Source organism: Danio aesculapii, chromosome 4 (assembly GCF_903798145.1).
Source record: "Danio aesculapii chromosome 4, fDanAes4.1, whole genome shotgun sequence".
NCBI classification, from domain to species: domain Eukaryota; kingdom Metazoa; phylum Chordata; class Actinopteri; order Cypriniformes; family Danionidae; genus Danio; species Danio aesculapii.
The window spans coordinates 44954164-45098342 of record NC_079438.1 but is presented as its reverse complement, the minus strand read 5'-3'; the positions used below and the strand labels follow the sequence as shown (position 1 = coordinate 45098342).

At 34.7% G+C, this 144179-nt stretch overlaps 3 protein-coding genes across 3 annotated transcripts in view; 2 read left to right on the top strand and 1 right to left on the bottom strand.

Annotated features, from left to right (window-relative positions):
- Window positions 1-25637: 25637 nt before the first annotated feature.
- Window positions 25638-108260, bottom strand: nell2b (neural EGFL like 2b). The gene is made up of 20 exons (XM_056455786.1): window positions 107970-108260; window positions 105856-105984; window positions 94547-94697; window positions 92794-92967; window positions 90992-91088; window positions 90837-90909; window positions 90642-90724; window positions 89915-90043; window positions 87342-87444; window positions 86725-86816; window positions 84814-84916; window positions 82002-82136; window positions 74487-74612; window positions 62468-62590; window positions 58655-58750; window positions 39725-39865; window positions 38030-38223; window positions 37762-37938; window positions 26805-27032; window positions 25638-26077 (listed from the first exon to the last, which is right to left on the bottom strand). Exons 1-20 carry the CDS (start codon window positions 108019-108021, stop codon window positions 26036-26038), a joined length of 2448 nt encoding a protein of 815 aa, XP_056311761.1. The 5' UTR covers window positions 108022-108260; the 3' UTR covers window positions 25638-26035.
- Window positions 108261-128006: 19746 nt separating this feature from the next.
- prl2 (prolactin 2) lies at window positions 128007-133919 on the top strand. The gene is made up of 5 exons (XM_056455083.1): window positions 128007-128028; window positions 128122-128300; window positions 129251-129358; window positions 131894-132073; window positions 133728-133919. Exons 1-5 carry the CDS (start codon window positions 128007-128009, stop codon window positions 133917-133919), a joined length of 681 nt encoding a protein of 226 aa, XP_056311058.1.
- A 9457-nt stretch (window positions 133920-143376) lies between these two features.
- Window positions 143377-144179, top strand: part of nuak1a (NUAK family, SNF1-like kinase, 1a) — a 14688-nt gene continuing 13885 nt past the window's right edge. The window contains exon 1 of the mRNA XM_056455784.1: window positions 143377-143863. Within this exon, the coding sequence (XP_056311759.1) occupies window positions 143630-143863 (234 nt within the window). The 5' untranslated portion in view covers window positions 143377-143629. The remainder of the gene's footprint in view (window positions 143864-144179) is intronic.

Here is a 144179-nt window from a genome sequence, read left to right as displayed (position 1 = left end):
CTCGTGCCCATCATCCGGGGATAGGAAACCACCGCATCCAGAAACGCACGGTCGGAGTGACGTCTTGAAAAAGACGCGCTGCACGACCGTGTTGCTCTTTTAGGAAAGCTTTTTTCCTATATACAAACCGCTCTTGGAGGACCGGACCCAAAGGACGCCAGGCAAGGGAGAAATACCCAGCTCGACCATCTGCCACTGCGTATACGCGCTCTGGACCGGGAGAAGCTGCTTCTCGATCTCTCTCTGTAGACACAGGTTGGAGATACCCTCAAAGACTCTCTCAGAAGCTTCGTGAAAGGCTCTGAAAGCGAAAGGATGTCGAGCATGGCACTGGCTGCGTCTTTATAGCATGACTGATTGTCATTGACGCCAGCTGTGCACGCTGACGCTGCCAACTCATTGGCATTTCATTGGCCCGTTTTTATACTCTTTCAGATGATTGGATTCTGACGAAATCCCCATAGTGGAAGTTTCCACATAGCATTGGAGTTCCCCATCCGAAGGGGAACCAACTTTATTTCCATTAACAAATATAAATAAATACTGCAATAAATGTATCGTTCATTGTTTGTTCATGTTAGTTAATGGATTAACTAACATTAAATAATACAACCATATTGTAAAACAGAGGTCCTCATCCCTGTTTCTGGAGATCTGCCTTCCTGCAGCTCCAACCCTGATCAAACACACCTGAACCAATTAATCAGGAAAACTGAAGCAGCACTTGATAATTACAGACAGGTGTGTTTGATAATGGCTGCAACTGAAATCTGCTGAAAGGTAGATGTCCAGCAACAGGGTTGGTGACCCCTGTTGTAAAGTACTGTAAACCCAAGCCATTTCTCCGTAATTTCTATATGGCTGTATTCACATACATACTCAAATCTGTTTATTTATATCATAACATTGCAGCCCAGTTCATTTCTCTGGGTATAATTGACATTTTAAACAGTTTGGGGTTTTCTGCTATTGGTAACTGATAATATTCTGACTGATTAAAGTACTGTGTTAAGTATTTGACATTAAGACTATGAAAGCTTGTTTTCACCACTGAAAAAAAAAACTTTTTTTCCTTACAATTATGAGTTTACGTAATGTTTTCCATTTTTTTCCCCCTCAAATTTTATTTATTTATTTATTTTTAAACTTCCCAGGTTCTGCAGGTTGCAATGTCCCGAATTTAGATCTTTTCCAATCTTAAGCCAATTGTAATTGTTTGTTTTTGTTTGATTTGTAAATTCCCCAACCAACTGCAGAGCCCGGGGGATGAGAGTGAGTGCTCCAACTTGCCCATGAATTGTAGTTTCAGTTACTTCCGTATTGGCTTCCGTATTGGCTTGCTGCTTGGTTTCCCCCCAAAAATCTCCAGAATTGTGTGGTTTTAAGGTAATTTTAAATGCGTTGTTTGAACAAGCATCAAAAATATTTATGTACTTTGAACTGTACTTCATAACTCACATTTGTTAGTTGATATTTGCCAGTTCTACCCATTTTGTCTTAATAATTCTGACTTTTTTCTTCAATTCTGCAATCCTTCAATTGCATGAATCACCAAGGACCACAGTCTCTTCTAAAACCTTCTTTAAATATTCTCCTGAAGATGAAAAGTCACCTAATATTGGACAGCCTGAGGCTATCAATAAAATACATTCATTATACATTTCTGGATGAACTATTCTTTCAAAGGTGAGTGACTGCAACAATTACCGGTACACAAAGGAACTGCGGATTACTAAATAAATATTCAAAGCTGAATTCCAACTCCAACGTTTGTAACATCAAACAAAACTCTCCAACTTCACTGAAAAACTTCTGACTTTTGATATTTTCTTAGCTTGAGTCTTTCTGTAGTCTGTTTGAGAAAGTGCGAATCTATAATCTTCCATCTTCTCCAGTGCTGCAGATGACAGCGGGAGTCTCCCCCTCTCTCTCTTTCTCTCCAGGTGTGTGCTGAGAAACAGATGCGCACCACAGGTGTCCTCAATGTGTTTTTTGTATATATTCATGAGCGTGCCGATGACTGCATGAATGTAGGTCCCCTCTGATGCTAAAAGCAAGAGCCCAGCAGGAGCATCCAGTTTGTATTTCACAAAGCTGCCACCCACACAAACTCATAATTAGCAGCAGTCCACTAAAATGGCTAATGAGCCTCGGAGGGAGTTCAAAGATGAACCCACTCTTGCAGGAGAGGACCCGGGTTTTTATGGCCACACCGGCTCTGACAGGTGTCTGACGCTCTGCCCGTTTCAGGTTTAGCATACATGAATAAAGCATGCAGGAGGAACAAATGCTACATGATTGACTGAATGATTTTGCAGTGTTGAAAATCAGTGTGCGAGCAAATGTGAGCGCCGTCTCAGTTTGAGTGGTGCATATTTTTGCCACAAGGTAGAGATATTAGAGATAGTTTCTTTTAAATATATCACTATATAATGTTCAACTAATATGAAAGCATTAGTTTTGCCACAGTCCTTTTAACTTTTTTATTGTTAGTATTTAATTGAATTTAAAATATTTACTAATGTGGTGCAGTCATTGCATATAGCTAAATATTTTAATTTAATTTAATTTAATTTAATTTAATTTAATTTAATTTAATTTAATTTAATTTAATTTAATTTAATTTAATTTAATTTAATTTAATTTAATTTAATTCAATTCAATTTAATTTAATTTAATTTAATTTAATTTAATTTAATTTTAGCTGTCTGGATTTCTGATAGGTCGGTTGCGACATTCCAAGGTATGTTATTCCCAGATAACAACCTCTGAAACTAATAACAGATGCTCATATGGTACTTCGAATCATCTTGACTATGAATAAATACGTTCACAAGCATATTTATTAAGTCTTTCACACTGCTGTCTTCGACTTTTTTCATGTCGACGCTTTATGTCAGGCTACCAATATCCCTTACTTAAAAATAATTACTACCTTTCTTACAGTTGAATGAAAGTCCCAACACTTTAACCACTGAGGGTGAGCTGCAAATAAACTTTGATATTTTTGGTGTAAGGTGAGGAGGAAAAGTCCTGCCCAGCTTTTCTTCATCCACTCACATTTCTGAGTCCCTCCTTTATCTACGGTGGCCGAGAGAGCTTAACGCGCTGCAATTTTAAAAAACACACACAATTACACAAAACACCAGCAAATAAAGAAACGATCTTCATAAATTTGACAGCAAATTGGTCACAACACAAACAACTGAAGAAATGCGCAGAAAATTGGTCACAACACTTGTAAATATACACGTAACACAACGGAAATGTTTCAAGAGGACCTAAAAACATGACGGACCCTGCTGAGATATGGATATATTATGATGTGACTGTGGCTCAGTGAAGTGATTGGTGGTCTTTGAAAGGCGAGTTGTTTTTCATTTATTTTAATATCCTGATTACACGACATAAATAAAAAAAACACTACCATATCTCAGCAGGATCCATCATGTTTTTAGGTCCTCTTGAAACATTTCTGTTGTGTTACGTGCATATTTGCAAGTGTTGTGACTAATTTGCAGCGCATTTCTTCAGTTGTTTGTGTTGTGACCGATTTGCAACACATGTGCTGTCAAATAATGAAGATGGTATCTTTATTTGCTGGTGTTTTTGGTATTGCATGTGCTTTCTTAAATTGCAGCTTGTTAAACTTTCTCGTTCACCGTATTATTCAGCCAGCTCCTCATCTTAAGCCTCACAAAGGGTCCTCCCCAGCCTTGACACCACCGATTCCTCCATTCCATATCCAGGAATTATCCATATCCATATTTAGTCCCAATGTGCTAGTGTAAAGGTAATTTTCGTATGTGTTTTTTAATATTCATACATGAAAAATTTGTCACGTAAACAAACCTTGCACACTGAGTCTAATGCGTATTAATTAATCCATCATGAAAAAATGCAAAACATTTTGGAGTCAGTTTAAGCAGTGATAGTTTGTTCTCGTCTCTTCTCCAAAGTAGAAAAAGGAAAGAGGAATAGGCTGCTTATTGTGTTCTACCTTACATAGAGAGGAAGGAGAGATCTCCACCTTATCAAAGACCTGTGCTACGATTATCCAGAAATGCAAAGTTTATTTCAGGAAATCAGTGGAATTTTGATACATTGCTTGTGATATTTCACACATACACGGATGTAAATAAATCCTGAACAGAGACTGGCAGTACCTATAGACATTGTAATAGATGGTGGCCGCGTTGATGTGTTGAAGCAACGGACTGAAAGCGCATCATACTTTCTATTATGTCTGTGAGCAGTACGTCAAATGTATGGACACACACCAAACAGCAGCAGGGGAGAGGTATGCCAGTCACTGAATCCAGCATATATGGGGTTCTCAACTGTCCGCCACATTCTGTCTTTATGTTATGCACTGTGCTTGTCAAAGTTATCTGTGGCTCACGTGACGGCATTCTGTATTTAGCTTTTCAGTTGTACAGTGGCTCTGAACTTTCAAAACACCTCTCAAAGCGATTTTTCGGATGCGAAGAGTGGAAAAAAACAAAACAAACCCAGTTCGAGGCAGTTTGTCAATCCGATTGACACAACGGGAGGTCGAATTTATTTTTTAACATGTGAAAATTACGGATGAAAATTTCAGATTCAGAGTGCAATAACCTTAACATGCATGTAAATATAAAATACAATTTATGCTGTGCAGGCCTGCGTGATGAAACGAAGGCGATTGTAAGGTCCTGTTTGTGTCAAGCTATAGGCAACAAACAATCTTCACACTTGTTTATGTTAACAAAATGAACACTGGTGCTTTCAGATGGAGCAGCATTTACAACACAAAGTTGTTTTTCATTGACAAGCTATGCAAAATTACATTTATAATTACAGATGATTGAGTCGGGCAATTATACATTTGAAGATAATCTATCTGCAATAATGACGTTTGTTTGCGTCGCTTCTCATTTAACTACAACTACATCTGAAAGCATATGAAAATACTACTTTTTAAAAAAAAAGATTTATTTTTGGCCTTTACTAAGTGGATAGGACAGTATTTCAGAGAGGAAGCAAAGTGGGAGAGAGAGAGGGGGTACAGATATGAACTTATCTCAAGCCGGGATTCGAATTTGGGACGCCCTGAAGTGCTACTGCACCATATGTCAGCATGCTAAGCACTACAATATTGACTGAAATTACTACATTTAATAAGGTTTTTAATCCAAATTCCCTTCTTAACTTGAATCGAGTGTTTGAAATATATACTTCTGTGAGATGACTCCATAGTCGTGTGTTTATTAGTCACGTCTAATCAATGAAAGCAGTTAAACCTTCTGTTTATTCAACAACTGCTGTGGGAATTTCTTCATGGGCGTTTGAAGATTCCACACGCAAGAGCGCCCTCTGGCTTTTGAAGGAAATATACTTTCCTGAAAAGATGTGCATGAGAATCACAGCCTTTGATTAATGACATTTGTGATTTTATTTCGATTGATGGTGCAGCCTTAATGCTAGTAAACTTAGCAATTTTTGTCCAGAATTAGAAACCACATGGCCAAGAATATATTTAAACAATCTGTTGATGTGAGACAAGGTGAGCCCTGATTCTCTAACACAATTAAATTTCCCACAAGACCGCCCATGCTCATTTCAATTGTACGAGTATGACTAAACAAACACAGCCTTTATAGGTTTTATGTCAGGGAAAAATCAATTGGGAGCATCTCTAAAATGTAATTTTAATGGATTTTCGGATATAAACCTCAATATTGAACCACAAAACCCCTGCTCTGGAGCGATAACACAGTAGTGGCCCTCTCTCTTGGCTCTGGAGGAGGACGAGGATCAGGTTCGAGACTCGAGAGCTTCCCCGGGCCGCTGTGGCTTTGACAGACGATGGCGATCTTCAGGTCTAATGAGCTGTGGAGGCAGAGAGAGCAAAGGAGAATATTTCCTGCAGCGAGTCGGGCCAAAAAACCATTTAACAAAAGGAAATATGCAGGAGGTCCAGCAGCGAGGGGCTTTTCATTTTCTTCCCGCTTTCTTCTCTCAATTTCCTGCCTCAATTTGCCAACTCGAGAGAGGGGATATAGAGAATAGGAGAGAAAAATGCTTCTGGTCTGCGAGGAACCGGCGTGTGATGTATGTGTGGGCTGCAGCAGCTCACCGTGTTTTGACATGTTTGATATGGAATAAAATAACTAGGCGTTGAGAATCAGGCAGGAGTAAATTTGTATCCAAAGTCGATCATTTAGCTCTCGTTACGGTTCATATTGAGTGAGCGCTGTTACTGTGGTGTTTGTGTCAATCATTTATACAGTGTTTGTAAATTACCTACACCTACACGAGTAAACCGACAAGATGTAAATGATTTCAGTGAACCGTGAGCTCTGCATAACCCGAGCGGTATTTATATATATATATATATATATATATATATATATATATATATATATATATATATATATATATATATATATATATATATATATATATATATATATATATATATATATATATATGCATATTATGTACAGTAGCAGTATATGGGTAAGAGATAAATCAATATAACAGTGGTTTTAATACTTTGCTATAAAGCATTAAACCCAAGTGTGTGATTTGTGTTTGCTTTTTGAATTTAGATGAACATTAGGAGGTAATGTTTAATGTAAGGTAATGTTTAATGTAAATATTTTCACTGACCCCACCAAAAAAATAAGTAATTAGCTATTCCTTAGCCACTTATTTTAAATAATGTGTCAAAAGCCTAACATAATTGTAATACATACACGTTTTATTCAGCATAACCTTTCTTTAAATACAACTGACTATTTAAAAAATAACAATTGGGATGTAACTAAATTTGATAGTATATATATATATATATATATATATATATATATATATATATATATATATATATATATATATATATATATATATATATATAAAATCGAAAATGTGTACTTTAATTTTGACGCCCACAGACCAGACATAAATCAGAGACTTTCTCATACATAGCATCTCATTCTCATCTCAGTTGTCAAGTTTTGTAAAAATCTATCTATTGACTTATTCAATCTATTAAAAATAGCATTGGCTACATTTGTTTATAGGCTTAAATTATAGAGAGAAATAACAGATGAACCGAGACTGCAGTCATATCATGAAGCAGGTCAATGTTGATCTTTCTTGCGAGGTGTCAGTGCAGTAATGAACAAAACTATAGGCCTGATACAAAGTATTCTAAGATTAGAATATGAAAAAAATATTAGATTGTAATTTCTGTCAATTTTCCTAACAGATAAACAGCACTTGATAATATTTCAGCATGCTTTCACTTTCGTATTCGACATGAAACGACGGTTTGCCGGTAGGAATGATGACATTCCGTCCTACTCGTAATTCTCTCTTGATATGGCTATTACACAACTATAATACACTGTCATATAGCCTGGTTCATCAGTTTGTTGGATCGTATTGCTTTCTCAGTTCGTTTCAATCGAGCCGAGACCACCTCATTCAGCCGATTGATTTAGCACGGATCCCAGCGCGATTGTGGGTTTCACATATGCCAAACAAACTGCACTAACTGGTCAAACAAGGCTGGTTCCAAAACAAACGCATCTTAAGACTATTTGCACGCAACTGACAAAGAGTCGCAGCCAACAACCCACCCATCCTGTCTACCGTCTCGAGCATCTCGCACACTGGGCCATCGGGAGCCCTGTAAATATATATACATACTGTGTATATATATATATATATATATATATATATATATATATATATATATATATATATATATATATATATACTGTGTATATATATATATATATATATATATATATATATATATATATATATATATATATATATATATATATATATATATATATATATATATATATATATATATATATATACAGACCCTCTAGTTCCAACGCAAAATCAACAAACAAATTTTTTGCTATCATTCAAAATTCTTAATTTAAACGCAAAATAATCACAAAAAACTTAAATAATGTCATAAAGCATCCTATTCCAATCCATATAATCAAATTATATTTATCTCAGTTTGCAATTAATTGTTTTACATGACTTATAGACATTGCATATGCAGCACAGGTGATGTATTTGTGATTTACATGTGAAGTCAATGCAAAGTTGGGATTGGACATCCTGTGGCTCAAATCGAGTGAATAACACGGTGGGAATTGGACATTTCCTGCGTTAGATATGCTTCAGACTGCAAAACAAAGTGTGAGGAAACATCTAACAAACGGAGCAATGGAACAGACAGGAAAGCAAGCAGCTTTCAATGATGGAGATTGGTTCAAAGGTGACGGCAGCTGCATGAGACCAAATTGAAGGACATTATTATTGCTTTACATGTATGACTGGTTTAAGCCCATGATGTGCGTCAAATCGATAAATGATTTCGTTTAAGTTATTCCCTGACCAGTTTTACGGCAATCTGTGTATTAGGGTAGGAGAAGCCCTAGCGCATGTCCTGAGTGAGGTACAGGATGTCAGATGTTCCGGGGAGTAAAATCTGAGAAAGAGAAAGTAAGATCGCAAACATTTTTCATCATCAAAATTATCATTTTTAAATCGCAAAATAAAAAATTGTGAAAAACTAGGGGGTCTATATATTATTTAGAAATGCTTAATATAGTAATTGTTAATAGAACAATATTTTTATATTTAATATTATAAATAATATTATATTTTTAGCAATTATATGTATATTTAATTATATATTCATATACATTTTTTATTATTACATACTTATTTTAATCTATTTGTTTAATTTCTCTTAAGAAATGTGTTTATATATAAACAAATGTAATAACAAATGTAACATACTTCATATTAATAATAATATATACACTATGGTCACAGGTTTTCTCTTACTTGTAACTGCAATGTTAAAGCACCTGGTGAGCTTTATAAATCATAACACAAACTTTCAATCACACCGATAAGATTCTACACCCATTTGACATCCTTTTGTGATCCACCCAGTAATGGCCACGGAGAATATTTTCAGGAAATCTGAACAATCCTTAATTTTGTAATGCAGTTTAATATGATACTATATATACATGATATATTCCTTAAATAAGAGCAGAGAGGCAGCAGGTGCAGCTGCTGCTTCTCTCTGACCTTCAGCCTCATCTACACTCAAACTGTACACACACACACACATATGAGCTGCGTTACTGTCTCTGGAGCTTCAGCTCTTCATCCATCTACAAGACGCTCTGGCCCAGATTCACTCAAGGGAAAACAAGTGACCCAGATTCACTGGCCACCATCACCGGGACTTGAGAAACACATACAGTCAACATAAGACCACTTACTAATCAATCATGCATGAATGTAACTGAATATAGATTAGAATAAAGCACTGGATGGGGTGTGGTACACTGCACAGTTTCTGTATTCTGTAGTTTTGTGATTCATGAATGTTTTCCATTTACTTATGGTTATGAATTGCAATTTAAAACATTGATCTCTGCTCTGTCTACTCTGTAAAAAATATGAACAGTTTCTGTATTTTGTGATTCACTAATGTTTTTGGTTTATTTTTGGTTATAAGTTGCATTTTGGAAACTTAATCTATGCTCTGTCTATCTTGATGTAAAAACTGCAGTTTAACAAGCTGATTTTTATTGACATTCTAGTAGTTTGAAACAACAAATTGTATGATAAAATATATAGAATTACTTTAATGAAGTAACAGAAAATGTTCTAATAGTTTATTACTAAGTTTTTGATTTACAACACCAACTTGGACAATATATCACTTCAAACTATTAAAAAATGTCAATGAATGTAACTTTTTCAAACTTTTCAGCATTAAAAGTTGGAGGAGAGATCAAGGTCGCATAATGCAACTCAAAAAAATATATACACTGTAAAAAAATCCTGGCTGCCTTAAATTTTTAAGCTGAATCAAATTAACCTTATAAGTCCAATGAACTTATATTATCTTAAATCGACTAAAAACAGCTTGCGTAACTTTTAAAATTAAGTTAGAGCATGATTAAATTAGTTTAATAAGTTACAATGACATAAAAACATTTGTTGTCAGGATTAATTGATCATATAATTTTTTACAGTGTACGTATGTATACATTTTTATGTATTTGTCTTTTTTAGAATGTTTTTGCAAACATAGGGAAACTAAGAATCTGTACAATATGTAAAATAAAGCATGAGACAAGGGAAAATGGTGACATTAATGACCTACAAAAAGACACTGCAATGGATATAAAGAGAAAAAAGAAAGAAAAAAACTACTTACAAATCTTCAGAAATTAAACAACATTATTAATCTTTATGTTGTGTTGGAAAGAAAAAGGCTGGATCCTACATTATCAAATTTTGCCAAGTTCCCAGAAGTGGCATATCTAATTATTTCCAAATTTAAAGTGGAGGTAAGTCCAGAAACAAAGAATAACTTTCTTAGCTATAATCATGTCATACTGAACAGGTAGCCGTACATTTGTGTTCAGTGTCTCCAGAAAATGTACCCAAACAGGGTCAGGGAGTAAAACATAATCGTAAACCTTAGCAAAGAGCTGAACAATTTCTAACCAAAAACTCTAAATTTGAACAGAGGTCCAAAAAAGATGTGCTAAGATACCATCAGTTGCATTAAAGTCATCGCATGTGGGGGAAATGGGTAGAGTTTACTAAGCTTTGTTTTAGAATAGTGAAGTCTGTAATACTTTGTACTGAATAAGGTTGTGTCTAGAATTTATAGAACATGAATAAACTGATAAAAAGCAGTGATCCCAATCAGTCTCAGGATGAAAATCCCTGGGTCTTTTATGTATGTGTCATTTTGGGATAAATCTAGACTTTTAATTCATAAAATAACTATAAATAATTCATAAATAGATTTAGTTTACAGACCAAAGTTTTATTAAAATGTTACTACACTGTAAAACACAAAAGTTAAGGTAACTCCCTTTGAGGAAACCGATTTCAACAAACCATTTAAGTTCAAAAACTAATCCTAATGAGTACTGTGAACTTAATCCATTTGAGTAAATGAAGCAATTTGAGCACAGTAAAACCCAATAAATGAAGAGAACTCAAACCAACTGAGTACTGTAAAACCCAATAAGTTAAGGCAACTCAAACCGTTTGAGGAAACCGTAAACTGTGAACTTACTCCATTTAAGTTGAAGTAATGAGGTATTTAATTAACTCATTACCTTCAACGCTAAATTCAAAACTCTTTTTAAATGAGTAGAATTAACTTTCAGTCAATTTTGAGTTAACTACACTCATTTCATTTAATAAAGTTTTACAGTTTACTGAAACCAGTAAAGAAGTAATCTATTCTAAATCAATCATTTGAAAAATTATTTGATTTTTGCTAATTTTAACAAAATGTTCACTTTTGTGATTGGACAAACAGTGATTACATAACCCAGATGGCTGGTGTTCAGACAGACTGTGTGAGTGGGACTGAATGCCTCATTCTGTTTCAAACACACACGCACACACACATACATACACTTGGCCATGTTGATTGGCACTCATTCACACGTCCACTGGGTGACACTTTCTCCCACTCTTTTACCCCTCTTTCTTCTCTCAAGATGCTGCTTGTGTTGTCAGTCATGCAAAACCAGAAAAAAAGATCGACCCTTGTGTTCACAAAGCAATTTACCTTAAGTGGGGTTGTTTGGAGCACAGAGAGGAGGCGCTTGGATCAATTCTTGCCATCTGTCTGTCAGCCAAACACACATAGCTGGATTTAATGCGAAGACAAAACCGAGACAGAAGGAAATTCTTATTACACATCCTGTGCAACTGCCGGAAGATGCTTCCTAATGCTTACTACTGAGAGTGAAATGAATGAAAAGAGAATATCAATTCTGTTTTATTGTTTTTTATGCATTTTTGAAGAAAAGTAAAAGGTTAAGCGTTTGGATTTTGAAGTAATTTGGTCTTAATTAGGTTGTGTAGCTTCATAAAAACTAGTTTTGGAGAATTTTAAATGAATGGATGGATAGATGGACGGAATAGGCTATGTTTAATACGATTGTAATGATTTATTTCTTCTTTTACTCGTTTTCTAATAAATCCTTATATCTAAAAATCTTTGAATATATTTCCTTGATTGAACTTCATAAGATAATAGGATTTATTTTCAGAAAGTGCATCTTTAATACATTTTTTTTCTTACTGCACTGGCAGATTTCATACTTTATACTTCTTAAATGATTGCTTTTACCTCTGGAGATTAAAGATATATTCTCTGGAAAGTTAATATCTTATATTTAGTAAAGAGAAAAACATAAAATAAGGCAGAAACGTATGCCTCCCAACACAGTAAATAAATCAAGTTTTTATCTGATGTGTCCATAGACATGCTTATTTACTGTACTATATAATTTTAAATGCCTTTATTAATTATTCATTAATCATATTATTTTTGTTCCCTAAGAGTATTTTATATCTTAAGTTATGTTTTCAGCATATTATAACTGATATACAGTACATAACTGATGCTTTACTTTGTTTTTAATAACAAATGGTTACAATGTTCTCCTTATGTATTTGTATAAACGCATTTAAGCACTTCACTTATTTTTTAAATACATTTATTTTATATATACACTTACCAGCCGCTTTTTTAGGTACACCTATCCAACTGCTCGTTAACACAAATTTCTAATCAGCCAATCACATGGCAGCAACTCAGTGCATTTAGGCATGGTCAAGACGATCTGCTGCAGTTTAAACCGAGCATCAGAATGGGGAAGAAAGGTGATTTAAGTGACTTTGAACGTGCTGATTTACTGAGATTTTCATGCACAACCATCTCTAAAGTTTATAGAGAATGGCAGGAAAAAGAGAAAATATCCAGTGAGCGGCAGTTCTGTGGGTGTAAATGCCTTGTTGATGCCAGAGGTCAAAGAAGAATGGCCAAATTAACTCGAGCTGAAAGAAAGGCAACAGTAACTCAAATAACCCCTTGTTACAATTAACGTATGCAGAAGAGCATCTCTGAATGCACAACACGTCCACACTTGAGGCAGATGGGCTACAGCAGCAGAACCAGGTGCCACTCCTATTAGTTAAGAACAGGAAACTAAGGCTACATTTCGCACAGGCTCACCAAAATTGGACAATGGAAGATTGGAAAAACGCTGCCTACAAGTGCAAATGTCAAACAATATTTGTATTAAACAAACACACCCATAACCCAACAAGAACACTCCCATTTTCATATTTCATAAAAACATTTCTTAGCTTTTATTTCATCAAAAAGTGGCATGTCTAAAACTATTCATACCCTTCTCAATGATCAATAGACAATGCCTTTATTGGCTATTACAGCAATCAAACACTTCCTTTTATTGCTGACCGGCTTTTTACTGCTGATTTATAGTCTCTTCCTGCTGATTGGCTGCAAAGCGTAATCAAACAAAATTTTTAATATCACAAGTACACATTTAATCAATATTAGCTGAAATGAACAACTGTAGGTGAAATCTTTAGTCATATTTACCACCCAAACACTGCATTTTAGTACCTCCCGAAAGAGTTCAACCCAACGACAGCTTCTCAACCTTGTCCTCAATGGATTAGCATTTACCCTTCACAACTACACACCCCAAATGCTTTAAACCCCATTTACACCCTCGGTCTTAATAACAGTTGTACAAGAAAACGCTCCATCATGAGTGGGATTGTTCAGCCACACAATAGAAGTCATTCACAAACAACAGAACACAATGAGTGTGTGCTTTAAGCTCAGAATGAAGAAGATAATATAAAATAAAACAGCAGGTCTAAGATAAAGAAAGGGGATAGTGATGAGGCCAGTCTGAAAATGCCCTGCCAATGTCCTTTAAAACACTCTTTCTGCTTCCTTCAACAGAAAAGGAGAGTCTGTCAGGCCCTTACACTGCAGTCTGGAGTATCTGATCCTGACAGCTCCGTCAAACACCTGCATTAGCATTCACTGAGTCCACCGACACAAGCGTGTAAGGGCAGGACAGAGTGCTGAATCCTGCTGATATTACAAGAAGGCTTTTTAAGCACAAATTATTCAAAAGTAGGGCCTTTGTGAGGAAATTCACTTTCCTCACGCACACACGCGAGCGCACACACACATTCACACATTCAGACAGACTCCATTTTGTCCTTGGGGGGAAAAATAAACATTTGGCGCAGGATGGTTTTCTTTGTTCTCTGGGTTTATTGACATTTCAAACGGATGAAAAATGCAGGGTTGTGTTAATGGCTTGGCGGTTACTTTGCTGTACATGCAGGTTTTCTTTTGCCAAAAGGTTTATTTATTGTTAGGAGATATAGCTGGTTAGTTGTGAATATAGGTTATGCGGAGAATGTAAGAGCTCGGATTGGATGAAAATGTGCGCTAATGCACTGCTTATTTGAATGTGTTGCAAATAAGTGTAGTTTGGATTGTAGAGAGTTGTAAAAATGCTACAGTAAAAAGCTGGTAACTGGTTGAGAAGTTTCGTTTACTGATCATACTGAAGGATATTTTGTATCGTGTTAAGCAAGTAACCTAAAATGATTTTTTACCTAATAATACTAGTGCTCTCAAATGATCAATCGCAACCTAGATAAAACGTTGTATTTACATTATATATATATAATGTAATATAATGTAATAAATTTAATAATCTCTGGACTTCACTCTGCATCACAGACACTAATATTTTAACAACATATAAAAATTAATCACTTTTTGGCAATCGATATTAGGCATATACAGTTGAAGTCAGATTTATTAGCCCCCCTGTTTATTTATTAATAACATATTCCTAAACATAATAGTTTTAATAACTCATTTCTAATAACTGATTTATTTTATCTTTGCCATGATGACAGTAAATAATATTTGACTAGATATTTTTAAGACACTTCTATTCAGCTTAAAGTGACATTGAAGGGCTTAACTAGGTTAATTAGGTTAACTAGGCAGGTTAGGGTAATTAGGCAAGTTATTGTATAATGATGGTTTGTTCTGTAGACTATATTTAAAAATGAAAATAATATAATATTTCTAATATTATTGAGGGCTATTATTGGGGCTAATATTTCTGACTTCAACTGTATTTTGCGATCGTGATTTTTGAAAGTATTACAGTGCTTTGTAAATGTATATTATTACCATTTGTTGAGCCTCCCCATACAGTTGTGTATAGCGTGATGTCACACGTAACAAGGGGATATGTATAAAGACCAACACAATCTCACAGAAATTCGTAACTTTTTGATCTAGTGGCTTATTCAAATGAATTCGTACAATCTAATTTGTACAATTTAGTACGATTTGCTCATCCCCCAATAATGGTTGGGTTTATGGGTGGGGTTAGGTGCTACGCCTTCTTTTTAAAATCATACATTTTCGTATGACTGAACTGAATTAGCTGACAAAACGTAAAATACTTAAATTTTCTCGTGAGATCAGGATGATAAAGACACAAACATACTGTACATAAAATACAAAAATATACAAAATAAACATATTTATATATAAATTATATTATCCATAAATATAAACAAATATTTCATACAATCATGCGCATATTTATATACACATAAATATACATAATACGCACAAATTTATTTTGTAAATGTGATTTTTTGGATGTGATAAATCAAGATTAATCATTTGACAGCACTAAATAAAACCAAAAATAAAATAAGTTTTCTTGTCAAGCAAATATATCTTATAAGATAAGGAAATATATATTAAAATCTAATATATTTGCTGTAAAATACTGTGTACACACAGAAAAAAAAGCTACAGTAGCTCCAGTATTTTACAGGAAAAGTGTAATAAATAAAAGTAAATATTTCATGCTGTTTTACAGTGCAAAATGTAAAAAAATTTCCCCAGGTCACTTTGTCCCTGAATCTCCGCCTAAGCTTGAGTTTTAAGTCTTGAAGTCATAAATCTGCATACAGTATGATCAAATTCAACCCCCATGTGAATGCGATAAGGTTTAATACATTATTTCTCTGAAACCTCTTTTTCTTGATTGGAGTCTCGTCCCGTGAGTCCCGACAGTGCTGACTGACACATTATTCATATGGCAAAGTCTTCTTGGCAGTCATTAATATCTGTTATTTGACAGAGTCTTTCTAGAAACTGTCAGTAATAGTCAATGTCCTACTTTTTAAAGTATGACATATATTGCAAAGTATATATCAAAATGAGTCTTTTAAGCCCATACCAACAAGAAAGCATCACATACAGTTGAAGTCAGAATTATTAGCCCCCTTTGAATTTTTTTTTCTTTTTTAAATATTTTTACAAAGAATGTTTAGCATGGAAATTGTCACAGTATGTCTGATAATATTTTTTCTTCTGTCTTATTTGATTTATTTTGGCTAGAATAAAAGCAGTTTTTATTTTTTTAAAACCCATTTTAAGGACAAAATTATTAGCCCCTTTAAGCTATATTTGTATTCGATAGTTTACAGAGTATACCATCGTTATACAATACCTTGCATAATTACCCTAACCTGCCTAGTTAACCTAATTAACCTAGTTAAGCCTTTAAACGTCACTTTAAGCTGAATAGAAGTGTCTTGAAAAATATCAGTAAAATATTATTTACTGTCATCATGGCAAAGATAAAATAAATCAGTTATTAGAGATGAGTTATTAAAACTATTATGTTTAGAAATGTGTTGAAGAAATGTCCTCTCCTTTAAACAGAAATTGGGGAAAAAATAAACAGTGGGGGGGGGGGGGGGGGGGGGGGTAATAATTCAGGGGGGCTAATAATTCTGACTTCAACTGTATAATCATTGAATTCTGACAGATTTAGTCTCTTTACAACAGTTTAGAACAAACTAATATCAGGTTCTTTGTTAAAAAAAAATTTGGGTCAGTAAGACTTTGTGTTTTTATGTCTCTTCTGGTCACCAAGGCTACACTTACAGTATTTGATGAAAAATACAGTAAATATAGTAAGATTTATAGCAATGTAAAGTAACCATTTTCTGTTTGAATCTTTTTTAAAATGTAATTTATTCCTGTAAAGCCGTGCTTAAACATTCATTCATTTTCTTTTCGGCTCAGTCTCTTTATTAATCCAGGGTCGCCACAGCGGAATGAACCGCCAATTTATCCAGCATATGTTTTACGCAGTGGATGCCCTTCCAGCTGCAACCCATCTCTGGGAAACATCCATACACGCTCATTCACACACATGCACTACGGGCAATTTAGCCTACCCAATTCACCTGTACCACATGTCTTTGGACTGTGGGGGAAACCGGAGCACCCGGAGGAAACTCCACACAGAAACACCAACTGACCCAGCTGAGGCTCGAACCAGTAAACTTCTGTGAGGCGACAGCACTACCTTCTGCGCCACTGCGTCACCTGTGCTTAAACATAATTTAGGAAATATTTTAAAAAGATAAGAAAATTCAAAGGTGGGCTAATAATTCTGAATTTAACTGTATATATTATTATATTACTTAAATTATTAAAAATTTCACTTTTTTTTGAGAAATTTACTTAAATGTTTTTGTTAAACAATACTTAAAGTTTGCTTAATTTACTTAAAGTTTTAATAAAGTCATATAAATAATTCAAACATTAAATAATTTAATGACAATTTAAATGATCTTTTTCAATTTAATGCATCTTGCTAAATAAAAGTATTTAGGTATTAAGGAAACTTCGAAAATAGTTTTGGGTTTGTACCTCTATGATGACACCATTTTATAAACAATATATTGAATCTGTTTTATCTTTCTGCATTGCAGCTTGGTACGGTAATCTGAGTCTGTCAAATAAGAACAGGTTGAGTAGCGTTGTGAAGGTGGCAGGCAAGATCATCGGTTTTAACCAAACTGGTCCAATGGTAATTTACCGAAATTTTGTTTTAAAGAGAACTCAAGGTATCTTACGCACCCCGAATTTACTCTGTGTTTCAACTGCTGCCATCCAGGGGGGAGGGAGATGCATCTAAAAATGATGTATTGTATGTTTTGTGGTAATATTTTGGCAACGTGTACACGGAACTTCGCCTTTGTTATGGCACCTTGCTTCAATTTCAGTTTCCCTAAAGGGGATAATAAAGTTGAGTCTGTCTTCAATAATTTCATGAAAAAAGAATAATGTTTAAATATATCATCTAATTGTGAACTGTTGTACATATAACAATGCTAAATGTTCACAACAAACTCTCTGATTTCACATGCCTATGAGTATTTTTTTTTCATCATCATTGTTCCTCTCATGTAAACTCTTTATCTCTCTTTCTCAGGATAATCCTGAGCATCCACAGCATTACTTTGACATAATCTCCATGTATGTACAGTATAAATACAGTATATCTGTGTCTTTACAATCCCCCCTCCCCAACACACTCCGGGTGAGAGGTGATGATAATGGTTATTAAGCCTTATTAATAACCATAATTGCAAGGGAAAACATCCAGCTTTACATGTGTAAAAATCTCCCCTAACATCATCCCCCATTATAGTGCTGTAATTGGAAACTATGCTTCTCAACCCAACACAAAAAGCATGAATGATGAAGTCTATTAGGCCTAAATTATTCAAGCCATAAATTGAAAATAAATCTCTCTTCGCCCTGAAATATGAAAAGCGACTTGTAGCAGGAATAATAAAAAAAGGGATTTATTTCTCAGCGACAAGGACTGCTTTTAAAATCTGTATTAAGTCCCTTGAGTGTATCACCGAGCTTTATTAGAGAGAAATGATAAAATAAATAAATAAAAAGTGCCAGCTTGGAAATATTCATGCTATTCAAGAGTGTTCATTACTGCATGAACAAGCTCCACGGCACAGACATCAAAGGAAAAAACCCTGGCCGTAGATCAGCTAAACCTTCAACACGGCACAACCAATCCTGCTTTACTGATCCTGCTTTTCACACATCCACAGTAAAAGAAATAAATAAATCACATCAGAGGCCAGGCTTTGACTTCAAGATGACTTTAAACTGCAGTGTGATGTCAAAAGCGAAACTTGACTTACCATGCGGTAAAAATGAAATCGTTTAAGCTTCTATAGGTTATAATAGAGAAAATGGATCTCTGTACCAATCTTGTTAATTTCAATTGACTGGCAGGAGCTGACTGGAGAAAAGGAAGAGGGGGGGACGAGAGAAAAGAGCGCAAGGCGGAGGTTTCAGATCAAAGGTAACATGATTTCTTTTCTTGTGGCGGATCAGAGTTTTTTTCTAATGCGTCTGCTGCTCTCTAAAGTGCCGTCTTGCTGAACTACATATGACCGGTCAGAATTTCACACCCTTTCCTCAGTGAACAATGCGCCTTGTCTGAATGAGTTTATTATGACATGTACGCCATATTAATAAATAGCTATTTCTATTGCAAATGTGTGAACAGGATGTAAAAATGAAGCTTGGTGTTTGTTCAAACTACATATTTAAAATAAGCTGCAAACAAAACAATTCTTAAGGTCTTTTTGGCACAACTTCATTATTTTATCTTTAATCTAATTACATTTGTAAAAACTAATAAGTTAAGTTAACTCCTTCATGTTGTGCCATTGCAAATCGATTGTGTGGAACCCAGCTTTTTTGACATGATTACTGGTTTCAAGGTAAACTGCTGTAAGTTTTCTTGTAGTTAAAATTAGCATTTCAAATTTACATTGTCATTAAAACCGTAAAACTACTATTAACCGTGATTATTATTATTATTATTATTATTATTTCCACATACAAATACTACAAATATTCTTCTTATTATTATTCTTGTTATTATTTTGCCTACTATTACAAGCATTCCTATTCATATTATTATTATTATTCATATTTTTATATTATTATTATTATTATTATTATTATTATGTGGTCATAATGTCTGTCAGCAAAAAAGTTAAATAAATAAAGTAAATAACATTTAAATAATTACAAAATTATTATTCTTATTCTTATAATTATTAATTCTACTACTACAAATATTCTACTACTATTACGAATATTATTATTCATATTATTATTGTTATTATTATTTACACTACTATTACAAACATTATTTTTCATCTTATTATTATTATTATTCATATTATTATTGTTATTATTATATCTCCTATACTATTATTCATATAATTATTCATATAATTATTAATATTCATATTATTATTATTATTATTATTATTATTATTATTATTATTATTATTATTATTATTATTATTATTATTACCATTACTATTATTAATATTATTAATATTATTAATATTATTCATATTCATATTCATATTCATATTCATATTATTATTATTATTATTATTATTATTATTATTATTATTATTATTATTATTATATTTTTGTGGTCAAAATGTCTGTCAGAAAATAAATTAAATGATAAAATAAAAAAGTAAATAACATTTAAACAATAATTACAAAATTATTATTATTATTATTATTTCTACTACCATTATAAATATTCATTTATTACTATTATTATTATTATTATTATTATTATGAGGTAAACTATAACGATTTAGAAAAATCCTGCAACTTTGCTATTAGCTAGTCGCGCAAATGCCTGCAATGTAAAGTATGTCTATATAGACAGAGTTTGTGCGATTTTATTTTGTCCAACATCTAATGCCATATCTCAGTATGTTTATATGTGCACACTCATATTTTTTTGTGCACGAGTTTGGAATTTGCAATTTCCTCAGCTTTGCAGTACGGTAATTTGCTTGGTGCTGCATTGGTTTCATGTGCCACATTTATATCAGTTTTTTATCTCATAAACGCAAATCTTGTCACTGCTTTGGTGAGCACTAGATTACAGATAGCCTAAAAACGAGCAATACTGATACTAACATCTAAATGAGCTTTCGTTTAATTTCATAAGACCCTTAAAATTGCAAAAACGAATAAGTTAACTTAATTCCTTTAAGTTGTCTGGCATTTTTTTTATAGCTGAAGCTCTCGGCAGTGCTGATCTTTCTGTTCAGGTGTGTGTTTAATCTAAACCGAAACATGAAAGGAGGGCGGGACATAATGTAGCCCCTCCCCTCTTTAAATAACAGCCAATAGAGTTTGTTTTATCAGAGCTCTGCCAGTGAGAGTGGTTGAGCTCAGGCACATCAAATGTGAAGCGTCTTAAAGGGGGCGGTGCGTCTCAAATACTAGAGAGCATTTGATTGGTCAGGATTTGATGAGAAACTGAAGTATGACGTGAATAAATCTATTGATCCATTAAGGCAGAAGTGACAAACTGCAAGCTTTGCATATCTGTTTTCTATCTCCTAAACTCAAATTATGCCACTGTATTGGTGCACACTAGCTTACAGATATTCTAAAATCAAACACTCATACTAACGCCTAAAAAACTTTAGTTTAATTTCATGGGACCTTTAAAAGGGCCTTCGGCTTAGTCTCTAATTTCGCCACAGCGGAATGAACCACCAATTATTCTGGCATAAGCCCATGCACTTTCAGCTGCAACCGAGTACCACCTTTAAAAATGTAAAGACGAATAAGTTAACTTAATTCCTTCAAGTTGTCCCAGCACAAATCAATTGTGTGGAACCCAGCATTTGTAGCCAGTGCTGGAGCTCTCGACGGTGCTGATATTTCCACTCAGGCGTGGGACACTTCTCTGCTGCAGGGCTTTTTTCGGAGGCAGCTGGAGGAACAGAGCACATGCCGGGTCACTTCTCCTCTCCTCACAGGCATGAGGAAGCACTAGTCAGACTCTTGGCTCTCTTTTAGCCAGGACAGGCAGACTAATATAGAGCCAAAGTGTCCAACAGCAGAGGACAAGAGACGCTGCCAGTTAGTTTTTGGCAGAGAGCGGATTCAGCACTTCAGCAAGATTACACGCTGTGCTGAAAAGGGCACGAGATTATAAAAAACAACCACTCAGTGTGTGTGTGAGTGTGTGAGAGAGAGAGAAACAGAAGAGGAGTAATAAGCAATTTAATCAACATGGTGATTATGGGTCAAAGGGGCACCCTGTAATTTTTCCTACTTACAAAGCGAAGAAATAAAAGAGTACTTTTCGCTCGCACATACGAAGAGTCTTGTTTTAATTTGCATAAAGGGTTGCTGGATGGGGTCACGTTAGTCATGTGACTAATATAACTAGCGTCGCTCATTTTGTCTTCACTGATAGAAAGTTTTGGGGATGGAATCTAATTACTTTGTGGGAGCACACAAATACCTATTTTGAATCTTATTTCCTATAATATGAATATGTGGTCACAAAGATGGTCTGCAAATTGTACACTGAAATGTTTTAAATAAAAAGGAATTAAAAAATAAAACAAGATAAAGATATAGTACATAAACAACAAAAATTGTTCGAAATTTTTGTTCGAACACTTTATGTGGTTACAAACGCTGCCAATAAATGATTTAACATTTAAAATGTATAATCATTATTATTATTATTATTATTATTATTATTATTATTAATAATAATAATAATAATAAATACAATTATTCATATTTGTGGTCATAAAATGTGCAGTTGTAAATGAAAATGTAAAAAATATTAATACACAATATTAATTATTATTATTATACTAAAATTACACATTTTTTCTCTTTATTATGTGGTTGTTTATTATTATTACGTGGTAAAAAAGAAAAAAAATTGTAAACAAGAAATATAAAATTACTATTATTATTATGATTATTATTATTATGGTTATTATTAATATTAATATGTAGAACAAATTATTAATAAATTATATTATTGTAGAATAAAAGTATTATTTTTTATTATTATTATTGTTATTACTACTAATATTACAAATATTCACATTTCTATTCCAGTTCCTATTATTATTATTATTATTATTATTTCCACTAATAAAATTATAATTTTTATTATTATTATTAGTATTATTATTATTATTATTATTATTTCTACTAATATTATAAATATTCACATTGCTATTCCAGTTCCTATTATTATAATTATAATTATAATTATAATTATAATTATAATTATAATTATAATTATAATTATAATTATAATTATTATTATTATTATTATTATTATTATTATTATTATTATTATTGTGGTTAATTATTAATGTGGTTGTAATGTCTGCCAGCATAAAAAAATGAATAAAAATAAAACAAATAAATACATAAATAACATTTAAACAATAAATACACAATAATATTAATAATAATAATAATAATAATAATAATAATAATAATAATAATAATTATTATTATTATTATTATTATTATTATTATTATTATTATTATTATTATTATTGAGGTCATAATGTCTGTCAGCAAAAAATAAAAACTAAAATATAAATAAATAATAAATACAAAATTATTATTATTAATATTATTATTATTTCTATAATTTTATTATTATTTACACAACTAAAATGATGATGATTATTATTATTATTATTATTTCTACTACTACTACAAATATTCATATTCAGATAATGTTATAATAATAATAATAATAATAATAATAATTATTATTATTATTATTATTATTATTATTATCATCATCATCATCATCATCATCATCATTAGACTGCTTCAATTATTATTATTATTATTTTTTTTTATTTTTACTACTATTACAAACAGCAAAATTATTATTATTATTATTATGAGGTAATAAAATCTGCTACCAAAACTATTAAAACTGCAGTACCTCAACCTTCCACAAGTATTTCCACAAAAGCCAAACAGCCAAATGCTGATTCTATAAATATCAGCTCGCATTGCGCATGAATTTGATCAAGAGAAAACACACGCATATGTCCACACACTATAGGTCAGATGAAGGTTGGCACACAGCGCTGGCACAGCCCCATCAGATGGGCAGTGTGTCCACTAATCTGTGGATCAGTAAATGACGGAAATGAGAGGAATCGCACTGCAGTAATCTGTGTTTGAGCTCGAAACAGAGAAAGATCATGAGAGATCAGAGGAGAAGCGCACTTTATCAAGCAACTATTTAAAGCAGGATTACTGGCACTGAAATAAAGCCTGAATTTGGAGAATCCAGACACCAGATTGAGAGAAACAGACAGGATGTTGAATTCAGTGGAGACTGGGGAAGAAAAAGGCACATGGAAAACAATATTAGTTTAATCATTTTTGAATCCTCGTGTTCACAAAGCCCCTTTGATTTTGAGAAAAAAAAAGTACTTAAGATGTAATCAAATTCTTTTCTAGTCATATTGTGAACGATTCATCTGTGCATGTCATTCCAAAGAGCACATTCAAGAGTGTTCGTCTTTGTACATCTTTAACAATCACAAATTAATCTAAACCAAAATATAATAAGACTGAAATATGTCATAATATGGATTTAAAATGGGCTGGAAACGGCAAAAATGTGACTTCATGAAATCAGAATATTACTGATTATAAACTTCCTGAAACATTATGCAATACAAAGCAGTAGAGGTGGGTTGTAGGGGGTTTGCGGGGCAGTCACTCTGGAGAGCCCTTGGATGGCTGGCAATTGAAGGAATGGCCAGGAAACGCCTTGTAGGAAAGGTTACTAAAGAGGCAGAAGCAACATCTCGCTGGATTTGGCTACAAAGGGAGGTTTGGTGGAAAAGCCAACCAGTTGAAAGACAAACCATAACATAGAGTTGGGTGGTGGTCAGCAGGAGTAGATCCAGGACCGGCTGTAACCACCAACCTTTTATAGAGTACATCCCTAACTCCCTAACTGGTGCTAAAGGAAGAAAGGAGGGGGGAATTATGCCACTGGCCCACAGTTGGTGCAGGGCAGAGGACCTGTAAAGGTGGGCCAGTTGCGATGGTCCCATCATATTTTGCATATAGATTATATTTAGATAAATGAAATAAAGTAAAATTAAATTAAAATAAATTAACTACTACTACTTCTACATTACTACTACATTAAAAATAATGCAAAATAATTTACTGAGTTCAGTTGCATTTACTGTATTTAAATAAGGACAGAAATGCATTTTTTTTTCAGTGGAAACCTTTTATTTCACCATGACACAATAGTGCACCGAGCCATTGAAGAAACCAAACATCAACCCGACATAAGGAGCAACAGCCATAAAAAAAACATCAAAGTAAAGACAAAATTCAAAAGACATGAGAAACAAACACATTAAATAACCTATTCACAACATCAAGATCATATTTTCCCCAGAAAGGAGCGAAACAACCATAAATACTGAAAGAAGTAAACACCGGTAAACCTGGAGCGTCTCATTTACAAAGGGTTTTACCATGTGTGCAGCTCGCTGAACCCATCAAGCACAAAACACTGCGGTCAACGTCAACTTAGCCTTTAGGTTTAACATCGTTTTTGATACCGAAACCTGAAGTATCGAATGGAATTTGCAATGATTGATCTTTATATCGAAATATTGTGGCATGGTTTCCAATGATTGATAATCGATAAATGACAAATAAACACGTTATTAAGGCAAGACACTGCAGTATAAAGAAAATTGTTCTCTAATAATGTCTGAATTATAAAGAAATAATAAACAGAAACCATCAAAATGCCCTCTGTAAAAACCCTAATACGTAAGTAAGTAAGTAAGTAAGTAAGTAAGTAAGTAAGTAAGTAAGTAAGTAAATAAATAAATACATAAATAAACAAACAAACAAACAAACAAATTATAATAAATAAATAAATGAATAAATAAATAAATAAACTGACTTCAATGTTTAAAATTTTAAATAATGAAATGTATGCAAACATTTCAAGAAATAATTCCTTATTTGCAAGTGCAAATGGACCTTTTAAAAAAGCATTCCTAAAATAAAGATGAACTGTTTCCTCTTATTTACCTGCAGTGTCTTGCCTTAAACGCAGCAAGCAAAATTGTAAACACTGCTTAAAGCTGAAACGATGCTTTATTTATTATTTTTTTCAGTGACTGAGCTATCAGTATATCTGTGTTTATGCTATAATACAGTATAAAATGATCTTCTGAAGGGGATGAAACTGTACAGAGAGCCGAGACGAAGAAGGGGGAAGAAAACAGACAAGAGAGAGAGAGATAAAGAGAGAGAGAGAAGAAAGGAAAAGTCATATATTTTGCCTTCTGAACAGCACTAGAGGCACAGAGGGTCCACAGAGCAACAGATGTGGCCGTTCTGCAGAAAAACACACAGAGACGGGGGAGAAGAAAAGGAGAAAGACATTAGCCAGAGAAGAAAAGCAGCCAATGCGACAGTCATATAGAAGTGTTTCTGCAGTGGATGTGTATAAAAAAAAGCGTCAGTCTGTCATAATTGATCTGTGAGCTGAAGCGCCGCTGATGACCTTGGCTGGGTCACTTTCATAAGAGATGAGTAATCCCTCTTCTGTACCTGAACCCAGATCAGTTCTTTTTTCCTGCTGCGTTTCTCACCCAGACTAACTCTACATGACTTACACCATCACTTATTATACCATTTATTACACAAGTAAAAATACTTCATTTTAATCTATCTATCTATCTATCTATCTATCTATCTATCTATCTATCTATCTATCTATCTATCTATCTATCTATCTATCTATCTATCTATCTATCTATCTATCTATCTATCTATCTATCTATCTATCTATCTATCTATCTATCTATCTATCTAATTATATATATATATATATATATATATATATATATATATATATATATATATATATATATATATATATATATATATATATATATATATATATAGATATATAGAGTATTTTTGAATGTCATGCTTAATAATTTCTTCTTAATTTATGTTTATGTACTTATATTTATGCATTATTTTTGAATAATTCATCTGCCAGTCATTACTTATTCTTTACATATCCAATAACAAAATTGATGTGGATGAACTGTACCTTGCACTGGCAGAGGGAGCACTCGGTGCCGTGTTTGGTCCAGGCGGATCCGCTAAAGCGACTGATGCCGTATTCGTCCACACAGGTCTTGGTGATGTCATTGCGCACTGTGTCAGCCAGGCAGGGGTCAGTGACGCAGCGCGGGCAGCATTCGCCATCCGGCACCACTGTAAACTCACAGTCGGACACCGGCGCACATGAGACCGGCCAGCAGTCCACTTCGCCCCTCTGAAAAACAAAGGTCAGGGCTTCAACTGAACAATCAATACTTCCGCAATTACATTTGCCACATAAATTACACACTTCCGCTTTAACAGGCTGCAAATCACCAAGAGTGTGTTGTGGCCACTGATCCAGAGAGAAGAGTGTACTGAAGGATCGATACTACAGGTCAAGGCTGGATTAATATACCGCAGGTGAATAGGGTTCAAATATTTGCTAATGATTATATCACCATGCTTCAACAGGTGCTTTATTACATTAAAAAATGCTGACCTTTTTTTCTCATTATAGGATTTCTGAATTGTGACCCTGAACCACAAAATCAATCTTACATTGTATGTATGTATGTATGTATGTATGTATGTATGTATGTATGTATGTATGTATGTATGTATGCATGTATGTATATATATATATATATATATATATATATATATATATATATATATATATATATATATATATATATATATACATATAGATAGATAAATAGATATTTACATACATACATACATATATATAGTGGGGAAATAAGTATTTAACACGTCACCATTTTTCTAAAGGTGCTTGAAATTTTTACCAGATGTTAATAACAACCAAAGAAATCCATATATGCAAAGAAAACAACATATTGATTAGTTTACAAATTAAGTTATGGGAAAGGGAAAAATTATTGAACACATGAAGAAGGGGAGGTGTAGAAATGCAGTGAAATCCCAGAGAGCAGCTGAAATCTCTCAGTCCTTCAGCAACCCTCTGCCCTTCCTCAGTGTAAATTAATATCAGCTGTTTCAGTCCAACATCTTCATTACCAGGATGATAAAGATGAAACCAGGGTGGACATTTCAGCAAGACAATGAAACATCTAATTTGCTGCTTGTTAATAGGAAGGTGCTGTTAAGTTTAGGTATGGGATCAGATTAAGTCAATTAAGGCATTAATTAGTACTAATAAAAAGACAGTGCTCTAGAGTTATTCTTCTAAGAAAAGTAGTTGGTGGCTCAAAATAAGGTGTCAATAAGACATTATTTAATAAATTATGTTTTAATTTGTATATATTTCCAGTACAAAAGTCAAGAAATACTGCAAACATTAAAAAAAATACAATATTGACTCCCACTTTATATTAAGTGGCCTGAACTTCTATGTACTTAAATCAAAATATACATAAAATGTACTTAATGTGTTGATAATGTTTTGCAGATCACCTTTGAGTTGGAATATGGGTAGGGTTAGAAAAGCTTTGGTGGAATGGGAAGTGTTAAGGTGTAAGGAATGGTGAACAGTGCAATTATAAATGTACAGAAATTAATTACAGATGTAATTACATGCAGGTATTTAAACAAGAATAAGTACAATGTAAAAAACATTTATTTATACAATAAGCGCACTGTAATGAATTACTAATTTCAGTCTAAGTACATATTAGTTAAGGCCACTTAATATAAAGTGGGACCCAATATAGTATATAATAAGGCGAATTATATATGAACAAAAACATTTGTTATAGATGAACATATATGAATAAAACTCTGCAGTTTGGTCTAAGTGCTGCTAAAGAGAGGAATTAAAAAAATCTTAGAAAACTGTATTTACAAATACTGTATATACTACTTTAAATTGATAAATGGTGGCACTTCAGAGTATCTTTTGGATATTTTTATTACATTAGACAAAAAAAACCCCCTATGAAATCTGTATCACACCTTAATATATTACACACGCACACACACACACACGGTCACATCTGCTAGACTCCAGGTGATGTGTCAGACTCTATGAACATTTTGGTCCTTTTGGATGTTTGCCGCAGGTTCAAGGATAAAGTAATAGAGTACTTGGTGCAACAGACATCAAAGTGATTGAAGGTCAGTTCGGGTAAACACTTCAAGGTAAGTGTAAGTAAGAAAAAACAGCGAAAAACCTATATCTAGAGGAGAATTATTTATTAATTACAGTTTTTTGCTTAATAAAAAGTGAAATTTACTTGACTCAAACTATAATTAAAAGAGTTTTATAGTTGAATCGTGAAAGCCAAATCATTTGACAACTTATCTGTGCTTTATTAAAAATGATTTTTGTGTTCGAGACAGGATAGAAAGTCTTACCGGTTTTAAAAGCACATGAGGGTGAATAAATGATTCATTTTGTGCCGTATTTCTCTGCAAGGCCACATATTTGGCAGATTATATCCTAAATCAGACCGAGCAGCTTTACATAGTGTTATGAAGCGGACAGGAGACAGAGGTAAGGAAACGTTAGGGTGTTTATTGAATGACAACAAGGAGCACATGAAGGATAGCCAGGAGGATCAGGAATGATGTTGGGGTCTTTTCCTCCGTGGCTGGGTAACAGGAATACACGAGGATGGACAGCACACACCAGATACAGCTGACAGAGGATGACACCGACTTGGAAGGACTGGAAGACAGGACGATTCGGGAGGACCAGGAAGACTAGGAGGAATACAAAGAGAACAGGTAAGTAAATCGTTTGTTTAGCTGAGGATGACTACGCTGAGTGGTCGCTCAGTTGTCCGCTTTCGTCGAGACGAGCCCGGACAATGAGCGACTGGAGTGCTGTGCTTTTATCTGGTGCTCGTGAATGTGATGCAGCTGTGTGCTCATTAGAAGTCAGGTGATGGTGATCTTCGTGAGTGGGGGTCGTGAGAGCCTGACCAATCCATGACAGTACCCCCCTCCCCAGGGCCCGCTCCTGAGGGCCGACACCTCCGACGCCGTGGTGGTCTCCCTCTGCCTCTAGGCGCTGGGAACTCAGGGTGGCTCTCATGAAACTCCACCATGAGACTAGGATCGAGAATATCAGCTCTGGGAACCCATGTCCTTTCTTCGGGGCCGTACCCTTCCCAGTCCACCAGGTACTCCAACTGGCCACCACGACGTCGGGAACGCAAGATCTCCTTCACTGCGTAGACGGCTCCTTCTTCTAGGAGCAGTGGAGGAGGGGGTTCCTCTTCGTGGTCAGGCTCTGTGGAGGGAAGAACAGGATCGTGATAGGGTTTCAGGAGTGATACGTGGAATGTAGGGTGAATACGGTAGTGAGAGGGTAATTGTAGTTTGTAGGTGACGGGGTTAACCTGTTCCACGATGGTGAAGGGACCAACAAATCGGGGACTTAACTTGCGAGAGGGCAGTCGCATGCGTATGTCCCGGGTGGATAGCCACACCTTTTGTCCGGGTGTGTATCTGGGTTCTTCAGACCTTCTCCTATCGGCGGTTACCTTGCTTCGACGGACTGCCCTCTGCAGATGTTGATGAGCCTCGTCCCAGACTCTCTCGCTCTCCCGGAACCAGTGATCCACTGCGGGGACATCAGATGGTTCGCCATCCCAGGGAAAGAGCGGTGGTTGGAAGCCCAGGACGCACTGGAATGGCGTGAGTCCGGTGGAGGGTTGCCGCAGTGAATTTTGGGCATATTCTGCCCAGCCCAAATACTGGCTCCAGGAGTTCTGGTGACCACTGCAGAAGGTCCTCAGGAACCGTCCCACCTCCTGAATCTTCCTCTCTGTCTGCCCGTTGGTTTGGGGATGATATCCAGAAGAGAGGCTGACGGCCACACCTAGGAGCTTGAAGAAGGCTTTCCATAGACGTGAGATGAACTGTGGACCTCTGTCCGACACAATATCTTCTGGAATACCAAATGACCTGAAGACTTGATTAAAGATATTGTCGGCAGTTTCAAAGGCTGTGGGAAGACCTTTCAGAGGGATTAGTTTGACAAACTTTGAGAATCTATCTACTATGACTAGAATACAGGTATTACCTTCTGACGAAGGGAGGTCAGTGATAAAGTCCACTCCTAGGTGTGACCAGGGACGGTTCGGAATCGGCAAGGGATGGAGCTTTCCAGCGGGTAGATGACGTGGGCTCTTGGATTGGGCACAGTCCTTACAGCCCTGAACATATTGCCTCACATCCCTTGCCATGTTTGGCCACCAGAATCGTTGGGATACTAGCGAGAGAGTATTGTTGATCCCTGGATGTCCAGTGCCTAGCGAGGTATGTAAGGAGTGGATCAGATCTACCCGGTGTTCAGGTGGTATGAACTGCCGATGAGGAGGGCATCCCGGCGGAGCAGGGGCTTCCGGAGTGGCAACGACTGGAGGAGCGTTCCAGGTGATCGGACAAATGGAGATGTGTTCGGGAAGAATCTTCGTTGGGAGTTCTTCATGATCGTGATGCTCGTGTAAACGAGAGAGAGCGTCTGCTCTTAGATTCTTGGGTCCTGGACGATAGGAAATGGAGAAATCAAAACGTGAGAAGAAAAGTGACCATCTGGCTTGACGTGGACATAGTCTCTTGGCCTCTTTGATGTATTGGAGGTTTTTGTGATCTGTGATCACCTGGAACGGATGTTTGGCTCCCTCCAACCAGTGACGCCACTCCTCCAAGGCTAGCTTGATTGCTAGAAGCTCCCTGTCTCCTATGCTGTAATTCTGCTCCGCCGGGCTCAACTTCCGAGAGAAATAGGCACAGGGATGCAGTCGGGGCGGTGTATCATGATGTTGAGATAATACTGCCCCGACGCCGGTGGTGGATGCGTCCACTTCCACCACGAAAGGAAGATTTGGGTCAGGATGAGTCAGGAGTGGGGCCCTTGTGAACTCCTTCTTAAGAAGGCGGAAGGCTGCGGCTGCTTCTTTGGTCCACTCCAGTCCTTTGGGTTTACCCTTGAGGAGATTAGTGAGAGGTGATGTAATCCTGCTGTAGTCCTTGATAAACCGTCTATAAAAGTTAGCAAACCCAAGAAACCTCTGGAGCTCCTTAATGGAAGTGGGTTCTGACCAGGATAGAACAGCCTCAATTTTCTTCCCATCCATACGTATACCGGTTTGGTCAATGATGTATCCCAAGAAATGAATCGACTTCTGGTGGAATGAGCATTTCTCCGCTTTGAGGTAGAGGTGATGTTCTCTCAATGTGTGTAGGACCTCCGCAACGTGTTGGCGATGTTCGGCCTCACTCCGGGAGTAAATGAGGATGTCATCTATGTACACTATTACACAGTGGTGAAGAAACTCCCGGAGGACTTCATGAATGAAGTTTTGGAATACGGAGGGGGCGTTGACCAGACCGTAAGGCATGACCTCATATTCATAGTGGCCAGTAGGGGTCACGAATGCTGTCTTCCATTGGTCCCCCTCACGTATTCTTATCAGATTATACGCGCTGCGGAGGTCCAATTTAGTGAAGACTTTAGCTTCTCGGAGCTGTTCCAAAGCGGCTGGTACCAGAGGAAGGGGATATCGGTATTTTACTGTACCGTTATTTAGGACCCTGTAGTCGATGCATGGACGCAGCCCTCCGTCCTTCTTGGCCACAAAGAAGAAGCTTGAGGCGGCTGGTGATTTTGAGTGACGTATGTACCCCTGACTCAGAGCCTCCCTTATGTAATCTTCCATTGCCTGATTCTCTGGAAGCGAGAGCGGGTAGATCCTACCTCTTGGCAACTGGGCATCTGGAACTAGGTCGATCGCGCAGTCCCATGGCCGATGCGGCGGTAGCTGGGAAGCTCTCTTGGGGCAGAAGACATCATGAAAGGAGCTGTACTCCTTAGGAATGTGGATAGACTGCTTCTCAGGAGGGCTCTCGACCGATGTTGCAAACAAAGAAATGGGGTTCCGACCTTGAAGAGGGAGATTTGGAAAACAGGCAGGTGTACATCCAGATCCCCATTTCTTTATCTCTCCTGTGCCCCAAGAGATGATGGGATCGTGCTTCACCAGCCACGGGCGCCCTAGAATGATGTCCATATTTGCACCCTCCAGAACCAGAAATTGAATCCTCTCTTGATGTAACAACCCCACTTGAAGAAGGATGTCTTCGCATTGTCGATGGATACGGGTCGAAGATCGAGTGCACTGGGTTATCGGTTGTATCTGGTATATATGCGAGGACGCCTCAGTACGGAGGTGGAGTTGACGACAGAGGGATTGGGAGATGAAGTTCCCTGCTGACCCGGAGTCGATGAGGGCTGTGACAAGGAGAGAAATAGAGGCAGTAGTTATTTGTACGGTGGTAGTAAGTGGTTTACATTGTTCAATATTCGTACTGAATACACTCACTGAAGTCCGAATGGGACGAAGGGGACACTCCATACGGGTGTGTCCACTGACACCGCAGTATAGACACAGACCCCGGGTCAGCCTCCTCTGTCGTTCCGCTGATGTCAGTCTTCCAGACTCTATTATCATGGGTTCTGGTTCTGGAGAGGCTGTTGACTCAGGCGATTGGAGGAGTGCAGACGAGGGGGTGATGGTGTCCTGTTGATAGGAACGGAGACGATCGGAACATCGGAGAGAATGTTGGATGAATCTCTCCAGACCCATTGTATCATCTAATGTGGCCAGTTGGATTCGGAGAGTGGGTTCCAAGCCGAGCCGGTACGTGGTCAACAACGATCTCTCATTCCATCCACTTGCAGCTGCTAGAGTGCGAAACCGGAGAGCATATTCCTGTGTAGATAGAGTACCTTGCTTTAGATGATACAGCTGCTCTCCAGCGGCTACTTCCCCATCAGAACGTCCAAACACCTCTTTGAAATACTCCGTGAAGGTAGTGATGGAATTCATGACCGGCCCGGCTTGGTTCCAGATCGTCTCAGCCCATTTAAGTGCAGGTCCAGAGAGTAGAGATACGATGTAGGCGATCTTCGACTTATCTGTGGGATATAGAGAAGGTTGCATTTCGAATATGAGGGAACATTGTAACAGAAAACCATTGCACTCCCCCGCTCCGCCTGAGTAGGGCGCTGGTCGGGCCATGGGACTGGAAGGAAGGGCCGAAGAAGAAACTGTGGAGGCGGAAGTGCTCGGTGCTGGTGGTGCGTTGGAAAGTGGAGCTGGTGGCTGTAGAATCCGCTTCAACTGGTCCACCAGCTCTTGAAGGTGATCGGGGGTGCTCATGTTGTCGTCGTTATGGGTCCGGGCTTCTGTTATGAAGCGGACAGGAGACAGAGGTAAGGAAACGTTAGGGTGTTTATTGAATGACAACAAGGAGCACATGAAGGATAGCCAGGAGGATCAGGAATGATGTTGGGGTCTTTTCCTCCGTGGCTGGGTAACAGGAATACACGAGGATGGACAGCACACACCAGATACAGCTGACAGAGGATGACACCGACTTGGAAGGACTGGAAGACAGGACGATTCGGGAGGACCAGGAAGACTAGGAGGAATACAAAGAGAACAGGTAAGTAAATCGTTTGTTTAGCTGAGGATGACTACGCTGAGTGGTCGCTCAGTTGTCCGCTTTCGTCGAGACGAGCCCGGACAATGAGCGACTGGAGTGCTGTGCTTTTATCTGGTGCTCGTGAATGTGATGCAGCTGTGTGCTCATTAGAAGTCAGGTGATGGTGATCTTCGTGAGTGGGGGTCGTGAGAGCCTGACCAATCCATGACACATAGACCTTGATTACAAGACGAATGCAGATATTTCTCTGAAAGTCTCTCTCTCTCCCCCTCCTGGAGTTTTCCGTTCCGGAAACATTCTTTGTTCTTTCGCTCCTCACACTTTTGTATCCTTAAAATACAAAGCCTTTCTCCTGCCTCGTTCTCTCTCTTTCTGAGTCTCTTCCTCCCTTTCAAGTTCTGTGTTTCTTTTACTTCATAGGAAACGAGAAAAAAAAAAACAACTGATGAGAATCAGGTTTGGAAGAGTAAAGGGCGTTGAAAATGACTAAAAGAAAGCGCTGACTGAAAAGAGAATGCGATAACAGTCCAACAGTATGAGAGAAGAGCTTTACTGAAACCTATAATGATACAGCAATACAAAACTGGCCTTTTTGATTGAGATCCTATTAACGCAAGAGACTGGAGGTGAATATGCTAATAAAATAACTGTTATGATGATTTTATTATGTTTTACACATCTTTACCTGTAATTCAAGTCCAAAAATTTGTAATTATGCAAATAATGCAGCGTTTAATTAAATATTCTCTCATTTGCATACCCTTTTTAACAAAAAAACCTGAACATTTGATGAAGTCAGGTTCAAAATGTGCTAATTTTTAGCGCATATTTCAGTAAAGTGTTTTTACAAAGAGATTTTGGGAATCTCTTTTCATCACTAGATATTTTGGAAAGCACTGCAAACAGTCTTACATTTTTTGTAGAATAAAATGTAATATAATCAAGCAAATTATGTAATGTAAACAAATGCCTTCGTCAAAAACCTTCACAATATAAATATGAACTAAACTGTAAACTTAAATTGATGCTAATGTGGAGGTTAAAAGCTCAGTGAGGCAGAAAAAAAAATCATTTTGATAAATTAGGCTTTTTGGAATATATAATTGAATATAACTGAAATCAGACAAAACTGATCAAGTGCTACATTTATTTAAACAGTACATATTTTTTAATTATACTGGAAAAAAAAACCCTGAAAAGTCCAAAATGGAAAAATTGGCAGGTGCATAAAAAAACAAGAGTGCTTTGGTCTGCATTGTCTTGACTTTATGGACACAGTTAATACTTGTAGGATTAAAAAAATAGTTTACAATTGAAAGTCATTTATTGAGCAATTAATCCAGAGCACTGGGCTTTAACATTAGCCTGGAAATCAAACTTTAAATCTGTTACACCAACCACAACTATCTAGAAGCCTTCATTATTAGAGACTACAAGTTTAGCCATCGTAAACCCTGAAGAGAAAACCCCTCACAGGCAGAGGAAAAGTGAATTGGGAGTCTGGCATGTCGTTAAAAACCTGTTTGAAGCCATTGCCAGTTCAGCAAATACTATAGTAAGACTATTCACTTGAGGGAAAGATGGAGTTAGCTGGACTTTCTAATTCAATTCTATGCAAAAAAAAAAAGTTAAGCTTAAAGAATGGGGGAAAAAACTTGCTATTAGATGAAAGTTGAGTGCTGAACCACAGCACACAGGAGGGACAAACTCCGGAGGGGCTGAAAACTGCACTGTTCAAGGGTTTGGCGCAAGATTTTCAGACTTTCTAAGGTACTGCAGAAAGTTCCACCGTGAGCAGCAGTTTCTCTGAATCTGAAGCTAATAGTACACTGAGAACAGCATGACAGTTGTGCATGTGTGAATGGATGCTGTTTGCTAAAGGGGACATATTTCACACTTTTGCATCATTTTTTTTATTTTCCCTCGAGGACAGTTATAATGTAAGTCAAGGTTTCTTGAAACAAAATAATGTACGTGAGCATTTTTATACTCTGACTCTAGGTCTGTTTTTGCCTCTGCACTTTTAAGACCATTATGATAGTACTAATCATTAAAATGATTATTTTTTATTGAATATAATCTAATCTAATCTAATCTAATCTAATCTAATCTAATCTAATCTAATCTAATCTAATATAATATAATATCAAAATAAATTGTAAAATACTGCAAATTATTAAAATTAGCAATAATATTAACAATTATATCATAAAAAAATGCAACTAAATCATGTACCACATTTACTGTATATAGAAAATTAATGCAGGATAAATCTGAAGACTCTTATTATATCAAAAGAAATTGGGAATTAGAGTTAAATACTATAATAGAGGATGAAATGAGGGAACTAATATGTGCAAATTGCCATAAGGGTATAAGCAGTCAAATATGGAAGAGTTCGACTGGAAGATGAAGATGAGGTTCTTCAGAGTTCCATTAGTGGTCACCAAATTCGATAGTTCTTTACAATTATCACAATGCTGGAGAGATTGTGGAGAAGTAGGGGACTATGTTCACATATTTTGGGAATGTCTCAAAATACAAGCGTATTAGCAGGAGGTTAAAAGCGAGGTTTGTAAAGTTTTAGGATACGACATACCAATGCACCCAGCATTTTTTTTGCTTGATGGCTTCCCCCCTGATCAGTTCAGTAAGTTTCACCTATTTGCACTACATTTATTATTAATAACAGCTAGGAAGATAATTACAGTGAACTGGATGAAGATCTATATATATATACATATACATATACATATATATATATATATATATATATGTATATGTATATGTATATATATATATATATATATATATATATATATATATATATATATATATATATATATGACTGCAGATTTGCAGTTGAAATCAGATATTGTTCAACAGACATAGAAACATACTTACTTGATCTTTGAAAAACTGTCAGGGGTTTTGTTGTAGTTATTGCCTTTATATTGGAGTTTATTAATTTATCTACGTTTTCCCTTTTTTTAAGCTGTCACTATTATATTTATTTATTATTATAATTTCTATTTATTATTATTTTCTATCTATTTGTTTATTTTTTTGTGAATGTAAACATTCTAAGTAAATGTTATTTGTATACTATGGTTAAAAAAACTTTAATAAAAAAAATGCAACTATAACATTCAATCATCTTAAAATTTGTTTATTTACACCTTTTACATGAAATTAAAAAACCCAAATGCTAGGAATGAAAAAAAAAATATATATAATATTTTATTATTAGATTAACTTTTAGAAAAAGCTTCCAAAAATAATTAGAAATGATTCGATTATATTTATGTTGTAAATTTAGATTTAGACTCAATCAGACTAAAAGTATGATACAAATATCCATTCGTATAAACATATAAATAACCGTCTAAACAAAATCTTTATTAAAGTTCTTTTATCATCTTAAATTCTGTCAAACATTGACCACATGATATAAATTATAATAGTTTCTAAAATATAAACACAATCAGGCACAATTCATTACTCCACAACATGTCTTTACTCACCATGCACTGGCACTGCTGGCAGTTCTCCACCCAGGTTTCTCCATTACTGTACGCCAGCAGACCGTTCTGATGCAAACACTGAGAACTCAGACGAGGATCGCATTCAGGACAGCACAGCACATCCACTGTGGGATTCTCGCAGTCGCACACCATCCGTCTACACATCACCAACCCTGACTAAAACAGAAAAGAAACACAGAAGCTGACAGAGTGGAAAAAAAACAGAAATTTTCATAGACTACAATTCCCATCAGCCCCTTTGACTTACCTGACAAGAGCAGACTGAGCACCTGTCATCATCCAGCACCCAGATCTGCCCGTTGTGTTTCACCCTGCCATCATGAGCACAGTCTCCAGTGCAGTTCCTACCATGCGGGCAGCGGCAGTCATATCCTCCGTCAACGTTAAAGCATATCGTGTCGTTAGCACAGCTGTGCCTCCCCATCTCACATTCATCAATGTCTACCAACCAGAAATTAAAGAACCAACAAACTGGTTAAAGTCACAGTAAAATCGAACTGGACAATTTTTTTGGTATTGTTAATGGTGTGCATAATAATTAACATGCACTCCATAACAGTCTTTTTGCTTATTGATGACAAGGTTAACTAGAAAGTGGGCGGGGCAACCGGTCAATCACATGGCAGCAACAAATGGAAGACCAAATGATTTATCAATCCAATCAAATTTCAGTAAGAACAAGACTAGTTCCTACATTTTTTCTTGTTTGAAAAGAATAGGGGTTCATCTGGGATTTTGGGGGCTCGTCCGGGATGTTGACAAGAAAAATTAGATAAATCCTTTCATAATGGGGAAGAAAAGACTATTACTTTGTTTTAAGTCAAGTTTAAAACTAACCCCAGGGTGTTAAGACATGTTATTGTTTAATGTAAGACAAATTTAGCTGAAATATGCAGTAGAAAATCCATGAAGGATTTTCATCATTTAATAAATCACATTCATTTTGAACTGCAGGGGCTGACAATATTTTAGGTGCACAGTGCTAAACATCAAACTAAAAAGAAAACATCAAGCTACTAGCACTGCCTGCTAAAATTTTTCACCACAAAATGCTGATACAATTACTCATTTGTGCAGCTTTCGGTTTTCATTTTCAGCTAAAGGGAAAAAATAGATGCAATGTAAGTCTTCACCATCATTAATTTCTCTGCACAAAGAGCCTCAGCACTCCTGGATATTGTGCAAAATCCATGCTGAGAAACGACAAAGAAAAGAAACGCAAGACTCTAAACATTCTGATGCTTGTCAACATCCATCTGCGTTGCAGCATCAATCAAAACTGGACAACTGGATAATAAATAATGGAATCCACAATGGATTTTCTATTATATATTTCAGTAAGAGATATAATTTATGTTATATTAATGCCAAACAAGTCTTAATAACCGACTGGTTGCATGTGTCAGATCAAAATTGTGCCTAATATAAACCGTAGCAGCAGGATCAGTAGATAACGTTGTCAATTCATGTTTGAATAAATCTTCTGTAAGTGGATTGCTTTAAAGTAGCATCTTATCAACATGCTGACAACAAGAATCAAACTCTTTCAGACCTACAGACTACAGCGTTTGTAGCTGAAGGTCAAATTAGACATTGTTTGAAGACAGCCAATGAAAACCAAAGCCTTGTGATCATTTGACTTCAAACAAAACCTGTTACAAACCTGTGTAGAAGAACTGAAATTACCGAAGACTCATTTCAAAAACGTCTCTTTCTTTTCCAGACAATAAGTCCATTTATCAAGCATTTTGATCTTTGAAACTTTGCAGACCTATTCAGATACAGCCGTATTACACCACATCTAAGGTAATATTTGACAAAGCATAATGGGGCACTTTATATTCAAAGAACCACTTGTGACTCTCACAATGATGAATGCAAAATACACCATTCTCTATTGGGTTGATTCGAAAGAGGCACTGTTTCATTATAAATACGTTACCTTCGCATGACTCTCCATTGGCGGAGAACATTCCGTTGTCGTGGTATCCATCACGGCACTCGCAGTGGTACCAGCCGGGCAGGTTGACACAAGTGGCTCGACTGTCACACTCCACAAACCCATCGGAGCACTCGTCGATGTCTGAGGAGACAAGGTGGAGACATGCATGAGGAAGCCAAGAAATGTGTGGAAGAAGCACGGTGTCACTCTGGGTGAGCACTACTGTATGTGAATGACAGCTAAAACTTGTCACAAACGGAGATAAAATTCGGTTAAAATTGTGCTGAATATTTACTATAATCTGTCACAGCATTTAAAGCCAGAAAAGCTATATACACGGCAAAATCCTCTGAGTAAAATTTACTCAATTCAGAGAGTATTTGGTCCCTCTTTAAATAAGGACAAGCATGTTGGTAAAAAGTAAAGCTGGAGTTCTCTTAATGATCTCTGCTGAGATTTTGAGAGATTCAATGTATTAAATTTCAGCTGATTTCATCTAAGGCTGTGACTAAAGTCAGTTGTAGTTTTGTGTTTCTCTTCTGTGTTTCTGCTTATAAACAGCAGGTCTTCATCATCAGTACTCAATCATCACCCAATTAATCCTTTCATTGTCTCATTAACTTGAGTAACATCAACTTAATTTAGAGAGGGACTAAATACTATCTAAACTGAGCACATTTTACAACATTATATATGAACAGCTATGGGGAATATAGAAAGAGGTCACTTACAATCAGGCCTTGACATTAACTGTTTGATCACCAGCCACTGTCGCTAGAAGTTTTCCAACATTACAAGCCACTCGCCATTGTCACTAGCCACAATTTTTGTAATTATTAATAAATTGAAAGTATTTTAAATGTAATAAATTATAGTATTAATTAAATTATATAATGAATTATAATAATAAATTAGGAAATTACATTAACAACTTTACAGTTAGGTATATTTACCTCCAGCCCACCACCCTCAATTAAGTTTAGTTTTGGCCCTTCGTAAGAAAAAGTAAAAAAATAAAAATAAAATAAAATATTAAGCATCACAACTGTTTGTTACATTAATAATAATCATATAAAGAGATATTCATATGGCACAAAATCAACATATTAAACACTCAAATTAAGAATATTACAAGCAGAAAACTATAAGTTAAATACAGCTCAACGTGTTAAACTACGATCATAATTAAATTATATTTAAACAGCAACAACACCCCACCATAAAGTGGATATTCTAATGTTGTGTTATGCTTGACTGTTTTATGCCGTTTCCACAACCTTTTCAAATTCCCAAATAGATGCAAATCTTCCTAAGTGTATTTGATGCCTGTCCTCACACCAAACACAAAGGCAGAAAAATAAAGCCTCTTCCATGGGCGTCCTGAAAGGGAGTGAATTCAACAGCGGTTGATAATGATGCACTCCAGAATCTATTCAACTTTCAGTCCTTGTCCTTGGATTACACTCTCGCTGAAAGCCAGGCAAAGCGTCACTCAAACCCAGTCAGTTCAATGACAACTTCAACCACAATCGCACACGGGAGAGAAATCATTTTGTGACTTTCACCTGAGGCAGAATGCGTTTCACCTCACCCATCTCATTAGATTGTTAAGGCTGTGCTATTTTGTGTTCTATTTCAATGGCAATTCCAATGTCTGGAAATAAGGCAAGGCTAAGCACAGATGGTTTAAAAAAAAAAAACTGCTTGTTTGTGTGTGAAAGGGTAAAAAAAAAAAAAAAAAAAGATGTATGTAGCCTTGAGAGTCTTTATGAAAGAGCGTTGAATATGAGCTACAGCCTAAAGGACCTTGTGAATTTGGTTTGCAAGTGTTGCGCGTTAGTATTGCATGTGTTGAGAAATATTTAAAGGAAGCGTTCATGCAAAAATGACATTTCTGACAGTCTGTTCATCCTAATATGAATCTATATATGTTTTCTATACAAAAAAGATACATTGTAGAGTGTTCAAGTTGCACTGGTGACCAGCGGCTCCAAAAAGTATGTGAATAAATATATTCATAAATGTGGTCACACTTTATTTTGATGGTCCGTTTGTTTGATTTAAGCTACATTGCATCTACATGCCAACTAATTCTCTTTAGATTATGAGTAGACTGTTAGGGTCAGTGTTAGTGTAAGTTGACATGTACTTGCAAAGTTTCTTATAGTCAGTTAAATGTCTGTTTAGCAGCAATATCAACAGATATTAAGCAGACAGTCTACTACTAAAATGGACCATCAAAATAAAGTGTTACCATAAATGTAATTATATAATAATAATAATAATAAGTGATGTTTTATTAGCAAATTTTGAGAAGCACGATCAGTTTTGACTAGGATAATTAATTATTTACAATCATTGTACTATCTAATCAGCTTAAGACCAAACCCCTAAAAATAGTCAAAGACATCATACCTCTGTTTCTTCTCGACTTTAGCATCCCTCCACCACCCCAACTCCACACTATTAAACCCAATACCTACATAAATCTGAACGGGGAGCATTCTGGAGTCATGCTAGAGACTGTGCTCGGACCCCTAGCACTCTTTCTATCCTGATAAGGGGAATAACACGAACTAGGGTGTCTTTCCGAGCTCAGAGCCCTCTCGCAGGAAAGCACTTCAAATACGCATATTCTATTGGATCAAATAGTTGTAAACTGTGTGAACTCGTGAAAAATTATCATCATAACAATTTAATATTAAACATAACATTACTTGTCCTAAAGAAATACTTCAGCCATGGTGTCGTCCTTTCTCCAGCGTGCAAAAATATCTCCAATATTGATTCAGGATTTTAAAGTTTTGATTGAGCATTTGTGTCAACGCGCATCTGCGGATCTGCGTGAACGGGTGCGCAGTTGTTCAAATCTGCATTTGCTGACAGACAGTTTGGGCTACTTGTCAGAATTATGGGAATTATCGGTCGGACAATATTTAATTGGGTGAACATTTTTTAGTCTTATGCCCTACCCAGAAAATAAAAATACATGTGAATACATTTAGATCATTTACTTTAATCATTAGGCCCCTTGGTAATCTGTTCAAAGAATTGTTAAAGCGAAAGCGGCAACATCTGCTGCTTAGAAAAGAATCTCAAGCTCTTGAAAGCAGCAGGAGTGTGGGTGCACGAGCATTGCTTTATTTCCCGTCTATTTCCAAGAGAAATCATTTACTTTAATCACTATTGGAATGTGAAGAGACTTTCAACCAGCACAACAAAAAAATGTTTCTTTAGACAATCACCTCCTGCACCTTTAAGTTAAACTATGTATAATTAAAACTATATATCTGAAACTTGATTAACTTATACAATTGAGTTAAAATAACACAAAAACATTTGTTATCATGACTTTGTCAAATTGTTTTAACTGTGTGCTCCAACTTCTGTAACTAAGTGAAACATAAAAATTGAAAAGACCCACAATGATGTGTGTATATTCAACTATTGCATTAAAATGCATCAGAGCAAGTTCAACATCATAAACATTTAAATATTCAAATTGCAAGTGAAATCTGAGAGCACAGACGCAACGTAAATGCAGCAGAATATTTTTTCTTGGTCGATTGGCCGCTCAAAGAGAACATTTCTAAAGAACATGATGTGAGACTTTCTGAACACTTTGATTTCTCGCTCCTATGACTAATATTTCCACACTTTTTGCACAGCCCGCACTCTCCCCACACAAACTCCCTCGGAAAGAGAGAATGGCGAAAATAACACAAACAGCGCTGAATAATACATAGTATTAGGCGGCGCTGATGACATTTATTCATCCTCTTCCTTGAGCACAAACACACAGTGCACTCGTCTCCCTCAGAGGAGCGCTTGGCATTTGTGCTGTCAGTAAGCGGCAGCGAGTATTGATTGACTGTGTATTCACGGGCAAACCCCCAGGGATCCCGCCGTCCTGCAGGCTGCCACTAATTTGTCACGGAATGTCACAAGTCGGCGGCACAATGCAGAGTCTCCATCTCATTTGTGCCATCTTCAACATTTGGGATCCCTCACGCACTTCCATTAGTTTGGTGAAAAGTGAAAATCTGGGTCAGTTTGAGGGCGGAGTTTCTAATAGTACTTTTTCGGACGTTAACTTTCCTTCACAGTCGCTGTTGTGATTGTAAAAGGTCTGAAAAGATCTTCTAAAGATCAGAGTTATTAGCTGCTTTTCCACTGCTTGTTCAAACTACTTATTTTAAAGAGCTTTTTTGGGGGACAACTTAAGTTCAGACTGCACAATTTTCAGAGTGGTCATGTCACAGATGTTTTCACACTGCATGACTATCTGGGGTAGCATTCTGTCTGTGCAGTGTTTACACTGTAGGATGGATCTGCAACAGGGGGTTTCACACTACATGACTTTATAATAGGAAGAATCGCAGACAACTTTGTCTTGGGCCACAAACAGTGTTGGGGATGTTACTTAGGAAATGTAATAGATTACAGATTACAAATTACCCTTATTTAAAAAGTAACAACTAGTGTACCTTTTTAATTACTTTATTAAAGTAACTCACTACATCGGATTACTTTTTTGATTACTTTTAAGTTTCTAACAATTTTTTTTAACTGAATCATTTTCAAGCATTTACACCAAGCAGGTGTGACCTTACTCTTGCTCTGTTTACAGTTAGAATTTCAAAATCTTTCATCACTTGTATTCAATCAATTAAGATTATATTAATTTAATTTTAAAGCACAGCCACCACAAAAGATTAGAGATGCACATTAGCTTTATAGCTACAGTAACTCTGGCACAGCAAGTCAACACTGTCCCTGTAAAAATAAATGAAATAAACAAACAAACAAATAGCTTTGGACCTTGAACAGCGAGGCCAAAATCAAGCTCGGACCAGTAGCCTTGCAGTGCTTCTCTAAGAAAGCCTTCACCAAAAGCCTCACTTATCCTACAACCTCATTGTTTCACAAGCAAGCGGAAGATGAAGGAAAACTAGCGAGGTTGAAAAATGAACATAACAGAAGCAGACGTTTGGTCTTTACATATAGACTACTGCATCGATTCATGACCAGTGATTTATGATAAAAAATGCTCCACTGGCAGTAATTTATTCATTTGTGTCAGAAGTGGTATTCAATCAACTTGCTATTTATCAGTATTTCACACACACAAACACAAAATCAGTTGCTTCTTTTTGCTTTTCATGACGGGAATGCACAAAACCACTCCAGTAGGGCTTTTAAGTTCAAAAATACTGATAAATTGCTACAGTTTTATGTCACTATCTATTAATTTTCCACAGAATTAAGTTACGTTAGGGGGATTGGATGTTCTGCTGTTTTACCATGCTGTTATCCAAAGCAACAAAGCAGATTTGAGTGTATGTAATTTATAAATGTCACAAAGCACATAGAAGGATCAGGCAGAATGTAAAACTAAACACATGCATAATTACAATTATATGCGATTCGATTACCTTCTTTAGTCATTCCAGGGTATTTTCATAGGCATGACTTTGTATTTATTATGGCAACTGCAGGCAATAACCCTTTAGCATTGCATATGAGTCTATAAATATAAATCTGCCTCATATGGTGATCAGAATCCCCATTGGATTCCTATCGGGAGTTATTTCAGGCACTCGCTGCAGTGAGAGAGAGTTTAGAGCTGAAAACTGTTAAAAGGTTTAGTTCACTTCCAGAATCAAATTAAAATATCCTGAAAATCTACTCACTGTCATGCAAGATGTTCCTGTCTTTGTTTCTGCTGTCGTAAAGAAATGAAGTATTTTGGACAAAACATTTCTCAATTTTTTTTCTTCTCTATATACAGTAGTGGACATCTGTGATGCTTCAACGGTTTGATATTTCCAGCCTCAAAATGCTCAGTCAATAAATAAGGGTCTTACCTAGTAAAAAGGTCAGCCATTTTCTTTAAAATAATAATAACAAAAAGATTATATATATTTATATACAAAAAACATTCCCAGTTACTGGGAATATCAATAGTGCTATAAAAACCTTGAAAAATGTTCCCCCGGTGTGATATAGCCCCTTCTAACTAAACTCTTTCCCAATTACTGTACTTTTATCAATATAGGGTGCTAGGAACTAAAAAAAAATCCTTAGGTGCGATTTTAATAACTAAAACTAACTGATTTGTGCTATGTTTTGAAAGCGATATATGTGGTGTAAAATAAATTGTGTTGCATGTGTGGTTATATAGTAAATTTCTACTTTTTGATAATGAAGAAAGTGAATTTATCAATAGCATTAGAAGCAATAGTCCCTTCGAACTAAACATCTTTCCCATATACTATACTTTTGCCAACAGCTCCACTGGTGCGACAGCCCATTGTAATTAAAATCATTCCCAGTTACTGTTCTTTGACCAAAAGGTCTAAGAACTATGAAACAGTTCCCCTGGTGCAATAGCCCCTTCTAACTAAAATATTTCCCATTTACTTACTCAGACCCAATCCCAATTCTATTTTTGTACTCCTACCCCATCCCCTACCCCTTGGCCCTTGAAACAAAGTGTGAAGGGGAAGAACTTCAAAATGTACCCCTAAGAAATGGCACAGCACTACAACCCCTGCACACGTCATCGTGTCATTGAGATCTCTTGCTTCATACTTTATGTTTACCGACTGCTGTAGTTAATCCAGTTGTGTTATTTTTTGTTATTTATCTTCCGAAATTCACTGACGGCGTATATCATGTTATCATGACAATATAATGTGGCAATATAACTGTACTGTGCATTTACACCATGGCCATATTCATCTATTTAAACAAACAAAAACAACATTAACATTATAGCAGACACTGTAAAAAGCTCATTTCCAGCCACTAGAGCAGGGGCGTCAAACTCAGTTCCTGGAGGGCCACAGCCCAGCACAGTTTAGTTCCAACCCTGCTTCAACACACTTACCTGTAGGTTGACACTGCCTGAAGGACTAGTTTGATCAAGTGTGTTTTAATTAGGGTTGGAACTAAACTGTGCAGAGCTGAGGCCCTCCAGGAACGGAGTTTGACACCTGTGCACTAGACTTTTCTGACAGGGTATTCGAGTGTCATCGAGTGTCAGAATGTTGTGGGACTGCTGTACAGGAGTTATGATTATGGATTATAGATTTATTTCAGCACTTTTTTAAAGCATGGCGGTAAAACATGAACACTGTTATGAATGTATTAAAACATATGCGTGTTTGTTGTAAAAATTCGTAATAATGACAAAAAATACTAATTTGTTCATTCCCCTACTCCCAGGTGCAGCTATGCTGCCGTTGTGACTGGTGTATTCTGGGAAAATTTCTTACCCCTTGGTTTCTAGTGTGGTCCTGAATAATCTCCATTCAAAGGGGTATCTACCCCTTCCCCTTAGCCCTACGCCTTCAAGCTACAGAGAATTTGGACACCGTGACCCCTTCAAGTGAACATGCAAACGAGGAGTAGGGGTAAGGGGAAGGGCTTAGGGGTAGAATTGGGATTGGGCCTTAGTGCTATTAACCAGGAAATGGTTCCTCCGATATGCTAGCCCCTTATAACTCAAACAATTACTAGTTACTGTACTTTTTCCAATAGTGCTAGGAACTATGAAATGGTTCCTCTGATGCAATAGCCCCTTATAACTCAAACAATTCCTAGTTACTGTACTTTTTACAATAGTGCTAGGAACTATGAGTTGGTTCCTCCAATGCGATAGCTCCTTATAATTGAAAATCATTCCCAGTTCCTTTGGTGTGAACAGATCTAAAAGAGGAACTTCCATCAATAGTTCTAGGAACTATATAAAAAGTTCCTGGTCAGACTACAATAAGGTTTCATTAGTTAATGTTAGTTAATGTATTCACTAGCATGAACTAATAATGAACAATATTAGTACAGCATTTATTAATCATAATTTAGCATTCAAGAATGCATTATTAATATCCAAATGTATGCTAGTTAACATTAGTTAATTCACTATTAGTTAAGTTGAACTAACAATTAACAACTGTATTTTCATTGACTAACGTTAACTAACATGAAGAAATACTGTAATAAATGTATTGATTGTTCATGTTAGTAAATGCATTAACTAAACTTAACTAATACAAACTTATTGCAAAGTGTTATCAAGTTCCTCCAGTGTGAAAGTCCCTACTGTGAGAAAAGAGTTTATACATCAATGTATTAAAAGAAATCAGAGGTGTCTTTTGACCCTGGATGGATGTACACCCATTGAGGGACACCTCCAAAACAATATTAGGAACCCATAAAATTGCATTTTTGGCCCTTCAATAAAAATCAATGGTACAAAACGTACCACTACAGCAGACTGACCACTTCCAGAGTCAAGTAAAACAGATTATCTAATCCCATGAGCACAGATGGGAATAGTTATGGGTCTACAGCGATCTCCTCAAGTCAATTTCATCAGGAACGATTCTTCAAACACTAAGTCATCAATCCACTCAGTCCCTGTTCCCACCCCAGCAATCTCCTTCATCTGCCCCGCTCTCGTTCTTCTCCATTCATCTTCCCCCTCCACACTCACACTAATGAACGGATTCACACCCGCTGCTGCGTGTCGCTGGGGAGCTCAGAGCTGAAGAAGAGACTCGATGCAAATGTGGGACTTGGAGACTGGTTTTGTGCATAAAAGCCTGGTCCCATTCTCTGAAAATATGCCCGTTCAAAAGCACACCTTTTCTCACTGAGAAGGCAGATTACAGATCTCCAGTTTCCCCAAAAGAGCGGCAATTAAGAGGAAGATCAAATTGAATTGCAATTCAATTTACTGGTAATTATGACATATCTTAGAGTAAAATGTATTTTTGGTGAGGAAAAAAAAGTTTTTTTGGTTAATTTTATAGTTTATTTTATATTTTTATACACATTTTAGCATCATTATTATATTAAACTTAGTAATATGTATATATACACAGTATAATAGAATATACAATAGCAGCATTATTATTTATTATTATTAACGTTTTTATTGTTATTATTATTACCAACATTATTCTTATTATTATTATGGTTATTATTATTATCATCATCATCATCATCATCAACAACCTTATTATTATTATTATTATTATTATTATTATTATTATTATTATTATTATTATTATTATTATTATTATTTATTTATTTATTTTTATTATTATTATTATTATTATTATTATTATTCACCATCCTCATCATCATCAACCTTATTATTATTATTATTATTATTATTATTAATAATAATAATATTATTATTATTATTATTATTATCATCATCATCATCATCATCGTCAACCTTATTATTATTACTATTATTACTATTATAATCATCATCAACCTTATTATTATTATTATTATCACTATTATTATTATTAATAAGATTAATTATACATAATAATAAAAATAAATGTATTATTGACAAAAATAATATTAAATATAATAACTTCATATTTAATTTTAACATTAAATGCACATTAAATAAATTAAATGTAATATTTGTAAACATAATAATATAGAAAAAAGTAAATATGTATTTTCTAATTATAATATTGTACATTTAATAAATGAACATTAAATATAATATTTGTAAACATAACATAGTATAAAAGTAAATAAGTATTATATATTTTTTGTAAATTTTATATACTTATTAAATTTATATTAAATATAATTAAACATAATACTGATAAACATAATAATATAGAAAAAAGCAAATATGAGTTTTCTAATCATAAATATTATATATTTAATAAATTAACATTAAATATAATATTTCTAAACAATAATATAGAATAAAAGTAAATATGTATTTTCTAACTATTAGAAATATTATTTATTTAATAAATAGACATTAAACATAACAAAATATAATACTTCTAAACATAATAAAATAAAAAGTAAATATGTATTTTAATTATTATAAATATTATATATTTAATAAATTGACATTAGATATAAATAATATATAATACATATAAATGTAATAATATAAAATAAAAGTAAATATGTATTTTCTAATTATTATATTATATATTTAGTAAATTGACATTAGATATAATTAAATATTATACATATAAACATATTAATATAGAATAAAAGTAAATACGTATTTTCAAATTATTGTAAATATTATATATTTAATAAATGGACATTAAATTTAATTAATTATAATACTTCTAAACATAGTAATATAGAAAAAAGCAAATATGCATTTTATAATTAAGTTGACACTAAGTGCCAATCAAGATAAAACAGGTCTTGTTTTTTTAGGTGTTAGATAACTAGGAGAACATAGTCAAGATACAAAATCAAAAGAATCAGGAATACCTCATGATTATTTTATATTATATTACTGTGTGCATGATATTACATATTAGTATTGTACTACCCGGAATAAAATTGTGTTGGCCTGTGCAGCACAGCAAGGGAAGACGTTCAACAGCTAAAACGCTAATTAGCTCCACCTCATTAGACACGATGAGTAACGCCTTGGAATACATGAACCCAACGAAGCAGACATAATCAGAGCGCTTAAATAAACATGGAGAAGTTTTATCGGAGGACAGAACCAGCAGCTGTTTTGAATCTCTTTGTACACACAATGTTACGCTCCTCCCTATGGGACTGTCTCACTGGAGCTTCTGAAGATACTCTCATTAAAATTTGATAGGGGTACAGCTCCATATAGCTTTATATTATGGGCGCACTGCTGCTGTAAAGACATCGTCAAGGAGTTTGCTGACAGAATACAGGGACTTTTTTTGGCAAACCTGCAAGTTAATGTAGCAATTATGAAGCATATACAGTTGAAGTCAGAATTGTAAGCCCCCCTGAATTATTAGCTCCCCCTGTTTATTTTTCCCCAATTTCTGTTTAACTGAGAGAAGATTTTTTTCAACACATTTCTAAACATAATAGTTTTAAACAACATAAAAACGGTGGACCAATTGGAGCGGTGGGCACCTCTGACTTACGGTGTAGCATTAGGAGCATTCAAATCCCTTTAGTCAGACACAGTTCATCATTATTTTACTGCCGATACATTTTTTTAAACAAGACAAAATTCAATGCAGTAAGAGAGACTGAAAATGACACATGAAGGACACATCAACACACAAGGTCGAGAAATAATTATACTTTGTGTCAGTTTTGCTTTGTCTCCTACATAACATCTTGCTTTGTCTCCTACATAACCAATATTGTTTCCACTGTATATTTCTGTTTATTTGCTTTAAAAATGTTTATAGCAGTTAGTGTTTACTTAATTGTTTTTTCCATGTATAAATTGTGCTAACATTATAAGTGGACCTAAATCATTATATAAACATATTTTTAAACGCAGTTCAGGAACTCTTTGGAGTTTGCAAAAGTTATGTATCTCCACATTTCTGGCTTTTCTGCATAGTAAACTTGCCCATTGGGTACATTCCTGTTGTGCGAGTGTGTGAGAGCACAAAACCTAAAAACCAGATTAAATGACATAGTTTTATCATGTCTGCAGGTTGGAGTAGAGCTTCCTGCCACATAATGAGATTCAAACTCATACATAAGATGATGCTGTTTGTTTACAAAAGAGAGGAAGGACTTGGGTGTATTATTAGGCGTGTTTCCATCCTATTGTACAGCGACTCTTCTCAAAGTTCACATAAAAAAAGCATCACAAATGCATACAGGTGTATTTTAATCAAGTTATTAGAGTGGCTGACTGTAGTATTGGTAACATAGCAACCAATAGTAAACAAGGTAAGGATAATGGAGTCATATGAGTGTAATATTCACTACGTCAGAGTAGGCATGGGCCGGTATAAGATTCTGATGGTATGATAACCATGGATAAAAATATCACGGTATTGTCCTCACTGCTCTAAAATATATTCTTTTTAATATCATCCCCTTTGAACACAATATATTTTATTTTTGATAGATTTGATAGCTGTAAACATATCAGGCTTCATATATCATTCAAATAAATCACTGACTTCTGCTGTCGTTATTAGTTTCAAAAACACAATTTCTTTACAATTTAAAATGACATCTTTGGATATATTTTCTGCTGGAGATACTGTTGTCCTAAATAACAAACAAAAGATGTAAATAAAAAGTCTTAGACATACCTTAGGAATGGTATTACAGAAAATGATGGCGGTTTTAAAACCTTGACCTTTCCAAACCGCGGTATACCTTGAAAATCCATCTTCCATTATTAACCCTATTTTCGCAGTCCAAAACCACCTCAAACAAGTGTAAAAACTTTTTTTGCGATTTAAGCAATTTCTTGTTCAAATTTGCAGTCTCCGTTTCTCGTTTCCCATGCGCTAGATCAAAAGTGATTAACACCGAGTGATGGAAACAGCTATTGTTCATCAATATAGTACTTGTGCTTATCCCCAATGCCGCAAACCTATATTAAAACGTAAAAACAATATCAAATCAACTCATATACGAGTCATTGATTACCAGATTGCAGAGCTGTGGATTAAATATAATAAATAATGTTCAGTTTCTCACACAAACTGACCATTTCTTCTCATAAGAGCTCAATGCATCATAAGGAGCCACCAGGATTAATTTAGTCTTTTTTTTTGACTCTCAAACTGCCAATAGCTATTGACTTGCATTCTTTGAATCACCAAGGACCAGCTAAAATATTCTTTAAAATCCCCTCAACGCCCTGAGGGTAAATACATAAACAGCAAATTAACTTTTTTGTCTTTTCTGAGAACATTGAACACGCATTTTAGCACCACTAAAAGGACATTTCCCATTAAAACTCCAGTGAAACACCCAAGATGCAGCGCAATTTCAGTTTCCGCCAGAACGCCACCACAAGCACGTATTTTTCATGAGCCCGAGTTGGCTTCAGTGCCCCTGCTGCACACCCGTCACATAAAGAATTAACTAGTAGCCTGCAGAAACGTCTTGTTTAAGAGGAAGGACCAGAGCCCAGGGCGTTTAACCCCGGAGGACCCGCTGTAATTGGGTTTCCTTTATGAACAGAGCATGTGTGAAGCATCTGAGCCAATCCGATGGATAATACATGGTGCCAATCTTCTAAGAGGTAAGAGCCGAAATATGAAAGGAAATGTGACTCCCTACAGCTCGCTTTTCAGAGAGAGATAAAAAAAAAAAAAAAAGAGCCAGAGAGCTTCCCTTGCAGCATTTTTATTCCAAAAGCATCTCTGCGGCAGGATATTTGATGGGGAAGATAACTCTGTGTCTTTGTGCTCCAGTCGATTACTCTCATTAAAGAACAGAGTAACAATAAAATAACACAATGCTCTTATCTAATCGTTTTTTACCAGGAGGACAATATCCATTGAACTAATGGACTGCTTTGTATTTACAGAAATGGTAGGGAGGAGTATTACCGAAGTTGGCCATATGTGCCAACCTCAAGCTGGCATAGATTTTTAAAAAAATAAAAGAGAGAGAGCTAGAAAGAGGCTTACTGACAAAGACGGAGAGTTTAATAATGTAGTTCTTAGTGGAGGGATAGGAGGTTTCAAAGGGACAGAGAACTGACTTTTCTTTGCCTCTTATGTTTGTTTGTGCAATATTTATCCTCTTTGTGCCTTTGTCGTAACATTATATAAATCCCCTCAGAGGAAGAAAGAAAACATGCGGGAGAAAGCGTGAGGGATTACAGGCACTAAACAAGCATAAAGCGCATATTTATCTCGCTTTCCTCATATATACTGTATACTGAAATGTAGCACATTAAAAGAAATACAAATACTGAAATAGATGTATAGCTATGTCCAAAAGCCAGTCCTAGTTTCATTTAGAGACGTAAAATGCATGTCAAATATATGTTTTTAAATAAATAAATCAAATACTGTGGTTTTTGTGTTTTAATCTTTGTATATCAAACGATTAAAAATCTATTAATGAAGAAAAGAAAAACTGGAAAGTACAGAAAAGTAGCACATCAAACATACAAATATTGAAATATACTGTATATAGTTAAGCACAAAAGCCAGTGCCAGGTAAAACTGTCGATATCTAAATCTAATTTATTCAAAGTGACCATTTTATTCCAATATTAATAATAAAAATATTCATTTTTTTTAATTTAGATGTAAAAATAATAAAAAGTTGTAGGATTTAGAAAAGTAAAATGAATGATATTTGTTTTTTTGACTCAAAGCTATTGACTTGCATTCTTTGAATCACCAAGGATCAGCTAAAATATTTGTTAAAATCCTTCTGAGGAGGAAAATACCCTCAACGCCCTGAGGGTAAATGCATAAACAGGGTAAATGCATAAATTTAATATTTTTGGTCTTTTCTGATAACATTGAACATGTATTTTAGCACAACCAAAGTACATTTCTCTTTAAAACTCCCTGGAAACACCCAAGATGCAGCGCAATTTCAGTTTCTGCCAGAACGCCACCACAAGCTCTTATTTTTCATGAGCCCGGGTTGGCTTCAGTGCCCCTGCTGCACACCGGTCACATAAAGAATTAACTAGTAGAGAAATGTGAAATATAAGTTCTTAAATACATAAATCAAGTGACTTTGATGTTTTATTCTTTGTATTATAAACAGACAATTGTATTAAAAATGTAGCACATCAAAAATACAAAAATTAAAATATATATATAGCTACAGTATGTCTAAAAGCCAGTCTTAAGTAACTGCATTCACTACGAAAGCGGCGAGAGCGTCAAAGAAGCTGTATGGTAATGATGTGGTTGGGCGGCAAGCAATCGGAATGTTAAAGTCCACCGCTTGAGAGGATTCTAGAGAACACAGTTCTGTGAACTTTAGATCAGACCACAGTTGTTCCTAAGAGTTAGCTTATTGTGGTTGGCAGATTAATTATTTAATACTAAATTTAAAGATATAATAAAGATTTAATTATTTAATACTGTTTTCTTACAGGGACAGACATTTTAAATAGTTACTAGCAAGTTGAAGTGAATTAATGTTATTTTATTTTTTTCTTAAAAAAACAAGAATCTCACGCTAACTATAAGGACAATACAAAACAGTATTGCTGCCTCAGAATATTTCAGACAAATGGACACAACACATATTGGATAAGTGGTGCAAAGCCACACCACAAGCAACAACTTCATCTTCCATAGTTAAGTGAATTTGATAAAAGACGCACAACATGTGTGAAAGTATGTTTTTTGATTTGTTTTGTGGAAATGTAACTATTTTGCTGATATGCTGCAACGGCTCTTTTAAATATGAGATCAATGTAGCGAATTTTGATGCTCTTGCCAGCAGAGCAGGGAAGGCAGACAGCATTGATGCCAGGGTGGCCAGAGTGAACTTAGATGATCTCGCTCCCTTCAATGTGAACGCACAGTAAAACTGTAGATTTCGGAATCTAATTTATTTCAAGTAACCATTTTATTCCTATATTAATAGCATAATCTTTAAATATTTTTGTAAGATAAATGGAAAGTCTGAAATTAAAATTTAGATGTAAAAATAATAAAAGACGTAAAATGAATGTGAAATATTAATTCTTGAATACATAAATCAAGATTTTGGTGTTTTATTCTTTGTATTACAAACAGAAAATTAAAAGAATTATTAATGAAGAAAAAAAAATGGAAAGTACAGAACCGTAGCATATTCAAAATACAAATATTAAGACATATATAGCGGTCCAATATAGATGTCCAAAAGCCAGTCCTAAGTAAAACTGTAGGTTTTGAATTCTATTTATTCAAAGTGACCATTTTATTCCAATATTCATTTACTTTCCTTCAGCTTAGTCCTGTTATTCATCAGGTGTCACCACAGCGTAATGAACCACCAACTAATCCAGCATATGTTTTACACAGCGGATTCCCTTCCAGACCCAACCCAGTACTGGGAAACACCCATACACTCTCACATTCACACATACGGCCAATTTAGTTAATTCAATTCACCTATAGCGCATGTCTTTGGACTGTGGGGGAAACCGGAGCACCCAGGGGAAACCCATGCAAACATAGGAAGAACATGCAAACTTCACACAGAAATGCCAAATGAGCAAGCAGGGATTCGAATTAGCGACCTTCTTGCTGTGATGCGACAGTGCTAACCATTTAGCCACCGTGCCGCCCTATTCCATCAATAATAATAATAAAAATATTTATTTTTGTAAGATAAAGAAGTGTGAAACTAAAATTTTGATGTAAAAATAATAAAAAGATGTATTTCAAAACGTAAAATTTATGTGAAATAAAAGTTCTTAAATACATAAATCAAGTGGTTTTGGTGTTTCATTACTATTAAAATAAACAATAAAAAAATACTATTAATGAACTATGAAAAAGCTAGAAGACTAACCAAGTCTGGCTCTGTTGTTCAGGCTGTTTTCTCATGTTGCTATTTTCATCTTGTTACGATCCTTCTGAGGACATTTGGTCCCTGTAAAGTAGGCAAAGCCTGACCCACGTAAAACATAGCTGTGAGTGAGTCTGTGTGTCAGCCAGTTCTCCATCCAAGAATGGTGAGTCACATACACACACTCTCTCTATCTTCTCTCTATCTCTCCACCAGCTGTCTCCTTTAGTCCCCATGCCTCCTCGTTTCCTCTCTCTTCACTCCTCTTTTCTCTTTCCCTTCTTCATCATCCCTCTGTCACTCTCACACCCTCACTAACACACACACACACAGATACACACACACACAGGAGTGAGTGGGAGTTGGTCTGGATGGTAAAAAACCATCAGCAGATGCCCTGCTGGGTAACACTGAGCTAAAGGTACTGAGGTCTCGTGTCTCTCTCTCACACACACATACACACAAACACACACCAATCCCCAGAGCCATACAAAAGCTTCATGTCCATCTCTCTTCTGCTGTTCCAGAGTTCAGTGGCATGCTTTAAATTGTACCTGTCAAAAGAAGCCTGCACTATGAAAAAACAAGCTTCTTAAAGGTATTTTTGGCTTGGAGTACAGTTTGAAACTCGATTATATTACTGCATGAGTTTAGGATTATCTTGAATTATCTTGATATATCTTGAATTAAGCTTATTATTCTTTAGTTCTTCGTCTTTTTTAAGCGAAACCTGAGAGAAAAATATATATTATTGTGTAAAACAAGCAAATACTGAGTGCCAACAAGGGAAGAAAAATTAGTTAAGATATACCCTCTGGGGAAATCTTAAAATCACAGTTAAAGTTCTTTACTTATATTTTAGTTGTGGTTAATTCAGCACAAAAAGAAAAGCTCATTAAAAATAAATAAATAAACAAACAAATACACATACATACTGTACATACACTGTAAAAAATGCAAGGTTCCACACAATTCATTCATGTTTTCTCAACACAAATCCATTAAGTTACCTTAACACATGCTTTCCACTACATTCATTCTTCCATGGCAGGGCGCCACACCAAAATTCATTCCTGCCGCGGCTACATTACAGCTTCTTATTCAAAACATTCAGTTGTTGCTATTTTATTTTTATTGTGGGTTATAATTGCACCAAAATGTATTAAAATGTAAGTAAATTATAACGGATCAAACTTTTCTGTGATCATAGCTGTGCAGAGCGTTATTTGTTTAACCTTTTAAGTTTACATGCTGACTGAGTGACAGGGCTGCGCGATGCGTGAGGCTAGCAAACACGATGAAGCTATGATGAACACAGTTTCCATAATTCTTCTTCATTTATAGATAAAGATCTATGGTTCTGCATACAATTTCTTTATTTTGCTACAGTTTATAGCCGTTTCACTTTACTTCAGGACGCATCAATGTCGTTCTGTAGGTCTATAGCAAATTTTCCTATAGCAAATCTAATAAATGTTGGAGACATACTCCTTACATAAAAGCACTAAATCACACTTCAGCTACATTAATTTGAGAGAGCACAAGAAAATCTGCACTTGAGCAGCATATATTGGAGGGCATGCAAGATGTTGTGTAGGAAATCGGAGCGCAAGCAAAAAGATTTGCATGCTCGTATTACATGAATGCGATCTCAACTTGTATTACTGCGCTCAAAAAAATTGTCATTGAAATTATGCCATAGGTAGTTGGAAGATCTGTGTAATAGGCCTGTCACCACAGCTGGAAAAAAAATCCTATAGGAAACACTGCCTTAACAGTGTTAGCTGTTAGCTAGGTTGCTGCCGGAAGTGGTGTTAATGAGACCAGCAGGGAGCGCCCAACCCGTGGTCTGTGTGGGTCCTAACGCCCCAGTGTAGTGAAGGGGACTCTATACTGCTCAGTGAGCACCGTCTTTCAGATAAGACGTTAAACCGAGGTCCTGACTCTCTGTGGTCATTAAAAATCCCAGGATGTTCTTCGAAAAAGAGTAGGAGTTTATAGCCAAATTTACCCACTGGCCTCTGTCCACCATGGCCTCCTAACCATCCTCATATCATATGGATCCAGGTGAATGCTGCACACTGGTAATGAATGAGGAGATTCCCCCCAATGTGTAAAGCGCTTTGAGTGTCCAGAAAAAGAGCTATATAAAAGGAATTATTAACAAATTTCAGTCGATTGAACATAAAACTATTAAGTTCTCTCAAAAATAAATCTAAAAAAGTTCTCATTTTATATAAGTAATTTAAAAAAGCAGCATAAATCATTTTGAGTCTACATTCTTGAAAAAACAGATGTACTAAAATCAACTAAAAGTGATATTTAGCATGACGCCACAAAGATCACCACCCTTCAGAACATATCATATACATCTCCAACATGTGTATGTTTGGGGGCACAGTTTACAGACAGGCACCTTTAGCCATTTTCACATTTTTGGGAAATCATCCGAGGTAAGCATCTCACCTGCTGCGACCAAATACCAAAAAAACAACACCTCCATGACTTCTGCAGCTCCTATAGCATAATATTCCTACCATCTGAGTCCATCACTCTTATCTAAAAACACCGGAGGGCAACATCACAGTATGTGAATATGTTGTACACTTTCCTCCACTCTCACTTTCTTGTTCTGCCTCCTGTTGAAAGGTTAGAGGAAATGGCCTAATTGTGTCTTACCTGTCTCACATCTCTTCCCGGTGAAGCCCTGCTGGCAGACACAGGTATCTGGAGCGACACAGGAGCCTCCGTTGAGACACTGGCCTTCACACAGTGCTACACACCAAACACAAAACACACACACACAAATAAATAAAAGAAATGTCTCTGTAAACAAGAAGTTGAGAGACATGTGCACAGAATGTGGGTGCTAAACACACTTGCTCCTTGGAACCAGGTTGATACTACAAATATTAATAATATTTTTTTAATTTAATGGTATTACTTTCTGAGTTTGGTGCTATAAGATTGACGCGTTTGTGCACAGTAAAGTAAACAGTCAAGCACACTTTTAAAGCTGATACACATTCATTTATATGCTAGTAATATGTTTCTTTCTTTACTTGAATTGCTACTTTTGACAACTAGACAGGTGGAGCTGGGGAGGAGGAGGGTTTCTGAAGAAAATGTATGTATTTTGTAATGTCGACAGATACACATATTCAATAGCGTGAGCATGTAAAATACTCTGCTACTGCTGCATGAATAAGCATTCAGAAATTCATAGGTTTGACAATGTATAACATTTGGTGGCAGGGCTTTTAGTTGAGAGCACCAAAGTTGGAGCTCCCTGCCTTTGCATATTCGCCAAGTGGACACTATTTTCAGTTTTAAATCTCAGACAACTTTAATGATTTGCTGGATAAATATCCTGTTTATTGCCTTTCATTGCTTGCATTTTCATGATGTGCTTGCTAAATACTGTAAGGTGTCCTTGAGTACTTTGAAAGGCACCTATAAATAAAAGGTATTATTATTATTATCAGTATTCTAACATTTATTTATGTAGTAAACAGGCACATCGCATTTCCATAGCAGACCACCGTTACACTAAATCAGTGGGAGCTCTTTCCCTTACTTTTATTAATCTACCATCCTATTGCAAAACATGCACATACATATATAAAGAGTTCAGATGCAAAAACCTCTAAATTTTCTTCTAAAATTTGCATATTTTCTCAGGCTCCGTTGTCTTGATTCAGTATTTCACTTTTATGGCAAAGAATAGGTTATTTTCATCGATTTTAACATGAAATAACTGAGCACAAACAGAAGGGGCTGAGAAAAATGCTCATTGTGTAAAAGTATGGATTTTTTAATGAATTTAGATACACATATTCAATAGCATGAGCATGTAAAATACTCTGCATGAATAAGCATACATAGATACGTAGATATATAATAATATATATAACATTTATTTGTGCAATGAATAGTTATATCTAACTTTCACTGCAGATCATCATGACACTCAATCAGTGGGAGCTCTAGGCTTCTTTTTAACCTAACTTTTCTATTTATCATCCTACTGCAAAACATGCACAGATATATAAAGTGTTCAGACTCAAAAACCTTTAAGTGTCCTCTGAAAGTTTTTTCTAAAATTAGCATTTTTTTCAGTAATTTCACTTTTATGCAAATAATAAATTATTTCAATAGATTTTTACATGAAATAACTGATCATAAACATAAAAAGGCAGAGAAAATTCTCATTGTAGAAGAAAAATCTAGATGGTACTTAGAGGTTTATGCATCTGAACTCTTCATATAGTTTCGATCTGTACATAATTTGGTAGCACCATTGCATGTTACAGTACAACATTAAGAATTTAGATATAAAAACAGCAAAAAAAACCCTGAACATAATATCTTTAGATGGGGTCAGGTTATTTTTTTTTAAAAAGTAAACAACTTTTAAGAATTAAACAACCAATGTCTTTAGGAACAGACGGGAATTAACATGCAGGAATAGGAGGCATTTCCACTTCCTCCTCCTATTTAAGGGTGTCCATTGCTATTCAAACACTCATTCTTAGACTATTTGCAATGTTTTTCTTTCCATAGACTTCCTTCATTGTCCTTAATCATTCCTCTAGTGTTGGTGGTTTTCTCTAGAGCCATTTGATTGTATTGTTCATTTTAGCTGCAGCGAACAGTATTCATAGGAGATACCTTCTTTGTTACTTTTTAATAAATCTGTTTTAACTCCTAGCAGAGCAACTAAATAGCCTCAAGGTGAAATAACTTTGAAAGTTTTATTAATGAAATCCAATAAATTTGTTGAGTGAGGAACTAGAACAGGACAGTCCCAAAAGACTGTGTGGGTGTGTGTGTGTGTGTAGCTACTTGTTCTCCACATTCCCTCCAACAGGCACACGCTTGATTTAAATTAAATTGGGCGATAATTGGGGTGTTTCGAAAATAACGATTAGTCACCTTCCAATAATATTCTGCTACATGTAATTGTGTTTTTCTACATAACTCTAGGCCAGTGTTTCTCAACCACGTTCTTTAGGACTACCAGCTGTGGACATTTTCTATGTCTCCTTAACAAAACACATCTGATTCAGATCATCAGCTCATTAGCAGTGATTATAAGACATGTAATGGGTATGACAGACAAAAAAGTCATACAAAACATGCAGTGCTGGTGGTCCTCCAGGAACGTGGTTAAGAACCATTGCCCTAGGATATTCCCTGCAATAATAATAATAAAAGTCCCAACAACAAAAAATGAGTGGCAGTGTTGCAAATGTCTAGTGTGCTGCGTAACTTTGTTTTAATGGCTGTCAGTGAAAAAAACCCTGCTTCAAAAATAATTGCTTGGAATTATGGTGCTGTTTGTAAAATTGTACAATAGCTGAAGTAAAATGTAAATACAAATTAACACCATGTCATATCTATAGACATTTTTACACTTTCACTTGAATCTCTTCCATTGTATATTTAGACAGGTGGAGCTGGAGAAGGTGGAGGGTTTCAGAGAAAGAAGTGTGGACTCTGTATTGCTATAAGATACAAAGATATGCTACTTTTAGCATGTAAGATACATATTACATTTACTGGATGTATAGAAGTACTGTACATAAAAAAAAACTTGACAGATGGAGCTGGGGGAGGTGAAGGGGTTCATTGGAAGCAACGATTAGTCACCTTCCAATAGTATTCTGCTAGATGTAATTCTTTGTTTTTCTACATAACCCTAGGCCAGTGTTTCTCAACCACATTTCTGGAGGACCAGCAGCTCTGCACATTTTCCATGTCTCTTTAACCAAAAACACCTGAGATTGAAAGACCTGTAATGGGTGTGACAGACAAAAAAGACATCCAAAACATGGAGGTGGTCCTCCAGAAACGTGGTTAAGAACCAGGGCCGTGCACAGGTGGTGGGCCGGTTGCTAGAGCCACTGCCCCTTTGCCCTCATTGGGAGAGGTGCCCCTCTGAGCAGGCACTTGCTCGATCAGAACAACACCCCCTCCCCCCACCCCCCTGCTCTTCACTTTGCGATCGCCACCCCCAAACCCCCCCTCCCGGTCTTCACTGTGCTATCGACCAACCCTCCAACACCCCCCCCCCCCCAACCCCGCTCTACATTTTTTTGCTGTACACCCCGCTCTACACTTTTTGGCTAGTTTAAGCCATTTTCTTTAGTAGGGCGGATGTAAAGAAGTACATAAAAACCTTGACAGGTGGAGCTGGGGGAGGTGGAGGGTTTCAAGGGAATATTATGGACTCGGTATTGCTATCAGATACAAAGATATGCTACTGTTAGCATGTAAGATACACCTACTTCAGCTGGATGTATAGAAGTATATAAAAACCTTGACAGGTGGAGCTGGGGGAGGTGGAGGGTTTCATTTAAAAGCTAAAACCCAAAATACACTAGTTAAATGTTAAGCAGACAATCTTATTAGCTGCAAAGTCAACAAAAGCTAATAAGCTGCTGATGCTAATGTAAATAAAGGACTAACGCAGCATATATTTGTTCTTACCTCTGCAGAAAGTTCCATTACCGATGTACCCAGGTTTACAGGAGCAACTGTGTCCGCCAACTATGTTGAAGCAAAGAGCGTTTTCATCACAGGTATTCAGTCCACGCACACACTCATCGTGCTCTGAAAAACACAAAAAAGAAGTGTGTATGAGCGTGGGTTTGCACACTTTCCTCAAACTTTTTGCATGTTCGGCACTTTCTATCTTCCTTGCTGCTGTTTTTTTCCTCAAAGGGAAAAAAAAGTTCCACCTCAAAGATGAAAAACAGGCAGAAGGAGAAAGGAAAGAAAGGATAAAAACACAGAAAGGGGTAGGAGTCAGATGTGTATGAGCACAGTGCTTAGGGAATAACTGACACTATTGTACAAAAATAATGCGCCACAGTCTTAGCTGAAGATTGTCTGCACATTTGAGAGGCTGTCAGAGTTTTTGCAGATTCTCTCTAGCTGGGAGGCAAAGGCTCAAAAAGCTAAATATGCATATTTTTTATTACATTCAAGTATAAATACAATACATTTTTTAATAATTAATAATACAGGTTACATTTTTTCATATATTGTGCATAATTTCTTTTAGCAAATAATTAATTACTATCATTCATTTTGAACCATATTCAGAAGACAAAAAGTGTCATTCAGTAAAACAAGAGTTCCATACCAGAAAATTGTAGCATATAGGCAAATATACAGTGCTCAGCATAATTGAGTACACACCATTTTGAAAATGAATATTTTTATCCATTTCTCAGTGTAATATATATTGGCATTTGAACAAAACAGATTTATTAAACAGATATATTTATTCCAAATAATATTTTAGCCACAGAACATCTTTAGAAATGGAAAGATAACACATTTCAATGCACTTAAATTATAGCAAAAAAAATAAAAATAAAAATGACAAACTACAACATTGTAACAAAATTGTAAATATTTTTGCTTCTCTTTATTTTTTCTATTTTTGAAAATGTTATTTAATATTTTTCTATAACATATAAATTTGGGCTACAAATTTTTGAACCATTATTGGAAGTTATTTTGTTAGATTAGCTCCAGATTTGGTTTGAGTACTGAGTAATCTAATGTATATGCACAAATATAATATTGTAAAGCATCCTATCGAAAATATTAATTTAAATGAGAGATTTGTGGGAGGTGTACTTATATATGCTGAGCACTGTATTTATATAGCACATTTCATACACAAGGGTAATTCAAAGTGCTTTACATAAACAAAAATAAAAGATAATAAAATAAGATAGAATTTAATACATATATATATATTTATATATATATATATATTATACAAATAAATAAAATACAATAAATTATAAATCAAAAATACACAATAAAAATCTTATAATTAGAATAAGAACTATTTGATTATATAAATTAAAATTGTTTTTAAGGATTAAAATGCAGCCCTAAATATTATATTTTGCCACGAAACTTAAAATCCAACTATCAGCAAAAAGCTTTTAATAATTAAAATATAATATTTTTAATCATATTTATAACATTTATGACCACTTATTTTTTTATATATATTTACTAAATATAGCTCAGAGCATACTGTACATGTGGCTTAATTTTTACAAAAACATATACTGAATGATGATATAACTCCTATTGTGACATTCACCATATTTTAAGTTACAAACACATTTTAGATCTTCTCAGGTCTACCCTATATTTGTCTGTGCGTGAATATGATTTATACTGTAATATAAACAGCATTTATTATATTATTCACCAGGGCACACATTATAATAAAACCATGCTAAAAATGTTTAGCAATCATCTCACAGTTTTGCAGTCTTACAATGACCTCCAGGTGACCCAGTGGTAAAAGAACAGCTTCACTCAGTCTGCCTGAAATGCCAATGAAAGGTCCTTTGCCGCAGCCTCCGTCATTAATATTTCTCTTTGGGGGAAAATGTTCCCAAAGCAGCCAGGAGTTAAGAAGAATTGGAAAAAGAGTTTTGAAGGTGCTGTGTGAAAACTGCAGTAAAACTTCAGCGATGCTCATAAATATAACATTCTGGCCAATCAAAAGAGAGACACTTGTCTCTGCGTTAAAACAAAAGTTACAGATAGAAAGCAAAAACTGAACTATTTGAAGCGATGTACAATATATGCGGATAGCTTAATGGTTTTTACATTAATGAGTGTTAATATACAGTGGAGTTCAACATTATAGAGATCATCAGAGTTATTCTAAGAAGATTAAAATAGCATTTAATATTTATATGTAATAATGAGATTTATATATTATAAATAGCTGTAAAAAACTTAAAAGGATAGTTCAATCAAATATTATTACACCTATTCCTTGTTTTGCCAGAATGAGAATATAGTTCCTATTGACCATTTTGAGAGATGTAAACAAAAACAATAGTCCCAACGCATTTCCCGTTTTACATTTTTAATTTCTATAGCTTCCGAGAATCCAAAAAGAGCCACATATTGATAAATAATGTCATGATAGCTGTTTTAACATTAGGTTAACATTAGGCCTCCTGTTACAGTTATGAAATAGTTTGATAACAAGCAGGAAATGTTCATGGGCCAATGACATCACCACACTGAAATGATCTATAGCCATATCAGTCTAGAAAATAGCAACTTTTTATTTTCTGTCGCTCTTAGTACATGATGTAACCACAGAAGGGTCACGATTTGGAAATGATCAAAATAGTTGCTAATGGTCTAATCTGATTCAATGATCTATGCTAAGCTAAGCTAAAAGTGCTTCCGGACATCAGCTGAATGCATTCAAAAACAGTAAAACTCAACTGTTTACACTCTAGGGGAGTTGTAAAATGAGCCTATTTCCAAAACCAAAAAGTGAAGTGTTCCTTTAAGAGCTCTAAATTCAACTGTACCATTTAAAACATTTGATTCACCACTTTTTCTCTCATGTAATGACCCAAAAGTATAAAACGCAAGCCAATAAAAAAATTGGTCCAATCTTCGCTATATCAGCTCTCTCGACGCCAGCTCTGTTTAGCTCAATCAGTGATATTACAGTCATGCCAAGCAGAGTCTGACTGAGATGAATCCCTCACAGTGGACGTGTTTGTGTGGACTGATTTCTCATCTGCGTTGACTCATCTGCCCATGACAGCTAAAGCGACACCAATTATCCTCCTAATTACTCATATTAACAAAGCTCTTCTCTCCTTCTCACACACATATTCATTTGCTTTCTATCCTCCAGATGGGCTGATCTGACAGCCACCACTAGGTGAAAAATGGAGAATGTTTGTATGGTTTACGGCACGCAACTATACTTTCATCTCTTATGTTTTGTCTCTTCAATTCCCAATGTTTGCACCTGCCATGGTGTCTTTTTCTTCATGTCACTTTTCATCTCCTCAAAAATCATCCTCCACTGAAGCGAAACAGCCTAATCAACTTTAGTCATAAATCTTACAACCCAGATCCATAAATCGCTCTCATTAAAATGCCATTAAATCTTGTCATTAAAATGCACTTTAACTGATGAATGATGTTGATTGGATTTGTGTTCGCAATGCTGCGATTCCTCGCCTTTGAACATCTGATACATTATCAGTTGAATTGTGGATCTTAAGCACAGTATAATGCCCCTTTCCACTGCTGAATAATAAACTGAAGAATGTTAATCATAACTTTCGAATTCACAGGAATAAGAATTATTACATCTCAAATAAAATAACTTTGAATCATCAAGTAAACAAAGAATTGCAAGGACAAAACACTACATAATGAGTTTACATCCAGCACTTCCTATTTTATTCCTATTTTGTCATTTATTGCATCCTTTTTTTCTCAAAATTTGAACAAAAAGTCTGAATTGTATACGTTTGAAACTGTGAGACAAAATCAGAATTGTTCATATATTGTAGTATTTTCCTTTTACCCATTTATTTCTTGCCATTATTCGTCTGTTGACTTCCTTAAACTTAGTGCTCACAATTTGTGCTGTTTATTTCTTCGAATTAATTTACATCTTGTTTTTTTATATCACTATTTCTTGCAGATATTTGCAATTATTCTTTCTCATATCTAGAGTTTATATCTGGTAATTCATTTTTGCATGTCATGATTTTGCCAAGTACAATGCGATCCTGTATTAACATGTTGATCCTGGAACATCATTTTTGTTCAAAATGTAATCCATACCTATGCCCTACCCCTAAACCCACCCATGACTGTAAATCATTTCCAAATTTAGAGGGGAATGACAGATGGATAACAATCATGTAGAAGTGCATACACAGACACGTATATACATGCGTATCTGTAAGCCTAAACTTAACATAAACGTTAAACATATCCATTTATTCTGATTGGCTGATTGGAATGTTGTTCCAGGATCAACATAGATGTTAATCCAGGAAAATGTCCTACTTGGTGAAATCAGGTTGGCGTTAATTTTTCCCCTCACAATTCTGAATTTATAGCTCACAGTTCACATTTCTTCTTGGCTCTTTAAGAAATAAACTTGCAATGGCAAGAAGATATATTAGAAAGTCATTATTTCCTTTTTTTTATTTATTTATTTTTATTCAGTGGTGGAAAAGAAACTTTCATATCTTTCTTTTTTTACATAACACAGATAGATAAAAGCATATTCGTCACGGGAAGATATGATTTTAGGAAGACATGATTGTGTTTCAGTATTTAGTGGATGGTTTATTCCGAAATTAAACTCCTTTACTCATTCTCATGTCCTCAGTCAACCTGTATGACTTCTTTATTCTGTGAAACTCAAAAATAAATATTTAGCAGAATGTCCAAGCTGTTCTTTTTTTTTTTTTTTTACAATATACAGTTGAAGTCAGAATTATTAGCCTCCCTGAATTATTAGCCTCCCATTTCATTTCTGTTTAACAGAGAGAAGATTTTTCCAACACATTTCTAAACATAATAGTTTTAATAACTCATTTCTAATAACTGATTTATTTTATCTTTGCCATGATGACAGTAAATAATATTTCACTAGATATTTTTCAAGACACTTCTATACAGCTTAAGGTGACCTTTAAAGGCTTAACTAAGTTAATTAGGTTAACTAGGCAGGTTAGGGTAATTAGGCTAGTTATTGTATAACAATGGTTTGTTGTGTAGACAGTCGAAAAAAGGGCCTAATAATTGACCTTAAAATAATTTAACAAAAATTAAAAACTGCTTTTGATATAGCTGAAATGAAACAAATAAAACTTGCTCCAGAAGAAAAAATATTATCAGACATACTGTGAAAATTTCCTTGCTCTGTTAAACATCATTTGGGAAATATTTGAAAAATCTAAACAAAAATCAAAGGGGGGCTAATAATTCTGACTTCAACTGTAAGTGAATGGTGACCCTGACTGTAAGAGGTCTTCGGTTTCTTTCATTGTATGTAACAGAGCAGCATGAACATTCTTCAAAACACCTCCTCCAGACAGAAGATGAGCAAATGAAGACAATGTTAATATCAGAGTGAAACATCTCTTTAAAAAGCAGAAACTAAAAGGAAGAAAGTTTGAAGAAACATTTACATGGACAGTTCTGTCCAGAATAATGAGCACAAATGAGCTGATTGGAAACTAACATCTTTTTAAGCTTAACATCTGCTGACTGCCAAGAAGAACTAATGAAGCATTATGAGAGAGACGAGAGGAAAAGAAATTCCCATAATGTCAGTTATTAGGCTATTTTTTCCCCCTAAAATAACAACTAATGCTAACTAATGACCGGTACTGTTGGTGTTACTGACAACTCCTCATAATATGCTCACAGGTTTGTTCATTGCAGAGTAAAGAATGTAATTAGTAAATATCATTGAGCCGATCGTGATTAGGCAGAGCTTTAATGAACAGATCCGAAAACAGTGGAGCGCAATTAAAATAATTACAGTAATTCCAATAACTTTTGATGTTTTAAATTAAAACAAGATCAACTGATTAAAAGTGCTTATTTTTTTATATCAGGTAAAGTCTATTCCAGCTTCAAATTAAATGAGCTCCGGCTTGATCTGATGTGACTGCAGCCTGCAGATTATCTCGTAATAATCCCACAGGCAAAATACGCAATGTTTTTCACTGTGCGACTGCACACATGAATAATTGAAAATAATAATGTTTCGCCAGCCTCGCTGAGACACTATGTAATTACAGAAGCAGATCCACAGCTTTGAGCCAATCCAAAAACTGACGCACGCCTTTCAACCAATCATCAAAAGGGGAAGAGACCCAGAGGGAAGAAGAGAGATTAAACATAGTCTTATACTGATAACTGCTGTGAGTAATGCATTTATTAAATGGCTATAAAAGCAGCAGGGTGTGCATTTAGATGAAAAACCATCTCTCACCTTCATGATTCAACTAAGGCTCATGAAAAATATGTGCCTATGGCGATATTTGTGCAGAAACGAGTGTCTTGGATCATTTGAGGGAGTTTCAAAATAAAATGACCACTAAAAAGAGTGTTCAGTTTTGTCAGAAATGCATAAATGTAATAATAATTTTTATAAAGTACATATTTATGCAGCTTGGAAGTCAAATGGCACTAAAAGGTGCTTTATTGCATTTCAAAGTAACACCTACACTAAACCTAACCAATAGTGTTAAAGAAAAATGTGGCATAAATAAAAAATAAATGCATGTGTTCAGGCGACCATGCCATTTACCTTGTTTCAACACAGCTTAGCACAGAATTGACTTTCTCTACAAGTGAGTAACGCAAGCTTACTACAATGAAAAATTCATGCAGAGATTGGTGTGTGATGGAAATGTCAAATCGGAGTTAAAAATGAACACCCTTCAAGCTGTCAAACGCTGATATAAAATAAATAAATAAATAAAATAAAAAAATCGACCATGGTACGCATCAACACACTATCACATTTATGGGGTTATGTTCATACTGTATATATGATTCATATTCTATCACTTCATGTAATCGATATCAGAGTTCTCCCTCAAAAGCAAAATAAAAAATACATATAAGCTATATAATGTGTTCAGAAATGCCACGTCTTTTCCCCCTAAACATAACATCTCTTTCAATTTGTGTCGGTTGTGTGTGTGCGTGTGTGTGTGTGTGTAAGTATTTTTTAAATCTTAAACAGTTGAGTAGTCAAACTTGATGGTGACTTACGAGTTCCTTTCAAACACGTTCTATGTATTTGCATCCAATTTCAGCATCATACATCATTTTGTTATTGATACAGTTACACTAAAATAAAAATAATAATAAAAAAACACAACATAGGCTTTCTTTTTTACCTATTCAGCAATGTAACACAAATGCAACCAGTATGCTACAGCTGAAAGTGTGAATTCTGTATTACACATTATATGTAGCCTGTACAGAGTGTCCATCAAAATTCAGGAGAATTCCATTCCATTGGAAGATGCAGCACCATCTCCACAAGCACCTTCATACGTTCATACACTCTAAGTGGAGTCATTCAGGTTCCTGGGTACCACCATCTCTCAGGACCTGAAGTGGGACACTCACATTGACTCCATTGTCAAAAAAGCTCAACAGAGGCTGTACTTTCTTCGTCAGCTGAGGAAGTTTAACCTCCCAAAGGAGCTGCTGAAACAGTCCTACACCTCCATCATTGAATCAGTCATCTGCACATCAATAACTGTCTGGTTTAGCTCAGCTATTAAATACGACCTCCAAAGACTACATCGAATAGTTCGGACTGCTGAGCGAATCCCTGGTACAACCCTTCCTACTCCCCAAGAACTGTACTTATCCAGAGCGAGCAGGAGGGCTGCCAAAATCACTGTGGACCCCTCACACCCAGCACACTGCCTCTTTGAACTTTTACCTTCTGGTCGACGCTACAGAGCACTGCGCACCAGAACAGCCCGACACAGAAACAGTTTCTTCCCTCAGGCAATCCATCTCATGAACACTTGATAATAATAATTGCGAAACCAACATCACTACTTGCTATACACTTTTATACACATATACACTTATTTAACCACACACTTACATGCCAATTTGCACATAACAGCTGCACATATAACGTTGTATATAGTAATAAACACGTACATACACTTGTCAATCTGTATATTTGCACTCACTACTTACTTCTATTTAAAAAAATATATATATTTATTATCTGTTTTTTGTCCTGTCTCTGTTATCCTGTTGCACTGTAGAAATTCTGTCACGAAAACAAATTCCTCGTACGTGTGAACATACCTGCCAATAAAGCTCTTTCTGATTCTGATTCTAAATATGTCCCCTAAATATGTCCCTGTTTGTGCATACACTTCTGTTTGTGCTAGAATATTACAAATATTAATATATGGGACGTAACTACAACCATAATCGCAAAGAGGTGATCTGCATGATCTCTCGTCCGCTTTCTCACAACATAAGCCTTACTTTTGGGACATTCTAATGTAGCTTAATACATTGAGACAGTGTTTTTAATGGTTCCCGATAGCGAATATGCAAAAAAAAGTGTGCAAAATGCTCGCCACCAATAGAAAAGAAGCATCAAAAGGCACCTTTAACTACAAAAAAACATTCTGTGCCATTGATCGGTGACTAACAATGAACTGTTGTTATAAGTGCAATAATTCCAAATTAATATCCAGTAATAATAATTATAAGACTACTTCATTAAATCTCTCTTCATCTTGCCGCACTGCTTATAAAGTTTCAGCCGAAGAAAATCAGTGCAAACATCATTTAGCTTCTTTGACAAAAACACTCGATACCAGCATATTTAACTACTGACTCCACACTCAATGCTGTTTAACTGATGATGGTTTCTTCAAGGCCATTAGAGCTTTGCTTAAAGAACACAATAAAATAATTAAGCAATGAAAGTTGTTTCACAGAGCACTTTCATATACAGAAAACCAGCTCTTTCAACACACAAAAAACAACATGCAGCATTAAAAGGAACAGAGGTCATCGTCCACCTCGAAACCTGTCAGCAAGGTCAGCGTTATGCAGAGAACTTGAAAATAATAACAATAAATAATAACTATGCAGCTGGCCTTGATCACACATGCCTTTCTAAGAGGATCAGCAGAAAAAAAAATTCTTGAGTAGTTTCTAAAATAAAGGCTGAATTAATGGTTGGCCGTGAGTGCACCTTGCAGGCCCAGGTGCCGTTTTCTGTGCTTCTTAGAGTATTTATTGAGACAGAAACCTTCCTGGCCTCTTCGTTGTAATTAATTCAGTTTTAAAGTAGGTCACAGAAGGACTAAGGCTCATTTATCGCGGAGATGTTCCCTTGCGCCGTGTTTTTGCTTCCTTATCCCACACTCCTGAAGAGATTTAATTGCTTATTTTAAGTTAAAGATCAGGAGCACGTACCATCTGTACTTTCCCTCGGTGAAATTGTTCGCATATGCTCTTTCTTTCCCACTCCTCCCAAAAAAAAACCCTCTGCTTTTTTGGGTCTCTGCCTCTGTTTCATTCATTTTCCCTCTATTGAATGTCTTATTAAAGCAAAGGTAAAAACAATGCTTGATATGTTGCATAAAACAAACCTGATTAATACAAAAAATACTAAATAAATAAAAGAAATAACATTTTGTTGGGTTCTGCATGTGTTGCCTAGAGATAAAACACATCAAACATTATTTTTTTAATTATGTCTCAGTAATTTGTTTAAACCCTTCTCTCTATATTTTTACTCATATTAAAATAATTAGCTCCTAGGTTTACTTGTCATGTTTTATTTAAACTAAAAGGTAGATGCTCTACTAACACACACACACAAGAAAATAATATTTAAAGGAGTATTTTTCATGTTGTTTGAATATCTAAATAAGGGGTGACATGGTGGTTAGGGTTGCATCAGAACAAGAAGGTCGCTGGTTCAAATCCCGGCTAGACCAATTGCCATTTCTGTGTAGAGTTTGCATGTTCTCCACGTATTCACGTGGGTTTCCTACGGTTGCTCCGGTTTCCCTCACAGTCCAAAGACATGCACTATAGGTGAATTGAATAAACTAAATTGGCCGTAGTGTATGAGTGCATGTGAGAGTGTATGGGGGTTTCATAATACTGGGTTGCAGCTGGAAGGGCATCCGCTGTGTAAAGCATATGCTGGATAAGTTGGCAGCTCATTCTGCTGTGGTGACCCCTGATGAGTAAAGGGACTGAGCCGAAGGAAAATGAATGAATGAATGAATATCTAAATAATGCGATGTATTAAGTTACATTTACCTGAGAAGCATACTAAGATATTAAATCTTATTTTATACTATACTTAAAATTAAGTGACTTTATGATTTAAAAAATATCAGCGATGTAAGAAAAGATAATATTGAAATATATTCTGTTTAATTCAATTTGTCATTATTATTATTATTATTATTATTAATAATAATATAAAATAATTTAGATGAACCTTTATGTACTTCAAGTGTACTCATTAACAAACCTGTCAAATAAATATATCATTACATTTAATTGTTTATTTAGAAGTGTATTTATCTATATTACTAATATACACTCACCGGCCACTTTATTAGGTACACCTTACTAGTACCGGGTTGGACCCACTTTTGCCTTCAGAACTGCCTTAATCCTTCAATTCAACAAGGTTCTGGAAATATTCCTCAGAGTTTGGTCCATATTGACATGATAGCATCATGCAGTTGCTGCAGATTTATCGGCTGCACATCCATGATGCGAATCTCCTGTTCCACCACATCCCAAAGGTGCTCTATTTGAGTACATTGTCCTGTTCAAGAAACCAGTCTGAGATGATTCACCCTTTATGACATGGCGTGTTATTCTGCTGGAAGTAGCCATCAGAAGATGATTACACTGTGGTCATAAAGGGATGGACATGGTCAGCAACAATACTCAGGTAGGTTGTGGCGTTGACATGGTGCTCAATTGGTATTAATGGGCCCAAAGTGTGCTAAGAAAATATTCCCCCAGACCATTACACCACCACCACCAGCCTGAACCGTTGATACAATGTAGGATGGATCCATGTTTTCATGTTGTTGATGCCAAATTCTGACCCTACCAGCAGAAATCGAGACTCATCAGACAGGGCAAAGTTTTTCTAATCTTCTATTGTCCAATTTTGGTGAGCCTGTGCGAATTGTGGCCTCAGTTTCCTGTTCTTAGCTGACAGAAGTGGCACCCAGTGTGGTCTTCTGCTGCTGTAGCCCACCCACCTCAAGATTCGACATGTTGTACATTCACATCTACATGCCTAAATGCACTGAGTTGCTGCCATATGAGTGGCTAATTATAAATTTGCATTAACGAGCAGTTGTACAGGTGTACCTAATAAAGTAGCCAGTGAGTGTATGTGTGTGTGTGTGTGTGTGTGTGTGTAATTAAAATTGAAATTTTTTTTATTCAAAATGTAAATATAATAATTAATAAAATATGATTTACCAGCACAAATGTGGATTGTAACTCAATTTTGGATTGTGGATTGTTGGAGAAGGAGAAAAACAAAATAAGCTTATTAAAAAGGACAGGGACTATTGTGAGGTGTACACTACCCACCATAGAAGAGATAGCACATGATGGACAAATTTGTCAGTATGATGAACTACGATTGTCATCCCCTTCTTGATACGGTCAAAGCGTGTGCAAGCTCTTTTAGCTCAAGATTTATTCAGCCCAGGTGTTTAAGGGAACGATACAGGAAGTCATTTTTCCCAACAGTGATCAGATTGTACAGCCAAAGTCATACTAGATGAATGCTAAAAAATAATAGCATTAATCCTGTAGATATGGACTAGTGTCTACACATTGTTTGAAACTAAAGTTTACAATATGAATGTAATTTTATTAATATTATTGCCTTTTATATACATGTAATTTATTTAATGGTATCGAGAGTTTTGCTGTGACGTGAATATCCATCTGGGATTAACAAAGTCTAAACAAACAAACAAAATGTGTCAAACAAAGCTTTTGTAATGAGGTTATGGTGTTTATAAAACCATTTTAACAGCCTGGAGTCATGGCTTAACCATAAATTCTTCACAAACTTTCCCTGGCACATGTGAATTGTCACTGTACTCACCTGTGCAGGAGTAATCGTCAATACGAACGAAGCCGGTGTGACAGACGCACATAAAAGAGCCTGGTGTGTTCATACAGATGGTGTTCTCCCTGCAGTAGTGCTTCCCCTCCGCACACTCGTCGATATCTGCAAACACAACAAAACACACGCTGTACTCTGACCTCAACACGACACCATCCTCAAAGCATTTGGGAGGAAGAACTGGCAAAAAGCAGCATTCACACCACAGCTGTGATCAATTAGCAGCATTTGTCAAGAGTGCTGGAAGACCTAGTCATTACATCACCGACCAAAAACACTGCAGTTCACGCTGATTAAGGAAAAAATAACAGGAACGCTAACACCATGTTTCAATGAATATTTAAAGGGAAGCACAGACATTTGAATTTGGTAATTTAATCAAGCATTTGTTGCCTCAAAACGCTCAAATTGGCTGCTTGTTTTCTATGGAACAAAAACTAAACTACTACATAAACGGTGCTTTAGGGGGTTTAGTGCTTAAAGATACTGTGGTTTTTGATTATTCTAAATCATAAAATTTGCTGTCAGATATTTAGGAAAAATGCTAAGTAAATATATTTGTTTATATGAAAAACATTGGTCAGTTATTCTGCTTTGAAAGGGTGGTTTCTGTGTTGGAATGTCTGTCTTTGCTTTGGTCTCGATAACTTCATCCACTGCCTGTTTACCTAATTATATTTGGGAACCCTGGGTTGGAAAACATAGCATTTTTCATATTCAGTCAGTCTTAATATATGAGAAAATGCATCCTCCAGAAGACAGTAGCAGCCTCTGAAATGCAGATTCAGAGTTATTAAAACCTATTTTATAATTTAACTTATTTTGCATATGATTCAAATATTACAAATGTAAACATCAGCTGATCAGCTAAAAGTGTGTGGCTTGATCTGCAGACATGGTCACGATTTGTTGGTGTGTGCATCATGTTGAAGGAGAAGGGGCCGGGTAAAAAAACCCCCAAGAAAAACAACTCTTAGGCCCTTGTATCATGTACCCAGCGCAAGACGTGCATTGCGCGATTTGTTGCTATTTTCAGACCAGCGCAACCGTAATTTTCCCATTTTGTGCCACTTTGTTTAGACAGCAAATCCATTTGTGCCACTTTGTGGAGTCATGGTTGTGCCGGCCTAGAATGGAGGTGTGTTAAGGCGCATTGTTGGAACATTGTTATTTTGAGGAACCCCACCCCTCACAGTGACGTCACTAGCTCCATTGAGTGCATTGTGTCTGAGATTGCAATATCTCAGTTTGCATATATAAGTCTGCAGTTAGATACTATTGACTTTTTTGGCAGCTACCTGAAGGTTTGATTGAAAGATGGCAAACAAATATGTAGAAGTCTGAATATATTTAGAAAAATAATGCACAGCGCTGCATGTGTGACTCAGTTCAGTCCTTACACAGCATTAACAGACCTTTCGCTTTCTGTCCCTTTCACTCCCTCACTTTCTCAGCCTCCAGCTTTTTCTCTTCCACTTTTCATAGATATACACTCGTCCTTCGGTCCACCCACTCGCTCCTCCTCAAGAACACTTTATATAATCTTCTTCACATTTCTTTTCTCTGTTTATATCACCCCAGCACAAAATCGTGCTCTTAATCTGCATTCATCTCCTTTACAGCAAATTAATCAGTTTATTATTCTTATTACAAGATATATTTAGTGAAGAAAATTTTGAGTAAAGAAGATCTGTTATACAGCCATCATTCAATCATTCACTCATTCATTCATTATTATTCTTTTCTTCCATCCTCTTATATTCTATCCATCAGTACGTTCTTCCAACCAACCATTCATTTTTATTCAATCATCATTCATCAATGTATCCTTCTATCCATCATTCCATCAATTTTTTCATACATAATAGCATTCACTCATTCATTCTTGTTCTATTCTTAGTTTCACTCATTTTCTATTTCTTCTACAATCCTTCCATCTATCCATCCATCATTTCATTCATTCATTCATTCATTCATTATTGTTCTTTTCTTCCATCCACTTATATTCTATCCATCGTTACGTTCCTCCAACCAACCATTCACTTTTATTCAATCATCATTCATCAATTTATCCTTCTATCCATCATTCTTCAATTTTTTCATACACCATACCATTCACTCATTTATTCTTGTTCTATTCTTATATTCACTCATTTTCTATCTATAATGCCTTCTTCAATCCATCCATCTATCCATCCATCCTTACATCCACTCATTCTCTATACATGATTCTTCCATCCATCCATCTATCATTCTAATTATTCACTGTCTCATTCTCCAATCAATCCATCCATCCATCCATCCATCCATCCATCCATCAACCATTCTATTGTTCCCTCATTTTTTCCATTAATTAACTCGGAACTTTCAACTCTAAATTGATTCAGAACAGATTAAGAGTATTTTCTATCCATCATTTCATTCTTCCACTATTCCATCCATCCATCCATCCATCAATCACCACACTTGTCTAGAGTAGGGTTGCAGTGATATAATAAAATAACCAATAACTTAAGAAAACCTATGAAATCCAATCTTACTAACTAACACAGAAACATAGCAACCCCATTCTGAGAGCTGATACTTGTAGATCCAAACAGTTGCTTCAGCAATGGACGTTTCCATGTTGAAATCTACACACACTGTAAATCCATCAGCGCACTGTGTTTTGGTACAACACCAAATAGTCTAGAGAAATCCTTATCTGTATTATCTGTCACAACGTGTCTGCTTTGGAGGATTCAGAGCTTAAAATGAGGATGAAAAAAACTCAATCTTCACTTCTGTAATTGAAAATGTAATGTCTTATTCAGCCAGATTTTTTTGTTCTTGATGATATATATCCCGAATTAATAATTTAAAGTTTATTTCAGAGCAGCATCGGCACTGGTGTTATTCGTTCGCCCGGGGCTCTCACAGACTAGTCTACAAGAGTCCAAGCACAAATGCTGGATTCCTATTAAAATGACAGAACAAAGTGTTTCATACAGAGGCCTTACAGCCAATTATTTAAAGCCTGTGGGTGTATCTCCATGCTAAAATATAACATGCAACAATAACTACACTAAAACATGTTGATTGATTGCCACAAAAACATAAACACACAAAAAGATTTAGCGCTTTATGTGACAGGGGAAATCAACACATTCCTAAATGCTCGAAAAATCCAACAGTGTTTAATAAAGAGCGCTATTATGACCCAGCAGGTACTCTCAGATTTGAGCAAGTCCTACTGATACAGAATTTTTTTGAGAGACTTACAGAAGCATTTCCACTTTCTATCAACATCAGTTTTCATTGTTCAGATCACAAGTAGTCAGGCGAGACGCATTACAGTTTCCACCTAGTACTAACATGTTCAAATGTATCTTTCTTTATTGACCATGTGTTCAGATTGACACCAAAATCCTTTCTTATTTCCTCCCAGCTTGCATCTTTTTTTGTGATGGAGTACTATTGAATGAACACAGCCAAGCTGCACGGCTTACAGGTTAGTGGAAAAGCGAGCCAACGAAAAGGATACGGATTGCAACCGTATTTAGATTGTAATCTTTTCAAGTGTGAATATCATGTTTTGTTGCACTTTCTGATAACATGTTCCCATAGCTATAACGTGTTCGGTCAATAGATGTTTATTTGTGGCTGTTTGAAGGGTTTCAAATTCAAATTTGACTGGATATGGTTGAAAGAAGACAACCTCAAAGCATTATAGATCCTGTTTTAAAGGGATAGTTCACACAAAAACAAAAAAATGACCATCATTTACTTTCTCTCATGTGGTTTTACCACTTTATGAGTATTTTCCTTAACACAGAAGAAGAATTTTTTTTCAAATGCTGGTTATTTGCAGCCAATGACAACCATAGCAGAAAAAAATACAATGGAAGTCAATGGCTACCAGTGTTAAATATGTTTGGAGTGAGTAAACGATGACAGACAATTCAGTTTTGGGTGAACTGTCTCTTTAAATTTATTCAGTGCCATTTACTTGTGATTACATTGAAATAAGGACCAAACCTTTTTCTAATGTCACTCCCAAATATGTCTGAATTTGCTGTAGGCGTCCTGTTGTGACATACGGTTTTGTTTTCATCCAAACTTTGAATGCTGCATATAACATTTGCATATAAAGGACTGTTTTCATTTCATGTATAATGGAATAAACTTGTCACTTCCTGGAAAACTAGCACAATATTTTATTATATATTAATAAAAATGATTGTTTCTGTAAACATTTTTGCAACAAGCTGGACCTCACAGCGGCAGGCAGATGATACACTAATAACAAACATCTTTTCTTGCAATTGGAGGCAGGAGGATGATTTTTTATTGAGGAAATTCATTTATTTCCCTTCGGCTTAGTCCTTTACTTATCAGTGGTCACCACAGCGGAATGAACCGCCAACTATTCCAGCATGTATTTTATACAGAGGATGCCCTTCCAGCCACAAATTCAGTACTGAGGAACACTCATACACTCTCACATTCACTCACGCACTCATACATTATGGGCAATTTAGTTCATCCAATTCACCTACTGTATAGTGCATGTCTTTGGACTATGGGGGACGCCAACATGGGTAGAACATGCAAACTCCACACAGAAATGCCAACTGGGCCACCCAAGATTCGAACCAGCGATGTTCTTGCTGTTAGGCAACAGTGCCAACCACTGAGCCACCGTGCTGGATTTTCTGAGGAAATTCTATATTATTATATACAGTCATTTTTGAGGATGAACTTTTGTTTGCAAAATTCTTAAAATAATGTTTTAAATATTGTGCAATGAGATTACTTCACTAGTTAATCAAGTCAGCCAATCACATCGTCTGTAAATGGCTCATTATCATATAAAAAGTGTATTCGACTCTACTGAGTGTATAATTGCTTAGAATTTATGCACATCTTTGCATTTCAATCTTGCATTTAATTAAGTGACATCCTAAAATGTTCATCAAACTCAATGAGGAACGTAACACAAACAACTGACAAAGGTGAGTTTCACATTGAGACAGAATGTTGTTTGCTTCCACAACAATTTAAACATTTTCAAAAGTATTTTTACGTGTTTTCAATTGGTAAATTAATAAATTTTTACAGTTTATTTAAGGTCTTATTAAAATTTCAGGTAGCTTTCAGGCAACTGCCTTAACATTTTAGAGGGATGCTAGAACTACTAATAAGTCATACAGCAGAATGTTTTTGACTTCTCAATCGATAAATAGCGTTAAAGAGTAATTTGTAGTCTTTTAAGGAAGTTTCACATACTAATTTCGAGAGGAGTTCGTGATATGATTGATAGCGGCCGGTCTCTTATCTGTAATCATCAGTAAGCCAATCGCATTATTCCAAACCCCCCTATCTTTGTTTTTTGAAGAATCCCCACATCCACCCCATCTCCCTTTTCCTCCTTTACCAGGGGGAGCTCTCAACAGCTACCTGATCTCGTACCCCTTACATGCTCATTGACCAGGCGGGAACCCTGGGTTCAATTATCTCCGAGCTCAGGATTCTCTCCCAGGACAGCATGCCAAACCTGCTATTTTTAATCAAGCAATATCCAAGTGTTAACTCTTGAATGCTATTTTTTGGATATTAGATGTAGTCTAATCTGTAGTGTGTAAGCATATACAAGCTTAAAGGGATAGCTCACTCAGAAAATGAAAATTTACTCACTATTTACTCTCCCTTAAGTGGTTCAAAACCTTTTATTCTGTTGAACACAAAAGAAGATATTTGGAAGAAAAGCTGAAAACCTGTTGATATCTATAGTATTGAATATTCCAAATACTATGGAAGTCAATAGGTTTCATTAAAATATCTTCTTTTCTGTTTAGCAGAATAAAGAAAGCCAAACAGGTTTGAAACAAGAGGAGAATGAATAAATGATGACAGAATTTTCAGTTTTGGATGAACTGTCCCTTTAACAAGTGCAAACACATGTTAAAATTGTAAGGCTCGAAACTAACGCTGCTATTCTGAACCAATAATCAAAAACAGAAAGCAATTGAAGGATGGCGTAGGGCTAGGCAATATGACAAAAATGCAATCTAGATTATTTACTATCCATATTGAAAAATAACGATATATATTTCAATATCAGTTGTTAATGCTTCCATATTTAAACGAGTACCCCAACAATGACTGAAGCCACCAAAATTAGATGCTCCATTAAATAACATAGCCTATTTTTCAATGGATCTCTAATATTAACACAGTTCTAGATTCCCATTGTTGCACATTTCTGTCATGTGGTTGGCTTTTAGATCAATATAGAGTAAAAAAGTCCAGAGTTTATCATTGTTATTGACATAAATTTAAATGCAATTCGATATAATATCGTTTATTGGCCCAGGATGGCGTGTTTAAATCAATAAATTACTGTATTTGACTGCATTTTAATTAATCTGACTCCATTAAAGTTGTTATCATCATTGATGAAGAGAAACGCCTTAAAGCAGGCAAAGTTGTTTATTAAGTTACATGTTTAAATATACAGACAAAAGAATGAAACAGACTTAAATGGAAGCAGAGTAAAAGCCATTCTCCCAGATCCACAGTAACCATTCCTCCTTATAACCTGAGCAAAGCTTTGTCAAACATGAGTAAAATACCGACCCCCAATACCAGCTGAACATGAAAGCAAAGTTGAGGAGACAAAGTGGAGGAGAAGTACATTAACATACAGTATTCTCCTCAGGCCATGACTCAACAATAGTAAATAGATTGTATATTGATATTTATCAATGTCTCTGTTGATTTCATCACTAAGAAGTCATAATCTGTCAAATGACACCAAACATGACAAAGTTATATGAAGGAAGATCACAAGCAGATGAATTGTGTGTGGTGAAAAGCACATGGTTTCTGTAAGACAAATGGCAGAGATGTGTATTGGAGCTTTGAGGAACTTTTGCTCAGAAAGTCCTTCATTAGCATAGAAGAAATAGTAAATATTATTTTCTCAGCTTACAAAATCCTATGCGAAACACAACTGGAAGAACCTGAATAGAATCAGCCGACTCTAATAAAACAAGAAACGAAAATCTAAAACTAGAAATAGTCAGAAAATATCAGTCGCACTCTCTCTGAGCACCCATGTATGTTTAGACAAGGGTACAGCCTATTAAATAGCAGCGATCCACAGGAAACCTCCTTCACATCTGTACACACACGCTCGCGCAGCGTGAACTCCAGGGTTTACAATGCATTAATTACAGCTGTAAGGATAATAGCGGCGCTGAAATATTCATTCAGCGAGACACTAAGTAATCACCAGTCAACAGCTTTCGTCAGCAACTCCTCCGTCTGTGATTGCGGGCAATTTAGTGATTTGCGAAAGCCCTGTTATTTGCTCATACAAAACAGAAATTTGGAGCAAGCAGATCTGTGGGGGGTCAAATAACAGGTGCCGGGGCTTTGACAGATTTGGAGTCTCATTGGTTTGTGCGGCGTTTAGAAACATGTATGGATTGTCTGTGGGAGTTTGAATACCTTGGCAGTAGGCGCTGTCATCCCTGAGCGCGTGGTATCCTTCTTTACAGCTACAGCAAGCTCCTGCTTCTAGGTTAATGCAGTCAGAATTTTCCACACAGTTGCGACTGTAACCCTCGGTGCAGAAATCATGCCCTGGAAATGAAAAAGGGAGAGAGTTGAAGTGTTAAACAACGCCCAAATCTGACATCTCTAATTGATGCATTGTATTTATGCATTTTATTCCCCATTTGTGCAATATTCCAGGGTAATGTATCGAAAGGATTTATTTGTTGATGTGCTTTTGGGACGTTGGGATGTTTTGCGTCCTGTGGTGTGACAACATCTAAAGACATTTTAAACAGCATTTTGTTAATTATTTTATAATTGTTAATAAATGGCTTCTTGATGAGATTTTAATTATAATTTTTTACGTGTTTTTTTCGATAAACATCATTCATCTTCATTAGTTTTCCCAAGACACTAAAGTGTGTTTTCTTAGATCCTGCGTCTTGTTTTTGAGTGTATTTTGTCTTCTTGTACTCGCATCCATTTTTAAAACAGAGTAAAAACGTTATGTTAAAAAAAGATGCAAGGAAAAACAAATACTGTATATTTCCAACCATTTCTGTTAGCTCATAACAAAACAAACAAATAAATAAAAACATGATAATGAAAGCAATCCAAAATGTTTAAGGTAAAGTTCAGCCAATTTGAATGTTATTACTCGATTGAATGGGCGTTATCAGCTGACTAGTAGACTCAGAGGACAGTTATCATACATCCACATAGTTAATCAACTATAGATCCCATACGGCTGTGGCAGAAAGTTAACAAGAATTATTTATATTAAATTTCTCATTAATTGTATTTTATTAACGTCAAACCATGTGGATGGAGGCGCAGAAGGCCCCTAGGCTCATATCTATCAGCTGATAACCACTGATAATGCCCATTCAATCGAGTGATAACATTCAAAGTGGGTGGTAAAATAAATAGATGGGAGTAAAACTAATGTTCAAGCATTTTTGCTCTCCGCTCAGAAAGTTTGCGTGATATAAATAATATTAGGAAGGGAAAAAATGTATTTCAGCGAATATACAAAAACAAAACCAAACAAAAAAAATGAGAAGGCAGTACAAATTGTTGCACCTTGGATTTGCACAAGTTTATGTGATGGAAAATAATATAAGGTTGGAGAAAAAACTTTTTTTTTTGTTGCCTATCCAAGTTTTAGGAACACCAAATAGTAACTTGACTTCTAGGTGATCATTTGGTATCAGAAGTGGATAATATAGTCAAAGGCCTCTAGATTACACTTACTTTACCAAAATAAAATATGATCATGCCTTGATATTTAATTATTTAATTAGGACAGTAAGGTCTGACTTTGCTTAGACAAAAGTCTTGTCGCTTAACAGAAATAAAATACAGGATAAAATGTAAAGTCATGGTGCAGTGGGAAAAGAATTAATATTGTGTATTACTCCCATGAGCTTGGAGGACTGCACCCATACATCTCTGCAGCGACTCAAATAACATTATTAAAGTCATCTAGAATGGCAAAGAAAGCGTTCTTGCAGGACTCCCAGAGTTCATCAAGATTCTTTGGATTCATCTTTAATGCCTCCTCCATCTTACCCGAGACATGCTCAATAATGCTTATGTCTGGTGGCTGGGCTGGCCAATCCTGGAGCACCTTGACCTTCTTTGGTTGCAAGAAATTTGATGTGGAGGCTGAAGTATGAGAAGGAGTGCTATCCTGCTGAAGAATTTGCCCTCTCCTGTGGTTTGTAATGTAATGGGCAGCACAAATGTCTTGATTCCTCAGACTGTTGATGTTGCCATCCACTCTGCAGATCTCTCGCATGCCCCCATACTGGATGTAACCCCAAATCATGATTATTCCTTAACCAAACTTGACTGATTTCTGTGAGAATCTTGGGTCCATGCATGTTCCAATAGGTCTTCTGCAGTATTTGTGATGATTGGGATGCAGTTCAACAGATGGTTCATTGGAAAAATCTACCTTCTGCCACTTTTCCTACTGATCAACTAGAAGTCAAGTTATTATTTGTTGCTCTTACAACTGGGATCGATGACAAGACTTTTGTCAGGTAGTGTATATCTCAATATAGTAGCTATATTTACATTAACCAATTTGTATGCGCATTGTAGACCATTCTATAAAAATGCTTAATGGAATTGCCAAGAGATACATATTTGCGCATAAAATAATTTAATACGCACAACTGAGTAGTATAAACATTTTATCTGGTGAGGAAAAAAGAACTACGATGGAAACACATTTAACGAATAAATTCCAGCATGCACATCAAAAAAGGTATACGATTTTGTTTTAACTTATCAAAACATGTCAGAAAGCTATATAGATCTATTTAGATGAACTAAGAGGTCTGAACATTGGCTACAAACATAATATTATTTTAAATTAAGGTGTAGTTAAGTTGTATTTACATTTTTTCAGGATTTTTTCTCTCTCTTTAACTCAATGAGTTTTTTTTTATTTTGCAATTTTTTATGCATTATTCCAGTTTTGCACATAAGTTCAATTGACCTCTTCAGAATGAAACATAGCTAATAAGAAGTGTGGTGAAATCGAGCATACCGTATGTTGCCCTGTGTAGTATCACGGTTACATTGGGGTGTTAAATGTGTGAAGGCTGTAAAATAGATGTGTGCTGTCATGCACAGACATGTCTGGGCATTGAGCACAAATCTAGTTTGTGTGTGCAGTGGTCAAAGGTGGCTGCCCTTAATATGACTCTATCAGTGCAGTAGAGGGTGTGTGTTGTTTCTGTGTGTGTCGCACCTCTGCACACTTTGCAGCAACGATCGGTGAGTGTGATCTGCTCTGACTCGGGGCAGTTCAGATCTGGACAAGAAGTCATTTCCACCCTACGCATACTTCGATCCTGCAGACACACAAAATCTAATGTTTATACAATTTTATTAATAAAAATATGCTGTAAATTTCAGATTAAAGCGGTAGCTGTCAGCAAAGCAGGAAAGATTGAAATCATATAACTAAAAATAGGAGGAATATATTTAAAATTTTATTTTAAAACCAGACCAAAACCAGATTTAAATTTTGCACAGAATTCAAACTCAGCCTGTAATTCAAATTCTTAATGAACTTCAGGCATATTTCAAATCCTGCCTGCTATTCCAATTCATAAAATGTCCAATAAGCAATTTAGATTCTGCCTGGAACTGAAATTTATAACCACGCCTAGAAAGAAAATCAAATGTGGTCTGAAATTCTAATGAAATTCAGAGTTGGTCTCAATTTAAATTTCAAGTTCATTCTGAGTTAAGCACATGTGTGAGAGTGAGTCCGCTCCATTCATTTTCCATGGCAAGTGAAAACTCATACAAATCACAGAATACATATACTAATAATTCAAATTCTTCCAAGACTTTATTGTCTTGAAATGAATTCTAATTTTATATATTGGAGTCCAATTAAATAAACAGACCTTTAAAAAATTAAAGCATAGACTCTAGAGTTCACTAGATATGTCACTCGTATAGTATTGAATGGGGAAAAGTGTAATGGTCAATATGGCGAATGAAGCACCGCTAACTAATACAGGAGCCAATCATCGATCGCTGTAGATTGATGTTTCTTCGGGGGAGAAGCTCGGACCAGACGTGTGCTTTTACAACAGTTTTTGTGGTGAACAACCACAATGGAATCTCAGCGAATACTTGCTTCACAAGCATAAGAAATATATCCACATAAAGCTTAAAATCTGTACTTTTAAATGAACCAACTACACTTAAAAACAATTTTTTTTTAGTTTTTGTAATCTGTATGAAAGGAAAGTGAGGTACAGTTTGTCCTGTCAAACATACATCACATGACAGCAACTCCTCACACGCCCACAAATTTGTAAACAAAAAGTCCATTAATTTCTGGAGGAGATTCGCCATCAAGACAGGGGTTGTGAATTACTTCTGAAGACCAGCGTGATCTGACGAAGCATTATTCAGAGGATGATAATGTGTAGAACGACCATAAATGAGGTTGGTGTCGTGATCTCGTTCCTTTCGAGTGCGCATAAGCATAAGCTCAGGCAGCTTGAAAATATGCCGATTTTGTTTGATTCGAATGTTTAGAAATTAAGCTTATGAGGCGGTTGTTGTTTAATTTTCTTGGTGATTTCAAATATGTAATGTAATTGTAAGCTTGGCTAACAGTTTTGGAGAATTTGATGTTTCCCCATTCAGACAGAATGCCCGAGCATATTGCCCAAGAGGCATTTCAAAGATGGCCACCGAATGAGATGACTTGCCTTAAAATGACTTTGATTAAAATTTATTTTCTGCCTGGAATATACATGTTTTTGTAATGTATATTTACATTTTTGCAATTATTGCACATAAATCAAAACCAAGCTTGGACAGAATGCTAAATATGTCAGAAATTCCAGTTCATAACATGTAAAGAACTCAAATTCTATTTGTGATTCTAATCTATAATCGAGACTAAACTGAATTCACATTCGAATTCTATCCTGAAACTAAATTTATACCCATGCCTGATGCAGCCTATAGTCAATTTCCCAAACAGCCCCAGACTGGAATTCCAATTAATTACCATGCACAGACTGGTTGTTTTCTCGCAAGATAAATGTGCAAAAAAATGCAGAACATTCAGATCCTGTCAGGCTCTGGCGAAAAGCTTCAGACCGTCGGCCTGCGGTTCACTTGTACTTACCCTGCATTCAAACAGCAGACAGTTTCCCTCAGAGTCGTGAACGCTCTTACGGTCACCTTCCACATACACTCTTCCTCTGAACAGACACACGGCTACAGAGAAAACACACACAAGCAAAAATATAAGCTACACGGTGCACAGGAACGAATGGGATAGAGACGAAACGAAGCGATTTAGAGCACAAACCAGTAAGCCATCGATCGGACAAGCATGTTAGATTAAGCCTACCAGAGCGCAATGTTAAATAAAGCCCTGGTCATCAGTCAAACTGCTATTAGCTCCTGCACATTAGCTCTGCTCACTCAAACACAACACGCTGCACACTGGCCCTGAATTATTAATGATACCAGAGAAAGTGTGTGACTGCGCTGTCTGTGTGTGTGTGTGTGTTGACATTCGTATTTGTGGCAGTGGTAACCTAGCAACAACTGGGATGTGGTCAGTTTGTCATCAAGACCGCAGTATGATTATATAAAAGATTTGGGTGGGCAGATAGATAGTGAGGGAAGAATTGAGGTGATTGCAAGAACAGGCACTGAAGTTGTCAAATATTTGCAGCTTTGTAGATGCATGGCCTCATTTTATTTTTGTGTGTGAGTGTGTGTGTGCGTACTCACGCTGGCATTCTTTACAGCAAGCTCCAGGCATGTAGATTGGAGCGGTATCAGGGGGGCACTGAGGCGGTGGGCAGAAAATACTCTCACACTCCACGGTGCCGTTCTGCAGGTAGAACATACACACACACTCCATCAACATTAATGAAAAAGCTACGCAATTACAGGCTTCTGCAAGATAAGCTGACAGAATTAGACTTTCAGGAGTGTTGATAGCAACTCAGATTGTCAGATATTCACAATCTTCACAACTGAAACAAAGCCTCGCAAATGCTCAGGTGTGAGCAGACCTTAAGGGTGCATTCCCTCACTGACAGCCATGAATATAGCCTGGCTTGCCAATTTTTCAGCTCTGTTTTTACTCAGAAAATTCGTCATTTTAAATGCCAAGAAAGGCAATTGAGGTATTAAAAATAAGACCTAAAATGTTATATTAGGGAGCCCCTGAAGCAGGGGTGTCCAAACTCAGCCCTGGAGGGCCAGTGTCCTGCTGAGTTTAGCTCCAACTTGCTTCAACACACCTATCAGGAAGTTTCTAGTACAGGGATGGGCAAACTTGATCAAGTTTGGCCGACCCTGTTCTAGTATATCTGGTACAAGGGTGCCCAAACTCGGTCCTGGAGGGCCGGTGTCCAGCAAAGTTTAGTTCCAATCCTTATCAGACACACCTGGGCTAGCTAATCAAGCTCTTACTAGGCTTTCTAGAAACATCCATGCAGGTATGTTGAGGCAAGTTGGAGCTATAATCAGCAGGACACCGGCCCTCCAGGATCGGGTTTGGGCACCCCTGATATAGTAAGAGCTTGATTAGGTGTGTTTGATTAGGGTTGGAGCTAAACTCTCCAGGACACGAGGCCTTCTAGGACCGAGTTTGGATACCCCTGCCCTAAAGAGACATTGTGATGGTAAAATAAATGATTATATAGCTACATGGGAAGTTTATAAATTATACTTTAGTGCTTTTTGAATTCTTTCGCAAAACTTTTGCATTCCCCATGAGAAACTTTGAATTCGCTCTTTGTGATGGAAATACAACGAGGATGGAAAAAATAGGATTTTAGTGCTTTTGTAAGCAAACACTGTTTCTCAGGGGAAGACAACAGAAAGAGTATGCAAGATTTTGAGAGAGTATGCAAATGTTTTGCAAGTTTTTTAGGGAATGCAATACTATTGTGAGAGATTGCAAACAGTGTGCAAAATAATACTATTTTTTATTGGAGGGGGAATGCAATACATTTGAGAGAGAGAGCATTTTGCACATTTTTGTGGGAATTAAGAGTTTTGCAGTTTTCACAATGCTTTTGAGATACAAATCATATTTTTCGGAGAATGCAACACTTTGATTGAAAGAAAAAGCTTTTATGTTGTTTTTTTGTTGAAATAAAGGTACACAAGCTGTCCCCGGGGTGGTACCTTTTTAAATGGTACACATTTGTACTTGAAGGGTTCATATTGGTACCTCAATAGTATATATTAGTACCTAAAAATTTTAAGATGAACACTTTTGTACTGTTTAGTTACTATTATGTACCCTTGAGGTATTAATATAGGCCTTTTAGGTACAAATTTGTACCTTGTGAAAAGGTTCCACCCCAGTGACAGATGGCATACCTTTATTTCTGAGAGTGTAGAATATAATTTGACCTCATATCGCCAATTCTTTACATCATGTCCTTTAAGGGCACCATAGGATATTGTTTTCCTGGGAAAAAAGCTTACAGTAGTATATCAATCATATCAATGCTCATTTGCATAACTGATATGGTTACTAATGAGTAAGCTCACACAGAATTTGCGCACACAGTAATCCGCAGATTTGTAGCCCATCATTAGACAGCCAGTCTATTTATTTACTTGTGTAAATGTGTGTTAATTCATATTTATTCAGTTTTTTAAGTAATTTCAGTAATAATTTTGACTAATATGAAAATGTCCATTTGATTTATTTACAATACAGTTTGTAAAGTAATATTTTGAGTCTTTTAGTAGATATATTATATGAGACACTTGCTTTGTTTTGTTAAGTTGATCTAATTGGATTTGCATTGTAAACATTAAATAAAAGTTAAAAAGGTAATCTTTTTTTATTACATATATTAAGTTTTTATTTATGATACTTCTAAAATCATTCCGCATAAATTCTCAATTTTTTTTTTACTAAATTCTTCGCAGAAATAGCACTAATGAGTATAGAGTTTTCCAGTTGCTTTTTTGTTGAAAATGACTTTTATTGTTAAAAAGTATCAAGTAGCCCCCCTGAGATTGAAGTTTGGGAAGCCATGACTGTACTTAAAGGGATAAATCACCCAAAAATGAAAATGTACTTATTATTTACTCTCCCTCAAGTGGTTTCATACCTTGATAAGTTTCTTTTTTCTGCTGAATACAAAAGAAGATATTCTGAATAGGTATTTCAGTTTTCTTCAAATTATCTTCTTTTGTGTTTAACTGAAGCAAGAAACTCACAGAAGTTTGAAAGAAGTAAGGGGTGATTTAAGGATGATTTTCACTTTAAATCCAGTGATCCTTTCCAAATATTCCTAAATCAGCTCAATTCAAGGAATACACATGCTTACTGAGCATGTGCAGTTTCTGCATCCATCGATCCAAGCATCGCTGTCCCTAAAGATCTCTCCATTCAGGGTGCAGGTCCTCTCACAGTAACAGCCATCCAAGTACTTCATCTTCTCTTCGGCAAGAGCCAACTGCAGCACAATGAAGATATGAGGAAGAGGAGGGGGGTTGGTGTTCAATATAGCAGGAGATCGTATAAAAAAAATGACGAGTCGGCAAAAAAGAAATGTTAGATGGAGAGGAAAATAGGAGATTTATGGTAAAAGCAGCCTTTAAACAGACCATAAAACATAGAAAATGGGGACATCCAACACAAAAACAATAAACCTTATGTAGCGGAAAATGAAATGAGTAAATCCCAATAAAATGGGACACATGAAACTGGCTGAATCCTTTTATAATAACTACTAGCCTGCAATAGCAAGATTAGCATGCTAAAATATCACTCTTCACCACAAAGAGAATTAGCATTTTTTACAGTTTAGCTCAAAACATAAAAACTCACAAATAATTTCGACAGCATTCAGGAAAGGATACTGGGACCTTCATGAAGACTCAATCCAAAATACACTTCAATATTACAAGTTATTCATTTCACATAAAGAAATTGTTAAACAGCTGCTTTTCTTTAATTCAGTATTTCTTAAATCTTTTTACCTTTATTAAAATGTTATTTAAACTTTAAAAGGCTGCACAATATATTTCTTTTTCAGCTAATTCTAATCTTACCTTGTTTGACGTTTTAGCCAAAATATCTTGAAGTTCCATGATCTTCTGAACCAGCCCGTGGAAATCATTACAAGTGGGACACGCTGCCAAAGTAGTGGAAGTGCATTAATGGCGTTTCCAGAACAGTGAGTTTGCAAAGTGCATTTATATTTTTTCTTTTTTTTTCAATGTCATCTACCAAAAGCAAGCACTTACTACGGTTGAGATCTGGACACTGGACGACATATCCATGAGGTACGACTACTAACTGAACATCTTGCATCACTCCCTAAGGAAAAAGACAAATCGTCAGAGTGGCAAACTGGTACAGATTTATGGTCTAATTTTTGATGTACAAAACGATGTTGTACCCTGAAAAATCCATGGGCGTCATTTCTTTGGCCAACCCAGATGTTCGTTCCTCTGGGGAAGTCCATAGATGGTATCTCCACAATCCGTTCATAAATTCTGAAGACAAATACAAAAAAAGCAAACATTTGCTTTTAGAATGTATTCAAATCCATCTCACTATAATCCGCTTGTTAAGTCTCTGCATCACATACATCACTATTTTAACAATTTATAAAAAATAATCAGACACATCTGTATGTGTATTATAGCGCTTTCTAACGTTTATTGATGAAGCGCTTGGAAGCCACTTCATGTGATGTCACATTTAACAAGCGGATAGTTTTGCATTTTTAAATTTGCTGTGCATTTCAGTTTAGTTTTAGTTAATTTCATCAATGGTTCTGTTAGTTTTAGTTTTTTTTTTGTGAACACATTTAGGTTTTATAAATTATAGTTTATTGGAGTTTGCATAGTGTTGACCAGGGCAAAGTTTAGTGTTTGGACAGTTTAACTCTTGTGCAAACCTCATAGTAATAAAAATAAAAAAATTGTTTGAACAAACACTGAATCCAAAACTATACTGTACAAATGCAAAAGAAAAAAGAAAAATCTTGAAGAATTCAGACAAACTTCTTCAACTTCAACTTCCATAGTTACATTTTTAGCACACAAAAAAGATAGACAATGCTTTATGTTCATTCATTCATTTTCTTTTCTGCGTAGTCCCTTAATTAATCAATTGAATTGAATTGAATTGAATTGAATTGAATATTGTTCACGCAGCGGACGCCCTTCCAGCCACAACCCATCACTGGAAAACATCCACACACTCATCCACTATAGTCAATTTTAGCATACCCAATTCACCTGTACCACATGTCTTTGGACTGTGGGGGAAACCAGAGCACCCAGAGGAAACCCACGTGAACACGGGGAGAACATGCAAACTCCACATAGAAATGCCAACTGACCCAGCCGAGGCTGGAACCAGCAACCTTCTTGCAGTGAGGCGAACGTGCTACCCACTCCGCCACCACATCACCATGTTTTATGTTTATATCGAAAATATGTTTTTGAATATGAACATGTTTTGACTTATAATTTTTTGGTGGTAAAAATGCATTTACAGGTACTCCTATCGACCTTTCTCTTGCTGTACAAGCGGGCGCAGCCTTTTGAAACTTTTTGGTTCGAGATTTCCGATCTCAATCACTTCCATTCATTTTTAGACGTTAAAAACAGCTCATTCTGCTGCTTGATGTAGCAAACTGATAGTTTCTTATGATATTATTCTACGTTTTATGTATAGTCATGCACACACTTGTTTGTAGAGCAAATAGTTTGACCATTTTCTGTCGTTTATTATTCCTAGTCATTTCTCCCATAGGCGACTAAATCTGAAGTTTTAAAACTAAAACAAGTGCACTTCCGCATCGAAGAATAAGGTCAATACACTGTAAAAATGCAGGGTTCCACATAACTCCTTCATGTTGTCCAAACATAAATCAATTAAGTTCACTTAAAAGTTTTTACAAATTTAATTGGATTAAACATAAAACTATTCAATTGTCCTAAAAAACTTAACAATTGTTTTGTTTCAACTCATTTTAAATAAGTAGTCTGAACAAGCAGCCAAAAAAGGTACTTTTATAAACAGCCACAGAATCAGTGCTTACTAATTCTGAAAACTTAGTTGAATTTAGTTTAATTTTCATTTCAATTCAGTTAGCGAAAATGTTTTTTGACCAATAGTTTCAGTCTTTATTTTTCGGTTGCTAAAATATCCTTGCTAGTGGCTGTTTTGTTATCAACAGCTATTCACCTGTTGCAGTCAATATGGAGCACCACTTGGGTGGCACTGAATGCCAGCGAGACTTTGTGCCAGTGTCCATCTGCTAGACTATAGGGGAAGACCTCTCTCTGCTGCCGCTGGTCTGGGGTTTGGAAGAAGAGACGGATCTCATTACGCAGACCGCTGCTCTCTACCTCCAGAAACCTGAGGAGGAAGCCAAGAAAACAGATTTAGTCATTGAAACGTCATAATCATGATTCAGCTGCTTACAATCTAAGAACTCCAGGAACCGACTGCTGCCAAAATGTTTTGCTCTTAGGTTCTCAAGCATTAGACGTCTGCAGGTTAAGCTGCAAGAACGGTGGTTATTAAATTCTGGAATGTGGCAGGGAATAAAACACCATTGGGAATATGTGAATTCTGTATGAATGTGAAGAGGAGCAGTGATCCATGAATCGGCTGGCCTGGATTCTGTGTGTTGACCTTAAAGAGGTGTAAAATCAATACTGTGTGCGTTTAAGAAATGTCAGTGGACACCCCAATCCAAACCGTTACATGCGTCCTGTCAGGAGAACAGATTATGTGTTCCTCTGTGGAAACAGGACATTACGATAAAAAAAAGGATGGAAAATAAATGAAAAGAAGGTTTTAGTTCAGCAAAAGCCTATACCAGATGGATGAATACACAGATGATGAATATAAAGATAAAGTTGACAAATATAGGTAGATGGACAGATACGCCTATGGACAGATGGACAGATAGGCCTATCGACGGATGGACAGATAGACCTAAGGATAGATGGACAGATAGGCCTATGGATGGAAGGATGGACAGATAGGCCTATGGTTGGTTGGTTGGATGGATGGGTCTGTGATGGTTGGTTGGTTGGTTGGCCAGTGGATGGATGGACAGATATGCCTATGGATGGATGGACAGATAGGTCTATAGACAGATGGACAGCTAGGCGTATGGACGGATGGACAAATAGGCCTATGGATGGATGGATGGATGGATAGATAGGCCTATGCATGGACAGATAGGTCTATATATGGATGGACAGATATGTCTATAGATGGATGGACAGATAGGCCAATGACTGGACGGACAGAAAGGCCTATGGTTGGTTGGTTGAATGGATGGTTAGATGGATAGATGGATGGATGGATGGATGGATGGGTCTGTGATGATTAGTTGGTTGGCCAGTAGATGGATGGACAGATAGGCCAATGGATGGATGCACAGATAGGCCTATGGATGGATGGACAGATATGCCAATTGATGAATGGACAGATAGGCCTATGGTTGGTTGGTTGGGTGGATGGATGGATGGAAGGATAAAAAGATAGATACCCAATTGATATTAGTAAAGGTTAATCAATGGATATACAGGTGGATAGATGGAAAGATAGGCAGAAAGATGGGTAAAAGAAATGGACAATAATAGACAGTTATACAGGCTGATTATAGGATAGATGGGTAGAGAACGTTTGTTAGAGCATTAGATGGATATATTGGCTGACAGAATAATACAATTAGATGGATGGGTGAATAGATAAAACCTTAACCACCACAGACAACTAAAGAAACGATATTGGGGCTATATAGCACTTAAATTGTTTCGCTATGATTATGAGCCAAAGACACACTTAATAGCACCTCAGTTACAACAAAACAAAGCTGAAGAACCATTTTTGTGTGTCCATGTAGATGGACAGACAGGCTTTGGGGTAGGTTAATAGATGTGTAGACAGTCTAGTAGATACATAAATACAGTACACACACCTCTGTTCTCCATAGTGTATGGACAGCAGCACTCCTGAGCTGAATTTCTCCTGTTTGAGCGTCAACAGAAGAGTGAACTCAGTTCTTCCTCTTAACTTCTGAAGAATCCTCTCTGCTGCCTTGAGGGAGGCTCTAGCATTCCTTGATGAACCTGATGCAGAGAGTGACAGAAAAAGACAGAAATGCATTAAAAAACAGACACTACCCAACACAGACCAAGGCTTAAGAATCTTCTTCAATACAGAGCCGGCCATTAACGGCAAGGCTTGTCAACAGATGTTGGACTGTTCTGGAAATAAAGAAGTAAGTTTGAACATGCATGACATCCCATTCAAATTAAAGACTCAATCACTGCTGAATCATTTGAAAAATTAATAGGATTTAAAAATTCAGTGCGTAATCAGTGTCATTCTGATACATTTGCTCATTCAACTCATACTCAGACTTTATATAGGAAAATGAATATAGTACAGATCACACAGACAAAATATGCTCAAGCTAGCCCTAACCACCACACCATCGTCTGCTCAAAATATGTGTAACACAATGACCAGCTTGTAGTTGAATTTGTTCATAATATGTCAGTTTGTTAATGGTACAGTACCAAGCAAATGTGGCAAGAAGCTTTAGTTTCCAAACCATAATGGAACAATCTATGATGGCCGCTTTGGGCCAATGTGACCATCTGGTGATATTTATGTTTAAATATTCATCCCGGAGCCAATATGAATACTGAACTAAGCAGAATGAATGAGCATGATAAATATCAAGGGGTCAATGTTTTGCTGGTTAGCATAGACCATTTAGCACACGCTGTTAGAAACTAAACCACCTGCACCCAAAAAGCATTTTTCATTATTAAATTGGCTTTTTTTTAATGTGTGCTGAAAATAACATGCTAACTGCATGCATTTTATTGCATTGCTGCCTTTTTACATTAAAGACAGGGATACAGTACAGTACAGATACTGTTGCTACTGATTTAGGTACAGTGATATCACATAATAGTAGTACAATAATAATATCACCTAATAATAATAATAATAATAATAATAACAGTACAATAATATCACATTTAATACAATAATAAGGTCATGAATTTCAGAGCATTTTGTAAAATGACATGTATTGCTTAGATTATTGGTTAAATAATAATTTATATATAATCATAACATTCATAACATACATTTCTAAATTATTTTAATAAAAAAAATCCAAATAATTAAATGATGTTAAAACACAATACATTAATAAACTTACATGTTTTATATATAAATCAATAGAATTAATATTTAAAATGTGGTGGAGCAACTACCCTTGGAAATGAATGAGAACTCTTAACAGACTGATTTTCTCCAGGTATAATAGACCTCCTCTGGGCATACTTGGAGGACAGTTTTAAGGATGGTATTCAATTTGATCAATTTTAATGAGGATGCTAGAATGACATGTAGGTCATGCCTTGACACTGTGAGTGGCAACAGTAAAGAAATCAAACAGGAGACTGAAGGAAGGAGGAAACACAGTCTGCTTAGGAGCACTCAGAAACTGACGAATGTTTATGTCAGTCCTGTCAAAACTGGAAAAATAAAATGACTGGGCCAGAGTAAGAAAAAAATCAAGTCGCACACACATAAAGGCCAGCTAGAGGAACCTAATGTTGTGTAGCTATTGTCAAGTATTGCTAAAATGCGTTAAAAGATGATGACATTGTGTTTTTAATAAGCTGCTGAATGCAAATTCAAGCTAACAATGTAAACAGTGTAGAAACATTTATAATAAAAAAAATGCTAATTCAAGCTTGCCACATAGTAATTCACATTAGCAGTAGGCTATACTACATGCTAACAATGTGCTTTATTTACAGTGTGTTAGCATATTGGTAAAACATGCTAGAAATGAGCAGCACTCTGAAACATGGTAGCAGGGTTTAATAATGCCAACAATGTGGTAAAACAATCTTCCAAAATCATGTTAAGTCATTAGCAAAAACACTAACAACAGCATAATCAATGTTAACAATCTAAACCATGCAAGAAACATTCTAGGTTTCAGAAAAACATGCTAATTTATGTTATAATATGTCAATAATGTTAACCCCCTTGGAGTAATTACTTGAAGGACACTTTTAATTTCTGTAACGAGAATGTTAATATGATGTGTAGGACCTGCATTGACACTAGACACGTTGCCATTTCCTTTACAATTGCACAAATTAAGATTGTGAATTGGAAACTTTTTGCATATTTTGCAAAAATGCCCATATTTCGCGAAAAAAAACAAGAACAACCCAAAAAAATGTGTGTATATAATGTGAGGTGATATTTATTGCAACTTGAAAAAGCAATGTTTAGCGAAACTGCAAAGGAAACATACATTGTACATTAAAGTCACATGACCATTGTTTAAAGATATGGATATTTGTAAATGTTTATTTGCAGTAAATAGCTCAATGCCTTTTAGACATTGACCTATTGATCCAGAAACTCTGAATACAGTTTCTCTGAGAAATAAAAAAACACATTTGTGACTCCTCTCAAATACAGGAGAACTGCTTAATCATTAATGCTTGTCAAACACATATGTCTACTTTATTAAAAATAACGGCTACTTGTTGGCTGTGATATAAGTTAACCTACTTTACCTGTCATTATGATTTTTTTGAATCTATCACAAGAGAATGAGTTTTAGTCGCATAACACCTGGTTAAGGTAAACACCATAATTAAAGGGGACCTATTATGCCCCTTTCTACAAGATCTAAAATAAGTCTCTGATGTCCCTAGAGTATGTATGAGAAGTTTTCAGCTCAAATCCCCCCCCCCCCCCCCCCCCCCCAAAAAAAAAAAAAATCTTTTATAACTCTTTAAAACTGCATCTTTTAGGCTTTGATCCTAATTGTGCCATTTTGGTGACTGTGACTTTAAATTCAAATGAGCTTTTCAAAAGAGGGCGGGGCTACAAATGCCTATGTGTCAGCATAGTGGCAAATTCAAAAACAGGACTAAAGTTCTATGCTAATGAGGGAGGGGTTGTCACAAATGGGCGGGGCTTTAAGGAAGAATTTCAATCAAAGTTTTTCTTCAGACTATTTTTATGAAGTGTGATTATGAAAAATAAAATACATTTTTTTTTTCCATTAGAAGCAGGTTATAATCACAGATTATTGCCACACAATTGTGTTTAAACCTCTTATAATAGTGATTTCTGCATAATAGGCTCTCTTTAACAGTTAATTAATAGCTATTTTGAACAACATTTTGAAAATACTGCAACTGTTTTGCACAAATTTGTAATGGAAACATACCTACAGATGTGAGTCTAGCAAAAGTAAAGCAATAAAACACAGACAGAAGGAAGGAGGAAACACAATCTGCAGAGGAGAACCCAGAAACTGATGAATGTTTAAATCAGTCCTGTCAAAACATGAGATATACACCGGGGCAAAATATGAAAAAAAATCAAGTCGCACACACATAAAGGCCAGCCGGGGAACAGTAACGTTGTGTAGCTATTGTCAAGTGAAGCTCAGGGGAGCTGTAAGCCGCAGCTGAGAGCCTATTGTATAGCAAGTTTCACCGCCGTCATTAATCAAATACATAGTATGACAGTGAGCTTCAGCTAACCTGCTAACCTCTACCATCCGCAGAGGACACCCAGCCCGTCTAATGGATTCCAGGACAGTTCACAAGTGTCAGCATTAAAGTCCTCCTGGGGAAGAGATTGGAAAACACTTTTTTTTTTCCTTCTGACAACTCGCCTGGTTCCGTAATTCCCATCAGATCGACACTTCGTCTCAGATCTGCTATCCTTCTGTGCGTTCATTATCGAGGCTTGTATTAATGTGCGATAAATCAAAGGCTAGTCGTTTGATGGCAGCATTTAAAGGTCAGAGAGCAGCCAGGGGACTGCTGATGATTATCTGCTAGAATATTATGCAGATTACCTGGTAATGACTCTCAAAATTGATAAATAAAAAAATAAAAATAGACAAAACATAATAAATGAATGTGACATGGTAAGTTAGCTTAATGTAATCAATAAAAATCTGCAGGCATAAAGAGTATATAAATATTTAAATAATATTTAAATATTAATAGATGCATAATACAAAATTCATTCATTCATTTTTGGCTTTGTCCCTATTAATCAAGGGTCGCCACAGCGGAATGAACCGCTAACTTATCCAGCATATGTTTTACGCATTGAATGCTCTTCCAGCTGCAACCTATCACTGGGAAACATCCATACACATTTATTCACACACATACACTACAGACTATTTAGCCTAACCAATTCACCTGTACCACATGTCTATGGACTTGTGGGGGAAACCGGAGTACCCGGAGGAAAACCACATGAACATGGGGAGAACATGCAAACTCCACACAGAAATGCCAACTGACCCAGTTGAGGCTCGAACCAGCAACCTTCTTGCTGTGAGACGAAAGTGCTACCCACTGTGCCACCGTGCATAATCCAAAATCATAAATGTAATGCATAATTAAATCTAAAAATATTAATATTATAAAGTTTTTAAGCCTCTAAATAAACATAAATGACTGACTAAATGCACAAATAAATACAGTAAAATAATCGTAATTAAATAGTTAGCTACATGTTTAAATATAAATGCAAATAAATATATACATATACAGGAAATTCAATATTTTTATATTAATTATAACATATTTTAATGTTAAGCTAATGTTTCTACAATAACTAATGCAAAGAAGTGGTAAATAAATATGTTAATAAATAAATAAATAAATAAATAAATAAATAAATAAATAAATAAAAAAGATACAATAATTTCCTCATTTTCAGACCATGAGAATATACTCAACCCCCCACTGGGAGGTCTTTCTTTGCACCTTGAATCTGTAATCAATCGCCTTCAGTTATCAAAAACCACAGGCCAGCTACACCTCAAGAGAACCGATAACTTCAATAGTGATAAACGAGAACTGGGCTCCTGGGAGCAAGATAAACACAGTGTGATGCAAATTATGCAAGCAGCTCAACACTATTCAGTCAGAATTTCAATGAAAAACCTTTGCTGGAGAGTTTTCCTAATTATGTTCAGTATCCATGTCAACAATAATTTGAGCAATTACATGTAAAAAGCACTTAAAACGATCAAAAGTCAGGCTACTTCTGATGCAAGCACTTAAAAGTGTGTCCTATCACCGCCGTAACGTACCTTAATGAAAGTTTAAAGCCAACATTAAAAGAAAAAAAAGCCTCATTTACAACTGATGAATTATTCACAACCTATTATAATGACAAAATGAACAAGTGTCTCTCCTCAAATTAACATTGCATTAATCAAAAGACATAACGTTATTGCTTGCCTCAAAGCTGTCAGAACGAAAGTGTGGCTGGGGTTAGTGAAATGTCACAGACGTGTGTATTAAAGGAATGGTTCACACTTAAATTAAAAATCTCTCATTAACTCACACTGCTGTCAATTTCATTTCATAAACATCTCATTTTGTGTCCCAAATAGCAGTCTGCAGGTTTCGAAGGGTGAATAAATGTCAGAAAGCTGTCAATTAGCAAAACATAGCCACATGCTAACATGTCACCAAGACTTATTGCTATTAAAAGCCTGCTAATTGTTTATATATATTAGCAATGTTATAGCAACCATTTATCATGTCTTACTGTTGACAATGCTAAAAAGTAATGTGTTAGTAACGTGCTAGCAATGTGATAATCATGCTAGAAACATACTATAAATGTGCTAATAAACACTTGCAAATTGTTTAGAGGCTATTAGCAATGTTAATTCTTGCTAAACATGCTACAATGTGATAAATCGTGTAACCTACTATGCTAACAAGGCGCTAAAGCTTGCTAACAAGGTACTGAAGCATGTTACTGATTTGGTACACATGTTAGCTGCTTTCAAAAACATTACACCATGTTACCATCATGCTAAATGTGATAACAATATGCTAAATCATGTTAGCAATGTGTTCTTGTTTATTAGCATGATAATGCTATTCTAGCACTCTGTAAAAGGACATCAGCAAAATTAGCAACGTTAAAACAAGCATGCTAGCAACTTGCTTCAACATGAAAGAGAATTTCTAAAACATGGCAACATTGGTTAAACCATGTAAGAAACGTATTAGCAATGTGTTAATGCAAGCATTTTAAACTTACTGTATACTTTCAGGCTAGGTTTTCTCAACAACATCAAGTTTTTGGGTGGACTATGCCTTTAAGTCTGTATAAAGTGTGTCGTCGTCCTGCAGACACAAAGTGGAGCCATGGAAGCTCAGTGGGGGAATGCAGGATGAGTGATACGAGTGATGTTGAATATTTGCCTGGTCCAGACGGCATCAGCGCACAGGAGAAACACTTAGCTGATGTCCCTCTTGGATGCTGCATGCTCAAATAGCTGATGAATGAGCAGGAATCCGATCCTGGCACTTAACAGAGCCAGTCAGCACCAGGTCTGACAGAAGACCAACAACCGGGGCCAAACTTTTAACCTCTTTTATGGTTTGCTGTTGCGAATGTTTCACCTATTTGCTTTTAATTCATTTAGACAAAGCCAGCAACTCAGCAAAAACACAGTCAGCTAAGGTATAGATTTTCTTTTGTTTCACATTCATCAGGTTAAACTGTATAATCAAATGTAATTAACAGTATAACGGATCATTAATTTAGTAGTCAATACAAAACTGTAATGTCACTCCGATTTTGAATACAAAACCAGGAGGCAAATGTATTAATAGTAGTCCAAATATTTTAAGTCATTACTTTATGACACAGCAGAGATGTGAACATTTCATATTGTCTAATTCTAATATACACCATAATTGAATTATTTTTTACTTGAGAGAAGTCATATGAGTTTGGAATGAATATCAGCAGAACAAAATAACCCAAATTCATGAATTAATCATTTGTTTTGTGAACTGAATGACTAAGGAATTTCTTCAGTAAGATAAAAAATGTGCAGTTACTTTCTTCAATCTAATTCAGTGGCCACTGAAAACTAATTAAATATCACCGACTAGTATAGTACAAGTAATGCCATTTTTGCGAAGAGTACTTTAGAGTAGGGCTGGGCAATATGGCAAAATTGCAATCTCTATAATTATTTTCTATATTAAACGATAACGATACATATTTCAATATAAGTTTTTAATATTTCCACTTTTAACCAACCATGACTGAAGGCAGATACTGCTGGCAGGAAAGCGAAACAAATGTGCTAAACAATACTGGGTTACGAAGCATGACCTATTTTCATATTTTCATATATCTGCTGTGTGATTGGCTGATCCTTGGTGATTAGGATCAATGTCCAGAGCTTATCATCGTTATCGACATAAATTTTATTGTGATTCGATATGATAATGTTTATTGGCCCAGCCCTACTTTAGAGTACTTTTACTTGTAAGGAAATATTAATTTAGCAATTTACTGTAACAGTATTTAGGCACATTTTTAGCACTATTTCTACCCCTGAATTTGTGAATTGAACGAATTCACTGAAAAGAAACACCTTTTTATCATACTATAATATTTACAGACCACTTTTATCACACGTTTTGACAGATTTGTGTTGGGACAACAAGAATGAATTCTGTTAACTTTTTAGTTTTTGCTAATTTAAGTAGATTGAACACTCAGTTTCCACTGAGTGGTATGGTACGGTATAGTATGGTTCGGTACGCTTTTATGGCCATTTCCACAGTCAAAAGGTACCAAAAAGCAAAACATTTGAACTCTTCATATGTAATTTTTTAAGTGTTCTTGAACTGTTGGTTTGTAACTGAATCGCTGAGTCAGTGAGTTGAACACAAGAATCTGACTAGTCCAATTTAAAAAATAATTATTCAAATTATTAGAACTGATTATGGCATTTTCAGTGTTTATCCTGACATTTTTATCCATTTATATATATTCACTTTCATTATAATGAGAATATTCTTCACTATATTACAATATCGCTCTACAAACATTTGAACTGATGACTAAATAAAAATAATACATTTATATCTTTTGATGAAATATCACTCACATAAAACCAGTACTGTATATAACTTACAAAACTACATACATTTATAACCATAACTGTGAAATTACTCATACCCTGCAATAAGATTTTGTTCGTACCGCCCACAATGTCTGACTACAGCGTCCCCATAAAGCCTGGAATTATCTCTAATATCTCTCCGTCTCCTCTCTTCTCCTCTCTTCTCCCCTGCCTTATAAACAGCACAGCATGGAAGTCATTGACGGACATTGATAGGTCTCTCATCTGCATTCTGCGCATTTCTGACCTTGTCTCGAAGACTGTCTGTAAGATCCCAATTCCGCAATCCCACTGGCATTTACTGGAGCGCCAATCAATACCGTGGAGGTGCCACCTGCCCAAATTAGAACGAGACTACCGTTTCCACACATATCAAATGCCTCTGCTTATTCTTGAATGTCAGACCTGTTTTCTGTGCCAAAATCTGCACGCATCCCAAGTCTGTTTAAGTCTGTGTGTGTTTATGGGTGTACAGTGGCACACATACAATACATACAGTATGAATCCATTCCCCAGAGCTGCAAATCTCATACACCATTCATACTGCAGTGCGGAACAGAAGTGATGACACAGATGCTGGCTAACTGCAAACCCTGAATGTTCCTGCGCACATTAAAAATCTGTCATCACTATAGGCCTTTGGACTGGCGGCAGCTTAAATAAACTAAAAGCTAGGTGGTTTTGTTCTAAGGTGCTGAAGAGTGGTTTAGCCGGAAAGCAGAGGATGAGCATCACTGTTGTGCCCTTGAGCGAGACGCTTAACCCCAACCTGCTAAAAAGCGGGATGTCAATCTGGATAAACAACCACCTATAAATCACCAGAGGCACACAAGAGAATGCTAGTGAAACGTCGCTAAACAGCCCTCCGTATGAACAGAGTGGAAAAGAATCGAACAGAACAGGACAGACAACCAATAGAAACACTAAACAGATTAGAACAGAGAACCTCACATAGAACTGAGGTCTGATTTTGAAACTGCATAATACTTTTGCTAATTTTCCAATATCTTTCTATGGCAAAACTACTATGCTGGTATGTAGTACTGAGTTCAGGGATAGGATACAATAGAATGGAATAGAATAGAATGGAATGCAGCAAAGCAGACACAATGCAAGAGAATAGAGAAAGAGAGACTAGACTAAGGCCCAATCCCAATTCTAAACCTTAGCACATACCCATCATTTTGCACGTGCACGCCAAGGGGTAGGGGTGTCCCAATTGTCTTTAGCTTGAAGGCGTAGGGCTAAGGGGAAGGGGTGAATAGCCCTTCGAACAAAGATTTTTCAGGACCACACTCAAAACCAAGGGGTAAGAAAATGTCTCAGAATACGCCTGCCATAGCAGCAGCATTGCTGAACCCGGAAGTAAGGAGATCCACAAATTAATATTTTTTTGTAATTATTACGAATTTTTAAGACAAACAAACAAGTTTTAATATATTCATAACCGCATTCATATTTTACCGTCATGCTTTTCTAAAAAAAAACGCAAAAAACCCCCCCCGCTAAATTTCGTGATCTATAATTCCTAATAATAACTCCTGTACAGCAGTCCCACAACATACTGCCACTTGATGACACTCGAATACCCTGTCAGTAATGTCTAGTGGCTGAGAATGGGCTTTTACAGTGTCTGTTATAATGTTAATGTTGTTTTTGGTGTGTTTACATCGATGAATATGGCCAGTATAGTTATGATCCTATTGCCACATTAGATCATTAGAATAACATGATACACGCCTTTAGTGATTTCCTGAAGATAAATACCAAAAAATAACACAACTGAAATAACTACAGCAGTCGCGATAATCTGATCTCACATGAAGCATGAGATTGCGATGACATATGATGACGTGTGCAGGTGTTGTAGTGCTGTCCTAATTCTTAGGAGTAAATTTTGAAGCCCTTCCCCTTAACCCTCGGTTGTAAGGGCCAAGGGGAAGGAGTACAAAAATAGAATTGGGATTGGGCCTAAGTGAATAGAACAGAAAGAATGACAACAAAACAGTATTGAATGAAAAGAAAAGAAAAAGAAAAGAACAAACCAGATGTGGTGTAGAACAGAACGAATCAACAAAATAAAACAGCAGACCTACAATAGAATAGAATAGAATAGAATAGAATAGAATAGAATAGAATAGAATAGAATAGAATAGAATAGAATAGAATAGAATAGAATATAGCAGTTGTGGAGTAAAACAGAACAAAATGGGATGGAATAGAATGCAACAGAAGTGGTATAGAATAGAACAAGCAAGGAAGAGAAATTAATAGAACAAAACCTAAACAGAATATAGAATAGAATAGAATAGAATAGAATAGAATAGAATAGAATAGAAGGCATTTGGCCATATTCAGTAAACTACACAAAAATAGCATAGGACAAATAGAATTAAAATTAAATTGAAATAGAATTGAGGGGGTGTGGTGTAAAATAGAATAAAATAAAAAAGAGCATACTATAATAGACCAGAATAGAATAGAGCAGAATAGAACAGAATAGAACAGAATGCATATGACCATATACAATAATAAATAAAGTTAAAATAGAATTGAAATAGAATAGAGCAGATGTTGTGTAAAACAGAAGATAGAATAGAATAGAATAGAATAGAATAGAATAGAATAGAATAGAATAGAATAGAACAAAACCAAACAGAATATAGTTGACCAGAATAGAACAAAACAGAACAGAACAGAATTCTAGACAAAGTAAAGTAGAGCCCAGACAACTAGAAAGAACATGACCAGCCGTCAATGACAAGAAAAACTTGGAAAGCCCTAGAAAGCGGCTTCTCTGATAGCTGAATCTATTTATCATGCTGAAAGTCTGCAGCCATAAACAGCACCAGAGTGGCATTGGGAGTGAGCAGCAGAGCCAGATGTTATTCCCTCCTCTGCTCGCTGTCCTCATTAACTGCATCTCCTGAATGGGATGACAATTCTTTGATGGGCAAGAACTTGCTGCTCAACACAGGAGTCTGTTTACTCCTGGGATTGATGCACCACTGTTGGGCTGATCCATTTTTCATGAGAGATTAAGTGGGATCTGGAATTATGCCGTTCTAAACCAGCTGTCTGCCTGGCTGTTTCATCGCACCAGATGTTGACAATGGATTCCAGTTCCTCTAAATTGATGAAGCTCCCTGCGAATGCTTTTTTTCTGGAATGTCAGTAACACTTTGATGCCGAAACAAAGCAAAGAAGCACATGGCGGTTCAATTGAGCTGTGAAATGGGAGTTAATCGTACCTTCAAACTGATATGCTCTGCTCTCATTGTGGAATCCCTGGACTTGGGAAACTCCAGCGCTTGATTTCTCAAGGTCGATCTCTTGGAAGATATCCACATGTAAGGCTGGATCAACACCCAAACCTGACACTATAGGGAACAAAAATGATATGCATAATCCTGGAAAATACCATTTACAATGATTATCCAGATTTTAATTAGCCTAATTCATTTACAACTCAAAATACATTCCTGTTGAACATTAAGTCAATAATTTAAGTAATTAATACTTTAACAACCAAAACAATTGTCATTTAACATTAAAATGACATCCTGGAAAATATAAATCACAGAACACTCTTTTAATATTCAGTGATGTCGGTGTTGCATATTTACATAACCTAAAGCATAATCATTTAGAACTCATTGTGTTTTGATGATTATATGAACATTAAGGAATTATTTTAGCATTTTTTAAGTAAAACAACATGCACAATAAACATGAATTAAATGCATAATCCTAAAAAAATAAAACTTTTTGTTGTATTTTTTGTTGAATTAAATGTCATTTTTGTTGCTATTTTGTTACATAACAATTAAATATAAAACTTTTAAATAGCCGACAGCAAAGGATATTTATTTACGACACACTGTTAAACATAAAAATTATTCATATAGAGTAATTAATACTTGAACAGTAAATTAAGAAGCCTAATTCTGGAAAATATAACTTATAATCTTTTAAAATACTTTTAATTTGATACATTTTATTAATTTCTTGCACTTAATACATTTTTTAATCAGGTAACCTAAAACATATTAATTTGCAGCTTACAGTGTGGTAATGTTGAACGTTACATAAATAACTGATGTATTAGATATTACGACTTTCAACTAAAATGAATAGAATTTTACAGTAAAAATACATGAATAATCCTGAAAAATACAACTTACAGTGTTACACCGTTAATTTTTGTTGATATTTTGTTGCATAACAATTAAATATACAAGTTTTAAATAACCCACAGCTAAGGATATTTATTTACAACACACTGAAAAAAATAATTATTTAATAAAAAATGTATTAATACTTGAACAGTAAAATAAGAAGCCAAATTCTGTAAAATATAACATACAATCTTTTTTAACACTTTCAATTTTATAGATTTTATCAATTTATTGCACTTTACACATCTTTTAATTAGGTAACCTAAAACATATTAACTTGCAACTTACAGTGTGCTATTGTTGAACATTACATAAACAATTGATGTATTAGATATTATGACTTTCAACTAAAATGAATAGAATTTTACAGTAAAATACATGAATACTCCTGAAAAACACAGCTTACAGTGTTACACCGTTAATGTGTGTTGTTATTTTGTTACATGACAATTAAATATACACGTTTTAAATAACCTACAGTGAAGGATATCTATTTACAACACACTGGTAAACATAAAAACTATTTATATAAAGTAAATAATACTCTAACAGAAAAATAAGAAGCCTACTTCTGGAAAATATCACTTAATCTTTTTTAATTCATTGAATTTGATAATTTTCTTGCACTTTATACCTCTTTTAATTAGGTAACCTAAAACGTATTCATTTGCAACTTACAGTGTAGTGGTTGAACATTACATAAATAATTGATGCATTAGATATAATGACTTTCAACTAAAATAAATAGAATTTTACAGTAAAAATTCACGAATAATCCTGGAAAATAAAACTGTTAAAGGATACTATGATGTTTTTAAAATGTATTTAATTTTTTTTACAACTTGCAGTGTGTGTATTATTGAATATAAAAGAAATTATTGGTTATTCATTTTTGATGTCGCCATGCCCCTCGTTCTGTAGCTAGCTATACATATCTCAGTTAACAGGTATTCACTGTTGCATTTTCACATCTACCATTGCATATAGACCTTTTAAAATAGCTTAACCCCCAAAAGAACTTATACAATCTTCCTATTTGAACATATTGATCAACATTGCGTCCTTCCAAGCGCAAGTTGTGACCGTACATCCCATTAAATAAAATCTAACCACTGGATTCAAAGTACCCTTTCCTTTGCTGAAATCCACTTCAGCAGTTACAGATCTAACAAAAAAACTGAGCTTACCATAGAAAAGTCCGACCGTGCAAAGCGCAAAATAAAGTTTGAATAATCCCATTGTGAAGGAGGAGAGAGAAACGCCTATTCCTTCATTCTGCTGTTCTTCTGGCGGAGACGCGCATCAGTGAAACAGTCCTCAAACCCGCATCACTTCAGCTGAACTTCAGCACATAAACACACTGGTAGAAAAGCAGACCGCAAACTCCATCAGGAGACAACCTAATCGAGGAGATGCAGAGTCAGACTGACTGCGAGCGGTCAGTAGAGAGAAGCAGGTGCGTCTGTCCCTCTTGATGGCCAGAGACACACAGAGAGAGACGGAGAGATACCGAGACTGAAAAAGCGCACCTGCAGACCAGCAATCATGACACCTGCTGGTCAAACACAAGAACAACAGCTCTGCACTTCAATTTTTAAGTTGAATCAAATTAATCCAGAAGTAATTTGAACATAATTTACATTAAACTAAAAGCGGCTCAAATATCTTAAAATTTAAGTTGTAGCATGGTTAACTTAGTTTTTTAAGTTAAATGAACTTTAAAAACGTTAAAAACATTTGTCATGCTCATATTTTAATCACTGAAAAAATTATTCACTGGATTTACTAAATGTTTTAAGGTAACTGGTTGCAAGCAATTTATATGGGCTGAATTTAATCAAACAAATTAAGTTGAGCATTAGTAGGACCAGACAGAATCTGCTGACATTTTTAGCTATTTCTGCAGAGAATTTTGTAAAAATTAATAGAAGTATCATAACTAAAAATGTAATATATGAAATAAATAATAACACCTTTTTAACTTTTATTTAATGTTCACAATGCAAATCCAATTAGATCTACTTATTTGGTAAACAAAGCAAGTCTCTCATATAATATTTCTACTAAAAGACTGAAAATATTACTTCACAAACTCTATTGTAAACAAGTCATATTAACATTTTAATATTATTTTTATTATTATTATATCACTATAATATTAGTGAAATTAATTTAAAAACTGAATAAATATAAATTTACACACAGACTCGATGGGCTAAATATCTGCAGATCACTAAGCATTACTAAATTTAATTTGTTTGTTTACTTTCAGCCCATATAAATAGTTTGTAACCAATTACATTAAAAAATTTAGTAAATCCAATGATTTTTTTCTGCGTACACAGAATTAAGTTTGCAGACACAGTGTCATTTAGAGCACGCGTACAGTATCACAATTTAAACCTTTAAATAAAATTAGATGATTAAATTAAATGTTAAAAAAAAGAAAGTGTGTGTAATTTTATGGCATATTTTCGAATATTTTAATTCTTTTAAATCTATTTTTGTTATATTTTAAAATATATTTTGAATTACTGGATTCAACAATAAAAACTAGCAATTAATATTGCCCTACCATAAGGACAGTCTGGGAGGGGCTTTTTTTTCACCTCCCGTTACTCTAATGTATCTTATTTCCTCTTTTTAAAGCCACCTCTCATCTTTCCCTGAAATGTGTGATGTGTGTATGGTTGGAGGAGTCCAATTTTGCTACATGTAACAGTGTATGCGACAAATAAAGGCTTTTTTTCCCATCATCATCATCATCAATTATTTATTTATTTATTTATTTATTTATAATTACAGTATTATCAGGTCTATTTATGGCTTAATGTACTGTTGTTAAATAGCATACAAATAATCTAATGGTCTCCAACAATATTTAGAAAAGAAAAAAACAAGTGAACAAACACGTTACAGTGAATTACTGTAAAATTACAAACATACTGTAACTGAAAAAATGGTTGGTTTCTTTAATAAATAAATAAATTAATTTGTTTAATTATTTTAAATTATTTTTTTAAATAATAAATGTAATAAATGCAATGAATCATTTTTTCAGTGTGCATTTATAGTCCTGGATAAAAAAACCCATATGTAGGTCCATAAATCATGACTTTAGAACTATATTTATAACATAATATAATATATAATCTATCCAAAACACACACAACACACACACGGACGCACGTACGCACACACATATATATGTGTTTTGGATATATATATATATATATATATATATATATATATATATATATATATATATATATATATATATATATATATATATATATATATATATATATAACATTTTATTTAATTTTATTATATTATATTATATTATAATACATTATATTATATTATTATTATATTATATTTTATCATATCATTTTATACTATATTATATTTTATAATATATTGTTATATTTTTTATATATTTTATTTTATTACATTATATTTTAATTAAAAACAGTCCCCAAAGGAAATTGTTCACACTATTTCAAATCAATGTATAATTATTTTATTGCTGATTTAACACCTCTCCAGCATGACCTAAAGTAACTTATGTAAATCAGTAGAGATTAATTAATTAAATATTCTTCCACTAACGGCATATGGACAGGATTTTGTTGCTTGGATATCCAACATTATGGCACGTAAATAACTAAGACACGTTGCCAAGGCATCCTCAGTGCATTTGCATATGCAGAAGAGTCAAAGAAGAAGGTCACACGAGGCAAAATTCAAAACTGCAGAACCGACCAAACCAAACAGCATGAATTCAGCAAGCGGTAAAATGTTTAGCTTTCTAAAAAAATGCACGCATCAAATTATGTCTATGCAAGGAAAATAAAACAGCGTGTTTGTGTGCGCATGCAATGGCTCATGAATTATTAATGAATATTTTGCATGGTAAACCTATAAATCTGATTACACGATCCCACCATAACTTATTTATTAGACTACTATGCATAATATTAAGAAGAGATACTGCAGGAAATAACAGTTTTTTTGTTTCATGCAACTGTCAACTTTGGGGCTTTTTTGGCTTTTCTTAAAGTGTTCTGTTTTCATTCTAATGTAAAAGATTTATACAAAACATTTATTCGGCTATTCTATTTTTTTTTTTCTAAAATAAGCAACAAAAATCTACTTCATCCGCTCTTACATACATCAAAATTTACAGTTTTATTCACATCTGTATCCTAGTGGTTGTTACAAAGAAATACATTCACATATACACAATATTTTACTTTATTTTTAAAATTATGGTGTGTCTGTAACTTTTAGTAATTATGTCAAAATTAAACAGGAATTTAGACGCTGACTTTATCCAATTTTCAGTCCTTTAGGTGCTATAAATATGCCAATTAGTATATATTTAATGAAATAATGCCACATATATAAACTTAAACATTTGTGAAATTTTTCAATAACAAAAATATCTGCAATTAATAATATAATCATTCAACCAAGGAAGTATGATGAAAACTGTTAATAATTTTACCTTGTTCACCTGCAGTGTCTTGCTTTAATGTACAGTAAATTCAGTAAAACGGAAATGGCGAGTGAGAAACTGCTGGATGCATCTTTCAGTTTGCTCAGTGTCAGCTGAAGGCATCAGTCAGACAGAAGGCAGCTCATAAAGCAGAGCGCAGGGAGAAAACTGTCCTCTGACTACTGAACAACAAGTGTTTCAGACAGCAGCCTGCCAGCAGGACTGCATTTGTGGCCTCTAATAAAAGCAGCAGTTGGAGACTGTGATGTGAATCTGGAAACTGCAGAGAAGATGATGAACCACATACACACTGGAGAAAAAGGCATTGCTATTCTGTATTTTCTTCCTTATTTTCCTTACAAACAGTAATACAGACTTATAAAATGTCACATCATTTCCTCTTTAATTAATCATATTGCATCTTGATTGAAGAGAGTTCCAATCTTTACTCGTGAAAACAAGAAAAATACAAATTAAAATTATTATTATTGTTTTTAATGATGCTAACTTCCACATACAGGAGTGCTAACATTTTTGCCTTCATCTATTGTTGAAGTGCGGTTTATTTATAAACTAATCTCGAGAGGATCACGTGCTTATGATAGATCATGGCTGGTCCCGCATCAGCTTCACATATTGCGCTAATCAGATGAATACTAACTCAATATAAATCACCAGAGTTTTTTCACTAGTCATCTTCATCCCTTCCACCCCTGCTCCTCCTAATAGGGCGACACGGCGGCCCAGTGGGTAGCACTGTTGCCTCACAGCAAGAACGCCACTGGTTCAAGCCCTTACCGGGCCAGTCGACATTTCTGTGTAGAGTTTTCTTGTTTAAATAACAACTTTATTAGTCTTTTTTTAACAGACAACACTGGAAAAAAATACTATGTACTCTTATAATATAAAACGCCAACAAAAAGTAGCTGTTAATCTGCTATCAACATCCCATTTTGAAAGTCATGTTAATTTAATTTAACATGTCAGTATTAATATGTATTAAGTGCGTAAACTATAAAATTAAAGTAATTTCAGGTAATTTCACCTAAAAATGACAGTTTTAAGAGAACAATGTTAATATATTAAACATTAGGTCTGTAAAATAGAGTATTAAAAGTGCTGATAATCCTCAGTCTATGATTTTAAGTGTTGTATTGTCGTCTTTCAGGTTGTATTTCAGCTTTGAGGCACTTTTTAAATAAATAAATAAATAAATAAATAAATAAATAAAACAAAGCAGCCACTTGTCATCGCGACAGCAATAAGATCAAATGGACGGCTGATCGCTTTTACTCCAAAATGGGGGAAAATCGCTGTGCGCTGCTGTTGCAACATTATATTGAGTGTCGCCTCATGGTCATTCTAAGTTCTTTGGTAAAGGCACAGCTAAACAGATGTGTTTTGATTTGAATATAGGGCTGCTTTGAAACAATAATTATTGTAAAAGAAAACACTATACAAATAAACTTGAATTCAATTCAATGTGCCTAACGTTGGAGCACATCTGATTATTGAAACCTTAAACTTTCTGAAACTATATAGCTGAAATCTGCTAAACCATCTAAAACCAGTCAAGATTGGTAAGGGCTGGTTTCAAATTATTTATTCTCTAACAGGATACTGGTTGTCACAAGCATATGCACACAGACACGATCTAATCCTGATCAAAATGACTAAAACACAGTCAAAATCTCAGGTTCACCTTCACATCGGTGTTTATAATGAATCAGCAGAAAGTCATGCTAACCCTCGTGCAGACACTCAAAGACGACAGCAGATCTATTCATCCACATGTCGACTCTTCACTTAAACAACACTCAGTGCTGAAGGAGAGACTCTCTGAAAATCCTCAAGAGCAATGGAAAAAAACACTTCTGACATGAACAAGAGGATGAGGAGAGTCAAGCTCACATCACACACTGGAGGAGCTGCAGTCTGACACTCAAACAAACAAACACACACTGTGACTCACGAATGCAGGCTGGTATATAAAGACTATAGCATCTATGTGATCTACTGATGATTTTTGTTATGTATTTATGATTTTGCAGTAACATGAGTAAACGAGAACATTTTCTGAATACAAAATCTACAAGATACAACATCTACTCCTACTAATTATGAGATACTGTATGTTTCTCATGATAATAATTAATAATAATAATAATAATAATAATAATAATAATAATAACAAAGTGTCGCCATTGTGTAACAAATGTCAGTTTTTAGATTCCAATCTGTCTCATTCCTATGTTATGTGTCCCAAATTATAGTTTCTGGAACAAAATATTTCAAGTTTTTTCAGATACATTACACATTCTGATTCAACCAGAACCTATATTAAGTATATTTGGAGTTTCCAAAGAATTTTTGACACTTACACGGGTACAACAGTTTGTTTCACATGGGTTGATCTCTGCCAAAAAAAATGTATCCAAATTCCAACTCTTAAACTATGGCTGACAGAGCTAACAGGTACATTACATGGGAAAAATCCGGTATATAGAAATAGTGTTGTAATTAAAAAAAAATTTGGTCTGCTTTTATTTCCTTTCTACAAACTTGTGATTAACATATTTACTATGTCTTTAATACTAATACTACTTTTACCATTGGAGAGCACTGGTGGGTGGTTGGTTGGGCAAATGCATGTTTATTTTTTGTTTAATTGTTATTTTTATGACTGTTGGTTGTTGTTTTTTTAAATGTCTAATTGTTAAAATGTAAGTTTTTTGTTTATATTTTAAGAGCAAGTGTATTTACAAGTGAATGTCGGCTAAAATTTCTAATAATAAAAATATTTAAACCAAAAATAATAATAACAACAACACTCGAAAATTATTTTTGCTGCTTGTTAAAACTACTTATTTAAAATGAGCTGAAAAGATGCAATTCTTAAGTTTTTTCTGCAACAACTTAATTGTTTTATGCTTAATCCACTTAAATTTGTAAAAAAAAAAAAGTGAATAAGTTAACTTATACAAATCGATTGTGTGAAACTCTTTTTACCATGAATAACTATTACTATTATTATTATTATAATAGGTGGCTGTCATTCCTGCCACAACATTAACACGCAGCCAGATGACTCTTAAATTATGGTTAGGAGTTAACAGGTACATTACATCTGGAAAAAATCCAGTATACCCTAATAGACAAGATTTTTTTATTTGAAAAAATTTGGTTCGCTTTTATTTACTTTCTACAAACTTGTTATTAATATGTGTACTATGCTTTTAGTACATACTTTTACCATTGGATAGCACTGGTGGGTGGTTGGTTGGGGAAATGCATGCTTATTTTTAGTTTTTTTATGTCTAATTGCTAAAATGTAAGTTTTATGTTTATATATTTTTTAAAAAGTGTATTAATAAGTGAATGCCTGCTAAAATTTGTTATAATAAAAATATTTAAACCAAAAATAATAAAAACAACACTCAAAAATAATGTTTGCTGCTTGTTAAAACTACTTATTTAAAATGAGCTGAGACAACAGAATTCTTGAGGGTTTTTTTGCGACAACTTAATTGTTTTATGTTCAATCCACTTAAATTTGTAAAAAAATTATTAGTTACGTATACAAATCGATTGTGTGAAACCCAGGATTTTTTTACAGTGAACAACCATTATTATTATTATTATTATTACTATTATTATTATTATTATTATTATTATTATTATTATTGCTTGTTTTGTTTGCTTAATGCAGTAAAGTGAATGTCAAAAGAAGCAACGATTGCAGAATAAAGATGCATAGATACAATGCTGACATCTAGTGGAATAACAATGCAAACAAACACACAATCATTTTTTGCTAGAGATAGAGGATTGCTCTTGAAGTCATTACACACTGAACCTAAATATTAATAATTTAATACCTATGGGTTTAATGTAATGTAATTTAATGTAAAAACATGCTGTATAGACAATATAAATGTATAATAAATACTTTAACATAATAGATTTTGCCATTTAATTTAGATAGATGACATATTTACATGCACAAGCATAAAATAATGTTAGGTGTGTGACTTTACTTTTAAAAAGCGCATTGAAATTAAAAGTAAATAAACTATTAACTATTAGTAAGTAAAAAAAAAAAGATCATACTTATAAAAATTAAACAGTTCAAGTTCCAATAGATTTACTCACTTGTATATGTTATCATTGAATGGCCGTTAGTGGTTATCAGCTGATAAATATGAGCCAGTAGGGGTCTTCTGCGCCTTCTGGTAGGCTCAGAAGGCTGTTATCATCCATACACATGGTTAATCAAGATCTGGATCTGGAGTCTTCCCTATTAGTATAGCTGATTAACCATGTGGATGGATGATAACAGCCTTCTGAGCCTATTAGTAGGCACAGAATGCCCCTACCGGCCCATATCTATCAACTGATAACCACTGAAAGTGCCTATTCAATCCAGTGATAAAAGTCAAAGCGGGTGGTGTGTGTGTGCATGTGTAAACATACAGAGAGCCAGCATGCAACTTCTACTGCTGCAACTAATCTAAATCTAATACCAGAATGATAACTAACTTGAAATGCATCACCAATGGATACAACCTGTTTAATATTTTATGCTGCTTGACAGATAAAACAAAACAATCAGGGAAATAAACAAGCATAAATAGGCAATCAAATCCAAACAAGACACATTTATCCTTAGCCATGATCACTCACCTGGAAATCATCCACATCTCGGCTGTACAACCTATAGCTATGTATTATGACTACAATCTTCACCTTTTTCAGTCTATGTTTGCTGACATCAGCCCAGCGTGCGGCATCGTGATCATCCATGTGAGGAGCCAGAGGTGAATCTCATTCCTGCCACAACATTAACATGAACACGCAGCCAAACGTGAAGACCTCTGTCAAGCCACATTAACTAACTGCTTTACTAATATCTAGACTTCTCGCAGACTTCCCCTGCAGGCTGCTTCCGTTTAATATCTGGTTTAATGTAAGATCAGTCTGGCGGTTTCATATGCAGGCAAAAATGTGTGCCAGTCCTGGGCATGTGGTCCATTTCACCCGCAGCCTCTGAAAGGCAGAATTGTCGAATAAATCTGAACTGAGTGCATGCGAAAGTTACTGGATTGAAAATGTCAGAGAAAGGCCACACGTGTCTGCTAAACGACGGAGGCCATTCAAGATTGTATAGAGAAACTACAGCTAGGGCAAAACCTTATAGAAAATTAACATTTTCATTCACGTTACTGTATCATCTCTGAAAGTGTTCTGGCATTTTCATTCCTTTTGCAGTGGTTTTTAAATGTATTTTGGCATTTAAATACACACTGCAGTGTTTTCTGAAAGTATTGGGGTATTTTAATTGACATTGTAATGTTTTTTTTTTTAAGTATGGCTTTGTCATTCACATTGTAGTGGTTTTGCAAATATTTGCGGGATTTTTTATTTATGTTACAGAGTTTACTGAATATTTTGGGGCACTTTATTTCAGATTGCAGTGGTTTATGGAAGTATTTGGCATTTTTATTCACCTTGCAGTGGTTTCTAAACGTATTTTGTTTTTTTAATACATACTGCATACTTTAATGCATACTGTTTTCTAAGAGTATATTTGTGACATTTTAATAAACATGGCAGTGGGTTATGAATTTGTTTTGTCATTTTAATTCAAGTTCTGGAAGTATTGTGGCAATTTCATTTATAAGGCTTTTTTTTTTTTTAAGTATTTTGACATTAAAATTCAGTTTAAAGTGGTTTCTGGAAATATTTCGATGCTTTAATTATCATTACAGTGGTTTCTGAAGATATATTTAACATTTTATTCACCTTGGAGTGTTTTTTTAAAGCGTTTTCTGCAAATATTTTGGGGACTTTTATTGACGCTACAGTGGTTTCTCAATATTTTGTGGTATTTTATTTCACATTGCAGTGGTTTATGGAAGTATTTAGCCATTTTCATTCACATTGCGGTGGTGTTCAAATGTATTTTGGCGTTTTAACAAACACTGCAGTGTTTTCTGGAAATAAGTTGATGTTTTAATGAACAGTGCAGTGGTTTATGAATGTGTCTTGCCATTTTAAATTAAGTTCTGAAACTATTCAGGCATTTCTATTCACATTGCAGTGGTTTCTGGAAGCAGTTTTGGTATTTTTATTTATGTTACAGGGGTTTTTCAGCAGTATTGTGCCAATGCAATTCACATTGCAGTGGTTTGCCATTTAAATTCAAGTTCTGGAAGTATTCAGGCATTTCCATTCACATTCCAGTGGGTTCTGGAAGTGTTTGTAGAGGTTTGTAACGGCACTTTGCCATTATAATACACACAGCAGGTGCTTTCTAGAAATATTTTTCTATTTAAATTAACATTGCAGTGGTTTCTGAAAGCATTTTTGGCATTTTTATTTATGTTATGAATTTTTTATTTGTTTTTCTGAAGTATTTTGGCATTTTACTTTGTAGTGGCTTTAAAATGTATTTTGACATTTTAATACACACCACATGTTTGATGGAAATATGTTTTTGACATTTTAATTAACATCACAGGGGTTTCTGAAAGCATTTTTGGCCTTTATTGGTGTTACAGTGCTTTCTGAAAGTATTGTGGTATTTTAATTGACATTGCATTCGTTTATGAAAGTATTTTGCCATTTTAATTCAAGTTCTGAATGTATTTGGCATTTTGATGTACATTGCTATGGTTTATGAATACATTTCGACATTTTAATTGCACATTGCAACTTTAAATGAGTTTTTTTAGGTCCATGCAATTAAACTTTATATTGCATAACATGAACAGGTTTTGCTAGGACACAATTACATCATGCACAGCTCATTGTGATATCAAATGTGATCATTACTCATGGCTTATGTTAAATATACTATAGCTATTTTCATTCAACCTTACTGCCTACAAAAAGCAGATGATGAATTGTAGGTAAGGAAGTTGATGAAATCAAATGCACGTGAAGCCTTTAAGCACTGTCAAGCAGGTCGGAAATGAGCCACAGCCTTCAGCTTTTTCAAGAGGTCAAAACTCAACATGTTGTCATTAACCGGCCATCTCAACCAAAAACCTTTCCATTTCAGCAATCATTTCCGAAGCAGTTTCTCTATTGCTCTTATATCTAAAAGGCTCCAGAATATGTTTACCCTATTACTGTATATATACTATGACTAATCCGAGTCAGCAGTATACTTCAGAGTGCATTTGTCCATCTTCATGTGTGTTTTGGGTGGAAATTTGGCTCTATGTACCCACTCCATGTATGATTCATCATGACTTTTCAAAAGTTAATTTGCTCCTTCGTTGGGACAGAATGCAAAAGTTCCTGTTGAGATTTTTGCAGAGTATGACAGATTGATTATGTACTAAAACGGTTCATGATTGTTATTGTTAGGTCATTAGGTGAACATGTTGATGTAGACATTGTATGTTATATACAGTACATGAATGTCTAGCAATGATTGTTGTTTTCTAGACTTGCTTTCTCAATGTTTTCAACAGAAAGCCTCTGATTTTTGTTTTAATTGATATGCTGTCCATGGTGCTGAAACCTCTTAACTTCCTACTTCCCATTAGTGTAAAACTTGAAAAATACTCTTTATTTAGTTGCAGCAATCTTATAGATTTAAAAGAGTTTAACAACAACAAAAAATTGCTCATATCAGAAACCATCAATCAAAGTTCCCGTGAAAATAAAATAGCATGTATTTTTTTGCAACATACATACTCATTCAGAATCTGTAGCCCTATATACATTTCTGGAGATCGCGAATTATGTATCCAGAGGAACGTATGGCAGCATTTCATCTTTAAAACGAATGCTAAGGCGGTATGATGCCGTTCCTTTTCTCAATGTGAAGTTTATTTAGAAACTAATTTTGAGAGGATCACGTGCTTATGATTTCCCACAGCCGGTCCGGCATTAGCTAGTCATGATCCTCTACTCATATGAATCTTCAGTTACTATGAATAACCACAGTTTTCATTCCACATTTATCTTAGTCTGGAAGTAACCACCTTTCCTCCCCTTCTCCTCTTTTTTTTTTTTTCATAGATTGGGTGGCACGGCGGCCCAGTGGTTAACACTGTTACCCCACAGCAAGAACACCGCTGGCTCTAGTCAGTGGGTGTTTCTGTGCAGAGTTTGTATGTTCTCCCTGTGTCCACGTAGGCTTCCTCAGGGTTCTCCGGTTTCCTCCCACCATCTAAACATATGCATCATACGTAACAGACGAAGCAAAATGGGCTCTTGTCTAACTCCCAGCATCAGTATCTTTCCTTCTCAAAGTAGTTGACCTTAGCCACTTCAGCCGGGGATCTACCTGAGCTCAATTTCCCCTCTCACTCTGATGGAAATGCAATATAGTGCAACAATAATAGTAATAAAAGAATAAAAATACAATTGCTCCACATGGTTGTAATGATGAAAAGTTTAAATATAAATACTGTGGTCACTCGTTATAAGACGGTTTGCTAATAATTAACTTTTTTCTCCTCTTGTTGTCATGCTTTGTGGCGCTTTAAAAATTAACAAGCCAGTTCAAATCCAACTCAGTCAATCAATCAATCAAAACATGAATTTTCTTAAATATATTTTACAAAAGAACACAGAATTGCGTGGTGCTGAATCGAACATATTAAGCAGACCTTTGCTATGTAAGAAATATTTTAAGTTTATTTTGATATTTTAATGAACACTGCAGTGGTTTATGAAGGTGCTTTGACATTTCAATTCAAGTTCTGAAAGTATTCTGGAATTTTCATTCACATTTTAGGGATTTTTATTAATGTTACAGTGGTTACTGAATATTTTGTGGCACTTAATTTCACATTACATTGGTTTACAGAATTATTTTGGCAATTTTCATTCACCTTGCAGTGGTTTTTAAATGGATTTTGGCATTTTAACACACACTGCAGTGTTTTCTGGAATTATCTTTGGCTTTTTTTGTGTGTTACAGTGGTTTCCAGAAGTATTTTGGCAGTTTAATTCACGTGGAAGTGGTTTATGAAAGTGTTTTGCCATTTTAATTTAAGTTCTTAAAGTACTGTGACAATTTCATGGCCATTTTTAATTATCAAGCCAGTTAAAATTCAACTCAATCAATTAATCTTTCAAATTCTTTAAAAGAATGTAGTTCTTTTAAAAAGAACGCTGTCCATGGTGCTGAATCGAACATTTTGCACGCTTTGGCTATCTAAGAAATATTTTAAGCTTATTTTGGTATTTTAATGAATGTTGCAGTGGTTTCAGAAAGCATTTTTGGCATTTTTATTTATGTTACAGCATTTTTTGTAAGTATTGTGTCATTTGAGTTAACATTGCAGTGGTTTATAAACGTGTTTTTCCATTTTAATTCAAGTTCTGAAAGTATTCTGGAATTTTCATTCACGTTGTAGTGGTTTCTACAAATATTTTGGGGATTTTATGCTACAGTGGTTACTGAATATTTTGTGCCACTTTTTTCACATTGCAGTGATTTATAAAATTATTTAGCCATTTTTGTTTACCTTGCAGTGGTTTTTAAATGTATTTTGGCATTTTAATACACACTACAGTGTTTTCTGGAAGTATCTTTGGCTTTTTTGTGTGTTACAGTGGTTTCCAGAAGTACTTTGGCAGTTTAATTCACATTGCAGTGGTTTATGAAAGTGTTTTGCCATTTTAACTCAAGTTCTTAAAGTACTGTGACAATTTCATGGCCATTTTTAATTATTAAGCCAGTTAAAATTCAACTCAATCAATTAATCTTTCAAATTCTTTAAAAGAATGTAGAATCGCTGTCCATGGTGCTGAATCGAACATTTTGCACGCTTTGGCTATCTAAGAAATATTTTAAGCTTATTTTGGTATTTTAATGAACGTTGCAGTGGTTTCAGAAAGCATTTATCATATTTTTCTAACGTCCTTTCACATAATCACAAGTTAATATATTGATACTTACAAAATAATGGTAGATTTGGGATGCTTGAGACTGGTGGAGATTTTCATGTCAAAACACATGAATCTGTCATTGTTCACACACTCGCTGTCAGCGTGAGCAGACGCAGCACTGAGAGAGATATATATCAGACAATATGAGAGACGTCGCCCTGCCTTAAATAATGTTGCATAACCCAAACCCAACACATACTCACCCGCCGGCTGTTTGGTCTATTTTCCTCCACGTTGTCCTGTGTGTGGACAAAGAATTAGTCATTAATTCTACTTAACCTCACGTGGAGCTAAAAGACCTGAAATATACACTCCTCTGACCCCCGTTTTTTCCATACACTTTAGTAAAGTAATTTAAATTTCTCCCCATAGGCAAAAACATTATGTAATACACAGTAATGAAGGCTTTTCATTTGTAATGTTCTTGAACATCATCAAAGAGCTTTTATCATACTAAAGTTTGAGGCCAGGAAGGTTTTTTTGTTTTTTTTTTAAACCAAAAAATATTTTATTGTATTAAATGCTTTAAATTGATCCAAAGAACACTGCAAAAAAACTAAAAAATAAAAAAAGAGAGAAGTAAACCTGAAAAATTGTAAACATGTTAAAAATATTAAGTAAATGAACAAAAGTAAACTTTTAACAGTTGCCACTTCCCACAGGTTTACTCACAATTAAAGTAATTGCTTTGTGATTCAACATTCGAAATGTTGCAACTGATTTATATTTAAAATAAACTATGCTCATTTTAACTTTCAACAATTAAAAATGTAGTTACACACGCAAAATAGTGTAAAAAGTAATTGTACTTAACAGAAAACTTATCTTAACAGAAATAAGTTACATGACGTCAAAATTTAAGGTTTTTAAAGTTTTTAAATGAACATAGCATAGCATAACAAATAGCATAGCATAACATAACATAAAATAACATAACATAACATAACATAACTTATCACAACACAACATAACATAAAAAGCATAGCTTAGCATAGCATAGCACAACATAACAACATAACATAACAAAGCATAGCATAACATAACATAACACAGCATAGCATAGCATAGCATAACATAACATAACACAGCATAACATAACACAGCATAACATAACATAACATAACATAACATAACATAACATAACACAGCATAACATAACATAACATAACACAACATCATAACATAACATAACAACATGCTGGAACATAGCACAGCATAGCATAACACAGCATAGCATAACATAGCATAGCATAGCATAACATAGCATAACATAACATAACAAAGCATAACATAACATAACATAACAAAGCATAGCATAGCGTAGCATAGCATAGCATAGCATAACACAACACAACACAACACAACACAACACAACACAACACAACACAACATAACATAACATAACATAACACAACATCATAACATAACATAACAACATGCTGGAACATAGCACAGCATAGCATAACACAGCATAGCATAACACAGCATAGCATAGCATAACATAGCATAACATAACATAACAAAGCATAACATAACATAACATAACAAAGCATAGCGTAGCATAGCATAACATAACACAGCATAACATAACACAACACAACATAACTTAACATAACATAACAAAGCATAGCATAGCATAGCATAGCATAGCATAGCATAACATAACATAACATAACACAGCATAACATAACATAACATAACACAGCATACCATAACATAACACAGCATAGCATAGCATAGCATAACATAGCATAGCATAGCATAACATAACATAACATAGCATAACATAACACAGCATAGCATAACATAACATAACATAAAAAGCATAGCATAACATAGCATAACACAGCATAGCATAGCATAACATAACATAACATAACATAAAAAAGCATAGCATAACAAACCATAGCATAACATAACACAGCATAGCATAGCATAGCATAACATAACATAACATAACATAACATACCATAGCACAACATAACATAACATAACATAACATAGCACAACACAACACAACACAACACAACACAACACAACACAACACAACACAACACAACACAACACAACACAACACAACACAACACAACACAAAACAACACAACACAACACAACACAACATAACATAACATAACATAACATAACATAACAACCTGGAACATAACATAACATCATAACATAACATAACAACATGCTGGAACATAACACAGCATAGCATAACATAACATAGCATAGCATAACATAGCATAGCATAAAATAACATAGCATAACATAACATAACAAAGCATAGCATAACATAACATAACATAACATAACATAACATAACAAACCATAGCATAGCATAGCATAGCATAGCATAGCATAACATAACATAACATACAGCATAACATAACATAATATAACACAGCATAGCATAACATAACACAGCATAGCATAGCATAGCATGACATAGCATAGCATAGCATAGCATAGCATAGCATAGCATAGCATAACATAAAATAACATATCATAACATAACATAACATAACATAAAAAGCATAGCATAACATAACATAACACAGCATAGCATAACATAGCATAACATAACATAGCATAACATAACATAACATAACATAACATAACATAACATAACATAACATAAAGCATAGCATAGCATAGCATAGCATAGCATAGCATAACAACATAACATAACATAACGCGTTAAAATAAACATATTATAACTTTCAAATATATATTAAATACTGCTACTGTTAATGAGTGTGTCAAACTACTCGTCACAAACATAATGTGGGACAAAATAAAAATGCTAACTTCTACTAGCTTAAAAAAAGAGTTACTCAAATGTTTTGAGGCAATATGTTTCCATAAAGTCACAAATGTGAACATTTCAGGTTTTACACCATGTTGAAAAAAAAACCCTGCATGCTTGTATAGAAGGTTTGGACACATGGCTTCATGGACACATGTATATATTTGCCCAGCGTACATGAGTACACCCCTAAATGTCTCTCCTAAATTACCATTAAATAAAATACTAACGTAGATTAGTAGAAATAAGATTAATCCATACAAAAGCCAAAAACGAGAACTAATTTAACAAAATAACTTAAGACCTTGGTGCAAAAGTTACTACACCCCTAACAAATAAATAAATACAATTTTAGAGAAAAGGTCAAATCAAAAGACCCATAAAATATGACATTTTATTGAAATTTTGTAATTTGAAATAAAATGTATCTTTCTGTTCCTAAAATATGTTAATGAATAAACGGTTTAATAAAACTGTTTTGTTCAAGTGCACCAAAACATATTGTCTATACATTTACAGTGAAATGGATACAATGGAATTTTTTTCAAAAGGGGTGTACTCATATGCACTGTATTTCTATCAATCTTTTTGGATAGTAGTGTAAGTACATCAGAAACAAATAAAAACTAATCTTGCTGGAGTTTTCTCAAGTCACCTCATCATCCCCATCACTTCTGTCGTCTTCTTTCATGCGCATCCTCATGTAAAGTGGCGTTTTTGTCTGCAAACACAGACACAAGAACTATTAATAGCTGCAAAATCTCCCAAACTGTCACAAAACACTGTGTCTTTGCCTCGAATGTCCAAAGATGAAAATATCCCTGGACGTTTAAGAGGGAGACTTAGTGTTTTATGACAGATTGTAAGATTTTTTTTTTGCATCTAATAATAGTCACGGGTGTCAGCGTTTGACCCATATCCATTCAGCTGACGTCACACTGACATACAGCTGAACGTGGAGCTTCAGGGCTGGGTGGCGAACGATGATCGTCAGAGCCGTGCTGAACATCCGAGTGCATTAAAACACGCGTCTGAGGTCAAGTGCGTCTTACTGAACACATGCTGAATCCACACTCACTCAGATGAAGAAAAAAAAGTGGGAGACTGTTGTTGTCAGATCAGTGTGTTCAACCTGTCTGAACTGAGACTCAATAAACACAAACAGTGTGCGCCATGTTCCCTTTAAGAGTGTCACACTGGAATCACACCACGTCCTGTTCTTTCTCTGTGTGTCTCTTACCTCTGTCTGGTCTAAAAAGTGTTTTTGGACCAAATGTACCAAAAGTCTGAAAACAAAAGGTAATGTGCTTTTGAACAAAGATAACATAACATGACATGACATGACATGACATGACATGACATGACATGACACGACACGACACAACACACTGGAACATTTCATAACATAACATAATAACGTAACGTAACGTAACGTAACATAACATAACATAACATAACATAACATAACATAACATAACATAACATAACATAACATAACATAACATAACATAACATGCTGGAACAAAGCATAACATAACAACATAACATAACATCCTGGAACATAACATAACATCATAACATAACATAACATAACATAACATAACATAACATAACATAACATTACATGCTGGAACATAACATCATATCATATCAAAACATAACATAACATAACATAGCATAACATAACATAACATAACATAACATAACATAACATAACATAACATAACATAACATAACATAACAACATAACAGCATACTGGAACATAACATAACATAACATAACATAACATAACATAACATAACATAACATAACATAACATAACATAACATAACACAACATAACATCCTGGAACATAACATAACATCATAACATGACATGACATAAAATAACAACACGCTGGAACATATCATAACATAATGTAACATAACAACATAACGTAACGCAACATGACACAACATGCTGGAACAACTTAATGTAACATAGCGTAACATAATGTAAGGTAAGGTAAAGTAACATAACGTTACACAATGTAACGTAACAACATAACATAAGATAACAACATGGTGGAACATAGCACAACAAAACATGACATGACATGACATGACATAACATAACATAACATAACATAACATAACATAACATAACATAACATAACATAACATAACATGCTGGAACATAACATAACAACATAACATAACATACTGGAACATAACATAACATCCTGGAACATAACATAACATAACATAACATAACATAACATAACATAACATAACATAACATAACATAACATAACATAACATAACATAACATAACATAACATAACATAACATAACATAACATAACATAACACAACAACATAACATAAGATAACATAACATCCTGGAACACAACATAACATAACACAGCATAGCATAACATAACATAACACAGCATAACATAACATAACATAACATAACATAACATAACATAACATAACATAACATAGCATAGCATAGCATAGCATAGCATAGCATAGCATAGCATAACACAGCATAGCATAACATAACATAGTGGAACATAACATAGCGTACCGTTTAAGTGTGACACGCTGGAATCACACCACGTCCTGTTCTCTCTCTCTTTATCTCATAGCTCTGTCTCGTCTGCAATACACTTTTGGACCACATGTACCAAAATTCTGAAAACAAGAGGAAATGTGTTTTTAAATGAACATAATGTAACATATCATGACATAACAACATGCTGGAACATAACATAACACAACATAATATAACATGACACAACATAACACACTGTAACTGTTCTTTTTTGTTTTTCAAGTTTTCTAAAATGTTATGTTTAAATATGCAACTGAGGCATCATTTAATCAATATGTGCCAATTCGCATACATTTCTAGAACAAATATCACAGATGAAATCAATGCATGAAGTCAGGCGAAAAATTCTTGTTTACATTTTTTAAGCACATTAGAGTCAAAGGTTTCTAATTTCATCAACAACAGCCAGAAAAAAATATATAAATTGTATAATAAAATGGTGTATATATTATGTAAAAAACAAACACCTCAGTAAAAACATTCAGATAATAGATATGAAAAAAGAAAACTGACTTTAAATATTAAAAACATGGTTTGTAATCAAAATCTACAACTTAAAAAATCTTGTAAAAAATTTACAATTCTGGCAGCTGGAAAAAATAATGTCAAATATCAAGAATATTAAATAGCAGTAAGTTTCCTTGATTATATATATTTTTATTTTGCTGTAATTTTACACAAGACTGCCTGTATTTTCTTGAGTCTTTAATATTCAATCAAATAAATTTACACATATATTGTGGAAAGTTATTAAAAACACAAAATCAATTTTGCTTTGATTCAAATAATCGTCCATAAATGAAACAGTGATTGAATAATTTACCAAATATAACGATGAAACTTATCAAAACTGTAGTACATTTCCAATTATTTGTTTAAAACTTTGCTTAAAAAAATATGTTTCATAAAAATATACATTTAAAAATCATAGCTGCAACAATATTCAAATATAAACATTAACTGTAAATAATGTTAAATAATAGAGTAAAATAACAGTTTTCTTTTCTTTTTTACAGTGAAAGTGATAAAGTGTGTCAAAATAAGCAGTTAAAAGTGCATTTTCTGGTGTTTTCTTTACATTGGGAATAAAAACACTACAAAAACCCCAAAAAGCTTGAAATCTCTGGTTGAAACAGCAGAGGTAAGATGGTCAGATGTGAGCGTTCTGCCTGCAAGGATTGGGATGGGGGGGAAGAGCATTAGTCACCATCTGATTGAAGGAACGGACACAATGGACTACGACAATCGTGCCATCATCACGCACGCATACTTTTGCTGCCGCCCCCTGCTCTGCTAAATGGGCAGAGACTCGTCCCTCAGCACCTCCACAACTCCGGACACTTTAAATAGCAGTCCGACCCCTCGCTTTTCCACAACCTCTCCTTCTCCTCTCCTCTCAGAATGTCTAGGAGCCTGAAGCAAGGTATTTCTGAGCTGATTCGAGGAGACTTTGGATCTTTTATTTTGCGCTGAGGAACTTATATTTTCTGTGTCTGTATCTCTGTGTTTCTCTCAGTGGCTGTGCTGCTTGTGGCACTTCTGTGCCTGGATCCTCATGGCCGTGTCGGATCTGCACCTATCTGTGCACACGGGCCATCAGGATGCCACGTCCCGTCTCTGGCAGATCTGTTCGACAGGGTCATCCAGCACTCGGCCCGGATGCACAGCCTCTCCAATGACCTGCACTCAGAGTTTGTGAGTCTGCTTTATATCTGTACTTCTGACTGAGCCAGTGCAGCCAGCTCTGTAACTCAATGCTTTAACAGGTCATTTTATAATATCTTTCTAGCAAAAATAATATTTATATTTATATTAAAATACATTAGATATGAATTAATCCTGGATCTCAAGAAAAAATGATAAATGACAGATTTACAATGGCCAATTACCAATAAGTTTTGGAAAGTTTATAGATTTTTTTGCAATACAAATGATATTTAGAATTAAACACTTTTGAGATTTGTTTAAAGTGTTAAATAAATGCATTTACAGCAGTAAAATTAACTATTTTTTGCTAATATCAAGTATGATTTACAAAAATAATAGACTTTTCAGATTTTTAAAGGTGTGAAATAAAATGCACTAGCAAATCTTTTGCTAATAAAAGGTGTGGATTTAAATAAGATACATTTTTTAGATATTAGAAATATTTGATTCTGCACAATAATCAAATGCATTACAGAATACAAAATAGCATTTAATTTACTCCATACAATGTAATATGTCATTAATTATATTTCATTTGCAAGTTGTACAAATTTGGTGAATAGACATTTTATAAATGTAAAAATGCGTAAAAGAATTCATAATAAAATAGCATTTGGGGTAAAAAAAAAGAAGTCTAAAATCTATATAATTATATATAAATCATTTTAAAATGTTCAGAAATATTTTACTTATAAATATAAATGGTACATTATATTATCACAGCATTTAAATGAAATGCATAGTATACAAAATCTGAAATAATAATTATATTATATTGAAAAACCTAAAACATATAACTATTTTACTCTCATATTATTTTCTAATATTACTATAATTATATGATTTTGTAAACTTAACTATCTCATGTCCCTTTTAAAAAGATTTTTCTCCTGGTTTAATTTCTTTTGCTTTGTTGTTCCTCTTCTTTTTCTCTTCAGGAACAGTATTTCCTGCCCAGCAAAAACCACATAGGAAAGATCTACCGCAAGTGTCACACCTCCAGCATACTGACTCCAAATGGCAAAGAGAATGCACAGAAACTTGCTGTGAGTATTAAATAATAATAATAATAATAATAATAATAATAATAAAACTAGAAGTTTAGCTCACATGTGCTTATTGCTTATCTTTAATGGTCTGTGCTCTCTTAAGCACTTAACCATGACTCGTCCTGGGAGGATTGTCCCATCAATTAATGCACTTAGGGAGAGACAATGTAGGTTTTTTTAGTCTAATGTAAAGAAAACATCTAAAGTACACTTGTTACCTGTTAAAATGGTTTACAAATCACACTGAACAATTAAATTGTGATAAGACAGTATCTCTAATTATGACTTTCATATTCAAATGATCCATTCAGAAGAAATCTGTGGTTAGAGACTCTCTGATTCATTGTATCCATTTAGATCAAGTCTGCAGTTGGAGACTCAATGATTCAAATTATGATCTATTCAGAGCAAATTTGTAGTTAGCAACTTACTGATTCAAATTATCTTTTCAAAGTAAATGCACATTTAACAATTCACAGATTCAAATAATGTGTTCACAGCAAGTCTGCAGTTAACAACAGATTCAAATGATTCATTCAGAGTGAGTCTGTAGTTAGCGACTCACTTATTTAATGATATTTTTAAAGCGAGTCTGCTGTTAACAACTCACTGATTCAAATTATCCATACAGAGCGAATCTGCAGTTAGTGACTCACTGATTTAAATGATTCATTGAGAGCAAGTCTGTGAATAGAGACTCTCTGATTTATTGTCTCTGTTCAGATCAAGTCTGCATTTGAAGACTCAATGATTCAAATAATGATCTATTCAGAGCAAATTTGTAGTTAGCAACTTACTGATTCAAATGATCTTTTTAAAGTACGCAGTTAACAACTCACTTATTCGAATAATCTGATCGGAACAAGTCTGCAGTCAACAACAAACTGATTCAAATGATTAATTCAGAGTGAGTTTGTAGTTAGCAAATCACTTATTCATTGATCTTTTTTAAGTGAGTCTGCAGTTAACAACTCATTGAATCAAATGATCCCTACAGAGTAAATTTGCAGTTAACAACTCACTGATTCAAATAATCTGTTCAGATCAAGACTTGCAGTTAACAACAAGCTGATTGAAGTTCATTCAGAGGGAGTCTTTAGTTAGCGATTCACTTATTCAAAAGATATTTTCAGAGTGAGTCTGCAGTTAACAACTCACTGAATCAAATGATCCCTGCAAAATGAATCTGCAGTTAACAACTTACTGATTCAAATGATCTATTCAGAGCAAGTCTGAAGTAGCAACTCATTTATTCAAATTATCTTTTCAAAGTGAGTCTGCAGTTAACAATTCATTGAATCAAATGATCCCTAGATTTATTCTGCAGTTAACAACAAACTGATTCAAATAATCTATTCAGAGTGAGTCTGCAGTTAGCGACTCACTAATTCAAATGATCTTTTCAAAGTGAGTCTGCAGTTAGTGACTCACAGAATCAAATGATCCATACAGAGTGAATCTGCAGTTAACAACTCACTGATTCAAATAATCTGTTCAGAACAAGTCTGCGGTTAACAACAAACTGATTCAAATGATTTATTCAGAGAGAGTCTGTAGTTAGTGACTCACTTTTTCAAATTATCTTTCAAAGTGAGTCTACAGATTATCAACTCAGTGAATCAAACAGTCTGTTCAGAACAAGTCTGCAGTTAACAACAGATTCAAATGATTTATTCAGAGTGATTCTGTAGTTAGTGACTGACTTATTCAAATGACCCTTTTTAAGTGAGTCTGCAGTTAGCAACTCACTGAATCAAATGATCCGTACAGGGGAAATCTGCGGTTAGTGATTCACTGATTTAAATGATCCGTTCAGAGCAAGTATCGGGTTAGATACTCTCTGATTCATTGTATCTGTTCAGATTAAGTCTGCAGTTAGAGACTCAGTGATTCAAATAATGATCTAGTCAGAGCAAGTATGTAGTTAACAACTCACTGAATCAAATGATATGTACAGAGCAAATCTGCAGTTAGTGATTCACTCAATCAAATGATCTGTACAGAGTGAGTCTACAATGAACATCTCACAGATTCAAATGATCATATACAGTATAGTACAGTATATACTAGACTATTGTATGGTTATCAGTGCATGGCAAGTTTTGGTAATAAAATTAAAAAGATTCTTACAAAATAAATAAACATTCAGTAAAAATGATCTGCATCTTCTAAAACTTAAGTACATTACAAATAAGATATTGTTGATCATATATCATTTTATTTCTTCATCCATGCATCCATTTGTTTGCAGTAGGGATACAAATAAATTCCCAAAATCTCCCCATTAAAATACTTTGACACTAACGAATGAATGAGCAAACAAATATATAAATAAACAAGAATTTTAAACCTGATTTCATCCAATGTTCTGATATTTGTACTAGAAATGTAGTCAGGTTAGTTTGATTTGATTATTTAATGTCTCATTTAAACAAAACCTCTTAGTAAACCTGCAGCACATCTGCTATGAGAAATCAGGAGCTGTACCAGTATCTCGTATGTGTGAAGTGTGTTCCTCTGCTCATTTGTCAGCGTGAAGAGTTGACGGAGGTGATCCTCAAGCTGCTTCTGGCCTGGAGGGATCCTCTGTTTCAGCTTCACCAGAGTATGGCCCACCAGCAGGACTTCAACAGCTTCAGCAGTAACAAGGCCCTGGAGATGGGAGACATGGCCCATGAGCTCAGGAAAGGCGTGGAGAAAGTGGCCGAAAAGGTGAGTCATAGAGAAGGAGATCTGGAACGGAAGTGCTTAAGAAAGTGCTTAAGAAGGTCTCAGGTGACTGAGGGCAATGGGTCTGCGTCTCGTTTTGACGGCTCTGCCCTCTGGAGGTCGCAATTATACGTCACTAAGATCTAACCTACATACTGTAACTGTAATACAATCAAATGCAAAAGAGATGTGTAAACATTACTAATACATACAGCTGAAGTCAGAATTATTACCCCCCTGAATTATTAGCCCCCTGTTTATTTTTTCCCCCAATTAGTTTAACGGAGAGATTTTTTTCAACACATTTCTCAACATAATAGTTTTAGTAACTCATTTCTAATAACTGATTTATTTTATCTTTGCCATAATGACAGTAAATAATATTTGACTAGATATTTTTCAAGAAACTTCTATATAGCTTAACATTAAGTGACATTTAAAGGCTTATAATAAGGGCTAATAATTCTGACTTCAACTGCATATATATATATATATATATATATATATATATATATATATATATATATATATATATATATATATATATATAGTATTCATGTAATATATTATGATGTAACATAATGAAATAAGACTTAAATTTTTTTTCTTTCTTTCTATCTATTTCATATTCACGTGCTGAGGTCATTTTGGATTTGTGTTTGTTTACAATTAAGTGTGAAAAATATGAGTAATATTAGTTTTGACGTTATATGGGTTCAAATTTAGTTAAAATTTGTACAAATACATTTAGCTTTTTTTTTACTCCAACATCGCACACCTTTGTAGGACTGAATATGGTTGATAAATAAGCACTCTAAAATAAAATGGGTATTTTTGACCCAAATGTTGATCAATTATGGATATATCTGGTATATATTTTACCCAAATTTGGGTTACAAAAACCTATCATTTTTAGAGTGTCCATGAGAATGTTTACAATTCATTTAATGCATTATGAGGGTGAAGAAAAAGAATTTCTTCTCAGGTATAACATTTTAATAAATAATAAAAATTATTTAGAATAAATCATTCATAATATTTTTTTTTCATGCACTGTATTCAATATATGTATTTCTTTTTCCTTCTTAAATGAGACAGCCTTGATGTATGCAGACAACAATGTGGCCTCTAGAGGGCATTGCAGTTGTAATGAGTAAAAAAATAAAATTAATGATAAAAATATAATATAATATGATAAAAATATAAATAAAGGTAATGGTGTTGCTGTATATACTCTTTAAAAATATTGTATATTTTACCATAAAATTAAATTTACTGAAATATTTATTAAGACATTTGTATGATAAATTAAAAAAATTTTTACAACCTATTTTTCACCAATTCTACTGTAACAAAACGTTAATTTCATCAACCACTTATCTTTTTTCTAACAATACTGATAATACACAACAATATTTGTGGCAATATATTAAGATAATATTCAAATTTTCCAAAATAAAACATGTTGATGATATATTATTATTAGGAAATTCTATTAAATTTCCCTGCTATTGTCTTTGTATATACACACACTATTAACTAGTTTTCATTTATTTCAAATATTCCTGAAAAAAGAAAGAAAATGACAGTACAGCCTCTCTGAATGTTCTGTACCCTGTCTGCAGCTCCTTGACTCAGTGTTTGTGTCCTCTGTCAGATGCGTGTGCTGGGGATGCTTGGGAACTCAGTGACAGGTCTGTCTGCAGCTGAAGCCATGCTTCCGATTTCAGACAGCGGAGAAGCCATGAGTGACTACGATCTCCTCTACTGCTTTCGCCGCGACTCCAACAAAGTCCAGAACTATCTCAAAATCCTCAAGTGCAGAATCGTACCCGAACATGACTGTTAGGGGGGAAAAAAACATGGGCCTTTCACTTGCACTGAAGGACAGCACAATGGACACACACTGGTCCACAAGTCATCAAATCCCAGTAAATAAACCTGACTTTTGCATCGCTTCATGTTCTAGTAATCGTTGCTGTAATTATTAAAACAGAAGAGGGAGAAATTCTGTTTCGCCTCTAAGAGGAAATTCACTTCATACTTATTCATTCATATTTTTCTAATTACCATGTGTTTTCTATTTATATTTCTGTGAGTTACACTCCTGTTCAAGACATTCTGATGTGTTTGTTTTAAATGTTCTCAGTTGCAAAGCTAATTTTCACTGAATGAACAGACAATACGTTTGAAAAGGACAATAAAACTGTAGATTCTTCAGCAAATATGCAAGGTTTACTGTAGTTATTGCTCAAGTGTGAAATGGTGTTACTAGAGCATTTATGAATACACACCTGACAGTGAAAATATTGGTTTATTCCTATTATATGGGTTACTTTAGAATATCAAGTTCAACTGAATGAAAACAGAGTTTTGTCATGAAAACTTAATACTTAAATTCTTTAAGTATTTAAAGTTCAGCCAAAAATGAAAACTTAATCACCCTTAAGTGGTTCCATAACTTTTTTCTGTTGAACACAAAAGAAGACATTTTGAAAAATGTTTGAAATCTGTAACCACTGACTTCCATAGTGGGAAAAACAAATATTATAGAAGTCAATGTTTACAGGTTTAACATCTTAAAAAGTTTAAAAATAATGTCTTTGATTTTAATCAGACAAAATCTAATCAAACAGGTTAATAATGTTATTGTAAAACAAATAATATTTCATTAAATTAATAATATTGGAACATTTTTTAGCATTTATTTTATATATATATATATATATATATATATATATATATATATATATATATATATATATATATATATATATATATATATATATAAGTTTATTTCATATAAACCATTTTATATAGGTTAATTAACCATTTTATATTCGATTTAATATTTAATGATATAGTATATAATGTTTATATATTCACATGGATTCATGAAAACGACACAGTGCTGTATTATGCATGCCAGGCCAGTAGATGTCGATGTCACAAATACCTCTATATGTGCTACACGCATAGCCATAACACGTAACACACATGCAATTGACATCATTTTCGCAAAAGTTTGCAGTTTTTGTTTTTGTTGAAATAATGACATTATAATTTTCTCAAATGTACATTTTGAAACCATTTTTCAAAAAAGTTTGCATTTTTCAGACCCTCAAAGACATTTATTTTGTACACCAGGGGTCACCAATCTCGGTCCTGGAGGGCCGGTGTCCTTCCAGGGTTTAGCTCCAACTTGCCCCAACACACCTGCCTGGGTGTTTCAAGTATACCTAGTAAGACGTTGATTAGCTTGTTCAAGTGTGTTTGATTAGGGTTGGAGGTAAAATCTGCAGGACACCAGCCAGTTTGGACACCAGTTTGGTGACCCCTGTTGTACACGAACAGCCAAAATTACAAATATTTTTCCTTAATTAGTTAAAAAAGGTGTCAATACTGCATAATCACTCACAATTTTAGGCTGGGCAAAAATTACATGTGGTTTGGGGGAATAATAATAATAACAATAATAACAATAATATCAATAATAATAATAATAATAATAATAATAATAATAATAATAATAATAATAATAATAATAATAATAATAATAATAATAATAATAATAATAAATAAAAAGTGACTTTTATTTGGTATTCCGGATGGGAGTTGTGTGTGTCTCCATCTTGCCCTCTGCACGTAATGACAAGTTTCTCTTCATACAGCAGGACAGAAAGGCCTTCAGTTAAGATAGAGTTCAGTCTCAGCCTGAGGCCAGTGCTTCGGCCTGAACTTTAACATTTTACCAGGAAATGTTTTACAAAATCCGGAGCGCTGTCATCTTCGAGGAGGAAACAGCTTTGAAACGAAATATAGAACACAATTAAGGCCTAGTTTAACCAATTTTTTTAATTTTGCTCCTCATTTAATCCCCTTTGAGCAATCAAATATGTGGGTGACTATTTTTTTCCTCTGAGTATTAAATGATTTTGAGCAAAAACTGTATGTAGCATTAGGTGGTTCATAAAATAAAAGTTAACTTCTACCAGCAAGTTGAGAGTCAAAAAATATATAGGCAAAACAAAATTAATAGCCATGGATGAAAGGGGATACACATGTGCAAGAAACGGGTGTATATAATAAACCTTTTAGTGTTCAGTAAGGCCACGAGAGAGGATTTACAACACTGGCCCCATACAGTAATTCATCTGACAATAAACAATACAATTACAGATGTAGTATGCAGTTTTAAATACATATTCATAACATACAGGACATACTTCTTAATGATCACAATGGTTGCGCAGATCATGTCTCAAATTTTAGTATATGTATATGACAATCACGATTAATCGCATCCATATGTTTGTTTTGACGTATCTACAGGGGGGGAAATAAATATTGAACACGTCACCATTTTTCTTAGAAAACATTTCTAAGGGTGCTATTGACTTGAATTTTTTCACAGATGTTGGTAACAACCAAAGAAATCCATATAAGAATAATCAAATTAGTTTGCAAATTAAGTTATGCTTCATAAAATGAAATGACACAGAAAAAAGTATTGAACACATGAAGAAAGGGAGCTGTAGAAAGGCAGTGAAAGCCCAGACAGCAGCTCAAATCTCTCAATAGTTATTCAGCAACCAAAATGCTTTCAGAGAAAGAAAATCAAGCTGTAGAATGGCCCAGCCAATTACCTGACTTGAATCCAATATAGAATACAAATTGACAGACGAAACCCACAGAATCATCAAGATTTTTACACTCTGTTGATGTAAAAAAAATAAATAAATAAATAAAAATTCACACCTGAGTATTGCATGTGTTTTTATTCTCTATATGAAAGGCATCTTTATGTTGCCATCACCAAAAAAAGCTTTTTATATAAGCTATTATATACGTTTTAGTAGTTCAGTACAGTATCCTTGTGTCATTTCATTGTCATTACACAAAATTAATTTATCAGATTTTTTTGTTTTGTTTTATTTTTATATGTGTATTGTTTGGGTTTTTACCAAAATCTGGTTCAATTCCATGTCAACATCTAGTTTAGAAATATAATTCCCAGGAAAAAACATGACATGTCCAATACTTATTTTCCCCGTTGTATATTTGAATATGGGTATTTTTAAGAATGACTTAAACTGAGACACGAGTTTGCTGACGTATATGTACGTAAGAGTGATGCAAGAGTGATGCGGGTATTACTACATCATTTTTAACCTAAGAATAGAAAAATGTACATCAGCAAATCTGAAATTGCTGTCTGTCTGAAATCCAGAGCTGGAGGGTTGTTGTGTGTATGAGTGTTTTGCATTGCTCATATGTTCCTGGATGACAGATCGCTCAGGTCTCGTCTGTCTCTGGAAGTCAGTGACTCAAAGGGCAAAAAACAATTTCCGGTTACACTATATTTTAAGGTGACGTAGTTACACTGTCATTTACTGAGTAACATTAATTAATTACTTTGACTTACTATATGGTTGGGGTTAGAGTGTAGATTGGATTTAGTGTTAGTTATATGTAATAATGCGTAATTCATTACAAAAGTTATTGCATGGAACATGTGTAACTACGTCACCTTAAATTTAAGTGCTACCTGATTTCCTTTTAAGAGTAAAGCCACTTCATGTCACCAGACTAATACGCTGTACATTATAGGACACATATCATTTTGTACTGGTGAAATATTTGATATTTAACAATATTTTGAAAACAACGACAACTTAATAGCTACTAAAATATTACAATTGTTAGGCCTGTAAAACTTTCATTAAAATATGCAACTGTTACACTGGGCATTAATAAGAGAACTAATTATAAATTTTTATTCAGTAATAATGCATCATATTGATCATGACAGAAATAGTATTTACAATGCTATGGAAAATATCAAGCAAATGTTGATTTAAGCACAAAAAAAATCCACATTTTCAAAGATCTTCAAAAAAATCTATAAAATAATAATAATAATAATAATAATAATAATAATAATAATAATAATAATAATAATAATAATAATAGTTTTTTTACAATTGCTGTGACTGTTTTTTTTTCAATACATTTAGCAAGTTTCCTTAACTCTTAACGCACCAACACACCTAAAACACACAATTGGCAAAACGGTTAATTTCATGCTCAAAATCACACATTGTAAACTAAACCCCAAAACTAGTTTTCAAAATACAATAATAAACACATTACACTATGTCTAACAAAACACTACAAACATGTTTTAAAATCAAATAATCATTCAAAACACTAACACATGTTCTCTTCCGACAGGAACATTTAGTCAATCAAAACAAATTGACAAGAAACACTATCATCAGCTTAAATGACAGAAACTGCATTATTTTCTGTGTCAGGTCTGCCCTTATATTTGAAGCCTCTCTACATTTTTCTTTTGTTGAGTTTAGTAAATGCATGCATTTTGTTTCTTTTGCTGCAGAAATTCAATACAAAAATTTATAACCATCTCAGAGTAGCTTTATAAAAAATAAAAAAAAAAACAGACATGGATTTTTATTTGCAAAAGGACATTACTGTAAGATATACAAACAGAAAAAGCACAGGAAATAATAATAAAAAACAAAGTAAACTGCAAAGGCAATGTAATAAAATACAGGGAATATATTTGTGCTTTAATTCACAATATGACCAGCTGTTCACTCTGACTTTAACCTATGTAAGTTAAGTTTAGAACATGATGTTATCTGTTCTGACATACAGTGTGAAAGCATTTGTAAATTTGACTCCAAAATTACATTGTTTTGGTCTTGGTTGAGCTTGCGTAAAAGAAGTTTAAGCATAGTAAATTGGTGTTAACTCTATGCATTTTGTATCAAAGCAACAAGAAATGTGTTAATTGTATAGCCTACAAAGACGGATGTGCTAACGTGTTAAGAGTTTAATAATAATAATAATAATAATAATAATTATTATTATTATTATTATTATTATTATTATTATTATTATTAGTAGTAGTAGTAGTAGTAGTAGTAGTAGTAGTAGTAGTATCAATATTATTATTATTATTATTATTAACAATATTATTATTATTATTATCATTATTATTAACACTATTATTATTATTGTTATTATTAATATTATTATTATAACAACAACAACAACAATAATAAAATAATTATAACAACAACAACAACAACAATAATGATAATAATAATAATAATAATAATAATAATAATAATAATAATAATAATAATAATAATAATAATAATAATAATAATATTAATAATAATAATTATTATTATTATTATTATATTTACTCAATTTAACTAATATTAAATTGAGCTTGAGCTGCATGGCATTTAATTAAATCTCATACAACCTATATGGACAGATAAAGTAAAAATTACATTAAAGTTGACGAAAATGATTTTGGTAAGTAAATATGTGATTTGTCATGACTAAATATGAATATGAATAACTAATAAAAGCATCCATATCCAGGTTGTTTGATTGTATAACCAGTGCATGAGAAAAAGCCATTAATCAAGGCTAATCAACCAAGCATGTTGCAGATATATACACTTCATCTTCAGTGCATGTCATGCCACAGTAGTGACAGTCACAGTATATTCAGCAAGTACAATTATTCATTTCCTGTGCGGATATGACTGATGATGTATGAGCTAATGACCCCGGCGACTTCTAACTATCGAATAATGACCTTTCAGCTCGCTAGGAAAGGTCGGCGTGCTAAGACCAGCCATCTGACTGTCATCCCCAGAATGCCTAGCTCTCAGATGGACTGGTGGCTCAACATAAGCTGAGCATCAGCCATCTTATATGATTTTAAAAGCCGTCCATCAAAGCATAGCTCAGAAAGCCAGAGGACAATGATCCGCTTCTGTGCCATTTTTTTCCCCACTGATTTCTCACACCACATCACTAGTCTGTGTCAGGCATCACTAGTCTCTCTCTGCTCTCTTGTTTAGCTAGAATTTCTTCCACAGTTCAATGTAATGTAGTGCACACACTACAACATCTAATATTACAAGAGATTTAATTCTCACATTGTAAAAAAAAATGCTACTTATATTACTTTGAACTGACCACAAGCATCTAATTACATCTCACTCATAACCTATAAGACAGGTAACTAAAATTACTTTTAAAAGTTGAAGAAAATGAAGAAAACAAATGGTTTTGGCAAGTCAACACGACTCATCATGACTTCAATTCTAGCCTTCAACTTAGCGAATATCTAACTAAAGTATGCATATCCAGATTGTTTGATTGTACCCCCAGTATATGAGATACATAATTCATTCAAAGTAAATTACTAGTCTCTCACAGGAAAAGACTAGTCTCTAACAGGTTTTACTAGTCTTTTATAGGACATCTCTCTCTCTCTGCACATTATATATATAGTCACTCTCTGCTCTACTGTGACCTTGTTCAGCTCTTCTTCAATTTTTTTCTACACTGTAAAAACATCCTGGTCACCTTACATTTTAAGCTGAATCAAATTAACTTTATGAGTCCATTGAACTTATACCATGTTAAACTGACTTAAAACAGCCTACATAACTTCTAAAATTAAGTTAGAACATGATTAACTTAGTTTAATAAATTACAATGACATAAAAACAAATGCTGTCAGGATTAAGTGATCATATAATGTTTTACAGTGTACAGTTCACTGACTAGTGTTTCTCAGCCATGACTATGTTGCTAAGGATTTTTGAGAGATTTTCTGTCAGGTTTTGACATTTCCATTTTATTATTTCAGTATTTTCTGCTACAAGGACTGCTTTATCGGTTTTGTCATAAGACATTGTCTTTTGTAAGAATTGCTTGCTGATGGGTGTGATAAAAGTAGAGAACAAACCGCAAGCTGCCACAGAAACTTCATATAAACACTTGCATACACTTTTCAATGTACTGTAGCTTTATAAGAAGCTGAACACTAGAGAAAACACCACAAAACCATAACACAATTGTTACATGTTCAATTCACTTAAATTTGTTAAGTTAATGGATTTGTGTTGGGACAACATGAATGAATTGTGTGGAACCCTGCTTTTTTTTACAGTGTTCATCTTGGCAACCAGCTGTCAGATGGTTTGGTCACCTTAAAATGGCTCACCATCTTGCTAAAATCAGAGAAAATTAACAAAAAATAACACCACTAACTGGGAGAAATCTGAAAGCGTTCTTTTTTTGTTCTTCATAATTTTTGTAAGCAAAAGGAGTCAACAGTATGTATGAAAATAAGTTGCTCTCTAATTTTGATCCCTACTGTAGGTTTAAATTTCCATTGCCCCACAGCCCCCTCTAGTGACACAATAAATATTGACAATTCTACAAAAACTTATGGCTACTGTAACTAGAGCTGATGCAGAATACGGTATGCATACTACTGCTTTCACTTATGACCAAACTACGTTTCTTTCCGAATATAATTGACGAAAAATGCAATAAGTGATCAGCTCAGAGCGCAATAAGTGTAATTTGACGCATATGGTATGATCATATAGTTCAATACAATTTTAGAATATTGTTTCCCTATTTTCAAATGGCCCGACAGAATAAATAGAATAGCCCATTTGTATAAATTGCAGTCCACTCCAAAACAAAAAGGACAGACAGACAGACAGACAGACAGACAGACAGACAGACAGACAGACAGACAGACAGACAGACAGACAGACAGACAGACAGACAGACAGACAGACAGACAGACAGACAGACAGACAGACAGATAGATAGATAGATAGATAGATAGATAGATAGATAGATAGATAGATAGATAGATAGATAGATAGATAGATAGATAGATAGATAGATAGATACTGATTTAGTATCATTTTAAGTCATCCAATTGATGGCAGTACATCCCAGTGATTTGGGTTAGGATTGTACACATATTGTGTTTTTGCTAGAGGGCGCTGTTGAGCCATACATTTCTCCTCCATAATGTTTGGTTACTATTCTGATAGCATGACCAAAGTTTAGGATCACAACACAAGCAGAGACAAACAGCGGACTACAGAGGAACAACAATAAGGCATTTAGGAAATGATGCTATGTCTAGTAGACTTCAAGGAAATGCTAACCAGAGTTTCATTCCTTATTTAAAAAGACATTAGGCACCTGCACAATGCATTAAACTATCCAACATCAGCTCAGAGAACTGCACTTGACAGATGTACTCAAAAAGAGAGAAATATAGCAGAAATATTCCATAGTGCAATAAATGAATAGTTTACCCTAAAGTGAAAATTTACTCACCCTAAAGTGATCCTAAACTTTTATGAGTTTCTTTATTCTGTTGAACACAGAAGAAGATATTTTGATGAAAGCTGAAAACCTGTAACCATTGACTTTGGAAAAACAAATACTATTAAAGTCATTAGTTGCAGGGTTCCTTTTTTTCTTTTGTGTTTAACATGATAAAAAAACAAAGGTTTGAAACAAATAAAAATATAAGTAAATGATGACATAATATTCATTTTCGGGTGAACTGTGCCTTTAAAATCTTGTTATTATTATTATTACTATTGTTCTTATTGATGTTGTTATTATTAAAATATACTGTTTTCTTGTATTTAAACATTTTAGTAAAACAAAACAACCAACCAACAAACAAGCAAGCAAATATTTAATTTAATGCATTTTTTAAAAATAAATGTAATGGTTAAATAATAAAACAAACAAATACACAAATATTTAATTACTGATTTAATTAGTTATTAGAAAAAATATCTAAATGGGTTTAAATGTTAAATTAATACAATTCAGGAAATTTATTTAAAAAAAATTTCAAAACAAACAAATATAAATTTAAATTAATTTAGGTGAATAATATTTTTACTTTGGTAATTTTTTTTTTTTTTTTGCATTTAATTAATTGAATTAAATTGAATTAAATGCTTCCATTTAAAAAAATCTTATCTCATTCATTGTCACATTTATCTATTTATTCATTTATTTACTCTGTTGCATGTTATTGTACTCAACCAAAACATTTTTTGTGACATAAAATTTTCATATATATTAATAACTACGCTATTTCTGCAAATGCAGTATAAGGTCTGCATATTTAATGCACATAGAAATTCTTTAGTCCTAAAAAAAAGTTTAAATTTAAATTTAGTCTATTAAACTGAAGAGTACAGAAGTTGAGAGAAAGGGATTAAGGAAAAGCACTGACAAAACCTACCAAAAATACAATTAAATGTTCTCCATTACGCTATTATTCCATTAGAGAGAGAGAGAGAGAGAGAGAGAGAGAGAGAGAGAGAGAGAGAGAGAGAGAGAGACCTGCTCCTATAACTCCGCCTCGGGCTTCATGCATGCTGCATTCTTGATTCCTGTACTCCGGAGAAAGGGAAGCGGAGGGAGGAGGGACACACGCCGGCGGTGGGATGGACGGCTGAAGCATGGAGTCGCTCGCGCATATTTGAGCTGCCAGAGGCGAGAAGAGCGCATCCTGACACAGAACGAATGACTGACAGGTCGCTCTCATTTCAGACGCATCCCTTTAGCTTAAATAACGACTGTACACTCAGTTCGGGATATCTGGGAGTTTATCTAGCGGCTCACCGCCGATTTTAAGATTTAGCGAGCATCCCTGAGACCATGGAGACCGAATCGTCCCAGTTGGGGAGTAACGGAGCAAACGAAAGTGATCTCCTACCAGTAGACTTTCCGGGAGGAGAGATTCCGGCCTCTCTCGGTGTGCGGAGAGGGTCCAGCGTCAAGAAACATCACCACAAACACAACCTAAAGCACCGCTACGAGCTGCTCGAGACCCTCGGGAGAGGAACATATGGAAAAGTGAAGAAAGCCATAGAGAGGCACACTGGACGAGTGGTGAGCTGACCATCTATTATATGCAAACCAGGTCTTTTGGACCATGTCTTTCTTGAAATCTTCAAAATGTCTTGTGATTTCTGTAATTGAATGTTAGAGAGAAAATAATTGTATCTACTAGTATGCATAAAAAAGGTACCAGTAAGAACCAAGGAGGAACTTTGACAGTGATGCCATAAAATACATTTTCTGGCTCTGCTAAGAAAATTTTAGTGAAAATTACTTAAAACTGTGAAGAACAATTTCATAATCTAAATGACCTTTTATTCCACTGCATGTAAAGAAACATTTGTGGTGACAAATAGGTTCTATGGAT

What these genes read in the sequence shown, in the direction of transcription:
- nell2b (XM_056455786.1), bottom strand. Translation starts at nt 108,021, where the DNA reads ATGGGATTATTCAAACTTTATTTTGCGCTTTGCACGGTCGGACTTTTC. An exon ending in TAATGGAACTTTCTGCAGAG is followed by an intron (nt 58,751 to 62,467) that starts GTAAGAACAAAT and finishes TTTGGTGTGTAG; the next exon opens with CACTGTGTGAAGGCCAGTGT. An exon ending in GCTCCCTCTGCCAGTGCAAG is followed by an intron (nt 26,078 to 26,804) that starts GTACAGTTCATC and finishes GTTTTTCTGCAG; the next exon opens with AACGGCCACATCTGTTGCTC.
- prl2 (XM_056455083.1), top strand. Translation starts at nt 128,007, where the DNA reads ATGTCTAGGAGCCTGAAGCAAG. An exon ending in GTCTAGGAGCCTGAAGCAAG is followed by an intron (nt 128,029 to 128,121) that starts GTATTTCTGAGC and finishes TGTTTCTCTCAG; the next exon opens with TGGCTGTGCTGCTTGTGGCA. An exon ending in AGAATGCACAGAAACTTGCT is followed by an intron (nt 129,359 to 131,893) that starts GTGAGTATTAAA and finishes CTCATTTGTCAG; the next exon opens with CGTGAAGAGTTGACGGAGGT.